The sequence below is a fragment of the Talpa europaea genome (genome assembly GCF_964194135.1).
Source record: "Talpa europaea genome assembly, chromosome: 9".
Lineage (NCBI taxonomy): Eukaryota > Metazoa > Chordata > Mammalia > Eulipotyphla > Talpidae > Talpa > Talpa europaea.
In genome coordinates, this window is record NC_140076.1 from 33,666,306 (window position 1) to 33,778,413 (window position 112,108).

At 40.0% G+C, this 112,108-nt stretch overlaps 3 protein-coding genes across 5 annotated transcripts in view; 1 reads left to right on the plus strand and 2 right to left on the minus strand.

Moving 5' to 3' along the window:
* Positions 1–16,659: 16,659 nt before the first annotated feature.
* Positions 16,660–58,620, minus strand: NDC1 (NDC1 transmembrane nucleoporin; the record flags this gene model as incomplete). Of its 2 annotated transcripts, none has more annotated exons than XM_084241580.1 (18): positions 16,660–16,723; positions 20,493–20,653; positions 26,512–26,612; positions 27,443–27,506; positions 29,548–29,598; positions 31,556–31,668; positions 31,775–32,020; positions 33,051–33,209; positions 38,615–38,696; positions 40,040–40,132; positions 40,935–41,070; positions 43,653–43,704; positions 45,826–45,934; positions 50,716–50,854; positions 52,177–52,351; positions 54,669–54,770; positions 56,552–56,672; positions 58,258–58,620. In XM_084241580.1, the coding sequence occupies 18 exons, from the start codon at positions 58,618–58,620 to the stop codon at positions 16,660–16,662; spliced, it is 2,331 nt and encodes a 776-aa protein (XP_084097706.1). The 2 variants fall into 2 exon arrangements, with proteins under 2 accessions (XP_084097706.1, XP_084097707.1); XM_084241581.1 differs by having other exon boundaries at positions 52,177–52,231; positions 58,258–58,314.
* A 16,571-nt stretch (positions 58,621–75,191) lies between these two features.
* Positions 75,192–96,802, minus strand: YIPF1 (Yip1 domain family member 1; the record flags this gene model as incomplete). Of its 2 annotated transcripts, XM_084243919.1 has the most annotated exons (8): positions 96,636–96,802; positions 92,269–92,420; positions 87,571–87,651; positions 87,238–87,325; positions 82,565–82,681; positions 79,650–79,816; positions 79,126–79,308; positions 75,192–75,281 (listed from the first exon to the last, which is right to left on the minus strand). In XM_084243919.1, exons 1-8 carry the CDS (start codon positions 96,664–96,666, stop codon positions 75,192–75,194), a joined length of 909 nt encoding a protein of 302 aa, XP_084100045.1. In that variant the 5' UTR covers positions 96,667–96,802. The 2 variants fall into 2 exon arrangements, with proteins under 2 accessions (XP_084100045.1, XP_084100046.1); XM_084243920.1 differs by lacking the exon at positions 87,571–87,651.
* Positions 96,803–102,858: 6,056 nt separating this feature from the next.
* DIO1 (iodothyronine deiodinase 1) overlaps positions 102,859–112,108 on the plus strand; it is a gene marked incomplete at both ends in the record, with an annotated part of 10,652 nt that continues 1,402 nt past the window's right edge. Inside the window, 3 exons of the mRNA XM_084242313.1 lie at positions 102,859–103,195; positions 107,611–107,754; positions 111,415–111,614. Coding sequence (XP_084098439.1) covers positions 102,859–103,195; positions 107,611–107,754; positions 111,415–111,614 — 681 coding nt within the window. The remainder of the gene's footprint in view (positions 103,196–107,610; positions 107,755–111,414; positions 111,615–112,108) is intronic.

A 112,108-nucleotide genomic window follows, 5' to 3' on the forward strand; every position in this document is an offset into this window, starting at 1 on the left:
GGGCACCAGGAGTTTAAAGACTGGGAAAGGTATGACTATAAAGAATGAGGAATGTGGGGAGGGAAGGGTGGTGATAGAACTGTTCTGTGTCTTGCTTGTGGTGCCATTTATACAACCACATTTGTCAAACTCATATAGAACTTTACTGTAAAAACTGAAAACAAATGATTACTCCTAAAAGTAGATCCTCTTCTAGAATAACCTTCAGGTTAATCAGACTTTCTGTAGAAACAGAAATGTTAATGATTAGGGAAGCCAAGTTCTACTAATTTCATTTCCTCCCTCTCTCCTTCTCTTTCCTCCCCTTGGCCGTGTTTTCTCTTACATGAATGATGATACCACCGAGCTCGGATCCTAAGGGTTATCCTAGGCTTCTTTCTCTCCTTCTGCCCACATTCAGACTCCCTGGCCTGTGAGTCCTACCTCCTAAGTAACTGCTCCTCCTCTCCCCCTCTGTCCCAGGCCTTACCATTCCCAGCCTGAATTACTTGGAACTGCTTCCCATCTGTGTCTTCCTGCCTCCAGCCTGGCCCTTCTAATCCATCCTCCTTCCTGCAGCCAGCACAGTCTTCCTAAATAACTATTCCAACCATGCTTGCTCATCTCTTAGAACAAAGACTTTGCAGTGCCCCTGGATCTTTGGGGGCAGGAATCACTTTATTTGCCCCTGTAGCCCTAAAGTACCAAGCACATGCTCATAACTCAATGAATGATGACTGAATAAATGCTTACATTAATAAAGTGGATAAAGAAGTTATTGAAGGGCGTACAGATCCTCCAAAAACTCAGAGAAGTCCAAAGACAATGGCTAAAAGTACAAGGAGGAAGCAGCAAGGTTTCAATGCCAGAACACCCCCCAACCTTGCCAGTGCTATTAAGTATCTACTGGGTCCTGGGCACTACCTGAGGGGCCAGATTCTTGGAGCTGCCAACTGATGTGGACACAGAGTATTCAACTAATCATATAAATGAATGCATATTTACAAATGTGCTATGCTGTGAGAAGACATGAAGCAGGTAGGAGGGTGGGAGGCCTGACAGTGTCTAAGGGGTTAAGGAAGTTTTCCTTGAGGAGGTGATTATTACACTAGGATATAAGAGGGTAAGACTTTGCTGGGTGGTGGGGGGTTGGGGGAAGGAGTGAAGAGCTTTCCAAGGCAGATGGAGGACTACATGCAAAAGTCCCGAAGTGAGAAAAACTAAAAATCAAGGCAGCAAAGTCAGTGTGATTAGAGCCACAATGTGAGGGGACAAATGGAACCCAATGAGACTGAGGGCGGGAAAGGGCTGGATTCAAAATGTATGAAGGGGGCCTCCCTGGTGGCGCAGCGGTTGAGCGCTGGGTTGCGGAGCTGCCGGCAGCCTCCGCGGCGCCAGTTTGATTCCCGGCTGCTCCCCGGCCACCGGAGGAGGGTCCCACATGGCGCGCCCACCTCTCCTGCCGCCCGCTGCTCCCCTCAGCAGTGTACTTCGGTCCTTCTGCCTGCTCTGCTCCCCGCTCTGGCTCTGGTGAATTCTCTCACCCTCCGTGCTTCTGACTGTACCCAGGGCTTGTATAAATAAATAAATAAATCTTAAAAAAAAAAAAGTTAATGTTTCCATTTAAAAAAAAAAATACCAAAATGAATGAAGGGTTTTAGGGTTTTAGGCTAGAGATGGAAACAGTCTGATCTGTTCTGAAAATATAAGTCTAGCTGTTATGTGGGAAATGGATGAGGAAAGGTCATGAGCAGATACTGGGAAAATTAAGGTGCCCAGGAAACAGGGGTTGATGGATATGAGAAGTAGCTGGGGTGCAGCCATATCTAGGAGGCAAACTTGCTAAGCCTGGGTGGTAGGAGTGAATGGGGAGTAAATGGAAGGGAGAGGCTAGGTATCTGACGGAACAGGAGTTTCAGAGTTTGGAACTTCCCGTTGGTGGTACCGTGGTGGTTTATGGAAGCAAAGACCACAACTACCAGGCCACTAAGCCATACTCCTTCCTCACTCTCATTCCTGCTCAACTGCTTTTCCATAAAAACTTAAGTTGATTTATCACACATCAGTGTATTTGTAGGAAAACAGAATCAGACCATGTAAGATGCACATTAAATACTGCTAAAGAAGACAATAAGATTTGAGTGCTTGAAAATTAGGAGGGACAATGTTGGCTGTCCACATGTGAGAAGGAGCCTGTTATTTGCAGAAGCACCAAGTACTACGCCCTGTGGCAGTTCTTTTATATCAATCACTGCCGTTACATATGCAGGTAGTACTGTCCACTATTACAGATGAAGAAAATGAGAACCAAATAAATTAAGTGACTTGCCCCAGGTCTCGGCTATCAAGTGGCTATTTAGGTGGGCTTGACCCAAAATACCATGATCTTTCCTCCAATGTTCTCTGTCTCCTGCCCTTTCATTTCCTTTCACCCAGAATGCCACTTCCCCCCCCCACATTCATCTCTCCAAGGCTCCCACCATGACCCCTCTCCACACAGCCTGCTTCCCCTCCCAAACCAGCACCCAACACTCAAAGTCCCTCTCATAGCACTGCTTTCTGCCTTATGATATACCTATTTGTATATACTATATTCCTAATAATAAATTACAGACCTCCTAAGGCACAGACTTTATATGCATATAGGAAATATTCAATAGTGTGTGGATGTGAACACATGTGCTAAATTGACTGAATAATCCAAAAGTTGATAAATGAGGCTAGAACAAATGTGATATAGAAGAAAGAACTGGAATAGTTGATTGCTGACATTTTCATGGAAAAATTATCTTATTATAAAATAAATATCAAGTTAATTTAACATACACTAGCACTGTCTAATTCATATGCCTCTCTTTAAGTCCATGTTAAAAATTATCTATACCTATATTCAGAAAGCATTCTGAAAAGAATTGAATTATATTCACAAGTAAGTTTGAAATGACTCTTTTCATTACAAAAATAAACTTTAAGATACTTGATAGACATCATCTTACACAACTTTCAAAGACTTTTTATCTCTATTTTGAAATCTATACTCACCTTACTATATACCAAACTCAAAGACTCATGCAATGTTAGTTAGAAGGGAACTTAAATTGCTCAATCCTATTCTTTCATTTGGCAGTTGAAATACATTTGGCGATAGAATCTTAGCTCAAAGTTACATTCCTAGATAGTGCTAGAGATAAGACTAGAACTCAGTTCTTCCAAAATAAAAATCCAAACTCTGGAGAAGAGACTGCTAGAAGCTTAGCTTAATATATTCATTCAGTTACCCTAGTAACAGAACCCCATTTTTATTTAGAGGTTATATGCAACCACTAAAAGACACTTAGCAGACTTCTTTGCAGCCAGATGTGGCCATGGAACTACACTTAGGCCAATGAGAATTGAGGGAAAGTGACCTTTTATTAGTCTCCTTAATAAGTGAGTATATACCATTCTCCCTTCCTTTCTTCCTTCTTGTTGCCTGGAGTTCACAGATGATGTGGCTCTAATTCTCATAGGGTTGTGGGACCCTAAGGATGAGGACCATGCCTTGGGGCTAGCTAAGGAGATAGCTAGAATGAGCCTGAATCCTTAGGGAGTCACCTTTAGACAGCTGATTTCTGGATCTTCTTTCGTGTGAAAAAAAATAATATATTTTTATGTCCCTTAAGTTACCATTATTCTTGGCATTTCCGTTATGTGTACCCAAACTGTAAACCCCTTTCTTTCCCATCTTAGTAAATGGCAATTTCATTCTACCAACTGCTCAGGTCAAACGTTTTGGAGTCACACCCCTCCACCATTTTCTTCTGCCTTTCAGTTGTCACACAATTTTGTGACCGTTGTGAAAACAACACAATTGTCATCAGCCTTTCCACTATAACATGCCAACCTGTGTGTTTCTCACCACTTTCACTTCTATCACTCTGGCCCCAGGCACTATCCTATAGCAGTAGCTTACCTGTCCCCTCCTCTATTTCCCATAGGACAGTCAGATTTAATTTTTTTTAAGATTTATTTATTTATGCATACAAGAACTGGGGTACAGGCCAGAGGCATGGGGGTGAGAGGATTCACCAGAGACACAGTGGGCAACAGAACAGGCAGATCGACCCAAGTACACTGCTGAGGGGAGCAGTGGGCGAGCCAGGAGAGGTCTGCTGCACCATGTGGGTATCTCCCGGCGGGATCGAACTCATGCTGCAGTGGCTGCGGATTGCTTCATAGGTTGCGTCTTAACCCCCTGTGCCACCAGGGAGGCCCTTTAATAGTGTTCTTTGGGGGTATTCATTCTTTTGTGGAATTTTATCCCTTTTGGGTTGGTTTGCCGTGACAACAGATAAGCCTTTTTGACTCCACTTTGTGCAAGCTGGCCCATATTATTTCTTTGCTCAGAACTTGCCAATGGCTGCCCCTGCTCAGAGTAAGAGCAAAGTCCTCAGCATAGCAGACCAGGTCTGCTATGTCCCCTCCCATCTCTCTTCGCGCTCACCCTCAGTGCCCAGATACCCTCTTTGCAATCACTTGTACTCATCAGACATACTCCAGTTGCAGGGACCTTCTGGTTTTGGGAACTCTTCCCCCAGAAATCTGCATATTCCCCCCTTTACCTCATTCAAGCCTCTGGTCAAAAGTCACTTTACCAGTAAGGCCAAGTATCACGCTATCTAAAATAGAATGCCACTCCAGTAGCTACTATCTGCTTGTTCTTCAGAGTCCTCTTCATGGTTTGTTTATATTTGACGTTTGTTTATATTCATTGTCTATATCCTCCCACTAGAGTTACAGTATTGCTACTCTGAGCTACTTGTTATTCCTCTGAAAAGTTGTTAAATATTTGCTGGACAACAACAATTAAGTCAGCTCTATCTTAGTTAAGAAGACCTAAAGAGTAATTTAGGTTGTTTTTTTTTTGTTGTTGTTGTTGTTCTAATAATTATTATAGTTAATAGCAACTACAAAACACTAAAAAATTTGAAACAAGAGTTGATGGACAGCAGTACAAGAGGCCAATTAGTAAGACTCCAGAACCAAATGTCCTTTTATTGCAGCCCAAAAGACACAAAGCCTTTTCTAACTGTTCTCACATGACCTCTTCAGTGAGAACAGGGCGGGCAAAGTGACCACTCATTATCTGCTGATGAACACAGCTGTCCTCTGGTCACTCTCCAGCTTTATGGAAAATCTTGATGATTTATTCATGTCTGAAAACATGAATAAATAAAAGTCTACTAAAATAGGTTTATCTTTTCATTCACTGTCTATTCCCCTTCCAAATTAGGAAGCTTTCAGTTGGACTTGCAGTCTGAAATAAGATATCTTTTAAATAAATTTTACTCACTAAATAGGCCTTAAACTTGAGACATTTTTGGAGACAATGTATTACTAATATTTGTTTTCATGTGGAGGAGCAAAGCCTGACAGAACATCATAGTTCCTATGTTCAAAGAAGACCAACAAGTCAAGTCTAAACGGAAGAAAACAACAGCCTGCATTTTGCAAAGGAAAAACAGTAGGCTGTTGTTAAGGTTTTGCTTCAAAAATGCATATTCTTCTCTTACATTCTTGGTTGATTGCTGCTTTAAGCTGCTAAAATATTCCCTCTCTGGGGAAAAAATGCAGCTCCCAAGAAACTTAATGTCTGTCTTTGAAGACAGATGACCCTTCATGGAAAGCCCATCTCTACTATGTGTCCCTAAACAAATCATCTCATTTCTCATCCCTTCAGGCTCCCTTTCCCAAAAACTGAGGTAAAGCGTCACAATCCTGGAAGATAAATGGTTATTAAAGATGCATGTCAAGTGTACCGCATAGGGCCCAGCACTTAGTAGATGTTCAATGAATAGAGGCTGTTATCACTCCTTAAGCTACAGGAAACTGGTAAAGTCATTGACACTTTTATATGTAATATATAGAAATAATTGCATTTTTAAAGAACATTTGAAAATACAGAGAAGAGGGCCTCCCCGGTGGCACAGTGGGTTGAGTGCAGTGCTGTGAAGCTGTCCTCAGCCTCTACAACACAAGTCGATTCCCAGCCAGCCAGGGAGAGTCCCACATGGCGTGGCAGACCTCTGCTGTCATTCTGCCTGTTCTACTCCCCGCTGTCTCTGGTGAATTCTCTCGCCCTCCCACGCCTCTGACCTGTACCCCAGTTCTTGTATAAATAAATAAAATTTTTTTTTAAAAAAAGGAAATACAGAGAATAAAAAAATCTCCTACCACTGCTATGAAATAAAACCTCCTCCTAACAAAAGTGGTATGGACTAGAGACAATTTTTCCTCTAACAATTTTGAAATAGTGACCTCTGCTGGCCAGTGGAAAACACGAGCCTTCCAACCAACTCAGGATTGAGCAAGGGTTGAGTCAGCAAGGCTTGGTCCCTGTCCCTGGAACAAAAAGCAGGTGTTGCATTACAAGGGACAGAAATCGTCAAAAGGGTTACCACGATGTAATTGGGATGTTAACAAAATTAAAGGCTGGGCTTTCCATTTGCTCATCTGCCCAGAAGATTCTTTTTTTTTTTTTTAAACCCCGTGGTCTCCTATTTTTAAAATGCCATAATTGCATGCAAATGTTACAGCCGAAAAACAACACAAGGGGCATTAAAAATCAATCTTCCATGTAAGCCTCAGATTTTCCAGCATGAAGATCCAAAAGCAGAAGTGGTGACAAATGTGTAGAAAACAGAGTGAAAAAGTCAGAATGCATCATTAAGAATATTACAACAAAAGAAGGAAAAAAATCTTTGGGAACACATGTCTGATTCTGCTGGGGTAAACAGCCAACTACAAAGAAGGCTTTAAAATCCCTGCAAACCTCTTTCAGATATGACCCAGAAATCCAATTAAGCAGCAGTTACAACCCTTTTCTTCAGGCAGAAATACAGTGGATAGAAGAGTCTACCCAAAAGTATATTGGCTGGAATATTCAGACATGAAACACATCCCTACCTCTTAAGGTATGAAATAAAAGAGGCTACAAACTGGCATCCAGAGGGTGGTGTAGTTTGGTTTGGCATGCGCTGTATTTTTTTTTTTAATTAGTTTCTAGCACTTTTAAAATGGAGATTTCACATCAAAATCTGAATTTCTGCATTCTCATAAACAAATAGGGAGATCTATAGTAGCTATCCCAGGCAAACATTCTCTCACGCCAGCCAGCCAGCAGCAGTCCTTACCATGGGAGCTCTGGCTTCTTTAATAGACACTGGGGATATAACAAATAAAATGTGTCTCCGAACCCAAGGAACTCATACGTCTCTGTTTCCAGTGAGAGCAAGTAAACAATTAGTAATGATATTAAAACATGTGCATTGAAAAAGTACAGAAGTAGTAAAGACCAAAGTAAGTAAATTCATTTTCTAGCTTTTTGATATTCAGTTCACTGATGTTCAGCCTCTTTTGTAATATGTATCTATTTAGGGGTATACACTTTCCTTCAAGTATGGCATTAGCTGTATTTCATAAGTTTTAACATGCATTTTTTAACGCTTACCTAAAAATGTTTACCAGTGTGATTTCTTATTTGTGGGCAGTTTACTGATTATTTTAAAGATGTATTTATTTATGCATACAAGAACTGGGCTGTAGGTCAGAGGTGTGGGGAGGGGGGTTGAGAGGATTCACAGAGACAGTGGGGAGAAGTGGGCGAGACAGGAGAGGTCTACTGTGCCATGTGGGTCAGCACCCTGCTTGAACTCATGTGGCTGATAATAGCTTGATAGTGCTGCGACTTAACCCCTGCACCACCAGGGAGGTCCTTTGTGTGCAATTTAAAAGTGCATTTCTCCCTTCTGTTAAAGCCCCACATGGCACTGTCACTGATTTGCCAGCGCTGTGATTTGTACCAGTGCCCATCAGGAATGGCTCCAGGGCACCCAGAAAACCTAGAAATGGCCTCCATAGTCAATGGATAACTCTTTATAAAATTTATTTTTTGCCTGTGGATATTTTATATAAGAGGAAGGCAGTGAATAACCACATGGAACTAAAATGGGATGAAATTCTCACCTCTGTCCTCCCAGGACCTTTCCTGGCACAGACACCCTGTGGGAAGTCCTTTAGTGGAGGTTCCTTCTGAATGACCTGTCTTACTAGCACTGATCTTCCCTGGGATTATCACCTTAAAAAGATTTATTCAAGTATTCAATAAAACAAGTATTCAATAAAAACAAATAAAACTGTATTTCAATATTCTCAATTTCTAAACATATGGAATGTTCTAATTACCATTTGATAGCATTATCATTATCATTTATTGATAGTCAAATATGCTCTAAATGATTTTAAATCCTTTAAAACTTGTTCAGACCTGCATTATGGACCAACATAGGGCCAGATTTGTAAATGTTCAATGTAAACATACAGAATTCAAGTTCTTCAGTCAAATGCAGTGTTCCCTATGTCTGTTAGGCCAGGTTTGCTGACTGTTTCAAATATTCTACATCCTATTTCTAAACTCTACTTACTCTAACAGTTACTGAGAGGTGTCTAAAATATCTTTTTATAATTGTAGAGTTTTCTGTCTCCTTATAAGTGGTTCCATCAGTTTTTGTGTTTTTTAAATTAAGGTATAACAAAGTACAAAAATCTTAGGTCTCACTCAATACATTTTTTTAAGTACATGCCAAATCAAGATAAAGGACATTTCCTGCACCTCAGGTTTCCTGATGCCCATCCAAATTAATATGCTGCCCTCTCCCCATTGCCACTATTCTATAGTGATAACATTGCTTTACCTACTCTTGAAACACATATGAATGCAATCACACAGTATATATTTCTGTGTGCTGGTTTCTTTGGCTTAATATTGTCTATAAGCTTCATTAAACTTCTTACATTCAACCATATTTTACATGGTTGATTGTATTGTAAAAGTATATATAGCACAATTTACCCATTGTACACTGATGGAAATTTGAATTTTCTCCAATTTGGGGCTAATGTGAAAATTTTTCCTATAAACCACCTTGCAAATATGACACTGGTGGACATATGCTCTCATTTCTTTTGGGCATATACCAATTTGTGGCATAGATTCTAGAGTAAGTATGTCTGCCTTTAGTAGATATTGCCTTTCACAACTTCCATCAATAATATGAGAATTTTAGTCATTCCTCCTCAATGTTAGTTATCAGTCTTTTTTTATTTTTAGTCCTTCTAATAGGTATGTGGTGGTAGCTCAGTTAAATTTATATTTCCCTAATAAGCAGTGGTAATAAACCACTTCAGTGTGCCCCTTTTTATTTAGAAGCTACCCTTAAGCTATAATGCACATCTTTAGTAATAGTCTACTGTTGATACTGTATTCTAAGACAACGTAATAACCTTAGGGTATTTTAAATCCCAGTATGCCATTATGCTCTCTACTTTAAATCTCTATTTCTTTATCTACATATACATACATATGTATATATGTTTTGTATGTATGTTTATTTTTTTTACATTGCAGTAACTTTGGTTTACAACATTTTGTATGATTTAGAAGTATAGGATCTCCCATATATGTAAAACCCCATGAAATATTATTTCATACATCAATATTTGTATTTACCTTTTTCATTGTTCTTAATTTCCTGTTGCTTCCTGACTGTCCTTCCATCTTCTCCCTGAAAAAAACTCCTTCATATAATTTTAGTGTGGCCATTGATGAAACCTCTCAGCTTTTGTCAGAAAATGTTATTTCTCTATTTTTGTATATTAATGCAGTCTATGGAATTCTAGCTCAGATTTCTCTCAGCACTTTAAAATGTCCATCCCATTGTTGTCACTTGTTTTTGTTGAGAAGTTAGCTATCTAGTTGTTGCTCATTTGAAAGAAGTCTTTTTATCTCCTCTATTTTTATGATTTTTAAAGCACTTTTAATATGATATACTCTGCATATTCTTTTTACTTATCTATGTAGGGTACATAGAGTATTTTCAATTGTGACTTGATGGCTCATCAATTAAAAAAGTTGCCTGCTATTAAATCTTCAAATCTTTTTAGATCTTTCTCCTAGGATTCCAATTACACTTATAGACTTTCTTATTATATCATCTATGCCTTAACCTATCTTCTATGTTTTAATATTTTTGACTTTTCATGCTTTATTCTACGTATTTGCTTCTGCTCTATCTTCCAAGTAATTTTTTTCCAACTATGTTTAATTTGTAGGTAAACCTACCCATTGCCTTAATTCTTAGAATAATCTATTAATTCTGGGCCTCCCTGGTGGCATAGGGGTTAAAGTCTCAGTGCTATCGCCAGCTCCCAGGCCAGGGAGCTAAGCTACATGGTGTAGCAGACCTCTCCTGTCTTGCCTGCTGCTCCCCTCAGCAGTGTATTTTAATAGATCCACCTGTTCTGCTCCCCATTCTGTCTCTGGTGAACCCTCTCACCCATCCCGACCTTGGGCCTAAACCCCAGTTCTGCTCCCCATTCTGTCTCTGGTGAACCCTCTCACCCATCCCGACCTTGGGCCTAAACCCCAGTTCTGCTCCCCATTCTGTCTCTGGTGAACCCTCTCACCCATCCCCACCTTGGGCCTAAACCCCAGTTCTTATGTGCATAAATAAATAAAAATAGATCTTTTTAAAATGTATTCTTTTTTTTAAGATTTATTTTTATACAAGAACTGGGGTACAGGCCAGATGTGCAAGAGGGTAAGAGAATTCACCGGAGACAAGCGGGAAACAGAACAGGCAGACTGATGAAATACACTGCTGAGGGGAGCAGCGGGTGAGACAGGAGAGGTCTGCTTCACCCTGTGGGATTCTCGTCGAACCCGAACCAGCACTGCAGAGGCTGCGGACAGCTTCACAGTGATCACTCAACCACCTGTGCCACCAGGGAGGCCCTGTGTTAATTCTAATTATTTTTTCTAGGCTTTATCTGCGGCATTTCAAATTTATATATACTTACATATATACAATTTATGTCATTTCTAAATACATGCAGTTTCTAATTCTCTAGTGAATTAAAATTTCATTTTAAGATCTTATTTAACACAACAATTATTTTAAAATCTCTGCCTGATAACTCCAATATCTAGACCCCCTATGAGTCTATTGTTTTCATTCATGTTGTCTTATCTCTTCCTATGCCTAGTTATTTTTAACTGCATAGAAAATGTATTTGAAAACTTGTTTGAGGGTTGAGGTGTAGGGTGTTATTTTGCTCTAGAGACTTATTTTAGCTTCCCCTAGGACCTAGAAACACTGGCAAAGATAGCTGCAATTTAATAAAGATTCTTACTCAATTACATTTCATACAATCTACTTACTCGCCAGCCTTCCTTCTAGAGTGCAGTCCTTTGGGGTTCCAACTCAAAACAAAATCAAGAGTCAACATATCTTCAAAAGACTTTCAATGGTAAAGGTCTGTGATTTGTAGGTCACCTTCCAATGTTTCTCTGCCAGAGGTATTCTATAGGTCTTCAGAACTACTTTACCACCAGGATCACTTGCAAGACACATTCAAGAGTATCTGGTAAGATATGTATATGCAGGGAGAACATGGCACTTAAGGGCAAGGCACAGCCACACATCTCCTGCAAAATGATGCAAGTAACAATGTGGGCTAGGACCAGAACACCTTAGGAAGTGCTGCATTTAGTGCTGAAAGGAACCATAAAGGATGTGGGCACAAATGCTAATAACAGCTATTGCTTAAGTAAGCTAGGAACAGATGTTATATCAACAAGGAAACAGTAACAGCAAAATAATCAATTTTGTAAATAAGAGAAAAAGGGTTTTTGCAAGCAAGGGTTGCCTCTACTTACTTCTCTCACACAAGGTGGTGAGCATTTTGAGAGCCAGATCTGTGACTTTATCCTTTATGTCCATCACCAGGCCTGCTATACAGCAAGCAGTGAGTGAATGCTAAATGAGTGCATGGGGAATTTTTTTTTTTTTTACAAAAAAACAGGTCTACAACATCTTGTATGAAACTCTTGAGATGAGATGTTCCAAAATAACTTTTCAGATTTTAGCGAAGGAATAATGATGTATATTATATAACATTCCAATGTGATGTGCCAGGGTCTGGAACAGCACCTCATAACCAAACATACTACAGCAGATATACACATAATCATACTTTGGGTAAATTAAGACTATAAACGGCCACACATCGGATTTTACTGCCAAATTTGTCACCAACCTCCACATTTCAGAATTGTAGTTAAAGGATATCTAAAGATGAAAAACTCAAGAAAAGATTGCTAGTATTCATTTATTTACTGGGAAAACTATTGTTAGTAGAGCTTACAGTCTACATGGAGTTCACAGAAAAGTTTAATTGCTAATAAGGTCGTTGAAGAAAAGGACTTGGAACATTGCTCAGAAGAAACTATGCAGAGTAAAGTATGGAAATTTAAAAATAATAGAGAACAGGTTAAGATACAGATATATTAATAAAGTGTAACTGGAATCCTGGAGAGGGAGCTTGTCATCTACAAGGGAAAGCAAGTTTGTAATCAGTTAAGTTACAACTCAAGGTGATAAGGCCCCAAAAAGAAATGGCAAAGCATTGGGAAAATACATAGAAATCTATCTGGGAGTAAATGGGAAGACTAAGCTCATTGTGAAGAATGGTAAGTCTACCCAGACGGAAATTCAGACAAAGGAAATAAGATGAGCAGGAAGCCATGATGGTGTAAAAGAGCAATTGGTGTCAGGTCACCTGCTGCAATTTCAGTATGAGTATATGAACACCTGAATCTTTGTCAGAATTCCTGTATTACCTATGAGATCTAACCATATAATTCAAGCTTTCCAATAAATAAGAGGGAAGAAATCTACCTTATTGCAAATGATAATGTTTATGCTTCAGACACTCATCTGAGAGAACACAATGTGAGGAAATCCACTAGGGCAGTAGTTTTCAAAGTGTGGTCTCCTTACTAGCATCAGCGTCACCTGGACACAGGCTAGAAATTCAAATTCCTGGGCTTCACTCCAGAAACTCTGGAGATGGGGCCCAGAAATCTTTTAACAAGCTTTTCAAGTGATTCTGATACATGCTAAGTTTGGTAACCCATAATCCAAAACAAACCCTTCTCACAGTGTAATTCTCAGACAATTGCTTAGAATTTGTTACAAATTACATCTCCTGTGAACCAGTCCAAACCACCTGAAGCAGAATCTGCACTGGAGTCCAGATGTGCACCTCTCATAAGCACTTCCTGTGATTCTGATGTTTCTGATTCCAAATTTCAAATGCCACTACATTAGATTACAAATACCTTGAGTACAAGGACTGTGTTGTTTGTTCACAGTTCAAATTGTTTCTAATAGCTGGGTCATAACAGACATTCAGTTAATGTTTTTGACTGATTAGCTAGCTCTGCATCAACTTGCACACCACTACAGCCACTGACAAGGCTGCTTAGGAACATGACTGAGAAGTATACAGGTTAGGTTATGTGCTTGTCTATTCCCTTCTCATCACTCAAAACAATGACTTTATTTATTTAAAACTGGTGGTCAGCAGCTTGCTAAGAATAGCTGACTTGTTAACTGATGAATTAAATCTATCTTTGTTGTAAGCTACAGATTTTTTTTTTAAAATAATTTTCGCAAATGTTTTATAGTCTCAAGTTGGAATGAACACTTTTTTTTTATTTTAAAGATTTATTTATTTATTTATTTATTTATTTATTTATTTATTTATTTATTTATTTATTTATTTATATAAGCACTGGGTACAGTCAGAAGCGCGGGACTGGGAGAGCATTAAGAGAGTTGAGGCACTTAGTATAGTACTATCTATCTTGAGGTGAGTTGAGACTAATTTAAGCAAAGTTGACAGACCTAACTGTTAGCCTGGAAGAATATGATCTGTTTAGAAACACTATTCCGGTGAGGGAAAAACCTCTATTAAGAGATGACTTTCAGCACCTGTGTCCTTTGTTTTGGAAAAAAGATGCCAAGATAACAAAGAAGAGACTAAGGATGCGGGGTCCTTCAAATTACCATTAAACATAGATCATCCACCAAATGAGTCCAGTTAAGGGTCAAAGCTGACTTCTCAAGAAGTTAAACATTTTCAGGTTTTATAAGCAAAGACTCAGGCGGAAATAAAATGATTATGGAAACAGAACAGAAATTAAATAACTGATGTTATAAATACACACTTCACAGAGAGCCCCATTTTTAAAAAGTCAATTTATTTTTCTACCCAATTCGGTATCAGTGATATTCAAAAAGGCATAAACAGATTACAAAAAATATTTACAAGACATACAAAACTATTAAGAAGGACCAAAATCAGCAAATTAAACAAACTGTTGCTCATTCATATCCACTCAGCTGTCCAAGGCTTCTCCTAGGACAGTTTCCCAGTTCTCCAGAAAAGCAGTTAAGTAGATTTACCTTCCCCAAGAGTGAAGCAAACATTATAAGACTTGACACAATCATGTTTTGTACTAACAGAGAAAAAAAACACTCCAATTTTCTGGCCAATGTTACTGCATCAGTGGGCTCACAGGCAGGATATGACTTCATGGAAGGAAAAGAGCCTCCTTATACATAGGACAAACAGCTCTGTAGTAACAGGTGACTGCACCACGCCCAACCCTCATAGATGGCATGTAGATTATCAACACACAATGGGAAAAGGAATTGACTGCCTTACCTACTAAATACAATCCAGATTTAGGAAAGCAGTTTTCAAATCTCTACCAGGCAGACATTATACAATCAGCATTCTATACACAGCACATTCTCTTCAGAGAAAATGGGAATGAACACCACAGAAACTTTCACATTGCTCATTAGATATAATATCTGTCCAAAATATATGGGAAATGGCAAAAATCTAAACCTAATTTTAGATTTTATCTGAAATTTTACCCAAGTCAGAGTTTCAAAGAATCATTCCCATTGTCAGTCTCAGGAACCCACTATTCATCTTTAATGGAAGCAGAAGGTGAAGAGTCCAATTCTCATCTGACAGGATCAGCTGCAATACTGTTAAACTGTTTCAAATTTTTACCCTCTTTTGGGCCAATAAAAATAATAAATAAAACTATCATACATAAACATCCAAAAAAAAAAGACCTTTCTCCCAAAATGCTTCAGTCAGGAGAAGCACAGAGAATGGAATATAAAAAGTTCAATGGCTTTAAAGCATTGACAGCTTTAAAGAATTCGATAGTTTTCAGTCAACCTAGTGACTTTTTCTGGTCATCTCTAAGAAACTTCCACATTTGAAATTTAACTTTCACATTCAAAAAAGAGCTCAATTCCACTTCAGATGTGAAGAAAAAAAAAATGACATCAGCCTGAATACTCAAAAACCCTGACTTTTGGGGAACTGTCTCATAAAGATACTTAAAAGGCCAGGAGGATTTATTTATAATTTGGCATGTGTGGGTTGAAGGGACACCAAATAAAAGGAATAAAGGTATAATACATCAAGTAATCAGACAAATGCTAGACATACATACCACATTAAAGACTTACAGACAATACGGTACTGACTTTAAAGAAAAAATCGAGGTGTACTAGAGAGAAAAGATAACAGGAGAATTACAAGGGAGCAAATGAGTCCAAAGCTAGTCCAGTGAATATCTACCAGTAGAATTTCCAACCTTTCATGTCTAAAGAAGTTGATCTAATAAATTATAAAATTACCTCATTCACTTTCAGGAAATACAATATACTCCCAGGTACAGTAATCCCTCTGATGTTTTAGTTTCACTTGCTATTTGATGACTAAGTTGTTTCTGGCTATAAAAATTTTCTTAATATATTTTAATTATCCAGTTAGCACCTCCCTTTGTGAGGCCAAACAAGTTTCACAAAATAATTTGATGAAATAAAGATGAAGGGTGGGGAAAAAAGGGGAAAGTTTCCTGCTTTCTCTTGCAAAACTTTTTCTCCCTTAAAAAACTCTGCAATCACTTAATGTTTTGTTTCAGAAAAAGAAAGCAAAACTACTTGGGAAAATACCCATACACTTATTGTTTACTAGCATGATACAAAATAAATTCATAGATGTTGGTCAACCGTCTTTCAAAAACCAAATGTGAATGTTTAATCTTGTAACTTAAGAACTAAATTTTTCCACATTCCTTTATATAGAGTTAGCATCTGTAAATTGAGACTTTTTTTTTTGGACAATCATGCAAATTTAATTTGTCCCTGGAAACAAAAACACAACCTAACAGATTAACAAAATATGTCCTCTAGACAATATTTTTCTGTGAAATTTTCTCCACTGTTACCATTTTTATCCTTCAGTAAACAAAAACTACTCTTAAAAAGTTTATGTATTTAGTTTACAGAGAACTGAACTCTCAGAACAATTAGGGAGGAAGACTTGGATCGAGTAAACTGATTTTACCTTCTGAACTGGCTCTACTCCTTTCAAAAATAAATTCTAAAAATTTTCTAGTTATTATCATTAAGCTTTATAAGTTAGAAACATTTCTACTGTCATAGATAGTTCTGTAAAACTGAATAGAGATTTTATTATACCACACACAAAAAAAGCAACCAGTACAGAAAAGGCAGTTTTCGGTTATTCTATTGAGAATTTCTTTCCATGATTTCTCCCATTAAAGTATAGTTTTCAAAGCAACCACCACGACAAAGGAAGCATCTAATTAGTCCATTTTCTTCTGATCCAAGAATGCTGAACATTTACTGTCCCATCTGTAGTTGTATCAGCAGTGTAATGAACACAGTTTATATTACTTAACTATTCTTTGAACTCCAAGAACTGTTGAAGTCTTTTCTGATGTTCTGCAGATGCTTGCACAGCACTAAATGAAACATAAATTCAAAGCATAAGCTTTATTTTACATTAACCATATTAAGTGAACCACAGAGCACAGAGTCAATATTTTTCAAAACAATTAAAAATGAATAGAAATCTTCACTTATTTAATACTTCTGAAAAAGTTGGATGAAAAACCCTTCTTAATCTAATGAGGAGGAAGGCTTACATTCAGTCATGGCATGTTTCTACCTTCTCAAAGACCAAAGCAAATTGAGACTGACAAGTGAAGGCATCGATTTTAACCTGCACTGCTGTGGAACCTGCTGTGCAGAGTTTCAGGCCTTGCAGTAGATTTTTCTGGATTTTATTATTTTATTTAAACCAGATTTCAACATTATCTTTGAGTTGTGGAGCATTTGAATTGCCTTTAATATAAAATCCTTTAAACTAAAATGTTTGGTTAAAACACAATCGACTCCACTAATCGTTTTCAAAGGTAACAGCTTGGTGGTTTAGATTTACTTTTTCCTTTGAACGTTATTATGTCTTGGATAGGGAAATTGAGTTCTCTCTCCCTCACAAAAATATACTACCTTGACAAAGTTAGGGCAAATACATATTCAAACTAGTATAAAACTTCCTTTTAAACTTTTGGCCAAAAATTGAATATAGCAAGAGATTCTGGTTTCCTAGTTATTGAAATATATATAGTAATATATCATTATCAAATGATAAAATTCCAGTTAACGGAAGGTCACCGCTTTAAAGTGTCTTATGTATACACATCTCTGTTTCCTTAAACTACACAGTTGCCTCTAATACTTGAACCACTTAAAATATTTTTCTGTGCAGATCTCCCCTAGATGCGAGCAAGGCTGCCATTTCTAACTAAAGGGCCCTGAACTCCCTCAAACATCAACTCTGCAACTTTTCCATTACTCTTCCCTCTGCTGGCAGATACTGACCTATCCCTTACTATTGTTAGTACTGCTGGATCGAACAGCAGTCTCTTCCCCTCAAATTTGAATGTTATAGAGTAGAAACTCAAACTTGCTTATATTAAGAGTAAATCGGTGTTAAATGAGTATCTCCAACGAGTAACTGGCCAAGGTTCATTTTCACACCTCAGAGTTACTTCATTTATACCTGGTTCTCAGAGGTGGCATTCAGGGTGTAATGAATACATTAAGTATTTAACAGTAATAATAGTTGTTGCAATGTATAAATGTTCTACATATGTGTGATCCCACTTCATCTCTATTAACAGCAAATGGAACAAAGTAGGATGGAAACATATGCTTTCACAGCAGGGTAAACAGAACCAGAAAGGATTGGAGGTTAGAAGATAACACATCCTTACTGGTTAACAGTGCGGACCTTGAAGATGGAACTCCAAGGTCAGAAAGATCTGAGTCTGATTCTGGTTCTGTAACTTACTACCTGCACAATCTTGGGCAAGTTATTTAATAGATACCTTGCCCGCAGCCATAGATAGTCAATGAGGTAACCAGCCATAAATTCAAATGTTTTAACTCCAAATCTTGCATTCTTTTCCCCACATTTAGGTCCTAGATTTGTACAAAAAAGTATCTACTGACCCATCAATTTTAACATATATGTAAAATACTGTTGTTGTTAGAGAAATTAAGGCAGAATTTTGTTATCATTTTAGTCATCTGTATCTCTCTTTCTTACCTAAGAAATGTCTGTTTATTTTCCCTGTTCAAGACATCATTCATGGGCCTACCTGGTGGCGCAAGGGGTTAAGCACCGCACTATGAAGCAATCCCGCAGCCTCTGCAGCACGAGTTCGATCCCCGGCCAGCCAGGGAGAAACCCACATGGCGCAGCAGACCTCTCCTATCTCGCCCGCTGCTCACCTCAGCAGTGTAGTTCAGTCATTCTGCCTGTTCTGTTCCCCACTGTCTCTGGTGAATCCTCTCACCACCCCCACATATCTGGCCTGTGCCCCAGCTCTTGTATGCATAAACAAATAGATCTTTTAAAAAACAAAAATCATTCATTCTCTAAATTCATCAATGCATGTTTTCTGAAAGTATTCTACAAGCCAATTCACATTTTAAAGGCAGTCTCGTGTGCACAGAGAAGGAAGGTGGAATGTTAATGAGTAAGAAAGTCCTAATTTCAGGCTCATATTCTAACACTCACTAGGATTATGCTGTTACACAATATCTTAACTTCTTTGAGTTTTAGTTTCCATGTATGTAATCTCAACACCTCACAGGTTCTTTGAGAAGTGTAAATGAAAATACATATATAAAGTGCTACATGAATTATCTAGAACAGCATTGTTCACTAAAACTTTCTGCAATGATAGTAAGGTTTTATACCTACATGATCCAATGTTAGTTTCTAATGACTTGAAATGTAACTGGTGAGACTGATGAACTAAATTTTAAATTTTATTTTAACTTAAATAGTCATAAGTGACTTTCACACTGGAGAGTGCAATCTAGAAGATGCCCAATAAACTCTTTAATAAGTGAATCAACCTCTTCAAAATAGAGCATAATCTATAGCTTTCTTATTCCCACACAGAATCAAAGTGTTCCCTAAAAATTTGCTACTGTGGGGGCCTCCCTGGTGGCACAAGGGGTTAAGCACAGCACTGCGAATCTATCCGCAGCCTCTGCAGCACGAATTCGATCCCAGGCTGGCCAGGGAGCTAACCCACATGGTGCAGCAGACCTCTCCTGACACGCCCGCTGCTCCCCTCAGCAGTGTATTTCAGTCAGTCTGCCTGTTCTGTTCCCCACTCTGTTTCTGGTGAATCCTGTCACCCCCCACACCTCTGGCCTGTACCCCAGTTCTTGTATGCATAAATAAATAAATCTTTAAAAAAAAAAAAAACTTGCTACTGTGGCTGCCTAGAATTTTGAAGTAGAAGGAAGTAGACTACTCTTTATAAAAGGTGGTGGCATGAGGAAGTTCTAAACTATTGATTGATTATATACAGAAAAGGCAAAACAATCTCTCACATCTCTTCGGGTTCACTTATAATTAGGATAAATATAGTCTAGTTAATAAACTAGTATCTCTTATACTACACCCAGCTAGACTATCTCATGAAAAGCAGTAAACATCAATGAACTAAATAGAAACGGGTTTGGCATCTGTGGTTTTCTTTCTGGATCCTTTCTGAGGTTTTGTGTTCTATTATTTTTCCACCATGATTTATAAAGCACCTAGAACTCATTTATGGAATACTCTGTTCACTCCAACTCTTAGTTTGCTGACCAAAATGCGGTTGACAGAATAATTTTTAATGTTTTTCTGGAAAGGTAACTTAGCGCTGGGTTGCGAAGCTGCCCGCAGCCTCTGCAGCACCAGTTTAATCCCCAGCTGCTCCCCGGCCACCGGCGGAGGGTCCCACATGGCGCGCAGACCTCTCCTGCCGCCCGCTGCTCCCCTCAGCAGTGTACTTCGGTCCTTCTGCCTGCTTTGCTCTCTGCTCTGGCTCTGGTGAATTCTCTCACTCTCCCACGCTTCTGTCTGTACCCACTGCTTGTATAAATAAATAAAAATAAATCTTTAAAATATATATATATATAAAAATACATATTTCACTTGCTACTTTTATAATTTTTTTCAGCTTTTCATTTGTCCATTTGAAAGGACCCAGACAAATTTTAAAAAATAAAGTCTAAAACTAAGCTGTTAACTCCCAGTAAGAATCATGAAACTCCCAAAAGAGCAGTTTAAACATGTGAGCCTTTATAATTCTGATACCTATTTCTGAAGGAAACTCCTAAAAGTGTACTATTATTACGAATCAAAACAGGTAAACTTACTTCAGATGTTCACCAAATGTAGTAGTTATTCGATAAATGGCAGTTTTTAATGATGCTCTAAATGCAAATCTTAATGTTTTATAAGAAGTATCAACAAGGCTTCCTGAAATCCGTGGTGGTTTACTGGAAGCATGAGGAAGTTTGAAATACTTGTCAACTGCCTAGACCAAGAAAGAAAAAAAAAATCACATTAATACAGACTGTCAAGAAAGCTAACTTAGTCCAGAGAATTAAGAAATTTTATTTCAGAAAGAAAAACAGACACAGATATACACACATATATTTTGCCTCTTTTGGTCTCTATCTTCTGCATTAGATCCTTTCCTCAGAAATCAGTTTAAAACTGAGAGTGGGACCTCTTATAGAGCTCACCAATCTAGGAAGACCTTAAATTACTGATTGAAGATGACAGACAATAGATTTCACAACAGGTAATCTATGCCAACGTTTTTGTGGTGAGTGACCAACTCAGTAATTTAAGGTCTTCCTTCCTAGATTGGTCAGTTTCCAGAAAAGAATCTTCCAGTATCTTCTCTGGAGGGCCTGATCCCCAGTGCTCAGAAAGCCAAGTGGGAACAGAGTTATTGAGTACATCCTGGTATGCTTAGTACACAACTGTATCTGGACTCTCCTGGCCCAAACACTTGGTGTTCTACCTTCTCAAGGGCCACCTTTCAACTTCTGCTTAAGTGAGGGAGGAGAATCAGCAGCAGAGACTCTAGGGATCTAACTGATTTTCAAGTAGCTCTCACCCAAGCCTCCTTGTTTTGGTACCTGTCCTTTCATCCTTGGGTTCCAGAGGAACTTAGTGCTTGTACTATTGCAAATTTGGGATTTGTCTATGGATCTACTAAGCTCTCTCAACCATCTGCTTTTCAGGTTTGAAAATTTTATTGCTGTTCTCTCCTCTCCTGCTTAGGGATTTATGTCTTTTTAAAAGTCCTTTTACTGTAGTTCAGCAGAGTTTGGGAGAAGATTTAATGCATATGTTCAGACTGCCTTGATAGCTTCAAGTCAATCACTTATTCTTTCAACAGTAACTATATACGAGTGTCTCCCAACATTGGGTACACTTGCGATAATTTTAGGCAGTATAGGAGGCAGTATTCAATGATATAAGCAACATGACGTAACACAGAATCATAATGGAACAGTTACCTCTATTCCAACTTTCTTGCCAACTTTCTGATTAAACCTCAATGCACTAGGAAAAACAGTTGTCATCATTTACCACCTGGGTTCAGTGGACCCACTTTTATAATTTAAAGTAATTTTACAAAAACTTCGCAAAAATAAAATGACAGACTAATGCAAAATAACTTTATAGGAATTTAAGTAAGAATATAAACATATTTTCCAGGTTTTAAAAATACATACAGCAGAAGTGGGCAATGTCCTTGAATACAACCCGCTGCTCAACAGCTATCATGCATAAACCTGGCGTATATCCTTCTTGGAATACTGATTTCAGTTAGTACATAACCCTCAATACATTCTAGTTTATCACTACTTCTTTTTTTTTTTTAATAAATTTTATTTTTATATTTCCCATACAATTGCAACCCCCTTATTTTGACCCCGATCCCTCCCCTCCCCGCCCCCCACCCTAGTTTATCACTACTTCTGATTCTTTTTCTTATATTTGCACCATCAAAAGGCAGTATTTTAAAAAACTTTTGACAGCTCATACTCTTGTTGCAGAGATTTCAGCCATTTTCTTTGCACCATAAATGCAAAATGTGTTTATTCTTAGGTTTATATACACAAATTCAAATGATCAATCCAGTGACATTTTTCATTTGATATCTATTTCCTCTCTGTATACACATATAGTTTCAGCATTTATCTACTTACAAACTGTATAAAGTAAATATGATAAGTATCATAAAAAATTAAGGAATAATGTCACATGTACTTTTAGCAAAATGGGATGGTTCAGGTTCTTATTATAAGATGCTGTGGGATGTAGTCTTTCCTGTTGAATGACTTTCTAGATGACATTATCACAAACATTTCCCCTTAAAAATATATTGTTCTGTCATTAATTCTTGAGTTAGAGAAAAATATATCTAAAATATTAACATCTAAAGATTCCCCTTATATGATCCATTTCAGCAGCATCATTAAATCTAGAGTGTGCTGGCCAATTACTAGTTATAATTTTTTTTTTATTTTTTTTTTTTTTTTATAGAGGCATGCTTTATTTATTTGTTTGCTGGTATGTTTGTTTGTTTTGTTTATACATGCACTGGGTACAGTCAGAAGCGCGGGAGGGTGAGAGAATTCACCAGAGCCAGAGCGGGGAGCAGAGCAGGCAGAAGGACCGAAGTACACTGCTGAGGGGAGCAGCGGGCGGCAGGAGAGGTCTGCACGCCATGTGGGACCCTCCTCTGGTGGCCGGGGAGCAGCCGGGGATCGAACCGGCGCCGCAGAGGCCGCGCGCAGTTTCGCAACCCAGCGCTCAACCGCTGCGCCACCGGGGAGGCCCACTAGTTATAATTTTATATAGTGATAACAAAATGATTATATTTAGGTATACTAAATATATTATTAATATAACTACTACAAAATGTAAAGTTACATAAATGGATTGTATTACATTTCTATTGAACACAACTGAGAGTACAGCTGTCTCTTTTGCATTTATCTGATTTAGCTAAATATTTATTTAACATACATTGGCAATTTTCTTCCCTTTACCATTCCATACAGGAAATTAAAAAATCTGAATTAGCAGTTATATTCAATGGAAGACTTAAAAAAAAAAAAAAAAAGACCATAAAGATGTGTATCCAGACATTTTATATACCTTTTCTTTTTAAGATTTATTTATTCAAGCATACAAGAGCTGGGGTACAGGCCAGAGGTGCAGGGGGTGAGAGTATCCACCAGAGACAGAGTGGGGAACAGAACAGGTAGATTTGACTGAAGTACACTGCTGAGGGGAGCAGCGGGCGAGACAGGAGAGGTCTGCCTCGCCATGTAGGTTGCTCCCTGGCCACCCGGGGATTGAACTTATGCTGCAGAGGCTGCTGTTACCTTCATAGGTTGCGTCTTAACCCCAATCACCACCAGGGAGGCCCTATACCTCTTCTTAAAAGATTATGCAATATTACATGACCATATCATTCTTCTGTTTTTTGTTTTGTTTTCTTTTTTATCAGTCTTTTACCACAATTGGGAATAACTGATGAGTAATGAAGAAATAACTCCTAGGATGATCAAATAGCAAATTGTTTCAAGAAACTGGAAATGTAAAATCACTAAGATTCTATAATACATCTTAGATTTAAAGAGTTGAAAGGGTAATTGCAAAAGAATGAATTTTGAACTTTTTTCTTTTGTTTGTTCTTTAAAAGGTCTCTAAGAAAGTATTAATCACTAAATATCAATACTTACAAATAGTTGGAACAGCTCAAAAAAGAAACACAAAACATAAACTAGGTTCCAACATATTCTAATGATCAAAATGTTAAACCAGGGAGGAAAGTCTTTTTGGAATTAATGTCTCTTTAACAGATCTTTAATCCTCACTAATCTCCTTTTGTAACAAAGGGTAAGCAGGCTCCAGGCTCAGAAACTTTCAGCAAGCAGCAATATCTGACTAGAGTTTAAAATAATTGTTTCTTCTCACTTAATTCTGAAATTCAAAAAGCCCTGAAAACAAAAACTTTTATAACTCTGTTGGTGACAAAAATTGACCTGATCTAATTTCATCTGGCAGCAAAACCTGACCTAAGCTGACACAGGCTACTTGGTCTTTATCCACTTAATAAGAATATTCAGATATCTCATTTGGAAAAATATTAGTGTCTGATTAAAGGAATTCTACCTCGAAATATAACAGGATAACAGGAGGGTTATGTGGTTTATATAAACTATAGTATGTGTGTGTATATAGTATGTGTGTATATATGTATATATGTATATATACATATATGTATATATACATATATACACACACATACATATACGTATATATATATATGTATACACACACACACATATACATACTATGCTACATTTTTTAAAAAATTTGAATTCTCGGGGCCTCCCTGTGGCACAAGGAGTTAAGCACCGCACTATGAAGCAATCCACAGCCTCTGCAGCATGAGTTCAATCCCTGGCAGGCCAGGGAGAAACCCACATGGTGAGGCAGTCCTCTCCTGTCTCGCCTGCTGCTCCCCTCAGCAGTGTATTTCACTCAGTTTGCCTGTTCTGTTCCCTACTCTGTCTCTGATGTATAATCTCACCTGCCACATCTCTGGCCTGTACCCCACCTCTTGCATGCATAAATAATTAAAATAAAAAAATCTGAATTCTCTCCATGACAATATATATGAATCTTAAGGGCATGATGCTAAGTGAAATATGTCAGACAAAAGCAAGTGAGGGTGGCCTTACTCCTGTATGAAATTTTTAAAAATTAAAGAAAAAAATCCAATTCCACAGCTCTCCTGCCCACCTGTGACTATGTGGGTGTTTCTCTTTTTTCCCTTTTCCTAATAAGCCTGTCCTTTAATATGCAACAAAAAAAAAAAGATCAAATTTAGAAAAAGAAAGAATAGATCTGTTAGATGAAGGTAGTCAAAAGGTACAAACTTCCAGTAATAAGATAAAGTACATGATGACTATGTTAACAAAGCTGTATATAAATATATGTGAAAGTTAAGAGTAAATTCTCATCACAAGGGGAAACAATTTTTTTCTATTTCTTTCTTTACTTTATAGCTACACTAGATGTCAACTAAACTTAGTATGACTGTTTCACAATATATGTAAGTCAAATCATGCTATATATCTTAAAAACTCATACAGTACTGTTTAAATCAATTATAGTTCAATAAAACTGAATAACTGAATATAGTTCAATATAATATATTGAACTGAATATAATATATTGAACTGAATATAGTTCAATAAAACTGAATAAAAAGTCCAGCGAGATAAGACACATATAACAAACTGAACAACAAATTTACATGTCCAATGTATTTTCAAATCACAGTTATACTACTATGTGGTTACACAAGCCAAGTATTACAAGTTGTAGGGAAATCCTAGAAAATTATTCCTTTAGAGAAAGGTAGCTGGGAAAATACCACAAACAATAAAACTATCCATGTGTACATACATGCCTCAAATAGTAGACAGGAGAAAGAAGGTACAAAAACTCATAGGAAAAAAAAAAAAACTAGTTTCTCGAAGATTAAGACTTTCAAGTAGTTTACAGTGAGTTTGAAGAAAAGTACAATGAAGCATGTTTTCTCTTTGTATCTTAAAGGCTTCCTAAAGCCAAAAGATGTACCAACTGTTATCATTCAAGCCTAGTTCTAAAAAACCTACTCTATTCCCTAGCAATTAGTGTTTATATTTTCCATCTGACATAATTAATATTACAAGGTGGTATAAATAGGTCACCCCATCCAAGAACACCGGCAACTTACATATAATGCAATGTTACTTCAAAAAGAAAAATCACACAAGAAGAAGATAGGAAAGGCAAATACAAATATTAGAAAGCAGAATACATTTTATTTTTCTGTCTTTCTCTTTAGTTTAGAATAAAAAGACCTGTTATTTTAAATCTAACCACCCAAGTCTGGTGGCAGGGATCCACTGGTCACAGTTCTATCTTCTTGAGTGTCTAGCTGATGGGCAACTAATTATCTACAAGGATAATTTAAGTAGTCACTTTCCATACCTAGAAACTGTTTAAGGATCCAAGCTTATATCACTGAACAGAACTGCACTATCTTGTATAGTCTGTTTAATACCAGACACATAGTCTACAGGTTTATTGTATTTTCTTCTACTATTTATATGAAATTATTCATTAATGAGGTAAAAGCTTCTCTTTCTATTATCTTAGATTGCAGTTTTGTGAGAAAAGCACCATTATGTTAGCTTCCAACATATGTTTTCTTATTCATTAAATATGATATATAGGAAACAAACTGAAAAACCCAGAAGGTGAGGAACATCGCCTCTACCTCCACCTAACCTATCTATTGCCTACCTCTTGCAGCGTCAATAAAGTGTTAAGAATGGCTGGTAATGTAGTCTGGACAACTCCAAATCTATCTTCTGTAAATGATGCCGCTACTAAGTGAGAGAGACCTCAATGGGAAAAGGAAAAAAAAGTTAAAAATTAATCAAAATTAGGAAAATCTATTTGCAATACATCTATTTGAGAAAAGATTAATATTCTGAATATATAAGAAACTTCTAAATCAAAGCAAAAGGGTAAAACAATAGAAAAACTGGCAAAAGACTGAAATGGGCACTAAAAGGAGTTCAGCTGCAGTAGTCATGAATAAGGTAAGTCTCTTTATTACTTTCTAATAGGAAAATTTTATTTTTTTAATAATATAGCATTGGGAAGTGATAAATGTTAGAAAAAAAAAGCAAAGCATAAGGAAATTGAGACTGCTTGAGGACAAGTTTTTTTTCTTTTAAATATATTCGTTATTAAAGTACCATTAGATGATAATATTTTTAGTATTTTGGTAGTATGGGATCTCTAAAGGGCTCTCTAAAAAACTAAGCAGTTCTTAAGTAATCATTAAGCATTGAAAAGGCATACCTATAAGATAAAGTTCTTTAACAGCTAAGTTTTCATATTTAAATATAAATTATGCTAAAATATGTAAAATATTATGCCAGCAAAATGTGACAGTTGAAAACAAACTATTAATTGCATTTCTTGAAGTAGAGAAAAATGAGTAAGAATTCCAGGCTCAGTTTCACTGATAATAAATAAGGAAAATTTCTGCCCAAATTAAAGTATACCCAACTATCTAAGAAAAGTAAGTTATATAAAACAAAAATACAAGAATGCATCTAAAAATTTAAAGACTAAGATCAAAGCCCAGAATTGATGATTCATGGATTAAACTTCAACATTTAAATAATTAAAATTATAGTTGCAGTTCACTGAGATCACTTACCTTCTAATGCCCAAATATGCATTTGGGCATCTGAAAAAACAGCCTGAATGGATGCCTCTGGGTGCTACAAATACAACAAAGACATTTAAGTAAGTTGCCCTGGGCAACACAATGATTTCACGTAATCAACTACAGAGTACAACTACCAAAAATAGACAGTTGCCTCTCAAGAATTAAAATCTGAAATTTTTATACAAATGATTTAACTGCAATAAAGCATTCTGCCACCAACATATTGTATGACTTTTGCCAAGTCTTTATAAAGTCCTACGTGCCTCAGTTTCTCATTTAAAATAAGTCATATTTGCTCCTCCCACTTCAGAGGGTTAGTATAGAGATCACTTAAGAATCAAGGTCCAGGGCCTCCCCTGGTGGCGCAGCGGTTAAGCGCTGGGCTGCGAAGCTGTCCGCAGCCTCTGCAACACTGGCTCGATCCCGGGTCTCCAGTGAGGATCCCACATGGCGTGCAGACCTCTCCTGCCATGCCTGCTGCTCCCCTCAGCAGTGTATTTCGTCAGTCTGCCTGTTCTGTTCCCTGCTCTGGCTCTGGTGAATTCTCTCACCCTCCCACACTTCTGACTGTACCCAGTGCTTGTATAAATAAATAAATAAATCTCTAAAATAAAATAAAGTCAAAAAAATTTGAAGAAAATTAGCACAACTTTAAAAAAAAAAAAAGAAAAAGAAAAGAAAAAAAGAAACAAGGTCCAAATGCTTTTTTTGAAAAATGAAAGAACCACCTAAATACATACTGCCTCTCTTAAAACTGTCTACCCTCAAGCCTACTCCAAAGAAAACCACTCAACCGTTTGTGATATAGCAAGGTCAAACAGTATGAAGCAATAACTGGTCCATTTAAACAAAAGGTAGCTTTATTAAGACACCTAAAAAGGCCTATTAAGTAGAACAGTATGTTACATTTCTCACCATCAAATGGCAAAGATACGCTTGCAGAATCAGAATTAAAACTAGCATTCACTTTCAAGGAAAAAGGAGATCTCCTTCAGCATCTGCTCTGCCACTTGCTGTCTACGTGCCCTTAGTCTAGCTACTTGACCCCTCTGAATCTCAGATTCCCTTATCTGCAAAATGAGGACAAAAAGACATCTCACAGGAACGCTGTTATAATTGAGGGAATTTAAGTGAAAAGAGCATGGCATACATTAAGACACAACAGTGCGTTCTCTTTCCATCCTTCTGAAAGAAAGCACGCAAGTAAAACTTCTTCCCCTTGCTGGAAGACAAGACACCTTTCTCAGGGGTCTGATAGTTTTCCCAAAACTACAATGGATAGTCTAAAATAGATTATTTTTGGCAAAAGAAATTGGTAGTTGGTGGATCTCCACCACATAATGAAAAAAGTTTCAAGAACTCGAGTATCTATATTCTTTCAGAATTTCTCAAATCCCTCCTCCCAGAGTATGCCTCCCAAAGAATACAAATGAATAATGTATGCCAATGCAAATGTTCACCTGAAGGCATTGAGTTCAATGTCAGCTAATACTACAGTATCTCCAGAAAGAAGCTCGATTAAGAAAATGTTAAACAAAAATTCTTTCCACTGTATATAGGCAAAGGTTTTGTTCATCAAAGGATTAACACACAAGAGTTACAGCCTGTAAAAGCAGGAATGAAACTTTAGCTTCTGCAGTTGAGATTTACTTTCCTGTGGCAGCTGCAGCAGCTGACAGACAAGTTGGAAAGTCACTAAGTTTATGGCCTGAACCCCAAGTTTTTATCCATCACAAGTTTAACATGTGTCATCTAACCCAAATTTTCAACACTGAACTGGCCACAAAGATGGTAGCAGGATAATGGGCCATGAAGGGTCAGATAGACTTGAATTTGGTCATTTTGCAGGCAGGGGCTGCCTGTCAGCACAAAGCTGCTTGTAGTCAAGTAGAAACTAAGGAGGCCAACTAGAGCCAGGCCTAAGGAAGTCACTAAGGTGCAATGTGTAGCTAAGGCAGCGATTGTTAAAATGGAGGTTTAGTGAAGCACTATGAAAAGCTGTTTGGCTTGCTAAAACAAACTACATATTTAGCAATTCTATCTGCTATTATTCCCTCTCCCCCATTCCCAATGCTATGACTACATATTCTTACCTTACTGAAAAAATACATTATCAGCACACGTTTTGACAAGAAATTTTTAATCTGAGAGGGGGAAAAAAACAAGAATTAGCACATTTACAGTTCTCAATTCTATTCAAATAAAATATCATATATTTCCAAGTTCTTTCTGACATTAACCTAAATGAAATACCTCATTTAGAGAAAGGGCAACAGTTCTCCCTCAATCTTAATCATTCCATTAGCAAACATGCTACTATTTCTCCCATCTTAAAAAATAAAACACTTTATCACCCAATACCATGCAGAAATTATCCCATTTCTCTACTCCCTTTATAGCAAAACTCCTTATAAGATCTGACTTTTCTAATGTCCTTTAATTTACCTCCCAACCTCTCTCTGAACCTGAACCCATGCAATCAGGTTTCCATCCCCAGCACTCCATCCAAGAGCTCTTGTCAAGGACTGAAGGCCTCCACACTTCTAGTACAACAGTTCATTCTTATAACAGTTTGAATGTCATGCTACCAATCAGCAGCATCTGACACTTCTCTTTGAAACACTTTCTTTTCTTGGTTCTCTTCTTACTCTAACTTCTTTGCTATTTCTCCTCCTAGCTCAGATATTTAGTCCGAGGTCCCAATCCTTGCATTTTTTTCTTCTTTATCTATACTGCATGAGCGTTTTCATGGAATCTCTAGGTTTTAATACTGTTTATACTTCCTCATTGCTCATGGGCTTACTTAAATATATGTTCTTTCTAGAAATGCAAATACTGGCTTCCCCTTAACTTCAGATGTAAATCTAATTTCTTACCTACATGGTATTTTCACATGGTTGTCTGACAAATATCTCAAAATTGACATAACCAAAAACTAAAGTCAAATCCTACTTCCCCCAGCTCTCCTCTACCAAATCTCCTTTACCAGAATCATCAGCTATTTGCAACTCAATATACTGGAACTAAATTATCGCATACCCTGAGGCCAAAACTTTCAGAGTTCTCACTGACCCTCTTTTTCACACAGAAAATCACAGGCAAATCCTATTACATCTACCTTCAAAATTTATCTAGATTTTTATTAATCTTGTAGTTCACATCACACCCATCACAAGCACTCTGGTCACAGATTCCACCATCTTCCACCAGATTACTTCAACATAGCAATTGGAGTGGCACTTTCAAAATTTAAGGTTACATCATGTTATTCTTGGGTCAAAACCACATAGTGAGATTCCATCTCAGAAAATGTTGGCCTTTCATTAGCTAATGGAACCAGAACTCAATGGGTCCATTAGCTACCTCTCTGACATTATCACTCACCACTTTTCCCTCCTTCACTCTGCTCCAGCCATACCAGTATCCATGCTGTTAAAATACAGCACAGAAGCCAGAAAAACTTCCACCTCAGGACCGATTCTGCTGTTCCTTACACTGCCTTCATGTCTCTGTCAAATGTCACTTTTTCAATGTCCCTGATCACCCTACATAAAATGGTACTTCCTCCTCTGAGTACTCTCTATTTCCCTTACCTGCTCTATTTTTTAATATAGCACTTTAGATACCAAATATCCTTGAAGACACATTTTTCCTATTTTATACATAACATATAAAGATGCAAATACCATGTCATGGTTTTACAGGCAACATTTTTTCTTAAATAGCTCATAAGTCTTACAATAGTATAGTACATTTTCTTGTTCATCTATTTCCCCTCACTAAAATGTAAACATTATATGGCCAGGGACTTTTTTTTTGCTGCTTTCCCAGTGCTTAAAAACACACCCTGCCTATATAAAGAACTTGATAAATATTTCTTAAATGAAAGACATCACAGATCAAGGGTATTGTGCCAGGTTAAGCCATATGAGACTGCAATTTGTGTAACTCAAAGCCAGTCAAAAACTGGCAATTTCATATGGGTTAACTTAACACATGAAGCATCCAAAAAAAATTCCTATTTTATGGCTGACTCATATAAGATCCTTAATGCTCTCAATGGTACATGCAAATCTAAATCCTAAAACCATGTCATCCTACCTGTTCACGTTTATTCTGAATCCAAGAATAAATCACACTTGGCTGTTTCACTGTCTTACCCTCAGCACTAATAGTAGTAAATGGAGGATTAGAAAATTCAGTCACTTGCTGATCTACAAAAAACAAAAACAAAAAAAATACCACGGTTAAAACTTAGGCTATCTCATTCTCTGTCTGCAAATATGACATATCAAAATTTAGAAAATAAATAGTCCTCACCAGAGACAGAGGTCCATAATCTTGGCCCTCTTCTTACTAGCTGAGGACTCTGAGGTGACCCATAGCAGGTGTTTACATCAAAAATTCCAGCCATCCGATTCACTACACTAGAGCCAAAAGAAGTTCCCAGGGGACTTGCAACATCAGGTGTAGATAATTTTGAGGAAAACAGCGATGTTTTAACTAATGATGGCACTGAAGGCCGAGGCATCTGGTTAGATTTTGGGGTCTGAAAAGCAGTTTCTTCTGTAAAAGAACAGATCCAGTGCTGAAGAAGTAACCGCATCCAAACAGGCCTACACAGGGATTGTCACATTTTTTTACATCTCAATTTTTTGTTCACTGCATTTATCCAAGGGTCAGTAGGTTTTTTTCCATGTAGAACATCGCAAGATCCAGAGTTTACTACTACAACTCAATGACCACTGAGGAGCTTTACACATCTTTTTCTGTCATATTGGTGCAGTTTTCCCTGTTTCTCCTCTATCATGAGAATCTTTACCCTAAAGGTCAGTTTCTCTAACTCTAAGCTGTTCTGAATTAACTTATCAATTTATATTTTATTTTTAAATGGCAACAACTTCAATTACTGCATTAGAATCTGCCCCATTTTACTACAGCTCCTATTTTAACTGTTACTTGGTTACACACACTAAGTTTATGTTGTGAAAAGGTACACATAAGAGTGCTAACCTGTCCAACAACTTTTTGTCTTTGGGTTACTGAAACCAGAATAGTGTTCATCATTATCTATAAAGATTCACCTGGCTGCATACTAGAGTAAGTCGAACTCTTCCACTTGACCAACATTTTGTCAGCCTTTTTAATAGAACTGTGCTGGACTTCATTTTTTCCATCTACAATACTATGTGGGCCTTTTTCTTGCTTCATTAAAATAGCCCATATTTTAGGTCAATTTTCTTTTTTGTACAGGCCAGAGATGCGGGGGGTGAGAGGATTCACCAGAGATAGAGTGGGGTACAGAACAGGCAGACTGAAATACACTGCTGAGGGGAGCAGCGGGCGAGACATGAAAGGTCTGCTGCGCCATGTGGATTGCTCCCTGGCCAGCTGGGGATCGAACTCGTGCTGCAGAGGCTGTGGATTGCTTCATAGTGAGGTGCTTAACCCCTTGCGCCACCAGGGAGGCCCTAGGTCAATTTTCTATAAAATATATACTTCATACTCATGTACCCATTCTTAGATTAACTATCATTTTTCTTAGGAAATAAAATAAAAATGTAATACTTCCCCTCTCTTAGCAGGTAGAAGTTACCTGGAGAATTTAATTTCTTTGTTTCTACTGGACATGATGAAGACATTACTCTCCCATTTGTAGCAGCAGTTTCTTGGTAGAGAACCAGTTTCTGAGTCATATCATTTAATAGATTCAAACATTCCCTTGAAATTGCAGTCCAGTTGTGGGGATGTCCACCTAGGAGAGCCAAACACCAGTCTTAAGAGTTTCCTCTCAAAGCGGAGAGAAAAATCATTAAGAAATGATACATGACACTTTACATCGGGGTACATGTTTCCCACTTAAGTTACTAGTCAACTCATGCCATTTAATATACACATACAAATACTCAACATTTAGATGAAATAATTTCCCCAAAAGTCTACAAGAAAACAACTTGCAATTTTACTGCTTCAAAAAAAATCTCTTAAATTAGTGCCTAAAATAAAGTCAAACACTAGAGCATGACAGAGGTAAAAGCTCAGGGTTCACCAGCAACACTGAAAAGAATGACTGCAAAGACCAGCATGACTAATAAGATGCACCCCAGAGGCCCCAGTGATCTCAAACTGTTCTATTTGACCCACTGTGCTTCCTTACATTTTCATTTGTATAAAGCTCCGTATTTGCTCTTCCGTCTTTAGGAATGACACATTATTTGATAATGACCATACTTCACCTCTGGACAGTTTATTTACTGCTATCTGATTATTTTATTTAAACTATAATGATCCACAAGCTTACTTCCTTTACTCTTTCATTATCTTTTGTTTTTGTTTTTTTAAAGATTCATTTATTTATGCATACAAGAGCTGGGGTACAGGCCAGAGATGTGGGGGCGGGTGAGAGGATTCACCAGAGACACAGTGGGCAACAGAACAGGCAGATCGACCCAAGTACACTGCTGAGGGGAACAGCGGGCGAGTCAGAAGAGGTCTGCTGCACCATGTGGGTTACTCCCTGGCTGACCGGGGGATTGAACTCGTGCTGCAGAGGCTGTGGATAGCTTCACAGGTTGCGACTTAACCTCTTGCACCACCAGGGAGGGCCCTACTTTTCATTATCTTTTGGCTTTCTATGACCTTTATCTCCTAGAACTGTCACGTAAAACTCAACTGCACCTCATTATGTGTTAATAATGGCAAAGGAGTCCACTTATTTCCCCATAGGGAAAACGGGTTTCCCTATGTTAGATCCCTCCTTAGACATTTCCCCTATTTCTAGCTCAACGGAGATATCACCTTAACGGCAAATTAACAATATACTTCATCAGTAGGCCCCACATTGTTTGGTACTGCTATATCTCAGGATCACTAAGGAACTAGGTAAAAAATCAACTTAAATTTTAAAAATATGCCTTCAAATGCAAGCTCTCTGGCAGAGAATATGCCATCCTGTCACAGTTTACTTGAATATGTACTGAAAAATATTTATTTTATAGAGAATTCCTAAGTGAAACCTAAGTCTGAGCATAAAATATTGCCACCGTTAATTTTCCATAGCGTCAACTATGGATTTTTCATGCTATTAAAAGAAGAGTGGCTCTTATCATTTATATTTTTACATAATTAGATTTTATTTCCATTTAAAATTTAACTATGGGAGGTTTATTTACAATCTGAGAACTGGTTGAGTTTGGCTAAATAAAGAAGTATATATTAGAGAGAAAAGATGAAAAGATACCCAGAATCTATTTCCCACTGGTGGACGGGACTGAAATGCTTTCCCTCTTTGAACAAGGCAGAACTCTTACACTGGTGCAGTCTTAAAGAGCTTGGTAAGTTACAGTGGAGAAGAATTTCAGACTCATCTAGAACATCTGAGTCACCATCAAATATACTTCCTTTCTACTGCTTTTATTTCCCCATGGCAGTTAAATGACAGAATTTCTTACTTCAACTCTGACATTAACTTCATTTAAAACACTTAGTCTCTCTGAGATTTAGATGCCCCATCCAAGAACTAGATTCCCTGATTTTTTAAGACCCCTTACAACATTTAAACTTTCAGGATTTTAAACTGTGCTTTTCCACTCTAAAACTATCAACCTACCACATAGTTTCAAGTTAAGGGATGGAGGAAATAATACAAGTTTAAAAATGCTTTTCCTGGTAACATAACTTCTAATCACAACAACACAAAGATGTAGTAGTATAAGTTTTAATGCTTCATTTAATAGACTCACTGATGTGTAATATTTGATTAAATACACCTCTCTCCATGAAAATGAATAGACAAACTACCAGATCCTATGGGATCAAACTCTTCTAAAAGTGGTATTAAGAGGGAAGTAGGGGCCTCCCTGGTGGCGCATGGGGTTAAGGCGCAACCTCTGAAGCTGTCCACAGCCTCTGCAGCATGAGTTCGATCCCTATCCCTGGCCAGCCAGGGAGCAACCCACATGGCACAGCAGATCTCTCCTGACTCGCCCGCTGCTCCCCTCAGCAATGTACTTCGGTCCATCTGCCTGCTCTACTCCCCACTCTGGCTCTGGTGAATTCTCTCACCCTCCCACGCTTCTGACTGTACCCAGGGCATGTATAAACAAACAAACAAACAAACAAACAAACAAACAAACAAACAAACATGCCTCTATATAAAAAAAAAAAAAAGATCAGAAACAAGACAAGACGATGTCTGCTGTACCACTACTATTCAATACAGTACTAGGAGTCCTAGCCAAAGCAATCAGGCAAGAAAAATACATAAAGGGAATCCAAATTGTAAAAGAAGTGAAACTACCATTGTTCATAGATGTCATAATAATAATACATAGAAAATCCAAAAGTCTCTACAAAAAACCACTAGAAATAACAAATGAATACAGTAAAGTGACAGTATACAAAACCAACACACAAATATTTGTTGGGCTTCTATATATAAAAATGAATTAGAAAAAGGAGACCTTAAGGAAACAATTTCATTTATAATCATAGCAAAAAAGGATGAAATACCTAGAAATAAATTGAACAAAGGAGGTGAAGGATCTCTATATGGAAAATTTAAGACACTGTCAAAGGAAGTAAAAGAAGACACAATGAAATGGAAAGATACCCTGTGTTGAGGAATGGAAGAATAAGCATTGTTAAAATGGTAATATCACCTAATACAATTTATAGTTTCAACACAATGCCTATCAAAACTACAGTGACATTCTTTTTTTTTTAAACATCTTTTTTTTTTTAAGGATTTATTTATTTATACAAGAGCTGGGGTACAGGCCAGAGGCACGGGATGGTGAGAGGATTCACCAGGGACAGAGCGGGGAGCAGAAGAGGCAGATGACCGAAAGCACTGCTGAGGGGAGCAGCAGGCAAGACAAGAAAGGTCTGCCACACCATGTGGGAATCTCCCTGGCCAGCTGGGAATCGAACCCGCGCTGCAGAGGCTGCGGACAGCTTCCCAGTGCTGCGCTCAACCTGCTGCACCACCGGGGAGACCCCATAGAATGACATTCTTCAAAGAAATAAAACAATTACAAAATTGGTGAGAAACCACAAAAGCCCCTGAATAGTAAAAGCAATCCTAAGGGAAATAAAGAAAAATGGAGATTTCACACTCCCTAACTTTAAATAATACTACACAGCAACAGCAATCAAAACAGTATGGTATTGGAACAAAAACAGTAACACCGACCAAATAGCCCAGAAATAAACCGACACAAATATGGTCAGTTTATCTTTTTTTTTTAAGATTTATTTATTTATTTATACATACAAGCACTGGGTACAGTCAGAAGTGCGGGAGGGTGAGAGAATTCACCAGAGCCAGAGCGGTGAGCAGAGCAGGTAGAAGGACCGAAGTACATTCTGAGGGGAGCAGCGGGCGGCAGGAGAGGTCTGCATGCCATGTGGGACCCTCCACCGGTGGCCGGGGAGCAGCCGTGGATCGAACCGGCGCTGCAGAGGCTGCGGGCAGCTTCGCAACCCAGTGCTCAACTGCTGCGCCACCGGGGAGGCCCTGGTTAGTTTATCTTTGACAAAAAATGGAGAAAGGAAAAGCTCTTTAACAAATGGTGCTGGGAAACTTGGACAGTCACGTGCACAAAAATGAAACTAGATGATTACTTATAACTCCATACACAGAAGTTATTTCAAAATGGAAACCATAAAATACAAAAAAGAAAATGGATGGTACACTCCTGGATATCAATCACAGCAAGGGAAACAAAATCAAAAATAAACAAATAGGACTACACCCAACTTACAAGCTTTTTTAGAGCAAATAGAAACCATCACAAAAACAAAAAAGGCAACCTACAGGAGGAGATATTTTCACATCACGTCGGACAAGGGGTTAATTTCCAAAATATATAGAGAACTCACATAATTCTATAACAACAACAAAAACCCAATCAAAAAATGGGCAGAAGACCTAAATAGACACTTCTCCAAAAAATACACACAGAAGGCCTATAGGCACATGAAAAAATATTAAAAACATTTACTTATAATGGAAATGTAAAAAGCAAAACCAGGGCCTCCCCGGTGGCGCAGCGGTTGAGTGCTGGGTTGCGAAGCTGCCCGCAGCCTCTGCTACGCCGGTTCGATCCCCAGCCGCCGGGTGAGGGTCCCACATGGTGCGCAAACCTCTCCTGCTGCCCGCTGCTCCCCTCAGCAGTGTACTTCAGTCCTTCTGCCTGTTCTGCAACCCGCTCTGGCTCTGGTGAATTCTCTCACCCTCCCGCGCTTCTGACTGTACCCAGTGCTTGTATAAATAAATAAATAAATATTTTAAAATCAATCAATCAATAAAAAGAAAACCAAAATGAGACACCCCACTACCTCTAAGAGAATGGCCTATTTCAAAAAGATTGGAAAAACAAACATTGGCAAAATGTTTGGTGGGAATGTAACTGGGTGCAACCTCTATGGAAACTAGTAGAAATCCTCCCTTCCTGCCCCCAAAATGGAAATACTATATGCCCAGCAATAACACTTCGCAAAGAATATGAAAACACCATACAAAAGATTTATACACTCCTATATTCATAACAGCATTATTCACAATAGTCAACTCATGGAACCAAGCTAAATACCAATCAACAAACAACTGAATATAGAAAATATGGAACATATATACTCAATGGAATACTACATAGTTACTAAAGATGAAAATAGTGGTTCTTTTGGCATGAAATAGATAAATTTTGAGGTGATTATGCTAACTGAAGTAAGTCAGAAAAGTGAAAGACAGTTGTCAAATGGTTTCATTCATTTGCAGAATGTAAATATAAGGAAACAAGCCTGCAAAACAATAAAAATAACTCTTAGCCTCTGAAAAATATACTGGTTACCTGATGAAATAGCAGGGATAAGGAAGGGAAAGTGATGGGGTTGTGGCACTGGGGCGCTAGTGGAGGATGAGTGAGGCATACACCTAATATAGAGGTATGAAGTTATATTCCCCAAATTATATAGTTATATAGACTAATGGCAAATCAATAGAACTTGAGGAAAAAAATATAACATTTAAGTATTAAATAAAGTAAGTATTAAATAAAGTATATAGCTTAATAATAAATAAACCTCTCATAAAAAAACTTTAAGTGGAATACTTTCTGCACACAAGTGTCTAAGCATATCTGTTACTTTTAGCAATACCTGGTTGGCTAAGGCTAAAAACTTCCTGCCTTCTTGAAGGAGAATATTGAGAAAGCAACATCAGGTCCTGCAAGGCCAAATACTAGAACGGAAAAAATAATAGCATGTTTAATTTTTTACCCTCTATAAAATCTTATTTATGAATAAGGCTCAACACTAAACTTACACATACACACACACACACACACACACTCAGTATAGGAATTACATAATTCTATGTTCTTTTCAATCTATGTGGTATGAAATTTAATTGCTTACTCCTAGGACTTTTCTTGGTCTCCCCCCCATAATCATATATTCTCACAACTCTCAACTATGGCACTTAACATGATTTATTATAATATATGTGTCTGGTTCCACTCATCACACTGTGAAGACAGAGATGTCTTCAATGGCAATGCCTAGTATCCACAAGACAAGGAACCAAGCAATATCTGTTCTATTTTACTAGAAAATCTTCCTGTTGTTTCCTGACAAACCTCTTCACTCATCATTCCAGATACCATCCCTTCTGTGAAGCTCTTCTGTATTGGTCCCAAGCAGAATAAGTAGTTCCAATTATACTTACCACAATACATTTTCATTATTTTGTGTATATGCCTTTTCCATTAGACTGTACCAAGTGTTATTATATCTTAAGCAGCTAGCAGTAACTGACAATTCCTCAGTAAATAAAGATTTGTTAAATAATGAATAAATTATAATTGCTATTTAGAGGTGATAAGGGCTTCAGTGGTTCCTTTTCTTATTAGTTAATAACTTTCCCAGAGTATAATAAAAACTCTGGGTTCTATTTTCTTTCAATTCTTTAAGAAGTATAACTACTTAACATTACTACACATATTGCATAGCTCTACTCCAAATTTCCAAAATGTAATTTGAATCAAAACAATTTACTCTCACTTAGCTTGGCTTATCAACTTATTGCAAATTCTTTGAATTCTTGATTAAAATTTGTTTTCGGATCATTATCATTATTCTATTTTAAGAGAATTCACTGGATATCTACATACTACCAAGCACTACTTTTTGATCATAATGGCCAACAATAGTATATGAGTAAAAGTACATCTTGAACCAGTCCTTTAAAAAAAAAAAAAATCACTATGTTTTGTTTTGCTACCATGAAGAGTTTATGGCATGCTAACACATTTAGCTGGATATTGTATTTCATGATCGGAAACATTTTTATGTCTGTTCCGAGTATAGAATTAGCTTAGCCTATACACAAACATTGCAATATATAATTGTAATTTAGACAACTGGAATGAAAACTGAAAAAAATAAACATTCAATATAGCACGTATGTGATTTTGTACTAGGATTTTGTAAGACCTTTAAAAAAAATCTAAATATTCTAAATATTAAGTCAATAGCATAAGTTAGACATGACTATATAAAGACACAAAGTACAGAGTTCTGTACCTTTATGATGAGGGGAGGATTGCTGTTTAAAACTTTAGGGAGACATTCATCTGACTCTTCTGCAAATGGTGGCTGAACAGGGAATACATGAGCCTATCAAACATAATCAAATACAGACTATAAATGACTATTTTCATGACATTGAGTAAGCAAGCACTAACTAAAATTTATTGTAGAAGACAATAAAGCCAAATTAACATCTTTAGTGCTCTTTGCAAAAACAGGTCCATTAAAGTTATATATACCCAAAAACATTTCTTTCTAAAACATTACTCTTCTGATTTCATTAGCTCACTGGTTTCCAATAATAGAAAAAAATTTTAGAAATAAATTCTCTGGAATGACTGAAGGACACGAACCTATAAAGATGGCAAAATAAATGAAAATGCTTCTTTTTGAAGACAAACATGTCAATGCTAAAAACAATGCAATTCCTATTCATTTAATATCATTCTCAATATAAACTTTAAAACTTTCCTTCACAGAGCAAATATTTTATTGCCTTATATTTAAACACTTTAATATCTGAGTTCATAGCATGTAAAAGTAATTTAAACTGAGGCCCCCCCCCAAAAAAAAAAAAAAAACTGAGGTCCACCTAGTATGTATTCAATAAAGATGAAAACCTTCAGAAGGGAAACAGACTGTAGGTAAAGGACAGTAAATAAATACGACTAGCAGCCCTTTTATTAGTTTAGTTTCCAAAAATTCAGAAAACTGACATAGAAAAAAATACAAAGTAAACGATGGTTATAAATGATACATCCATAATCAACTTTCAGAAAAGAAACAAAACGCAACTTATCAAAATGGTTTTGGGCATAATAGCAAGCTGATCAGTGCTCTATTAAAAATAAACATGCACTCGAAAGCACAAGACTAAAACAGTGCTAACCTCCGTGGCAAAGATTTTGAAGAGTATCCATGAGATGTACCACGTCATCAGGAGAAAGACACCGCACAGCCAAATATGGTAGAGTAAGGAGAGATTCAAGAGGCCACTCACAGTGTCAAGGGGTCTATGAAACTGCCTATGAAAACAGAAAATTATTATTTAGTCCTATAATAAAGATAGAATTTAAGCATTTAACAGAATTGGGGTCCTGGGAAACATAAAAATTCTATTTCTAAATAACAGCAATAGACTCCTTTCCTTTTGTACCATATAGAGTCCTCGCCCTAAAACTTCTTATGAGGTACATAAGGGAGCCTCAAGGGAAGAACTGACCTAAACTGTCACTCAGTTTCTTGTGTCCAAACCTTCACGGTCATTTACTATGGAGGAAGAACCAAACCTCTAAGCCAACCATAGAGGCCGGGTAAAATTTTATTATGGCTGCTTTTTAGCTTAATATTTAAAAACCATTGAACATGGGGGCCTCCCAGATGGTGCAAGGGTTGAAACACAACCTATGAAGCAGTTCGCAGCCTCTGCAGCATAAGTTTGATTCCCAGCCAGCCAGGGAGCAGCCCACATGGCACGGCAGACCTCTCCTGACTCGCCCTGCTGCTCCCCTCAGCAGTGTGCTTCGGTCAATCTGCCTGTTCTGTTTCCCACTGTCTTTGGTGAATCCTTTCACCCACCCGCACCTCTGGCCTGTACCCCAGGTCTTGTGAGCATGAATAAATTAATCTTAAAAAACAACTACAACAACAAAAAACCACTGAACATGACTTAACACTTCTCCTGGGTTAGATTTCAGCTCAAAGTGTATACCATATAGACAGCTCACAGTAGTTAAACAAATACTACCTGAAAATAACATTTTTTACTTTAAAATAAAGAAACTACCACTATGTAAATCAAGTGAACACTATCCCACCAAAATCTTGAATAAATCAACTAGCAAAGTCACCATAATTCTCTAATTACACAACAATTGTAAAAACAGGATTTAAACCTCTGCTTCTGCCATTTATAACTGTTCACCTATCCCATCCTCAGCTTCTTCATTTATATAATGGTGGCGTAATCTCTTCATCCTACCTCTTACTATGAGACTTAAAACAGCTTATATTAGGAGTGCCCAGCATAGTGTTTGACATTCACTAGTGTGTGGGGGACACGCAAGAAATGAAGTTATTTGCAGCTTCTAGACAGTTGCTGATGTCTGGCATATACTAAGACAGAATACATGTAATGTCATATAAGCAAAACAATTTTATGTGATAGCAAGGATTAAAAGTATTATGTTAAATTTCTACCAAATATCACTAACATGTTTCTCCTTCCAGTTGATCCAGTTTTAAAATCTAAGTCAAGGGCTTTCCCGGTGGCGCAGCGGTTGAGCGCTGGGTTGCAAAGCTGCCCGCAGCCTCTGCGGTGCCTGTTCGATCCCTGGCTGCTCCCCGGTCACTGGAGGAGGGTCCCACATGGCGCGCAGACCTCTCCTGCCGCCCGCTGCTCCCCTCAGCAGTGTGCTTCGGTCCTTCTGCCTGCTCTGCTCCCCGCTCTGGCTCTGGTGAATTCTCCCACCCTCCTGCGCTTCTGACTGTACCCAGTGCTTGTACAAATAAATAAATAAATAAATAAATCTTTAAATAAATAAATAAATAGATAAATAAATAAATAAAATAAAATCTAAGTCAACATAATAAATGGCCCATGCATTTGGTTTTATGTCAGCAATTAAGCAGAAGACAAACTAAATTTTACCTAAGAACTTTTAAAAGAATCAAAAGCCATACTGTAGAAACCATAACTTTTCAAACATGTATAAATGGCATAATCCTACTCCCAAAAGTTGGTACTAGGGAAGTCCACGTATATACAAAAAGTCTCAACAATAGAATAATAATTTAAAAAATGAACAGTGGGCCTCCCTGGTGGTGCAGTGGGTTGAGCACTGCGATGTGAAGCTGTCTGCAGCCTCTGCAGCGCGGGTTCGATTCCCGGGCGGCCAGGGAGAAACCCACATGGCGCAGCAGACCTCTCCTGACTCACCTGCTGCTCCCCTCAGCAGTGTATTTCAGTCCATCTGCCTGTTCTGTTCCCCAGTCTGTCTCTGGTGAATCCTCTCACCCCCCCCCAATCTGGTCTGTACCCCAGTTCTTGTATGCATAAATAAATAAATCTTAAAAAAAAAAAAAAAAAACAGTAACAGAGAGATACACTTTTTTTTTTTTTTTTTTTGCCAAATAAAGACAATTTTGCCTCTGTGCAAAGTGTGTGGGGAATAACTGGAACCATACACCCCAGTGCTGCAACTCAGATGACAAATGTCACCTTCAACTGGTCACTTGAACCAGTGCAATTTTGGTTTCCTTTGGCAAAATGAGTAACACCACAGCACTGTGGTTGTCTACAACAACAGGGTATAGAATGATTATTGGGGAGGAAAAAAAAAAAAAGACATGTCCATGCAACTCAAGAAGTCCATTTTTGTATAATATGAAGTTATATCTAACAAAAAACAAGTCACTGCTTACTTGTTTTGGGACAAGGAACTAGGTGACTGGAGATGGGCAAAAGGAGTCATTTGCACTATATACTCTTTTAGATACCATTAGTATTTGAACTATGTAAAAATAAGCGTATTAAAAAGGCTAAATCTACAAACATCTGAAAAAAAGAGTATCTAAAGAGTTAAAATTAGACTTTTCATATACTCACTCATCTATCTGAAGGTCCATGGCAGTGCTAATCCAAGCTTTAGGAATATGGCCTGAGGGGGAGAAATAGCAGCTGTGAACATAAAACAATAATAAAACAAATCTTATCATGCTTTGGAACATGAGGTTGATGAGATGGCCAAGTAGATACCAAGACATCAGTCAAAATCCTAACCTGTTTGACTAGCAATGGGCAGGCAAGAGAATAACTTCTAAATATAAGCAATTTGGCCCTGCAGTTTTGATATGTATACATTTTAATTACCATGTTTTACTAAATAACAGAAGTGCTCCCAACAACCCAGTTTAAATTTCAATTATCATGATAAATTAACTTAAACAATTAAATTCAGTACTTCTATCTTTGAAGTACACAAATCAGTATAGAGATAACAGACACATACTATAATCCGTGACCAAACACATCAATTCTTTAAAAGTCTGCTGGTCATTAGTCATTCACATCTCTTACTCAGTTCAGGCACAGAGAACAAAGCATATAGTTGTGCTGCCTCCAAGATAACCCCACAAGACAATTCCAAAAATAAATAACTGAAAGAATGAACGGTCAAAAAAGACCAAAGTGCCACAAAAAAATGAAGAGTAGAACTCTGGAAATGAAATTTAAAGGAAACATAAATGGAGTTAAAGAACAGATAACTGACAACGGAAATGCTGACACAGCCACAATGTCAACCCAAATATACATCTACAGGGAAACAGCCAGGCTGATTATAGTACTTTAACACAATACAATGACGTTTTAACATTAGAATGACAATTATGAGAGCTATGCAGAAAACTGGAAAAAAATACAAGAGAAAAATGTAGACACAAAATGGCCTATACACTGTGAGAACAGCTTTGTAAAATTATAGATAGAAAAAAGAAGTATCAAAAAGTTATATTCTGAAAACAGTATTTTAGAATGTTAGATTTTATTTATATTATTATGTATCACTACTGAGATTAGTTTTCCATTCATGTGTATTGTTCATTATATTAAATAAGCTGTATTTTATGCATAAAATTCATATTAATAAATTCTACAAGGTTCCCTTAGCAACAGGATATTTCTACTGTTTTAGTATACTTGTTACAAACTTAGTTTTAAAATCGTTTTTTTCTAGAGTAATGACCAAATGACATACAACATTCTCTTTTAAAAAGAATGGATTCTGGGCCTCCCCTGGTGGCGCAGTGGTTGAGCGCTGGGTTGCGAAGCTGCCCGTAGACTCTACAGCGCTGGTTTGATCCCCGGCCGCCTGTGAGGGTCCCACATGGCGCACAGACCTCTCCTGCCGTGCCCTCTGCTCCCCTCAGCAGTGTATTTCATCGGTCTGCCTGTTCTGTTCCCTGCTCTGGCTCTGGTGAATTTTCTCACCCTCCCACGCTTCTGACTGTACCCAGTGCTTGTATAAATAAATAAATTAAAAAAAAAAAAATCTGTGAATTAAAAAAAATAAAAAATAAAAAGAATGGATTCTTTAAGAGATATTTATGCATAGACTCAAAGGAAAGTGACGTGTTTGTTATGTCTCTGCTATACAGCACTCTCATAACATTAAAATGGACCTATTTGGGGGAGGGGTAAAATTTAAAAAATTTTTTTTAAATTGTGGTAAAAACATAAAATTTACCACTTAAACAATTTCTTTTTACTGAAGTATAACTGACATACAGCATTTTATTAGTTTAAGGTGTACTATTTATCATTTTTAAGTATAAATATACTATATGTGTCTTGTTGTATAACAGATCTAAAGATTTCTTCATCTTGCAAAACTAAAACTAACAAACTCTCCTTATCCTTTTCCTCCTAGTCCCTAGCAACTACTATCCTACATACGGTTTGTAAAAGTTTGACTACTTTAGATACCTCATATAAGTGGTTTCATGCAGTGTGTTTTTGTGACTGGTTTATTTCATTCAGTATAATGTTGTAGCATGTGACAGGATTTCCTTTCTTAAAGTTGAATTGTACACTTAATACCACAAATTGTTTAACAATATTTTCCCTTAACAACAAACTCTGATAACCTGGACAACGAATCAGGCTAATCACACAACTACAATTACAGGAAACAATACAAAAACATGTGATTACTATGTAACTAACATTTTTTGAATGATGAGCTAACATATATACTGAATCAAAAAGCAGAAATTCTTACCAAGGAAATAATATACAATGCAGAAATTTCTAACCAGGAACAGTGATTCCACACAACTATGTTTAACTAGTAAGAACAGAGATCTTCTAAAGCGTAAGAACTTGTACTGCTGTAAAAAAAGAAAGAAAAAAAAAAATGACACATCCAAATAGAAATCCTGCTTCATTCTAAAGCAAGTACATAACTATAACACTCCATCTATAACTATAACACTCCACCTTACATAATCATTGACTAAAAAGAAAGTTTATTCCAGAAACAAAATATCCACTATTTCTGTTTATATTTATGTTATACAGCATCTCACTGATATGAGATCAGAAATGGGGCAATTAAGCCATACTTACAGTAAAGGTTATCAACCTATACTTGTAGTAAAGACTATGGAGATGTGGTAAGTACAAAAACAACAAGAATAGCTAAGATTTTTTTTGGACACTTACCATGTATCTGGTATTGCTCTAAGCACTTTACATGCATTAATCTACTTAAACCTCACACCAACCTGAAGAAGGTTCTATTATTATTATCATCATTCCTATCTTATAAATGAGAAAACCAAAGCACAGAAGAGTTACGTAACCTAACCAATGTTAGCAGTTAGCAGAAGGAAGGTCTGAGATTTTAATCTGGGCAGGCTGGCATCACAGCCTGCAATCTTGTGTGTTTGAGAGAGAGAGAGAAAACACACAATCTTTATTTCAAACATTTGTTAAATACCATTAGGTTCATTCCTCAGAAAAAGTACAAAGAACACTCCCTGCAAAAACTCAGGAACCAGGTACAGAACAGAGGACAACACTTTAGTTGAAGCCTGACTACTGACCAGAGAATAGAGTACTAAAGAGACTCTACAAAGAAAAGGAAATCAGCACAGCCTGTAATCTTACAGATAATGTATACCGCCTCTACACTAAACCTCATAAAATACTGTTTGTAGAAAAATAGGAAGTAGTGAAGAAGATACTAGCCTAGCAATGAGGAGACCTGAGTTCTACTAGTGTTTCCTCTTTCAACACAGAACATGGTAAGAAAGCTGGGGTAGCTCAACAACTCCTTGGTGAGTACCTTCCAATTCTAACCATCTAAGAGAAAGGAAATTAAGAAAATGTGTATGTTTTATTAACCAAGTATCGTTTGTCCCTTTCCCCCACCTGCCCCAAAAAGGCCAATGAAAAAACTTAAAAATTACTGCAAGAAATAAAACTACTGCAAAAAATCTATGGAAAACTAACAGACGATGAACTTCCTAAAATTCTGGTCTTCTTTAATGCTTCTCAAACTCCTTTAAGGAATTTCAGAAGCTAAAGAACAGCAAAGAATTATAGTGCTTAGGTGGAGGTTATATCTTCATACCATGTCTGCAGATTCCTACAGTATCATACAAAAACATCCAAGATGAGTAACTGGTCACTAACCATACAGCTTCAAGGACACTAGTCTATTCAAATATTTTCAAAGTGCAAGATGCCGAACTGCACTATTGTGCCCCACTGGGTATGACCACCTTTGCTCCTTGACCAATTAGAAGGGTGTGGTTCCTACGCTGTTCCTATTGCAGCTCTCACCTGACCCATTACAAGGGTCCAGAAGGGCCAGGGAAGCATGTAACCATTTCAGTAAACATGCAGAAAAATTCTAATAAACCCTGTTCTTGCTCCCAAATTGAACAGTCTTTCAATTCCTTGTTGGGGTTCTTCTATGATATGGCTATAAGCTACTCTTTACTGAATATTTACTATGTGGAAGGCTCTAAATCATATCTCATTAGATACTTTGTTTCATTGGACTAAAGTTTGCCAAGCCTTGTCTTGGAGTGCATTCATTTCTTTGTCCCCTATTTCATGCTAACACTCTGTTTTCCCACATCAGTCTGTCATTAAGAATTTGATAAGGACAATGGAAGCAGTTTTAGTAGTGCAGATAGGCAAGTTTTTAAAAAAACAACTAATGGGCTAATGGCAAACTGGTTAAAAGTAGATTTTAAAAGATCTAATTTTTCATATTGTCACATGAAAGAAGTATTCATTGTATATGTACAATATAAAACTATTTATGGAAATCCTACCATACAAAATACATGTTACATATATACATACACATATAAATGAACAGTAAAAAGTCTAAAGTATATGAACTGGTCACAAAGGTTATCTCTGAGCCAAAGATTGTGACTGGTCACAATGTGGCTAAAGGGAACTTTCACTTTATCTATAGTGTTTGAGTATTTTATAATAAAAATGTTACCACTATCCTCTTGGGAAACTCACAAGCAGCACTAAAAATGACAATGATATGATGGCTATTACTGCCTATAAAAAAGTTTAATACCTAACACAGTCTGGTCAGCTGAGTGTTAAAAAAAGTAAACAGCTAGTAACAGAGGGCCTCCCCTGGTGGCGCAGTGGTTGATCGCTGGGCTGCGAAGCTGCCCACAGCCTCTGCAGCGCAGGTTTGATCCCGGGCCACCGGGGAGGGTCCCACATGGCAGGACAGACCTCTCCTATCGCGCCTGCTGCTCCCCTCAGCAGTGTATTTCTTCGTCAGTCTGCCTGTTCTGTTCCCCACTCTGGCTCTGGTGAATTCTCTTACCCTCCTGTGCTTCTGACTGTACCCAGTGCTTGTAAAATAAATAAATCTTTAAAAAAAAAAAAGTTTAAAAAAAAAAAAGTAAACGGCTATAACTATCACATGACTTTGTGAGCTTCAGAAAGAGGAAGAATGAGACTGATTTTTCACATCAAGCTTGCCATTTCCTGACACTCAATCCTGCTTTCCTTACAATTTAAAAGGGTTTAGGGAAGATACAAACTATGCACCATGCTTATTGGACTAATGAAAAAAAAGTTAAGGTGTCCTTTGTCCCCTTCAGTCTTCTGGGGAGGCAACTGTACCCACTTAGGCAAATAAAGATAGTTGCAAACTTGATGCATAAGAAACCAAGATCCAACATTTTAACTACTCTTGCCAAAATTCTCATCTTCCTCAATCCACTAAACCTGCCCAGCAAAAACCCATGCTCCAACCATGTCTAGCCTAGACAGCAGACCAAATACCACTGCACGCTCATGGTTACAAGAGATGACCCCAAGATATATTTTGTCTAAATATTGACTGGCAAAATGTTAAAAGCCAACATTCTGTCAAAGTTGAATCTGAAGCCAAAGCTTCATCAGAGAATGAACTTTAGTGATGTAAGAATCTGAAACTTTATCAAAGGAAATTATAAGAAATGTGATCAAATTTTACACATTTGACATCATCTGGTAGAAGCAATAATTCATCAGCACTTTCAATTACCAGACTGCCCCTGCACGCACGCTATTGTTCATCTGTGATGTCTATATCATTAAACATGTTTACTTTCTTTTTTTTTATTTTTATTTTTTATAGAGGCATGTTTTTATTTATTTGTTTGTTTGTTTGTTTTGTTTATACATGCACTGGGTACAGTCAGAAGCACGGGAGGGTGAGAGAATTCACCAGAGCCAGAGCGGGGAGCAGAGCAGGCAGAAGGACCGAAGTACACTGCTGAGGGGAGCAGCGGGCGGCAGGAGAGGTCTGCGCGCCATGTGGGACCCTCCTCCGGTGGCCAGGGAGCAGCCGGTGGCAGGTGAGCAGCCGGGGATCGAACCGGCGCCGCAGAGGCCGCGGGCAGTTTCACAACCCAGCGCTCAACCGCTGCACCACCGGGGAGGCCCTAAACATGTTTACTTTCAATGGAGGTCCATAGAAGAGCAAGATGTTTAAGAGTATCTTGTGGTTTTTTTTAAATTTTCTTTTCTTCATCTTCTATATTCCTTATTATATTTAGGTCAAAGATGGATACCACGGATATTTCTGTACAGGATTTTGGAGTTGTCTTCCTTATGAAATTTTGAGGTGGCAAAGCTGACATATTCTGCTTTTAATGCATCTTTACAAAATACAAAGAACTTCTAAGTAACACTTTTTTTCATACACTCAGAGGTTGCAGGGAAGAAAGGGCCAGATCCTCTCAGTTAGCACTATCTCCCTGCAAGGTGTATATTTTTATTCATTGTTCTCTTGGATCAAATGCAAAACCTTTAAAGCAGAACCCTAATCTATCACACTCACCTACTTTATACTCTTATGATGCATAGTTTGTTTATACATCCTTCCCTTCCCACCAGACTTGGTCCTAGTGGGAACTAGGGGGCTGGCTCTAACATTTTGCTCCAATGATCAGTTCTCAGCCTGCCATAGAGCAGGAAAGAAGCAAATGAAAGCTGAGTCAGGAATGTGAGACAGGCTGGGGACAGCCTTGATGCCATAGTGAGACATCTTAACCCCATCTTTCTCCTGTCAGAGGAGATGCTCTGAGTTCCAGAGACAAATCCTATGAGATTAGCAAATTTCCAAAATCCCTAAACAAAAGATACTTTATTTAAACTGGCCGACTCAAATCAGTCAAAATTGTTTTTTTATTTATACATATCATTCCTTATTCTGAAAAATAGTTGAGATAGTAACTAACATATTCTATACTTACTTGTACATCCTCAAGCTCATGAGATTCTTAGATTCAAAAAGAAGCTGGCAGCTGCATAGAGGTACTTTGCATAAATTTCATCATCATCTTCCCCTAGCCCTGCTAGGTCACAGCAACTGCCATTACCTAGCAGGGAGGGAAAGAGTGGAGCAAAGTGGTATTCTGAGAGTGGCAGCAGGAAGGGAAGCTACAGTTCTCAAACATATGTTAAAGTCTCATGAAGACAAATATCTCCTCTCCAAATGGCATTCGGAGAATCTCAATCCTAAACTGATCAAATTATGCATTAATGATATGAGGCCAGTGATATACACATATACCAAGGCAATTTTAACTGTCACATTCTGACATAAGGTAATGTTCAACTGCTATTTTACCTGTATGATGGGAAATGGAAGATAGTTCATGTTGTTAATAAAATACAGCAGACTATAGCTATAGCCCATAAATGCTCCGGCCAATAAGAAGAAAAGGTGGTATTCATTTAAGCAGGTTGGTGCAGCAGGGTTATCTAAACTGAAAGGAAAAAATTAAGGTTACTAATTGAATAGTCAGGGACCCAAGTCACTATTCTAGGTTCAGTAAAGCAAGGTTTTGACTTACTCACTTAAGAAATGCCCCAAACTTTAACAAAATGGTTCATTTTGGTAAATGGTTCATTTCTTTTTTTTTTTTTTAATTTATTTATGTATGTATACAAGAACTGGGGTACAGGCCAGAGGTGTTGGGGGAAGGTGAGAGGATTCACTAGAGACAGAGTGGGGAACAGAATAGGCAGACTGACTGAAATATACTGCTGAGGGGAGCAGTGGGCATATCAGGAGAGGTCTGCTGAGCCATGTGGGTAGCTCCCTGGCCGGGGATCAAACTTGTGGTGCAGTGGCTGCTGATAGTTTCATAGGTTGCGTCTTAACCCCTTGCTCCACCAGGGAAGCCTCTAAAACCCTTTTCTATGAAGCATGAGAAACTGACTATGCTCCTCTGGAAGTCTGATAAGGCTAAGTGTGTCACCTACAATAGTAAGTAACATTGCTTACAAGTTGGTAAACTGCATCTGGACTAAAAGGAACTAACTATAAATAAACTGTATATACCTGATAGAGAAGCCATAACTTCTCTCTGTGTTCTTTCTCATAATTGGACATTCCTTCTGGTGACCCTTTTCACTAAAGAAAAATTATATTAGGGAAAAAACCTGCTTTATATAATAGTAACTGGGGGACAAAAGGAAATCAAGTATTCAGTTATAGTCATAGGACACACGATTATGCCAGTAATTGGTTTTGATTTTTTTTAAAAGTCAGAATAACCCAAATTGCAATCTGTATCAACACCATGTGTTCAAAACTTTATTTTATAAAAATATGCCATAAAGGCAGTATTTATAATTATTTTTAGCTTTTTCCTTCTTTCTATCCATACTATCCTTCATTCTAACTCCAACCTAAATGCCACTGCCTCTGGGAAGCCATGTGTGGAACCTCTCTACTTTCTGAAATTCTGAGATTTTATCTACACATTCACTTTCTTTTTAGTACATCCTTAAATTCTCCTATCACGTCCATTTGTGTCCATGTCTTAATTTCCCTATTGTTCTCAACTCTCAAGTTCAGTCTGTGTATGAATCACTCATAAATCAACACAGCACTTTGCACAGAATAAATAGTTTTAAAAAATTGTTGAATTCAACAAACATAAAACACCTGATATATATAAAAAAGTATATTCTGTAGAAGTCTGGGAAACAAAGAATGTCCATAAATTAATAACCCTCACCTGCCACTTTTGGTTTGGTTGACTATACAAGCTTCTTTGGAAAACAACATAGTTAATATTACCTCTCAGTACCAGTGCAAGGTACCACGAGAAAACTGTATCGGCCCTTGGTTATCACTGCAGCACACCAAGCCATCATCATTCCCATTGCAGCATGAATAAATGAGTGCATGAGCTGCTGAGGATGAATAATCTTCCCTATCAGCGCCAGTCTGGAGCAGGGAATAGAAGGCACAACTGCAAAAAAACACATTACAGTGGCTTCGTAATTTCAGCACAGGAAGTCAGGGAACCTAAACTATTTCTTCTCATCCTTGCTCCAAAGTATTTGTCCACAAATGCTCCCACGGGCAGGAAGAAACCCAGAGTCAATGTAAAATACAGTACAGAAAATTCTAAATTAAAAAAAAATTGAATAAGGATGGAGTACAGAGGTGCACATCCACCTGTACACAACCAAAACAAAGAATCTAAAGAGTGAAACCTAAGATCAGTATGATCAACACTTTGCTTTATTAAATTCTCTGGTTGCTCAAATAGTACCTACCCTGGCACTCTTCAAAGTGCCATAAAAGAATAAACATTTTAAAAAACTAGCTCTTCAAGGGACTATGATGATGGATCACAATTGCTATGGTGGTGAGACAACTATGGGGACTACACACCTAAGTGGTGAAGTCAAATTTGTACAAAAATTATCAATGATGTAAGAAAATAAACAAATTTAATAATTTTTTTAAAAAAAGGTAGTGCTTGCCTTCCAGTATTTGAAATGGTCAATACATAATCTCTCTGACAAATAAACAACAAACCAGGTAAATACTGACTAGGCTGAAAACTAAAATAAATGCTTGTATAGGAATTTCTGATGCCTCTCTGATAATCTAAAAGCATTTTCTAGAATTGAGTTAGGGAAAGCAGTGTGGGTGAGAGATGAGGGATGCTGATCTTTGAAATCAGCTAGCACAGGGTTCCCAGACCTAGCTATGTAGGTTTTCTTTCTTACTAGACCCAGAATGAAGAGACCGTGGGAGGCAGGAAATTAAGAGTGAAGAGAGAGGGCTTAGGTGCTTTATACTTTGGGAAGAAGCTACTATCACTTCCTTCGCTTCAACAGAAATGCCCACAGGGCCTATGTCCATGCAAGTGACTCTGAACATATCAAACCTTCTCAGTCTTCTAAGTCTCTTTATATGCAATACCTTTTCCTTGTTTGTCTACTTAATACAACTCATCCGTCAAGGCTTGATTTATGTCTCACCTCCTCCAGGAAGCTCCCCAAGATAGGTAAGTGGTGTTCCTATGTACTTTCACACTACCCAGGGTATTATAATTGAGTATGCTCAATGTTTACTATCTGTCTTTCCATTAACTGCAATCCTGAGGGAGAAAACTGGGATTGTACAATTTACTCTTATCCCCATACAATGCATGATTAATAGTAAATGCATTAGGAATGCTTATTGAAGGAATGACTAGTCAGTTTTTAGAAATGACTGCCTTTGGGAGCTCTGGTCTGGCATATCGACATACAGATGACACAGGTATATGGGACAGTATATAAGAACACATGCTATAAGCCAAGGAGCTAGGAAAACAAAAGCAAAGAAAAGGGTATGTAATATAATATCCACAGTTAATTTGAAATTTTATGTCATATCTAACAAGAAACCACTGAAGAACTAAAAAAAATGATGCTACAGTCAAAACAAGAAGTGTCAGAAAAAGCTTCTTATTGTGCCGTAAGGACAGACTCAAGGAATCTGAAAAGAGAAGATTAAGGAGAGAAACAGAAAAAATAAAAAGCTTTGCAATCTAGCAGGTGATTTCTAAAGGTAAAATGAATAATATTTTAAAGTTTTTTCAAAAATCGTAAAATTCTAGACTTTTATATTTGCAAAAGACTTAAGAAATGACCTGATTCTGATCTCCTACCCCAAAAAGGTATTATTTTTACAATATATCTGCTGAATTATCACCTTAACAACAGTTGTGAATTGTTAAAATGTTTTAAAGTTGTTTTTACTCTGGTAAAATACCCCTGAATAAAGTTTACCACTAAAGTCATTTTTAAATGCATAGTTCTGGGGCATAAGTATGTTCACATCATTGTGCAGCCATCACCACCAATAACCTCCAGACTTTTCCATCTTCTCCAATTGGAACTCTGTACCTATGAAACAATTTCCCATTTCTCTTCTCCCCCTAGCCCTGGCAATTACTATTGCACTTTTTGTCTCTACGAATTTAAGTACTTTAGGTACATTATATAAGTGGAAAAATAGAATATTTGTTCTAAAAGATCTAAGTATTTTTTAAAACAGAGAAACTAGTACTCCCAATTTTAAGCTAAATCATTCAAAACATATTTTTCTACATACTTTATTTTAACATTGACACAATTAAAATATGTATGTGTGTGTCTGTGTACATATTATATAACTTTGACATGAGAAACAGCCTGTTATACAAACCCACATACAAAATGCATTGAGTTTGCCATTAGGGAAATAAATTTGGACATTTTTAAGGTGGTTAATATCTGAAAACTCACCTGCATAGAATTCCACATTGAAAATACTTATTATTACTATTACCACTGATAGCAGCAGGAGGTAAAAGATTGCATAGGAACTATATAAGTCATTGAAAGAATCTAAAACATAAGAAAGAAAGAAAATTAGTGCAAGTTCATTCAGGTGTGTAGTTATATACAATAAACAGTATAAGAATAGGATTTGAACCACAACTATAATTTTAAGTTATCCTTGTTTTAAGAATTTACTCATATATACAGCTGACAGGCCCAACCAAATCAAGAAATACAGCATGAGATATTTGGACCATGCAGAGTGCACCAAGCACCAAGTCCTTTAAAACTATATTACAGTATCTTTCAGATAACTCAGATATTAACATCAGACAAAATACAACCATATGTAAAATACATTTCACATGCGAAACAGAGAAATACCAGTTAGTAGTATACCATGAAAGCTTCTTTTCAAATGAAAACATTATTTTTCAGATCTCTTTTTAAAAAAATGCAATTAGGGCCTCCCCGGTGGCACAGTGGTTGAGCGCTGGGTTGCGAGGCTGCCCGCGGCCTCCGTGGCGCCGGTTCGATCCCCGGCTGCTCCCCAGCCACCGGAGGAGGGTCCCACATGGCGCGCAGACCTCTCCTGCCGCCCGTTGCACCCCTCTGCAGTGTACTTGGGTCCTTCTGCCTGCTCTGCTCCCCGCTCTGGCTCTGGTGAATTCTCTCACCCTCCCGCGCTTCTGACTGTACCCAGTGCATGTATAAACAAAACAAACAAACAAACAAATAAATAAATAAAACATGCCTCTATAAAAAAAAAAATTAAAAAAAAAATGCAATTAGCCTCTATTGCTAAAATCAAAGTAACATTTCTGGTAATAGCTTTATCTATAAATTATCCAAATGAGCTGAATTTAAAAAGAAATTTGATATTCCTGTAAAATACTAATACATCACATTTCAGATTAGCTCAATAATCAATATCCTATTTTAAAAAGGAAAAGTTAAAAACCTGTGTTAATTATGCCTAAAAACTTGAGTAAGAGAAATGAAAACAAGGAGATTTTGCTGAATTAACCAAAACATAATAATGAAACTAAACATTTTTTAAGGTACAATTCATTGACTAAAATTAATGAAGAATATTAGTGTGGAATGTTCAAATCCTAGTTCAGTTACTCATTAGTATGTGTCTCTGCACAGATTTTAACCAGAGTCTCAGTTTCCTCATTTATAAAACAGGAATAATTTTATATACAGGGTTGTAGAAAAACTAAGTGGAAACATCCTTAAGGTACTTAGCACAGCACCTGGCACACAGATGGGCAATAATTGGTAGCTATGATTAATTAACATACAACATTTATATTTTGATGGATTTAGGAGCATTAGTTTATCTCTAAGGATTCTGAGATTTCACATGTCTTAATCTCTTCCTTTTCATCAATTTTGCAATTAACTCTATGCTCCCAGTCTTTAACTCTTTGTCTTTTCACCATAATAAAACAATTACGTATTCTTAATTTTAGGCATACTTTTTAAAAAGGACATGTCATATATTCTATTAACAATTTTTAGATAAAAGGAACAGTTCTCTTTCTTTATAATCTCAAAGTAGCGCTCAAAAAAACCCATAAAATTAAGTTTTCATTTATGTCATCTTCTAATGATTTTTTTGGTTCATGTGATAATACATAGTCTCTGACAGGCTTAATAATCTTATATAATGAGAAGATGGTTTATGCTATGAAGGAAATGCCTAAAAATTACTTCAGAGTATTTTGGCATGTCAACATAGGTAGGGAGTAACCAAAAATAAATTATTTGAAACATATTCAATTTTTATGTTAAGAAGAAAGTCATATAAATTTGTTTTCCATGAATTGAGTATCACTTACTTGACAGCCACTGTATAGGATGAAATAAATCAATGCTGCTGAAGATTATAAATACTGTAGTACAGATGGGTAGAAGCAGCACTGACCAAACAATACTTGAAATTATCCTCCAGCCCAAAACCTGTAATTAAACAAAAACACTCAATCATGAAGTCAGTTAAACTACTTTGGTTAGGCAAACACTTCCTTTTCATACAGGATGTCAGGCACTAATATTTATATACAGATCACAGTCCATGCAGCTATAAATAAACCCAAATGGTTACCACTATTAATAACACTACAGAACACTGTGTTATCAGTGAAGTGATGCTTGTATTACTGCCCGGAGTCATATGCACATTAGATAACACAGGGATGAGAAGAGGGGATTGTCTTATTAGCTTTACAACTGTATTTTATAGCAACTTATACTTGCCTCTCTAGTTTTAATTGATGTCGATATCTAAAAGCGGTATACATTTTATGGAAACTATCTGTATATGGTAATTGTGTTTACAATGACTAGATGCACACTCCCTAATGGGCAACTACTGTGTTGTATTTATGTCGAATCACCAGTGTATACCACGTAAGAGGCAAGTTTACTGCTAAAATAAACGAATACAAGGAGAGATATTGAAGGGTTTTAAGCATGAAAGTAACAAATGGACATGTTTTGGAGGTAAATCACCCTTGTGTTTGTAAAGTGGCTATAATGAAGATGAATCAGAGGGGACAGATTAAGACAGGAGGCAAAGCAATTAGGAGGCAGTCCACAGCACCTGCTCAAGCCAAAGATTATAATCAGAATCTGAATGAAGGCAACAAGAGTGGGAAAGGAAAAACAATTGCTGCCACATTTCTGAAGTACATTAAGTCCTCACTTAACTTAATTGGTAGGTTCTTGGAAACTGCAAGTTTAAACAAAAGGGCACCGGATAAGAAAATCAGGTCCTCAAACAACATAATTTTGTTGTATGACTTTATTTGAAGACCTGCTGTACAATCTACAGGACTTCCGTGTAATAACACAGGTGGTAACGAATAAGTAATGCTTAAGGACCTAAGATTTGGCCTGGGATAGATGGTTGATGGCAGTTTCACTAGGGATGAAGCGCTATCCTAAAAGGGATCTTATTCCGCTTTCTCGTTGCCCTCCAAGAATGGACGTAGAACCACTACATCCTCTATGATTCGACTTCAGCAAGGAAGTATCTCATCTCAGCCCCACAGTGCACTTTCCTCTAACTTAACAAAGGACACCTGATCTGGTCACCCAGTTCCCAAGCCCAAGTCTCTACGAACATCACGCCACATTCTTTCCAATTCCAGATCTTCCCACTTCTCATTCCACGTAATTAACAAGTCACCTATTTTACACCCACTAAACACACCACCCTGGCATAAAACTGTGAAATTCCCTGCCCCAATTCCCATGCAGGTGTACCTTTACACGCATGACTAATCACACTCAGAAAGTCCCGCACGCAAACACCTGTAACCAGCTTTCTTCACCATGCCCCTACCATCCCATAACCACCTTCCACCCAAATGCCCCCCAAAACTGGGTAGTAAGTGCCTCGAGTGGTCCCCTTCACACGCGCTCCCCTCGCTACCCAAGTGCCGGCCCCTCCCCCGTCCAGAGCGCACGCGCCATCGGCGCTGTCAAGCCAGCCCCACCCCAGCAGCCTCCGACCGCGCGCCACAAAGCGTGCAGCACTCACGCGCCACAGAATGTCCCGCGACCCGCCCGCGCTGGGCCGACTCGCAGCGGTGGCCATGGTGATGGCGGCCCCTACTCTGAGCGGTGCAGCAGGCTGCCCGCCCGCCCGCCACCGCCGTTCAAAGGCGGGAAGGCCCCAGAAGGACCTCGTTGGGGCTGCCCCAAACGCTGCCTGAGCGAAGTACGGCCCAGGCCCCAGCCGATCCCTTAGCGTCTTCGTCTGGACTGGCCGAACATGCCAGTACCGCCCCGCAGACACGTCCCCTAAAGGGAGTTGGGACCTCAGGACCCGCTCTCTGGAACCTAAAAGGTCTCTCCGAAGCAGGGTCCTGCGGGCCACCAGAAACTGGGGGCGGCGCTGCATGCTGGGAACTGTAGTCTCCGTGGTCCTCCGGCGGCCAGGAGGAGAGGAAGAGCGTTGCATTCTGGGAGTGGCAGTTCCAAAGTACAGCATGCTGGGAGGCAGCTCTTGCCGTTGGTGCTCTGTGGCATGCTGGGAATAGCCGACTTGATTATTTAGAATTCTGCAGTTAGAAAGATCTTAAAAAATGATTTGCCTTAGTTTCTCCCGATTTTACCTTATAGACTCCCTGAAAGTGATACTGTATCCCTCTCCACAAAAGTACTTACTAATTTTAGAGAAATTGAAAAACACTTTCCCTGGAGGTGCATTTGGTTTCCTAAGATCTGGTTTCTAGTTCCAGTTCTGCTGAGGCAGAAAGGGTCTAGAGGAGAGAATAGGGCAGGACTCAAGGACAAAATTTTTCTGTTCCATGGGCTGTAAATAAGAGGTTAAAAAAAGCCAATGACTCTAGGCCAGACATCTGCCATAAATGTCCTTGACACATTGTGGGGTTTTTTTTGTTTTGTTTTTTTTTAACTAATATCCCCCAAATCTGTGCATTCCTGAGCTAGCTTTCCACAACTTACAAAGTTGGCTACTGTGGGGGGAAAGGAGTTACAGACACAGAAACAAAGAGGCACAGACCCTGAGGCCAGACGGGTTCAAACCGGAACTGCAGCACACAGCCTGCAGAAAATATAACTCTGAGGGAGCCATGCATGACTACCGAGTTGCAGTTGATTGGGACTCACAATTAGCAACAATAAATGGACTTTAGCCAAGTCCATTCTCCTTGCTTTCTCAGCCAGTAAAGTTTTATTCCTTTGTTTTCAAACCCTAGTTCCAAAGCCTATATAGACCTATAGCTCTGGCACCTCAGAGACTCTCATGCCCAGAGAGGTCTTTCCTTTCCACCGATCAATAAAATCCTGATTCCTTGTCTGACCTCACTAGTGTCTGTTGAGTCTTTTCCTATTTTGACTGAAGGGTCTCAAGAACACTTTCCTGGGTTTGGGAGCATGATCCCTCAGTTCCCAACAGGTGGAGTAGTGGACACAGCTGGTTCACTCCCAGGTTATCTGCATATGTTGTTGGAGGGTGGGGTTGGACTGAGAGACCCCCAGTTACCCTAGCATTGTAAAAACAATGCTAATTAGTACCAGAAAACCTCAGGGAAGAAATAGAAACATCATATAGAAATGAAAGTTGAACTAGAAAGAACTTGAGTAAACAAAACAACAGTAATGCCATAAGAAAGGAAGGATTTTTTTAAATCAAAAAGCAATGAAGAAACAAAAATGACTTTTAAAAAAGCAATAAATAGCAAAGATAGACAAAGATGATCTAGCATATGAATAATAGGAGTCCCTAAAGAATCTGCACTATTTTAAGACACCACTCTCTCCAACAATGTACAGGATATAGGAATTACTTTTTATTTTCAAATTGTCCTAATATTATATTTTTAAATATTTCCTTAAAGTTTTCATTTCAAAACAGTCAATTATATACCCGGGGGCATTTTTATACCCTGAAACATATAGAGATTGGTGGGAGCAAATAATCTCTCTTTCTTTCCATCTGTAAACTGTTTAGTGTGGATTCAGTACTTTCAAGAGAAGGTTGTTGACTCAATAAAATGTGATTAGCCATTTCCAAATGTTCCTTAGCTCCTTAGACATCTAAAATTCCCTATGAAACAATATTTTGATTAGAAAAGATAAATTCAAACCAAGTGCATATTTCCTGGGGGGCATGGAGAATATGTAGCTCAGAGTAAACCTGAACTATTTTTTTTAAATCAAACTCCAAGGCTTGGGGAAGAATTTCAAAGGCTCAGCATATTAAAAATAAGGATTAGGCTCCTCCTCCTTCAATACCCTCCCTCTAGAACCAAGCTATAATTCTTGTTGACTGGTGGAGTTTTCTCTGCTGCCTGTTCCTCCTCTGTTGCCTGTTTCTGGATAGTTAGGTTTCAAAGAAAAAGAGCAACGAAGAGGGAGGGGTGGGGAATCCTTGAGGGGAAATCCACATAGTATGAGCAAATATGTAATCAGAAAAGCGTTTTTCCTCTCTTTTATTCTGGGCTATTTTGTTTACAAGGTCTGATTTTACTGTCTGCTGAAGACATAGACAATAAAATGAAATCTAAGGATGAAGGTGAGGCTACGTAGTGCGTGCCTCTACTCCAAGTACATGAGGAAGAGGCAGGATCAAAGGTTTTTCACACAAATACTTAAGTGCCTGGCAGACAACAGGTAAAGGCTTTATAGTCAGACAAATATAGATTTTGGTTCTAACTCCCTGCTAAACAAAGGTTGTCAAGAACAAGTAAATCAACCTCTTAGTGCATCAATTTCCTCAACTCTGAAAAGGAGTTTTTTCTATATACATATCTAAATTGAGCCCCATTAGACTCCTTTCAAATAATGGGACAGTCATTAATACTGTTCACTGAGTATGTCCAACTCTCTGCTTTTTAAACATATAACAGGATTGCACTTCATGACCCTCTTTGGAGTTAGCTCTTGTTAACTTCTGATTAATGAATTGTGACCAGAAGTGTGTGTCACTTACAAATAGAAGATTTACTTGCCATTGTGAGACCCTGCAGTGTTCTCTTTTCCTCTGGCACAGAGACCAAAAATACTTGAGATGGTAATTCTATCAACTCAGGGGGCCTAAGTGATTACAATGAAGAGTTTCCCTGGCAACCTGTGATGAACTTACAAGCAAGAAATAAAACTTTGTTGTTTTAAATCCTCATTTTGGAGCTTATTGTACAATAATCTAACCTATACTGAATGATACAAAAAGTTTAAGCTAATAAATGCAGTTACATAAAGAAGTCTTGGGGAGGGAGACCAATTATTGGGGCTTTGGTGGTGTAGTAACATACATCTGAAGAGGTATGAACTTATACCCCTAAAATGCATAGTGTTGTAAATCAACATTGCCTCAATAAAAGGTAATAAAATTTTTAAAAAGATTTTAAAAAATAAAGATGGCTTCAAAATTACTTTAAAAACTTTGTTTTATGAATTACCTTATTAAATCACCCCACCAGCATTTACTCAGCCCTGAGTATGGACCAGACACTGTGCTGGTCCCTGTTGGTGTGCACATTGGAGCACAGACCTGCCTCTCTAGTATACAAGACCCCATCTTTACACACTCACTCTCCTAAACGCTACTCTCAACTAATGCGTGCAGTGGAAATGGTTATCAATTTTTCGTTTATAAGGTTTGTTTTTAGAAAATGGGTGAACGTGGGTCCAAGAAACTAAAGCTCCTTCCTACTTCACCAACAAATATTTTCTTCTCCCTCATGCCTCTGGTTAAGCTGGACTCTGCATCTTTAAAGACCATGTCTTTTCATGAAACCTTAACTATCAAATCTCTCCTTCTTCTAAAAACTCTTAATTCCACCATTCAGTGGATATGTCTGTCTTCCCCAGTGTAGTACAGAAGACAAAGAACAAAATGTGGAGTCAGACAATCCTACATTCAAGTCCCCTCAGTTGAGAAACTGGAGATCTTGTTTTCATTGAATATCTGTTACATATTGGGCAGTGGGAATTATATTAAAAATTTGCACTTTTGCCCTCCAACATATAATCATTGCTCTTTAACAAATAATTGTGTACAGTGGAAGCCAAAGTGAGAGCTAAGTGAAGCAGGATTCACACCCATATCTACTGTTCAACTCTTTTGTGTACTTTTTCAATGTATTTATTTGCCTACTCTCTCCTTTTTAAAATAAATTACAAAAGTTTGTATTTTTTAAAGTGTTATTTCCTTCATATAACATCTTTAATCCCCTCAATCTGGGGAAGGCAATTACTGTGTAGTTTCACCCTTATGAACAACATTGGCATGATCTAGTAACTGTCCTTGTGCCCTTCTTTGCCAATCTCTGCTTTGAAGGAATATTCTCTTATTCTTGGTTAAAAACGATAAGGCAATCTACAATTTATAAATGTCCTCTCCATTTTCCCCTCATTTTTGTTAGTTATACTGTATACTTACTTTTAAGGGCACATAAACATTATAAACTATAGTCTCTCCCTTATAACCGTCATTCTACAAGTAGATCTATCTTTAGCATTCACTACCTGTTATGTCGCTACCTGTTACTTTACTGTTCATTTGGGTCGTCTGAATTATGTTCTCCCAGAGATGTCTCAGAAAGGTCTCATGAGGTCACTCCCTATGTTCTATGTTGACAGCATTGTCTGAGGCCTTTATATTCGAAAGTCAGTTTGGCTGATGCAAAATCCTTAGCTCACATTTCCATTCCTTGGATACCTGTTACTCTACCGTCTTCAGAAACAAAATGTGGTTGTCAACAAGTGTGACAATTTGATTTTCTTTTCCTTAGAAGAAAATGTCTTTTAGCTTGGATGTCCAAAATATTTTTTCTTTAAAATCCACTAATTTTAGGGCTTCTCTGGTGGCACAGGCAGTTGAGCGCAGTGCTGTGAAGCTGTCTGCAGCCTCTGCAGCATGGGTTCAATCGTGGCTGGCCAGGGAGATATCCACATGGTGCAGCAGACCTCTCCTGACTCGCCCGCTGCTCCCCTTGGCAGTGTATTTCTATCGATCTGCCTGTTCTGTTCCCCACTCTGTCTCTGGTGAATCCTCTCACCCTCCCGCACATCTGGCCTGTACCCCAGTTCTTGTATGCATGAATAAATAAATCTTTTTAAAAAATCCACTAATTTACTAGAAATGTTTCAATGTCTTATCTTTCCTAGAGTTGATTTCCCTAGGTATCTTTCTATGTTGATTTCCCTAGGTCTCAAAGTTTTTAAATATTTTTTTCAGGAAGTTTTCTTTTTTAAATTATGGGGGGAGTTGTTATTCTCCTTCATTGCATTTTTTCTTCTTCAGAGACATGTATAATACACCTTTTAGGTTATTGTTTACCTCTGTCATTTTCTCCTGAACTCTTTGCTATTCCTTTAGTCGTTCTGGAATTAAATTTTTTTTGTCACTTACTCCCTTAAGGCATCATCTGTCATGCAACAACTATGTCACTCTGATATTCCTTCTAATTCAATCTTCATTTTTGAAATGAGTTTTCCATTTACTTTCCAATTCTTTCCTGAGTTTTATTCCTAATTTCTACTTTCTAATTCTGATTGTTCCTTTCTTTTCATATCTTGTGCTATTCTCTTAATTTACTTTAGCTCATTTTCAAATAGTAAGTTATAGCTTTTATCCGGTTTTGTGGGCATGTCTCCTGGAATGCTTCCATTTCATTAAGGATGTTACTCTGCTCTTGGTTTTAATTTTTCTTGTAACTTCATTATGAGATTTGACTGCAGTCCTTTCTGTTGCACATTTTTTCATGAAATTAGTTTTCCTGCACATTTAGAAGGGAGGAGTGATTCAGGATAGCTTTACTATCTTCAAAGTTCTACAGCTTCCTTTTCTGTTTTCATCAAGTGTTCAAAAATATAACTTCATACTTTGAGATCCCCTCGCTTTGTTTCTCTCTCCACTCTCATTCAGCTTTCCCATTCCTTTGCCCCAAATATACCCGGCCTAACCTGTATGTGCCCATACTTTCTATACTAGTGTTCTGGAAAGACACTTTGGCTGGTTTTGAGAGTTCACAGGATCTGGGCTGTTCTAACCTCCTCAGGCTTACTTTGGTCCCCTGTCACTCATCAGCTGCAAACCAGGCTGTACAAAATTCTCCCCAGTTCTCCAAATGGCCCACTGTCCTTACCACTGAGTTCCTGTTCATGATTTTGGGGATTCCTTATTTTCAGATTTCTCAGATGTCCACCATATTGCTTCTCTTTGCTTCTTCCCACAAAAATGTCAACACCATGCAAGTCTGAGCTGCCAGTTGTGCTTATCTACTTGAATTTTCAGGTTTGTTATAATTTCTTCTCTCCAGTTTTGTTGTAGATGGTATCCATAGGTTTTGGTTGTTGTATCCCATTTGTTTTGCTTTTAAGAGGCAATGCAGGAGATAAGAAAATGTTACTGCTAGTGCCATATTCCCTCACTTCTTTTTTTCTCAATTATTTATATGATGCCAACCAATGAAATCAAAGTAACAATAGACAGCGCTCCATTAATTTTCTAAAAGTAGGGGTCCCTAAGTATTATTCCCTCTTCCTTCCTTACCATTAGCATTTTGAAATCAAAAAGCACTTCCCAGCCTCCCTTTCAGCTAGGGGGTGACCGTGTGATAGAGTTCTAACCAACAGGATATAAGAAAATTCAGAGCCCTACCCATCAGTCACTCCCATAGCCTTTGTGACTATGTGTGCTTAAAGCATTTTTGTGTGTCATCCTGGGATCTGGGGTCCTGAAAACATCCTTTGATGGATTGAACCACTTTAAGTGGGGATAGATGAGCCCTATCAACAGTTTTTGCAGAAGCCATTTCAAATGGATACCCATATCAGCTCCCAGGGCACTCTGTATCTGACTGTTTGGCTGGACTCAGATGGCCTGAAACCTGTTTTAGCATGCTCACTGGCACCCATGTGAGGGGATAAAGGAACTCTGTTGGCAATCAACTAGATGGGAGGTGCCACCTTGCCTGTGGCACTATCAGGGTAGCTGGTTCTAGTTTTGGATCAACACTCAGAGAAGAGTAGTTGACCACACATCTCAGTAGTTTGGGGGTCAGCGGTTTTGAAAGTGGATACACCAACCTTTCCTCCAGATACACACAAAACCCTATCTTCCTCTATGGGACCTCCAACTTTTCTGTGAATCCACAAGGCAAGGAAGCTGGGGCATCTGGGTGAGCTGTTTTTTAAGACACCCACAATGCAAGCCAGAAGGCAGTAGGCTCAGTGGGCTCTGCCCAGTGATTCACTCTGCCCAGAATAATGACGATTATTATGGAGTGAAAGCAAAGGAAAATGTGAGGGAAAATCACTTCCTCCATTTTCTTTAGAGGTCAAGTACTATTTGCTTCCAAGCCAAGGTGGGTAGTAGTAGACTGGCTACTAGACCACAGGCCACAGGAAAGTTAAAAAAAAAAAAAACCACAAAACATAAGCAATAGGACATTGGGTGGGGCTAGGAGAAAGCACATTAAAAAAGAGGTCAACTCAACTGACCTACCCTTTTTGCCCTTTCTGTCTTACTTTCCATCAAGAGTTGACCTGTGCTGCAGAGAAATGAGCTGCCAGGTGTTAATGAACATAGTGAAAAGAAAAATGAATCAAGCTTTTAATTTACTATAATAATATACACGAGAGTAAACATTAGTTTATACAAGAGAGTAAAATCTCTAATTTTGTTAAATAGCCAGTTTTTCATAGGGTAAGTTTATTCAAGCTTTTAAAACTGAGATTATGTACTTCCAAATTATTCAATCTTATAATATTCTTTTTTATAAGATGATGGTGCTAATTTATGATGATGGATTGTCTAATCCTTACTTAAAAATTAAATACTGACCACTTTATCATAGAATCTCTAAGCATACTTTTGGAAGTTTACCAGACCACATTTAAAAGTCCTTAGCAATACCCTCACACAGAAAAACTGCTCCCCAGTTCAGGTGCCAACTGCAAGTAATGGATTCCCAAGTTACCCACACTGTCTGACTTGGTGACAAATTGGAGGGACCATGACTATCTTCTTGGGTTTGATAATTTGCTAGAGGAGTTCACAACACCAAGGAAAAGCTTTAAACACTACAAATGAACCACCATATAAACAGATACATAGGGCGAAGACGAGAAGGGTGCCTGGTACAGAAGCTTCTGTCCCTCCTGGAGTTGAGGTCCACCTCCAGCATGTTGATGTGTTCGCCAACCAAGGGGTTCTCCAAACTCCACTCTTTTATTATTTTTATGGAGGTTTCATAATATAGCCACGATCAATTATTAATTCCATTTCCAGCACCTCTCTATCCAATCTCCAGGAATAGGGGATGGGGCTGAAAGTTTTAAGCTTCTAATCACAGTTTGGTCTTTCACTATTCAGGAGCCCCGCCCCAAGAGTCACCTCATTAAAACAAAAGATGTTCCATCACCGAAGAAATTACAGGGGATTGAGGGGCTCTAAGAGGTGCTCCTATCACTCAGGAAATTCCAAGAGTCTTAGGAGCTCTCTCAGGAATCAAGACCAAATATTGGAACAAATTATTATCCTAGATCTCAACTACATGGATTTTAGGGGCTCTGTATCAGAAACTGGGGCAGAGACCAATAATAGATTTCTTGTCCACAATATGATTCTATAGTCAATAGAAGAAAAATGCTGTCACTCTTCGTAAGAGATAGGAAGGGGTGTAATTGAGCTGGGGCACAATTGTTTGAAGAAGAAAATAGCTGCCTTAGAGCCTGAGACTGACAACCACTTAGCAGTGACCACCGGGCTTAAGAGCCACAAGAACAAGGTCCTAGTCTGTTTGCTTGCTGCTCTAGCCCTAGTACCTAGAATAATGATCAGCATATAGTAGGTGCACAATATATATTTATTGAGTAATTCAAGGTAGGTTGGTAGGTGAAGACTTGGCATCTGATGGGAGGTTTGCCAAGGTGACCTTAAGCTCATTCTAGCCTGAACTTGGGTGCACCTTCCTTTATCTGCCTTTGAAGTCGAAATGTCTTTGTAGCTATCTTAGAAATACATAGGGAACTCCTGTCCTGACAAAGACAACAAACACCAGGGAATCAGCAGTTCTGACCTGCCAGCAGCAATCCCTCCTGGGTGGTATGCATTTTGAATAAAAAGTAAAAAAAGCATGTTTCAGGTGTCACTGGTTTCTCCCCTCAATGCACCCTAGCCAGGAAGTCATGCCACCTTGAGGAGGTTCTCAAAGTGCTCTAGAAAAATTTTTTTAAAATCTGTACGTCAAAATAGGTTGCAGGGCCTCCCTGGTGGTGCAAGGGGTTAAGATGCAACCTATGAAGCTGTCCGCAGTGACTGCAGCACGAATTCAATCCCACGGCTGGCCACATGGCGCAGCAGACCTCTCCTCGCCCGCTGCACCCCTCAGCAGTGTACTTTGGTCAATCTGCCTGTTCTGTTCCCCACTCTGTCTCTGGTGAGTCCTCTCACCAACTGCCGCCCGCCACCACCCCCCCCCACCTCTGGCCTGTACCCTAGCTCTTGTATGCATAAATAAGTAAATCTTTAGGGTAAAAAAAAAAAAACAAAATAGGTTGCAAGTGAATACTTGCACTATTCCATACTTACATGAGGAAATAGTCTGAATGTCCATTTTAAACTTCCTTCTCCCACCACAACAGTCAGTTCATTAAATCAGATCCCCACCAGCCTCCAGTATATTAAAGATAAAACAACATCAAGGAAGAATTTGAGGTAAAAGTCATGAAGTGCAGACACAGATGCTATTTAAAGTACGTATTAGCAACCAACAGATTCAGGTGCCCAGTGTCAGGTCGCCAAAGACAAATTTTCAGGTTCCCCATGAATCCCCTCCAAAGTTCACATTGTTTGGGCACTTTAGGATGGCAAACACTGGGCGAGAAAAGCATCACCTAAGTAATCTGTACACAATGCAGAGACATCAGAAGTCAGTATGGGTCCATTTCAGGCACAGAGGGTGTATTTAAGGTGAAGCACTGTGCAAGTACTTCACACTTTGAGTCAGAGGCAAATGACGGAACACTTGAGTTCACCCAACCCATGTCCTGTGTTTCAGTCCACATTAGTGTAGTCACAAGGGTAAACTGATGGGTGAGCAAAGAAGAGTTGAACAACATTTTATTTTTGTTTGTTAAACGGGCAATTAGGCTCTGTACAGCTGCCGGGGCTTCGTGTCTTTCCATCAGTTTTCCTTCTGGCTTTGGTCATTCTGCTTGCCTGCAGTGAATGCCATGTGCAAAAGAACCACACTCCAAACAAGTAAAAGAGAACTGGAAAACAAAAAGAGTCACTTTCAAGGCGAAGATGCCCCCTTCAGAAGGAGTTATGTTACAGAATAGGGCATTACTCTATGTTTAGAGGGATTACTTCAACTCCAGAGCCATTTGCTGCCACCAACTCCCAGAGGCAGAAGCCCTGAATTTTGTGCCTCAAGAAAGCCTTACTGGGCCTCCCCGGTGGCGCAGCAGTTGAGCGCTGGGTTGCAAAGCTGCCCGCAGCCTCTGCAGCACTGGTTCAATCCCCGGCTGCTCCCTGGCCACCGGAGGAGGGTCCCACATGGCACGCAGACCTCTCCCCTCTCCTCCACCTGCTGCTCAGTCCTTCTGCCTGCTCTGCTCCCCGCTCTGGCTCTGGTGAATTCTCTCACCCTCCCACGCTTCTAACTGTACCCAGTGCTTGTATGTATGTATGTATAAATAAATAAATAAATAAATAAATAAATAATCTTTAAAAAAAAAAAAAAGAAAGCCTTACTGCTGGAGGGGAGGTGATATTTTTATAAGTTTCCCTCTGTTTCTTTGGAAACCCAATGACGTTCTGTCACCCAGATCCCAAAGCCACTTTTACTCAACCTCCTTTTTCTCTCTTCTTTCTGACAGTTATGCCAACTGCCAGAGGAAAAAGAATCAAGTAAACATGGAGAAACATTAAAAGATTTGGGGACTGGCGAGCTGTCCATGGTTGTTGAAACATAAGGTTATAGAGGCAACAATGGCAGGGCCTGACAAGAAGTTAGGGACAGTTGATGGCCATGAAGGAGCTTGGATTTGGCCTTCAGACCATTTGTTCTTTAAGTAGAGGAGTGATACAGTCAAAGGCACGGTCAGACTTGTAAATTTTCAACAATCCCTCTGGCTACACACAGGATGAATTGGAAAAAGACAAAGAGAAGAGATGGAGAAATCTATCAAGTTATTACCACAGTTCAAGTATGAGATGACTGGATCCTGAGCACCGAATACAGTACTCATAGGACAGAGGTGAGAAAAAAAAGGAGCAGAGGCAGAATGGGCAAGTCTTGTTGACAGAGAAGATATGCTAGGTGAGAGAGAGCAATTCACATTGATTCTGAGGTTTTTAACATGGTGACTAAAGGAATTTCTTCATTAATTCTTCCACAAATATTGATTGAGTGCTCAGGTGCCAGGCATGGGTACAATGATGAATAAGGTGACATGGTCCCAATTCTTGAGAAGCTTACAGTCTAGCAGGGTAAACAAAGACCTAACACACTATTTATATGATTATAAGGTACTCTGAGAGAGTCTGATAAAGAATCTAAACTAATCCAAAGTTGGCGGGTGGGTGCCACTCACTGAGACAGGAGAATATGAGGAGGATTTGGTTGTAGGATACATAAGTTTTGAACATAAGAAATTTGAGGCACTGGTTGGTTGACCAAATTGCAGATTTGTAAGATTTTTAAGAATTGGGAAGTTGGAAAGAAGGCTAGAGATAATTAAATCCAGGGGAGGTGAAGGAATGCAGCAGAGCAGGGATCCTAAGGTGGTGGTGGGGGGAAGTCCTTCCACCTCACACATGTGTGAAGCCTTCTGGAGAGCTTGGTGGGGAAGGGTGGTGGTGGCAGTATCACAACCCAATGGCAGCATCTGACCACACTGTGAAGGTGAGGCTGAGGCAGGCCTATCTGCCTGAATCTACTGGCTCAAGAAAGGGGAAAAGCTGCCAACAAATTATCTGTGAAAAGCTGTTGGAGAAGGGTGGATGCTGTAATTTGCTGGAGTTGAAAGAACCTAAAAGTCCTGACCAGCCTGCTGGTAAACATCAGTTCGGGTTTCTGAAATGCTAAATAAAGGTAGGGACAAACCAGCCCACAGGGCAGGCATTAAAGGTTTTATTTTCATAAGTATATACTTTGCTTTTGTTTCGACTTTCAAGTTGTCTGTTTCAAATTAATGTCAAGACTAGAGAACAATTTAAAGACAGAAAATTCCCTCTCCTGCTGCCAGCTTTTTCGTGGGTGGCCTATAGGACAGAGATTAGGAATTCCTGGCACTTAGACCAAAGGGTGGCAAGTAAGATGATGCTGCCCTTTGAGCCAGACTTGGTCCATAACCTCAACATCAGCCAGGGATCCCTTGTCTCTTCCAGCCAAAGACCTGACGCTTGGGCACTTCTGACTCCCCACCGTAGTGGCCACTAGCATGACGTGCTCCCTTCCTGGCCCCAGTCTCACAGCCAAGTCTGGACAATATCACCATCACCTGACCTGGGGTTTTCCAACCAGAAGCTCCCAAAGTCATGTTTCTCTCTTTAATTTAGGGGAGCCATCTAGTCTGTGAGATATTTGAGATATAAAAATTAGGATATAAAATTTGGGAGGGTAAGGACTTATGCCCACTGATCACCCCAGTAACCCAGCAAAAAGGTGCAAAAAGTAGGACCTAAAGAAATAAATAACAGTCGTCAAGTAACCTGGCAAGTTTTAGAACCAGGAGAGTTTTGAGTACCATGTCATATGCATATCAACTGTCATCTGTTAAAAATCAAACTTCCCTAAGCACCTACTGGGTGGTGGGGTATTTATTGGTAAATAAATTGGTAAATACAGCTCTGGCCTCAAGAAGTTCTCAGCTTATGAAGTTATAGTAAATAAGAAAATTGCCATAATAGAGGAACAGACACAGAACAGACACAGAACGGAGGAGTCAGAGAAGTAAGCAACAGAAACTTCACCAAGCAGAGGGTATCTTAAGTGGGTCCTAAAGAATAAATAGCGAATTTCTAAGTAGACAAGGGCATTTCAGAGCTCAAAGGAAATCTTTAAAGACTTTAAAGTACTATTTTCAGTAATCACTGGTAGTATTGTTACTATTTATTATTAGAGTGTTGGGGTATATGGTGTGATCAAACCGTCAAGTCCTAAGGTGATAGTCCCATTCTGTCATTGCTGGTGTTGGTGAACAGGGACATTCTCAGTATGGGAGAAAGGAAACAGTAGATATAAGAGAAAAGCAATTTCTTAAAAACTCTGTAGTACTGAATAGGAATTTGAAATATGAGTATGAACTCTCACTGTAGCATCTTTAACAGAGAATAAGCAAACAACAAACATATTTCCTGCCTCTGAATACTGAGAAGGCCTGAAAATAATGACTAAACCTGCTGGCAACGAGCACCCCAGCATCCAGATTGTGATCTGCAAATAATATTTTCAGGACTCCCTAGAGAAAGGGCCTGGAATAGAAAATGTTAAAAAATGGCCCTGGAGCATTTTGTCATGACTGACAGAAAGGCAGTTATGAGGGAATCCTAGGGCCATGCCAACAGGACTCAGCAGCCATTGGCAAACAATAAGACAATCTGAGCATCAATAAGCATAGCATTTGCAGTGGACTACAGCTGAGTGGTCACTGCTGCAGAGTGTGAGTGAACGACCTGCTCTGCTGAAAGCAGGTAAATAACAGGAATCATTCATCCTGTTTTTCTTATCTAAACTATAACACCAAATGGTGGATGAAGGGACATTTTTATTAAAGAAGTATTGTATCTATTAAATAAACAAAGAAGGAATGCTTGAATTGATCTACCACCATTTTGAAAACCCTAATGAATTATCGGATCTAGGCATTGCTTTATTAATGGCTTCTGCTATGAGAAAGAGATAATTAGAAATTTTGGGTTTATAGATGGAAAAATTTAACAGCACATATCAAGTAGTCTTGCCAAACTAAAAATGAAAAAGCTTGAATCTGCTCAAACCTTTAGATACAACCATCAATTTACAGAAAACAGATGCATGAGCAATGTGTTAAATGACACCATGGAGACACAATCAGCAGAATGAGAGTGAGATAACTATAGGATAAACAATTCTTCAACAAATAAAGGGCAAAGGGAGAGAGAGGGAGGTGTAGTAATCTATAATTTAAAAGACATTTAAAAGATACATCAACCAAATGTAATATGCAATTCAAACACTGAAGTATCCTTGATATTAAGGAGTCACAATTTTCTAGAAGTTATTGTGTTATGATTGTGTTTCTTTAAAGAGTATGCTGTGTAGATATAGAATTAAAATATTTATGGATGAAATAATAGGATGTCTTAGATCTCCTTCAAAATAATACCTGGGAAAGAGGTAGGGAATAGGAGGATGTGAGAGGAAACAACACTGGCAATGAGCTGACAACTGTTGAAAGCGGGTGATGGGAACATAGGGATTTACAATACTTTTCATTATACTGTATATATCTATCCATATTTAATGTTTTCCACTAAATAAGTTAAAATAAAGTTATTGTGTTGACTCACTTGCCATCCCAGACTGCCCCAATTTACTTCAAAGAAAGGGAACAATGAAGAGAAAAATGAGAAATAGCATAGAACGGAAAATGAAGTCTCTGGACAGGCACATTTCAGACATGGCGTGGAAAGAATAAGGGGCTAGTAGAAATAGTGTTAGCTGTAGTGTAAAGTCATGTAGTTTGGGTGCGGTGTTACGGGGGATTACAGCATTAAGCTAAAGCTGATTTCAGAATCAGAAAAGAACATCAGTACTTTTATAACCTAGCAGAAGGTTTGTAGCTTTGGCTTATAAAATGAACACTCTTGACATGAGTGAGTGAAAGAATACCTGCATATAAACCCTGTATATCAATGCTGGTAAGTGAGGTGGGGTGATTATACCCGAAGGCCTCTGCTCATCTCTTACTAATGTCCTCACCACACTGCAGTATAATCATCTCTGGCTGTCCTCCGCTGGACAGTTCCACTTGTCACAGGCCCTGGGAAAACAGTCCCAATCAGGATGTGATCTTTCAGGTATCCATCCCTCAGACCAAAGTAACACTTCCCAGGTACAGAATTTAGGTTTTACCAGGGTCTTGGCTCAGGGAAGAAATGGCACTCGTACTCATGGGATAAATTAGTTTTTAAAAATGAAGAAAGGATGGAAGATATTCTTTATAACATCTCAATGACTTAGTATGTGGGGGTAGTGTACCTGGTTACAAGTGTCTCTGGAAGCTCCCCTCTGATCCTGAGATTCCAGAGAGAGAGAAAAAGGGTTAATGCCTCCAGCAATCCATTCCCAGGTAAAGCCCTCCAATGTATGGACTTACATGAAAAAGATTATCTGTGAGATTAGAAGCTATTCTTTTTCACTGAAAGCTGGGAGTCCAGAGATTACAATAGAAGGTATAGCCAGCGCATAAATCTGCAGTGCCCAGGGCACTGGACAGTCCCTCTCATTGGCAAAGCAATTGATGCTTCTGCCAGGGAGGCTCCAAAGAGAGTATTCATCACTATCTCATTTGGAGGCATGACACCCACATGGAGGCACTGACACCCAAGTTTATAGAGCTGAGCAAAGTTCACAGGTGTTAAATCTGTGAAAATTAGGATGGAGGCTGCAAGGGCCCTGAGGTCCAGGCTCTTCTAAGACTCCAGCCCTGACTCTCTGAAGGTTTACAGTTGGGACTGGGACAGATGTCAACACAAATTACAACTCACTCTCAGGGGGCTGTAGGTTTGATTTTATTACTGAGCACTTTAACTTTGTGCCAGGAGCTTTTATAAACATGATCACTACAATCTTATAACATAGGTGGAGTCATCCTTATCATAGCTAAATTACTGGAGGATCAGAGAGATTAAACCTTGGCCCTAGGTACACTGCTGATAGATAGTAGGCTAGGGGTTTAATTTAAATTTTATTTGACTCTTAAAGGCCTTGGTCAGGGAGACAGAAGCTTGAGGAGAAAGGTCAGGTTGTGATTACAAAACACAGTAAAGGTTCTTGGTCTAAATGGAGACTACCAGAATGTGGGCTCATTCTGCAAATATTTATGGAGCACCCACTGTATCCAGGTCATGTGGTAGGCAATGAAGATATAGAGTAACACCCACTCTTTGCTCTCACGAGCAGAGCCTAATTGGGGAGACACACCAGTACTCTGAGAACAAATGAATGAAGGAGTGAACAAAAGAAGAGGCAAAGGAAGAGATAGTGAACAGTGTTTTGAATACTGGCAACAGAGTGGTGTGTAATGTAGGATGCAAAGGGATCACATGGTAAGTGATGACTATAGGGCGGAAAAGAACATTTTAGACAATTAGAAAAGCAAGTGCAAAGGATCCATGTGCTCTGGCAATGGCAAGGCCAGCAGAGTAAACTGTCATGGCAAACTGAGGCAGTAGAATGAGAGGCTAGGAACAAGCCATGGAGGAATTGGGTCTTTTTCCTGTATTCTCACCTATTGAACTAGGCATTGAGAGTGGAATCATTGAGGAGACTCTGAGAACAAACTAGGCATGAGAATTCATAAGCTTTGGAGAATTCATAAGCTTGGGTTAAGAGAGGTCACACTCTGGACCTGAGGCCAGTCTGAGAAGTCACAGAGAAACCAGAAAAACTGCTATGACCCTAATCAAGCAGAATAAAACCATACTGTACAGATGGGATGGGAGCAGGGAGGAGAGGAGAGGGGATAGTGGGACTAACAAACAGGAGCCCTTCTTACAGAAGACTGTAGGAACTCATGTTCCCCAAATCTATGAAGTCATGTGGATTTTGGCAAGAGCAACCCACACATACAGACAGGCACACCCCCTACACTAAATTATGAGGGATGATGAAAGGATCTAGCCCTCTCTGTTCTTATGCTCAAAGCAATGGAACTGATGCATTGACCTATTTTTTTTATTGCACTACACAGTAGGAAGATAAAAATACAAACTTACATTCCTCTTTAGCTGGACCTGGCTGCTACAACTGTTTGGTTCGGAGCAGATGTAGCTGTTGGGAGATGGTCCATCTCTGGTGCATCAAAAAAGTATGCCTGCAGGAAAAGGAGACCCATGAGAGGAGAACAAAATGGTGATCTGGGTAAGTGTCCTTCTAGACTCCACACTTGATAGTAATTCTGGGCTTTTCGTGGGTCCTGTGTTTCCCCTACCAAACTGGTCATTACATTACACTATGCTAAAATCATCTCTGTTTCTGTCTCTCTTACTCATTCAACTGTGAGTGCAATCTAAAAATTAGCTACCATTGATGGAGCATTTACCAAGTATGACTTAATCTTTCAAAAAAATCTGATGAGGTGGTTATTATTATCTTCATTTGACAGATGAAGAAACCAAGGCTCAGAGGGACTGCCATTCATCAAGTACAAATGGCTAATGAGAGACCTCAATGCTGGATCTTTAGGACCTCAAAGCTCAAGCTTCTAGTCACTCTCTTATACAGACCCTCCTCCAGGGCTACTACTGCATTCGCCTTGTCTTCATGTCACCAGCACCTTGCATAGGACCAGGCATATTATGGAAACAATCAGTACTTTGATGAACTGAACTACACTAGATTGCTGCAAAATGAGCATCTCCCTGTAAAGACCTTTAAAAGTAAGAGTGGGCTTTATACCTCTTAATTCTTCAGCTTGGAAATGAAAGGTTGGATAAGTGCTCCCACTCACCAGCTACAATTTAACTGTCAAAAATCAGAAGGTGGTGGAATAGGGATTTTCTCATCTGTTTCACAGTCTAAGAATCCTAACTTTAGCCCAGGAAAACACCAACCTCAGTAGCCAGGAACACAGACTGCTCAAAGGAAAGGGGAATCTGTTAATGATCTGCCCACTCCCTCTTCTAGGGCCTCAAGAAGGGAAAAAGCAAAAAACCCTCCAGAACCATTTCACCAGCTCTGCGCCCCATCAGCCAGAAGGGGGCACCAACATGACACGCTGGTGCTTTTCAGACATAGTCCCACTCCCTTAACTCCTCAACTGCCTGTGCCAAAAAGCTTCTAGCTGCAAATTCCTTTCAGTTTGTCACATGTTCAGAGCAACTCTGTGACTTTTAAAAGACTTCCTCCACAGAGCCCCTTAAGGCAGCTGTTTACTGAAGCAGGGAAAGAAGAGTCCCTGACTTTCAGGGGAACAAGGACCACATGGCTAGTGTTGGCTCCCCCAAGTTACTTGCAGGTATATTGAGCCAAGAAGCCTCTATTATGCAGGAACAATGCCTTGCTTCCAAGCCATCCCTCATCGGAGAGGAGCCAAGAGGCCCAGGTTCCAAACAAACTCACAAGTCACTACCTCATGGACCTCAGTTTTCTTTTCTGTAAGAGAAAGCACCGGGAAGGACCATCTCTCAGGGCAAACTGCCATTCCATGATTCATTAATTCCATTATTATTCAATAATAACCACCACGGCACCACAGTGATCATTTGCTGAGTGTCTACTGTGCATCAGCACATACTAGGTCATTAATTTACCTGATTAACCTGGTAATAGACAACTTTAGCCCTATTTTAAAGATGAGTAAATTGAGGCTCAAAGAAATAGATTTCCCCAGGGCTGTGATGACAATGATGTGTCTGAGCCAGGATTTTCATCCAGCTGTGTCTACTCCAAAGTCTATGCTCTTCTATTCTCCAACACATCCTATAAAATTTGGCACTTTATGCCCAGCCCAGACGCAGGCCCAGTGGAGGCCTCTGGAACAATCAGTTTCAGGAGTAGGGGTGGAAATGTCACCTGGCAGATAGTTAGGGCACAGGATGCAGAGTAACTACCTCAAACATGGGCTTAAACATCTCCAAACACACCAGCCAAGAATGTACTCTAGGGCCTCCCCGGTGGCGCAGCAGTTGAGCGCTGGGTTGTGGGGCTGGCAGCCTCTGCAGCGCCGGTTTGATCCCCGGCTGCTCCCCGGCCACCGGAGGAGGGTCCCATATGGCGCGCAGACCTCTCCTGCCGCCCGCTGCTCCCCTCAGCAGTGTACTTCGGTCCTTCTGCCTGCTCTGCTCCCTGCTCTGGCTCTAGTGAATTCTCTCACCTTCCCAAGCTTCTGACTGTACCCAGTGCTTGTATAAATAAATCTTAAAAAAAAAAAAAAGAATGGACTCTCATCCATGCCTGCTAGTGTGCTCCAGAACCATCTTCAGAGATTGTGTACAGGTGCAAACACCCAGGGGCTCTCATGCTTCAATGCACTAAGGCAAAAATGCCAAATCATATTTCCCAGGGGAGAGGGAGAAGGCCAACCTGTCTGGTTCAGTCCATATCCCTCAGCTCAAAAACTCCCCTGCTAATTCCCCTGCTCTTCCAATAATAATGTGCTCTGTTTGTATGACCTGCCACATCTTTCATGTTATACATATCTTCAATCTTACAACAGTAATTTAACTATAGGTCCTTTTGCTAAATGCGGCAATAGGGGTCCAGGAATGGAAAATGACCAAAGCAGGAAGGGATGGGGCTGGGACTCTCCTAACCTCTGCCTCAGTCCTCTTGTTATACACATCTCCTCCAACAGAGAAGGGGCAAGGTGCCCTCCAGCAAAACCCCAGGCACTGTGGGCCCCTGACAAAATACCTGATCACTGACGGTTTCCTTCCTCAAGGAGAAAACTCCCCAACAAGAAGAGGTACCATTCCAGCAATTACCTCCCTGCTCCTCATCCAACCCACCCTGCTCCTCTGAGTCCCTTGGAACTGCAGAGGGGCAGGCCTTTTCTTCCCCCAACTTTTCAACCAGGTCTGTGATAGGTAAGAAGTTCAGGGGACAGACAGGAAGATACCAGTGAGAGCTGTACCTAAATGACAAGCACTGTCTCTAGAGGGGGCTGCTCAGGCTTTCTTCTATGCTCTCACAGTGACTTTGGACCACTCGTAGTGGGCGCACAGGCCAAACCAACAGTTCTCTGCCCCAAGTGTTTAAACTTAGGCACACGTAAAGTACACAAAAACCAAGTCTGTGCTTCAGAACTTGGCACTTTTTATGAGACATGATCAACAATAAAGTATTAAGATCTTATTAATGTACTTAAGGAGACTATGGTACATTAGTCTCCTAATGTACAAAAAATTATTAAAGGTCAAATGGTATGAGAGAAATATTTTACTCCTACAATTGCCAAACCCGACCAAGGGTCTGCATGCGCTCTGTGGACTCTTCCTGTGGGCATGTCCTTTCCTTCAGCCGTGACCTAAACATTCTTGGATTTGGAGTGTTTCAAAACCCCCATTGGGCTCTTACTGCTGTGGACAGCAGTTTTTGTGCACAGCATGTACACAACCATGTCTCCTTAGGATCCAAGGAGAGGAGGCTAGCTTGTAGATACTGCAGGGCTATGCTATGTCAGTGCTGTGACAGGAAACAGTATGTTCATGTTACAGATGGAGGCATTCAGATTCAGAGAAGTTAGGTCCAAGCTCACACAGCCAGTGAGTGACAGAGCTGGTCTTTAATCTGGGCCTGTCTGAATCAAAAACATGCTCTTCTAAAAGATATGTAAATGCATGAACTCGAAAACTATTATAAATATTGTTCACCTGAAAAACAACTCTACATTCCTATTGGACTTCATTCTTAAACTTCATACCTGTGCAACTTTAAATTTGTGTGCAGAGTATCAGCAAAGGCATCCAAAAGCACAATTCCCCATAGCCCTGCTCCCAGTGCCCACCCACTTCTGCTGACCAGGCACATTTCAGGAATTAGGTAAATTCAGAGCGTGCAATCAAATTCTCACGATTTTAGCACTTCTCATCTAGGAGAGTCTATTGAAAATGATACTGATTTCATGGAGCCAGTTTTAAAAGAACCATCATATCTAACAGTTTTTGATGCATTTGCATCAAAAGCACCACCAAATGAATGCAGGAATAAGACTATACCAAGCAGCCCACAGAAAGCAGTATGTGAAGTAACACGATTGTCACAATTGTGGCCAACGCGATGCGCCGGTTATCCTCACGAACAGCCGGCCAAAATGTCATTGCCAACACAGAGCCCGAGATGCCCAGGGCAATCATGACTAGAATCCAGCGCACAGCTTTCTGGGGGATAATCCACAGTATCTGAAAGAAAAAAAGAGAGGGGAGGGGTTTTGGGGAGGCATTCAGAGAGGCATTTGTTCATTCCAGGCACACATGTTTATAAAGGCCCCTGAGCCAATCAGCAGCCAGGCCCCCACTGCCATTCCAGTTTCTCAGTTCAGCCTGGATACACCACTAGCATGCAGAGAGAGGACACTGCGCAGAAGGGCTGGAGATCCAGTGAAGGCACTTGGCTCCCCAACCTCCATTCATGCTGAACTTCTACAAGCAAAGGGTATATTTCAAGTGCTTAGGCTAGACATGATAATGCTGGTTGAATTTCCAACCAAGACCAGGGCATTGCTCAGAGTAAGTGTACTTACTGCTGTGGGGATATAAATGAAGAGTGAATATCCATAGACGCACACAATCTCCAGAAATGAGTAGGAAACGATGTTCATCACTTTGCTGTTTCTCCACACGAGGAAACCCCAGAGTGCGAGAGGAACCAGCCAGGCATAGGCATAGATGATAGTGGCTGCTATGGACACTGAGGATGAACAGACACTAGTTTTAATCCTCACCATGCCTATGGTTTCTTGGAGCATTTCTAATACCTCACTGGACTTATTTCTAGCACGTGCTGACATCTACTCCATTGGATCATGGGATCCTGTCTGACTGGCCTTCACAGTCCCTGAACCTGGCACAGCACCTGACACATAGTAGGTGCTCTATGGAAAAGGTGATCTGAATCTTTGGCATTTGCCTTTGTGGTGGTGATCAGCTGTCTTTCCTATGGCCTTACAGTATCACTCAACAACTGAAATACTTCAGAGGGCCACACTACAAGTGTTTAAACACAGTGAGCATTTCAAACCAATAAAAGCCACTATCCCCTTGGAAGAATACTTTCCTAGTATAACAAGAGCTCACATTGATTTCTTTAGCAAATTTATTAAAATGCCCTGGGTACAGATGAACTTGCTCTGCATGCTATTTAGATTTTATTCTGTTTCTGAAATTTCAGCTCATTGTTCAACGTCCCTTTCTCTCACCCTAGAGGATTTTTGTTCCTTCTTCCAGAGTACAGATCATAGAGCCTGGCTAAGCCCATGGCACCAGCCCTCCCTGCATGTAAATATGCAAATAATTCACTTAACACTCTTGGCAAAGACAAAGGTACCCCTCAAATTTACAGAAGACTCTGCATAAGACATGTGATTGTCCCAGACACTTTTTAACTCCCAGAGCAGTTTTTTCATATAGGGAACTTACTCATTAAGCCAAATGTCATCATGCTGACTTACTGCCTTTTTCTTGGGTAACTAAGGAAGGGGAAGGGACATACTATTATGACTACAGCTATCCCCTGGGTGTGAGGCATTACACCAAGTGCTTTACTGAGAGACAAAATATGTAATAATCAAAGGTGCAGACTCCATGGGTTCTGTTCCTAGCTCTGTCACTTAGCTAAGTAACCTTCTTGCCTCATCTGTAAAACAGGAAAATGAATAGTATACTGCCTTGTAAGATTACTAGAGAATTAAATAAAAACTGGTGTAGTTAGTGATTGATAAATGATAAATACACAATCAAGAATAAGCTTTTTATATTAGTAACTAATGTGTAAATACAATATTTTATGTATCTATACCTTTATTTCAAAGATGAGAAAACAAGATCAAAGAAGTTAAGTGGTTTCATCAAGGTCAAATGACTAATAAATGGTGGAAGCGTGATTGGACCCTGGAATGTAACTCATACATAAAACAGAAAAATGTGTACTGGTTGGGCCAAAGACTATTTACTAGTCCACACAACCCATTCTTCCCCATACTGAGACACCCAGCCAGAAGATAATAACAGACACGGCTGAGCTTCCAGACCCTCAGGTAGGGTGATTCGTTCCTTCTCCTGGACACACCTATACATAGATACAGATATTTCTGATACAGAAATTAACATATACCATATACAGCAACATTCATTTACCTGTCCTTCCTTATTTAACCATGGAACTACTTGAAGGCAAGGTCTGTATCTCACAGATACTTCCTGAGCTAAATTCAACCCCAGGTCACTTGATAAATGGACTTAGAAAAGAACCCAAGTCTGACTTTATGATGGAGAAGGAAAGATGGGAAATGGACATGGAGGGGAAGGACGAAAAGAAGGAAGGTTATAGGAACACACACGCAAGTAAATACATCTCTCTCTATGTACACATACATAGAGAGATATATAAGTAACAATAGTTAATATTTATTAAACTCTTTCTGGTCCAAGGTACTATTTTAACCTCTACATATATCAATTTATTCTTACAATCGCCCTATAACATGGGCCGTATTAGTCCTATTTCACTGATGTGGAACCTGAGGCCAACAGAGGTAAAATAACTGGTCCAACAAGACAGAAACTAGCGGGTGGTGGAGGTGGAACTTGAAGCCAGTGGCCTGATTCCAGGTCCATGCTCTTACCCATCTCCATGTAACCTCTCAACAGAAGAGCAGGCAGGCAGGGACACGAGACAACTGAGAATGGGGCACAAGACAATCTCCTTCGAAGCCAAACGTCCTCATTTTGGGTCAGCTGTCATCTACAAGTCCCTCAAAGCTATTTTTTCCTTTAATTATCCAATACTGCCACAAGAACGGAAGTTTTAAAACAAGAAGGTCACCCGCAAGCCTGCCAGTAGGGCACATTCATTCCTGCATTCCCTTCTAAGCCCTGATCATTTGCAGATTTCTCTAAGTTGCTAACCAGCATAGGATAGGCCTAAGTGTCTATGATCAGTCTTCCAAGTTGCTCTAAGCACTTCCTAATTAGTGGCTACAGACCCAGTTATTTGAGTCATGACTTAAATAACAATGCCCTTACTGTTTCCCACATTTGAGTGATACAAATAATGCTACAATGGAGACTTAGAAGCACACTGCTCTTTACTTGTTTTATACATTTTTGTTTCAATAAATTCCAATTGCTATTGGCCTTACAGGTTTCTAGAAAAGTACACGGTTTCATAACACTATGAATGTACTTAATGCCACTGAATTGCACACTTTGAAATAGTTAAAATGGTAAATTTTGTTATATTTATCTTACCACAATAAAAAAGTTATGCAGATTTATATAAATGGGTGGTAAATTCTGAGACAGTGGGTATGTTTGAAATCTTAAATATAGAAAGCAGGGGCTATATCACCTATAGAGAGGGGTTGAGTAGTTCAGTGGGTACAAAGAACTAGGCGATAAAAACTGACAGCATTCCAAACAAGTCAACTTATTCACCAACCTTTTCGGAATTCGGGCACATAATGATATGTCTTCTCTCCCAGATGGATTAAAAAGTTGGAAAGATTCCCACTAATTGCAATGGCAAACACCAATGTGGCACATATCCAAAAGGGGCCTGGAAGGGGAATCAGAAAATTCAGAGACAAGAAAATGAAGCACCAACTTTTAGACTCATACAAAACCATTTTCTCCCTTGCCCCATTCATATAAGCAAAGGTGGAAGAATTTTTTTTCTAAAGATTTATTTATTTATGCATACAAGAAGTGGGGTACAGGCCAGAGGTGTGGGGGGTGAGAAGATTCACCAGAGACAGAGTGGGGAACTGAACAGGACTGACTGACTGAAATACACGGCTGAGGGGAGCAGTGGGCAAGACAGGAGAGGTCTGCTGTGCCATGTGGGTAACTCCCTAGCCAGCAAAGGCTGTGGATAGCTTCACAGTGCTATGCTTAATTTAACCCCTTGTACCACTAGAGAGGCCCGGGGGGCGGGGGGGTGCAGAATTTTAAATGTAATCAATACTTACTTCAGGAGAATTTCCTTTTTTAAAAGGTCAAACATATAACTCAGTAATTAGTTGCTTTAAATACAGCAGGAATTGGAATGCAAAGGCAAAACATCTTCCATAATTAGGTGAATAAAGACACTGATTTGTTATAGCATTTATTATTTGGAGGATCACCAAAAAAAAATTCATGGACATTTTGTTAAATCATGACCAGGATACAGGAAACAAAGGTTATTTCCCTTACCTAAGTGCCAAATGTTATTGCCAGAGAAAAAATACAGAAAAACAACTTCTGGGGTCTAAATGAAAGAATAGGACAACAAGATACCTCAGAGAAGAGTTAATCTACCGGTTCACCATGGTGACCATGGTGTATGTGAATGTAAGCCTGTTTTTTTATTTTTTTTAAGATTTATTTATTTATATAAGAACTGGGGTACAGGCCCGAGGTGTGGGAGGGCGAGAGGATTCACCAGAGACAGAGCGGGGAGGACAGGCAAACGGACAGAGAGGTCTGCCATGCCATGTGGGTATCTCCCTGGTCGGCCAGGAATCGAACCCACGCAGCAGAGGCTGTGGACAGCCTCACAGCGCTGCACTCAACCTGCTGCGCCACCAGGGAGGCCCCTGTTTTTCTTTTAATGAAAAAATAATACACACAGGTAGTTCTGTATTCAAAAGGTACAAAGGGGAATACAGGAAAAAGTGAATGTCCTTCCTTCTCTTTTTTCTAGCTATGTATTTCTCCTCCCTGGAACTCCTTACAACTAGTTTCTGGTGAATCTTGCTAGAGATTTCCATACACATATATAAGCAAATGCATGTTTATGCATGTACATGCACATGTTTTATACAAATAATAACAAACATATATAGTCAAATATATTTCACTGTAACATATCCTGGAGATGCTACCATTGCTAGTCACAAAAACGAACTGACTTTTTTTTAGTGATTATAAAATATTCCATTGATTGTATAATAAGTACACCATACTTTGCAAATGCCTTTCATCATTGTTTTATTTCATGAACACTATACTTATTTTTCATCATTTAGAAAAATTACTTTGTGGAACACATTTTAAATTGAGAGACTTTAATAAGCTTTATGATTCTCGTTTTTCAATTTCACTAGTATTTTGTAATATCTCTGGGTAATTGCACGCACCTTTATATATCAAGAAAATCATTGTATTGGGGGAGATGACTAGCAAAAATGGATTAGTACTAAAAAAAAAAATGGATTAGTACTTTTCAAAGTCAAGCGAGTTACTGACAGCAGGAAAGCATTGACTGGGATGACCCAAAGAGACACCAACATTGGCTTTCCACAAATTGTTGCTTACCTTGCAAGCTCTCCACTATACTCAAGGACTACGTTTTGTTCTCCATATTTTTCTGAGTGCCTACCACATAAAGATGCAGAAAACAACCAAACTGAAAACTAAAAGCAAAAACCGAACTACAACAAAACATTTCCCAAAGTTTTATTGAATAAATGAATGAATATAACTGACCACGTGCTGTGAATGGGCTGAGGCCATCCAAGCATATGATCACAAGTGATCAAAATATTATACAGTACCCATTCCTAGAAAGCAGTGACTATTGTAGCCTATCTGTCATCATTTTTATTTTATTGTTTTTAAAGATTTGTTTATTTATGTATACAAGAATTGGGGTACAGGCCAGAGATGTGGGGGGTGATAGGATTCACCAGAGATAGAGTGGGGAACAGAACAGGCAGACTGACTGAAATACACTGCTGAGGGGAGCAGCGGGTGAGATAGGAAAGGTCTGCTGCACAATGTGGGTAGCTCCCTGGCCAGGGATCGAACTCTTTCTGCAGTGGCTGCAGATACTTCATAGGTTGTGTCTTAACCCCTTGCACCACCAGGGAGGCCCTGTCATCATTTTTAAAGTACCCTCTTTTCCATTCTTTGAGCACTCTGAGGCAAGATCCTACCTTAGTGCCTTTGCATTTGCTGAGCTCCCTGCTTCAAATGCTCTGTCCTGGGCCTCCTCGGTAGCACAGCGGGTTGAACGCGCTTTGTGGAGCTGTCTGCAGCCTCTGCAGCATGGGTTCGATCCCCGGCCGGCCAGAGAGATACCAATGTGGCACAGCAGACCTCTCCCGTCACACCTGCTGCTCCCCTCAGCAGTGTGTTTTAGTTAGTCTGCCTGTTTTGTTCCCTGCTCTGTCACTGGTGAACTCTCTCACCCTCCCATGCCTCTGGTCTGTACCCCAGCTCTTGTATAAATAAAAAATAAACCTTAAAAAAAAGTGCTCTGTTCTTAGATAGTCAAATTGGTTGATCTCTTCTTCCGCTTCTGCAGACTGGCATTACTGTCATCTTTTTCCTGACCACCATACTTCAATCCATCTCACAGGGCCCAGTCCGCTCTACTACAAAACATTCTACCTGTATAGTACCTCATAGACAATGTCTATGAACTCACGAGGCTAACAGTGTTATAGAAAGAAGCAAGCGTTGGGTTCAAATTGTTTTATTCATGAAAAGCGGTATAACTGTGATGAAGAAATGGATTATTAGATAGAATGTTGATTTGAAACTGAGCTCAGCCACTTACTAGCTATATGATCTTAGGCAAGGTACTTGACCTCCGTGTGACCCGGTGTCCTCATCTATACAAGGAGATAATAATACCTACCTCATAAAGTTAGGGTTGTTATGAGGAATAAATGAGTAATACAGGTTCTTCCCTAATAACAGTGGCACATAATAAGCACTTTCTGTGTTTGCTACTGTTATTATTGCTAACTTCTGTGTCCATGGGCCAGTCATCCATTCTAAACTTCAATTTTCTCTTCTGGAAAATTAAGTTAACTTGGGGTGTGGGAAATAGAATATGGTAGTGCAAAACAGAACAACAGTGCTGAGCTCCATGCTTGCACATGTAGGGTGCTCAGCAGATGTTAATTCCCTCTCCTCTTTTTCCTTGGGGATGGAGACTATTACTTTATCTTTGAATCCTCCATCTCTAGCATAAAGGCTCTGTTGCAAGGCCTCTGCCAGGCATTGATGGCAGGGATTATTCAGACACAGAGCCTGCCTCTCAAGAAGCTCCCAGGTTAAAAGTAAGAATGAAATAGCCACAGCAACCTTTAGATGAGAGGCATGGGCCAAGGCAATAGTTTTCATATCATGCTCACAGTGACTCCAGGACTCCCCAGACATCTGAACCCTTTTCTGGTCATAAGAAAGGGAGCCTCCTCTCAACCTCCACCACCACAACTCCACTTCTAGTACCATCCATTCGATGAAGTTTCTGTAGCTTAAAACCACCAATCTGATAGAATAAACAAGGGTTCTTTTAACACTAAACTAGGTTTAGTTCTCCTTTTTCGTTTGTTACTTCATATGAATAACAGAAACAACAGTACTTACTAAGTGGCCTTATCCTCATAGCCCTAAGTGGACTGCTGACCTTTTCTTACCTAGCAGGAAGGCTGGGGATAACAGTGATTCCTGGTCCATCCCTCCTACAGATTTCATGCTGCTGACTGGTACCCAAGGGAAGCAACTCATCGAAGGGCAGAGCTAGAACTCAGCTTATGAAGTGGAAGTGTGAGAGCACCCTCTCCACACTCAACACCCCCCCATCCTTTAAAATTAAAATCAGGGCCTCCCTGGCGGTACAGGCAGTTGAGTATGGCACTGTGAAGCTGTCGGCAGCCTCTGCAGTGCCAGTTTGATCCTCACCGGCCATGGAGATGCCCACATGGTGAGGCAGACCTCAGCAGTGTATTTCAACACTGTTTCTGCCTGTTTTGTTCCCCGCTTGGTCTCTGGTGAATCCTTTCACCCTCCCGCACATCTGGCCTATACCCCAGTTCTTATATAAATAAATAAATCTTTAAAAAAAATTAAATTAAAATCAAAATGACTTAATTTGTCTCAGGTTTGTAATATTATTTGAGGACTTTCAAAGGACATACTGTAACTTGCAATTGTGACATTAATATAACAATTCATTTTCTTCAAAATTCTTTGCAAGAGTTGCTAGAGAAGTTTCGAAGAGTCAAATAAAATGTGGCATGCGCTGCTAACAGTGCCTTTGCTTCACCAGCTTTCCAGGCAACCCTCATCTGAGTTCAACTGGTACATGGTGAAGAATCAAAATGGCACTACACTTACCATAGAGATCTGGATTGCTACGGATATACAACCTCACAAAGTTTTTTCCGGGTATTGGCAAAAGCGACCCTTTTATTCTGTCAAAAACCTGGAAAACAACACAGCAGTGATTCTACTAAAGATATTTTTTAAGTTTAATAAATTCAACTACTACAAAATTAAAACTCAGTTAAATCAGAGTTTTTATGATGATAATATTTTCAAAGGCTAATAGCCCTTTACTTCTGGATACCATATCCAGTCTATAAAGGCTTTCACATGATTTGACTGCTTAACCACAGACAAAACAGTCTCTACTACATGTATAAGGAAAGATGAAGTTGGCTTACAAACCTGGTAAGTATCTACATCAAAGAATGTCTGATAGTATTCAAATGTCCAGAAGGGGGAGCTTTTCTTCTGCCCAGCCAGTAACTGTCAGAGGTAAAATAAAATATAATGAACATCAAAGCAATTTCCTTATTCTAGCTACTCAGAGAGAAAGGGAGCTGATCTAAGGGAAAACCAAGATGTAAAAAAGAGCAAACTCCTTTTTTTTTTATTTTTATATTCCCCATACAATTGCAACACCCTTATTTTGACCCCAATCCCCCCCACCCATAGTGTGTCTCTGGTTCATAGTTGTTTGTTGATTTTGATTTTTTCTTTCTTATAATTATTCTTTTTCCTGGTCCCTTATTTAGGTTTTCTACATTCCTGGTATAAGTGAGACCATCCGGTATTTTTCTTTTTCTTTCTGGCTTATTTCGCTGAGCATGATCCCTTCCAGCTCCATCCATGTTGCTGCAACTTGCATGTGTTTATCTTTTTTGAATGCTGAGTAATTCCGGGATGTATATGTACCAAATCTTCTTGATCCAGTCATCTATTTTTGGGCATTTGGGTTGTTTCCAAAGCTTAGCTATTGTAAATAGCTGCTATAAACACAGGGGTGCAGGTGCTCTTTGGAATTAATGTTTCTGTATCCTTTGGGTAAATACCTAGGAGTGGAATTGCTGGATCATATGGAAGAAGAGCAAACTCCTTTGTATTCATCAATTGACTTGGCAATGGCCACGCCCAGCTAAGCCAGATATAAAACAACCATCACTTAGGAAGTCAACTCAAAAGGTTTCCAATCCCTCCCAGTCCTTCCACCAGGGGGTGGCTATGACAAATCACCAGACTCAGCCTAAATTCTCTTTAAAAAGTACAGCTAACAAGGTCTACCTCACAGGTTAATAGGAAGAATTAGATTAAATGTTTATGTGTCATGTACAGTAACATATATACATATCTATGCACAAACATATCTGTATAGAAGGCAAGTCAGTGTATCTTTTCTCTTCACACCCCTTTAAGATCCTTACTACAACGCCACCTGAATTCTCAAAATCTAACCAATTCATTCTAAAGAACCAAAAACTTAAAATATACTGACAAAGAGACAAAATTCCAATTTTGCAGGCACAGGTGAAGAGCAATGCCTGTCTCAAAGCACAGGCACCTGAAGGCAGATCCAGGCCTGTGCCAGGAGTCATGTCTGCCACCTTCTAATACAGGAAGACGACTCATATACAAATACAAAAGGTATGTGAGGCTCTTTACAGAGTAAGGGCAGGTGCTATAAGCAGACACTTTATTATAAAGGAAACATTTTTACAATTAAAAGCTGTCCAATAGTGGCAGCAGCTGCTTGACATGACTGTGTACAGTTACTACTGGGTGTATTCAAGCGCTATCTTTCTGACATCCCATGGACAGCATTGATATCTTGGAAGGAAAGTTGAAACAGGAATCTGATATTACAAAATGTTAAACATGTTTCATAAGCAAGGTTCAGGAATTCTACAACCCAATTCTCAGACATTAGGATAATAATGTAAGATTTTTCATGCATTTCTTCCTAAACTTTTATTTTTTTGCATAGAAGAACTGAGGTGTAGGTCAGAGGTACAGGGGGTGAAAGGATTACCCAAAGACAGAGTGGGGAGCAGAAGAGGCATATTTACTAAACTACACTGCTAAGGGGAGCAGTGGGCAAGACGAGAGAGAGGTCTGCCATACCACAAGTGAGTTAGCTCCCTGGCCAGGGATCCAACACGGCCATTGTGGTGGAAGCATTGAGATTTAACCTCTAGGTTACCAGGGAGGCCCTCTTTCTAAACTTTTGATGCCTGATGTTGCTCAGTGTGATGGTTAATTTCATGGATCAAATTGCCTGAGCCATGATGCCCAGATATTTGGTCAAACACTTTCTGATGTTTTTGTGAGGGTGTTTTCAGATGAGTTTTCCATTTAAATTGGTGGATTTTTTTTTTTTCATTTTAGGATTCAGTTTTTTAATTCAGATGCTTCTAATTTTTTAAACTTAAATTTTATTTTTATATTCCCCATACAATTACAACCCCCTTATTTTGACCCCAACTCCTCCTTTCCCTGCCCCCCCCCCATCCTCCATAGAGTATCTCTGGTTCATAGTTGTTTGTTGATTTTGATATTTTCTTTCTTATAGTTATTCTTTTTCCTGGTCCCTTATTTAAGTTTTCTAGATTCCTGCTATGAGTGAGACCATCCAGTATTTTTCTTTTTCTTTCTGGCTTATTTCGCTGAGCATGATCCCTTCCAGCGCCATCCATGTTGCTGCAAATTGCAAGTGTTTATCTTTTTTGAATGCTGAGTAATATTCCGGGATGTATATGTACCAAATCTTCTTGATCCAGTCATCTATTTTTGGGCATTTGGGTTGTTTCCAAAGCTTAGCTATTGTAAATAGTGCTGCTATAAACATAGGGGTGCAGGTGCTCTTTGGAATTGATGTTTCTGTGTCCTTTGGGTAAATACCTAGGAGTAGAATTGCTGGATCATATGGAAGCTCTATGTTTAGTAGGTCAAGAAATCTCCATACTGGGCCTCCCCGGTGGCGCAGCGGTTGAGCGCTGGGTTGCAAAGCTGCCCGCAGCCTCTGCAGCGCCGGTTCGATCCCCGGCTGCTCCCCGACCACCGGAGGAGGGTCCCACATGGCACGCAGACCTGTCCTGCCGCCCGCTGCTCCCCTCAGCAGTGTACTTCGGTCCTTCTGCCTGCTCAGCTCCCCACTCTGGCTTTGGTGAATTCTCTCACCCTCCCGCGCTTCTGACTGTACCCAGTACTTGTATAAATAAATAAAAATAAATCTTAAAAAAAACAAAGAAAAAGAAAAAGAAAAAGAAATCTCCATACAGCTCTCCATAGTGGTTGGACCAGTTTGCACTCCCAAAATTGGTGGATTTTTTGAGTAAAGCAGATTTCCCTCCAAAATGTGGGTGGGGCTCAGCTTATCAGGTGAAAGCCTGAACAAAACAAAAGCCTGACCTCCCCAAATAAGAGGGACTTCTCCAGGAGACTGTCTTTGGACTTCATCTGCTATATCAGCTTTCCCTGGTCCTTCAGCAGCATACCTCTGGACTCAAATTCCAACTCTTTCCTGAGTCTCCAGTCTGCCAGTCTCCTCCATCAGATTTTGGATGCAACAAACATCCAAAATTATATGAACCAATTCTTTAAAGTAGAACTTTATCTATTTCTGCACACATCTGCTGGTCCTATTTCTCTAGAGAACTCTAAGTAATACATTTAGCACTATTAGTAATCTAATAATTGCTTCTGGATTCTCAAGGTATTAACCACATTAATAACCACTTAACATATATAATGTTGCCCCCCACAACAGCAAGTAACTTGAGACAAGTTACTTAAACTCTATGCCTCAGGTTTCTCATTTATGAGGGTAAGAATAGTTCTTGACACATAGAATTATTTTGAGCATTAAATGAGGTGATCCAAGTAAGGAACTTCAAATGTCAGTGGCAACTATAAAACACTGAATAATCACTAGCTATTGCGATGATAATAATGACATTATACTATATTCCTCAACATACTATGTGCTTATATATCAGATGAGGAAATCTAGACTTAGGAAGGTAAAGAACCTTACCCAAGACCACACACCTGTTTTCATTGGCTGGAGCAGAATTCAAAAGCAGACTCCTAAAACTGAGGTCTTGTTACAATGTCTGGTATACAGTGATTTAATTTAGCATAAAATTTGGTACTTACTTTGATATTTCATAGAGTTGCACAAAGAGCCACTTATACCCAAGAGCTGCACTATTTTTATGAGCTTGTGAACCCAGCGCTATAACCTGGCTACTGATCTATTATCTAGTTTATTATAATCATGATTCTATTTATAAAACATGACTAGAAATACGATTTGTTGAAACATGGAAATAAATTTTGTGATCAAAAACAGCTACCTGGTATTTACCATCCAGAAACTGAGAAGGCTCCCTCAAACCTTCCCTCTCTCTTTCACCCCCTTTCCAACAAGTCCTACTGAGCTAGCCCCCTAAACATCTGTACCCAACTCTACTTCAGGCTTCATCATCTCTAGCTTAGACCACTTCAACAGTCTCCTACTTGGTCTTCTGGCCTCCAGTCTGGCCCCCTCCAATTCATACTTCCCATGATCACCATATCTCAAATACCTTTAAACATATCTGGCCACATTGTGTACAAATCTTTCAACAGCTTCCAAAAGTTTTCAGAATACAATTCACACTTACTGGGTTGAGTCCTTGCCTATCTGTGTAGCCTCATCTCCCAGATTCACCAATATTTTGTTCCCAACATACGTGAAGATGAGACAGGCTACCTGTACCATGTCTCTTCATGCCACAGTGACTTGGCCAAAAATGCTTCCCTTTGCTAGCCAATCCTTCCTCACTTCCTCTGGCTACTGCCTAGAGGAGTATCTTAATGTTAGTACATCCAGGAAGTCTTCCATAGCCCCCACTGCTCCTACAACCCTGGTTCCCCTCTACTGGTGTGCTTCCCAAGATGTTTTCCCCTACTTTCCCCAAATGCAGAGGCCACCTTTGAGTTTTTATGTAGCCACTGCTTGGCACTTTAGTTGGCACATTGGAGACAATGAATGAATGTATGAAGAATCTTTTTTTCTTTTTAAAATTAGAAGAAAAAAAGAACTATTTCAAGACAAATCCAAACCTCAGTTTTGTCAGAGTCATCATTTCCCAGCAATTCATCATCCTCTTCTCTCCCTGAGCTTCTTGCAGATCCTGGGGTTTCGCCAGGGTCCTCAATGCTTATTGTGGTGGCATCAGGGTTTGCTACTAAAGAAGTAGCTGTATCACCAAATTCTGAAATTGATTAGCGCACAAGGGCATTAGAGATCACCAACTGGAACTGCTAAACTTTTACATATAAATGGAAAAAGGCTCTAAAAAGAATCTCATCTTGAAAACAAACTGACTTAGAAAAATGATTACAGAAATAACAGAATTTGAAGTCAGATCTGGATTTTAGTCCTGGCTCAGTTTCTTACTAACTATATAAACCTAAGTGACTTAACTTCTATAAACTTCATTGTTCTTATCTATGCAATAGGGAGAATATTTACTTTAAAGAATTTTGCAAATGTTAGGATTATCACCTAAGTTAAGTTCTTACCAGAGTATCTGTCCCATAGCAAGTACCCAATCTAAACCTCTATTCTTTGATTCAAATGCAAAAAAATTTTTTTTTAAGATTTATTTATTTATGCATACAAAAACTGAGGTATAAGACAGAGCTGTGGGGGGTGGCAGGATTCACCAGAAACAGAGTGGGGAGCAGAACAGGCAGATGTACTGAAATACACTGCTGAGGGGAGCAGCGGGTGAGTTAGGAGAGGTCTGCTGCACCATGTGGGTTGCTCCCTGGCCAGCCAGGGATAGGGATCCAACTTGTGCTGCAGAGGCTGAGGATAGCTTCATAGGTTGCATCTTAACCCCTTGTGCCACCATGGAGGCCCCAAACTCAAAAAATTTTAATTTTTCCAGTAAGTCCTATGAAATCACTATAGAAAATATGGGGATAAAATTAAAGTAGAAACTATAGAATAAAAACCACTCAGTTCTACCACATAAAGGCAAACACCATTAATATCTGGTATATTTCCTTTTCTCTATATGGTTAAGATTCATGTCAGAGGTGGTCATTCATTCATGAAACAAGTATCTACTACATGCCTGTGATGTGCCAAGTACTGATTTGGGTTGTGATAATACTATATGGACAATGTGGTATCCTGCTCTGCCTACTTGGGATTATATAAAAATGATTTTTCCACATAAATGTCTTTTGCATTTACATGGCTACATAATATCCCATTATCTGAAAATTTGGAAAAAGGTACCTTAAGTTACACAATTATTCCAATGTTATTGGATATTTAGGGTGATTTCCACTTGCATTATTACAAATACTGTGAAGAGAATCTGTGGGGAGAAAGCTTTTTGGGTTATTGCGTTAAGATGGACATCAGTATGATCACTAGGACAAAGGGTGCAAACCATTTTTAAGGCTTTTGAGCAACAGTGCTAAATTGCTTCCCCAAAGAACTTCACCTATTCACGTCCACCAGCAATGATGAGATTTCCTGTCTCTGGTCAGTCTGATAAACTTTACTTGGCTGCCCTGAAATACAATTCAGTGCATCTCTGAACCTGAGAAGGACTAAAGAAAGGCACCATCACCACACTACAATCCTGCAACTAGCAGGATGGGGCTCTTGGACCACTGAGCCCAACCTTACTATCTAATCAGCTTTGGAGACAGTTTTTTAGAGAGAACTAAGAAGACTGAAATTAATTAGGTGGCTAATATATACCAATTACTCAAGCCTCAGACTCCAGTGTTTTAATTGCAAAAGGAGCAGAGGCTCTGGAATGAGATAGTCCTTTGATAAGTTAAGGTTCTGACACTTGGTGACCTTGGACAAATTACTCCTTGTCTCTGCATCTGTTTCAACTATAAAGTGTAGATAATATCTGTCTTACAAAGAAATGCTAAGGATATGAGATACTAATAGATAGCTACAACAACATTGCTATCATGTATTGGCTGGACAGGGTAAGGGCATTTTAAAAAAAGGGCACAACTTTGCCTGAAGGACACAAAGGAAGATATATTTAAGAATCAGATTGAAAACACAGTAGTTTACCTGAAGGAAGGGCATGCTAAGAGAAGGAAAGTCAGTGCCAACATACAAAGGCCTAAGAGGAATTCCATGAAGGATGATAACACATCTAGATGAGATTATGAAAGGCTTCTTGTAGAGGATGCCTTAGAATAGCCAAAGTAGTGGGGATGGCATCTCATGCAAAGGGAAAGGGATGAGCAAGACCCAGAAGACAGAAAATGTATACCAAGTTTGAGGAACAGCAGATGGCATAGTTTGATCTGAATGTAGGACATATGTACCTCCACAAGATGACTACCCAGACTGTCTAGTCTATATCAGTTATTCTTGTCCATCTCAGCAACTTGAGGTCAAGATTGGTGTGTTTCTTCTTTCTGTCATCAACATTTTCTGTTTGTATATTCTGGTCTGTCCTATCCTGTTTTGCTTCTTCTGTTCCTTTACCAATACAATTTCTTCCATTTGAAAGGTCCTGATGTCCTTTTTTACATTGAAAACTACCATTCTTCCTGGGAGTTAGCCTTCCATCATCCCGACAGCATCCTGTGTTATTTTCTAAAGAGCAAAGTCCATAACATGGCTTATAAAGTCCAGCCTGATGTGGCTCCTGTCTCTTCTCAAACCTCACCTTGTATTAGCATTCCCCATCATCTGTGCTCTGGTACACTGAATTTCAATTACTTGGGGGGGAAAAAAAAAAAAACAAAAACAAATTTCCTTCCTCCCCAGGTACTTTGCACATGCTGTTCTCTACACTTGAACCTTCCCACACTGTTCTCAGATAAGATGGCCAAGGAAAGTCTCTCTATAAAGTGAGATTTGAACAGAGTGACAGCAAGTCATGGGGCTCTCTGGAGTACATCCAAAGAGAAAGATGGCACAAAAACCCTAAATTGCGAATGTACTTAGTGTCTATGAGGAACAGTGATGAGGCCTATGCAGGTAAGGCAGAGAGAAAGAACAAAAGTAGCAGGAGATGAAACAGAGGCAGTTGAGGGCTGGATCATGCAGGATCTCCTAAGCACAGAAAAGGCCCTGGCTTTCACTCCTACTGAGAAGAGCCACTGGAAGATGTTGAAGGAGTAACATAATCTGACTTAGTTTTAAAGGGTTGCTATGGTGGAGAGAAGACGGTGCCAGGTCAGGTGTTAAATGTATTTTGAAGATGGAGTGGACAGTATTTGCTAATGAAGGGATTTCTCACTAAACTTCCTCACTCTTCCTCAGGTAGCAGTGAAAGAGCATAAGCTGTGAAGCCAGACTACTTGGGTTCAAACCCTACTTTACCACTTGCTAAACAATGTGACTTTTAGGCAAAATTACTTAATTTTTCTGTGGCTCAGTTTCCTCATGGGTAAAACAGGGAGAATAAAGTAACTATTTCCTAAATTGATATAGGATTAAATGAGTTAATATTTGTAAAGACTTAGAACAGTGCCTGACATATAGCTATAAACAAGTGTTACCAGGCAAATAAGCATTTGTGAATCTCTAGCCCAGATCAGACTCTGAGTTATGAGTGGTGAACTTTTCCTCCAACTCTTTCATAGTTTGCAGATACATATTTAAGTGATTATTTAGCAAATGAATATCTCCCTCACAAGACTTGAAAATTTCATAAGGGAAGAAACTACTTTGTGCACATCGTGATAAATAGAACAATAGCTTGGCTCATAGCCCCACTCATGATATACGTATTAATTCAATGTAGGAATACCAGATCACATTTCTTCATAACTATCTTTTAAAACTTTGATCTACTCCAGTAGTGTAAAAACTTCTACCCTATCTTTTTATCTCCTGTAGCTAATACAGTACTAAGTACAAAGCAAGTTCTCAATATTTATTGAACTAAACCAGGCACTCTATACACATTTTCTGGAATCACTGTACTAAATTTATGTTATCAATCTAAAGGGCTATTTGGCAAAAAAAGAACAGCTGATATGAGCAAACAGAAAAGCCTGGGTGACCAACATTCTTTTACCAAGCTATTTGAAACAAACTTCTTTAAAATATGTACCAACATAGCAACAAAAATCTGTTGCTGTGACTGCAGAAATACTAATCATAAAGACAAAGGTGGGGGGCCTCCCTGGTGTCACAAGGGGTTAAGCATCACACTAGGAAGCAATCGCAGTCTCTGCAGCAAGGTTCGATACCCAGCTGGCTTGGGAGCAACCCATATGGTGCAGCAGACCTCTCCTGTCTAGCCCGCTGCTCCCCTCAGCAGTGTATTTCAGTCAATCTGCCTGTTCTGCTCCCTACTCTGTCTCTGGTGAGTCCTCTCACCTCCCCCCCATCTCTGGTCTGTACCCCAGCTCTTGTATGCACAAATAAATAAATCTTTAAAGAAAAAAAAAAGACAAAGGTGGGCATCCAACTGATGTACCTTCAAACTGCAAGTCATCTACAGTTGCCATTCAGCCAGTGGGTCTTCTCCCAATTTTAGGAAGAAAATTTGCAGAGGTCTAAAAAGGAAAAATAAATCAACTTAATAGGCTAGCAGGATAAAATATCTGCAACCAAATCTTATTTCAAAGTTAGAAATAGTATTGCTTCCCCCATTTTAGCGGGGCTTGGTAAGTTTATGTAAAGATAACCATTTAGCATGAAATATTAAAACCATTATTTAAAAAAAAAACAAAACCCTGGGGAAGTCCAATCTCACTGAGAACATAAAGGACCAGGGGCAGCCTGGAGATGAAAGGATGAAAAAAGGAAGGCTGGGCTTTGAGACGTGGCTATGAGGACAGTGAAGGGCAGCCCAGCCAGAGAACACAGGCTCTGGGGTCAGACAGACCTGGGTTTGATTCCCGATTCTGCCGCTTCTCGCTGTGTGACTGTGGGCTCCTCGGGGGCTCAGTTTCCTCATCTGTAAAATGGGTTCATAATGGTGCCTACTCACACGGTGTTGCGGGCCAGTAAATGAGGCAGTGAGTGTAAGACGCTTAGTGCACAGCCAAGCAACTAGTAGGCGCAGGAGTGCTGGGGGCTCTGCGGCCGGGGGGCCCCCTGAGCCCCGGCTGGGCTGGGCAACAGCTGCCCGAGAAGCAGAAGCGGTGTTTTAGGAAGAGGGAGGAGGACCTGGGCCGCGGCGGCCCGGCGGGCAGGAGATCCCGTGGCCCCTCCGTCCCAGGTGGGCCCCGCAGACTCTGCCGCCTCACCTCAGGGGGCTTGGCGTCTGGTCAGTCGGGGTAAAGGTCCGGCCTCTGAGGCTCTGCGTCGGTTCCGGTCCCTCCCGGTTGCCGGAAGCAGGATATCCGGGGGCGGGACTTTCCCGCCTCCTCCGTTCTAGCCCCGCCTCCTTAAAGAGACAGCAACACCCGGTGGCGCAGCTTGCAGAGTCTCCCCGGGCCTCTGCTTGCAGAGCCCGCTCGCCCTGCAGCCTCTCCTGCGGGCGAGGCTCGGGATCCCAAAGAAACAGACCCCGGGGTGTGGTGGGAGAGCTGAGATTGTCCCTCCTCGTAGGCAATTCTGCAAAGTTTGGCTTGCTTTATTTATGCTTCTTTCTCATGGAAATATAAAATAGCGTAAGAAAGGACGATTGTGGAAAGAATAAGAAAGTCACACCTCCCTACCCCGCTTTCTTTTTTGGACATAAAACTTGAGTAACAAGTGACCGAGTGAATGAGTCCATTATTTTCTGGAGGGCAGGGCGATGTCTGTTCATACAGCACCCCTTAAATGGTAATGGTGTTCCTTCCCTCCAGCAACAGCCTGCCTTTGCCCGCTGTTGGGGAAGGGGTGCTGTGGGGAGCTGCAGGGAGGGGTTCTCTTACCCACGTGTCATCCACGGCACTTGCCCGCCACCTCGAATATTAGCAGGGGCTCCGGAAACCGTGGCACTGCTTGGTTGAACGTTTTCTACACCGCTTTCCAGATTGGGGTAGCGTCTCCTCCTCCTCCTCGGCAAACTGCCCATCCCAGGCTGCTTGCTCCCATAGTCCCCTGGGATTGCCTTTACCACGCAATTTTATTTGCCCATCGTTGCCAAACTGAATGCTTTGAGCACAAGGATCAGCAATGATTCTGGTCTCTGGGTTCCCAGTACAGGGTCGGGCGCACAATATTGTTCCCTAAAGGCTAATTGGAGAGGGAGCAAGTCCTGGCTGGCTGAGCAGCGTAAGCCAAATTCAAAGTTCACACCAGAACCTGCGACTTTGACCTCACCGTATGGAGTGCTTGTAGTCAATTGGGAAGACTTTACATCTGACTAGTAATATCAATAATTGCATATTATATAAATCACATAAATGTATTTCAAACATGTACTGTAGCATGCATAAATATAATTAAATGTATGAAATAATATAATTACATAATTATGAAGTATATAATATACATATACAGGATCTCTGATCCTCAGAACAATCCTATAAGCTTAAGGTGATTATCCTCCTTTTATAAAGAGAAAGCTGAGGTTTAAATATGTGCTGGTACTTATGGTTAAATTTGCACCACTAATGAATCTCAGTTTGCAACTGTGGGTGTGCAAATGTATCAGACTGCTCTCATGTCCCATCTCAGATCTTCTGAAGCTTTCCTGCTGCCTATGTCACCCCACTGATCTTATTCCAGCTTTGCTATAACCCAAGTGAGTTTTATCTCACTTTATCTCTAGCCCATTCTTAAGCTTCTCACCTTCTACATCAGAACTTCTGTCTCCATACCACAGGTTCATGGAACTGCTGGCACTACTCAACACCGGGACAGGTGCAACTCAGGAATTCAGAGACATTCATTGAGCAAATCTTTGACCAGTGGGGTCCACAACTGCTGAATACATGCTTCTCTCGTTTCCCCTCATATAATCTGACTCCCCTCAGGTATTTCATACAGCTTTCAAACTACCTTACCAGATCAAGCAACCAGATGCCTCTGGGAGGGGCCAGCTTTATAATGCATCTTTGCAATAGCTCTCCTTCCCTGCTTTACAACACTGATCCTTCACTCCTGGTCCTGGAATTCACTTTTGCATTTGAGGAACTTACACTCTAGCACTTGATACCAAGAGTGACCCCAGAACACAGCCCTCAGATTGGGATTTTATTTTATTTTATTTTATTTTTTTAGGGTTAGAATTTTAGAACTGAAATGGTCACAGCCAGATGGCAACCACCACCAACTGCTAGTGCTAAGTGAGGGGTGGGAGGTGATAACATCTAAATAGAGTGGCATCACAATCTGTGGTTGATTGGGATGAGGGAGAGGTAGAAGGTAAGGTGTTGGGTTATCTGGTGGTTATGGCACTGAAACAGTAAGAGAATAATGATAATTATAAGGATTATGGAGTGGCTTGGCTTTTCTTAATTTTATTGGAAACCTTGAAAAAACAAAATGATAGGGTTGGAATAGTCAACTGTCACCTTACTGACGCTTCATGAACGCTAGAGAGTGTCTATAGCAGCTTTGAAGGAAATTCTTACTTTTCTACATACTGGAGAGCATTGGACTGAAAACAGTCCCCAGATCTAAATGTAAGGGAGGCAAAGCTTCCAAGAAGACAGGCTGTCCAACTCAACGAATGTCCCTAAACTCCTGAGTTGCACCTGTCCCAGTGTTGAGTGGTGCCAGCAGTGCAGGCTGTCAAAGTCAGTGCCCTGATATAAAATGAATGGATTCTTGAGTCCTGAGATGGAGATATTTGAGTGAAAAAACCCTTGGCCAACCCCCACCTCTAGATTCCCTTAAATCTTCCATAGTTGCAGAGGCACTCCCCTCCCCTTTGCTAAATGAGAGCAGACACCTCTTGTTTAGAGACTATAATGCTATCCTGCCCAGCATTGCTTCAGATCAAGGGATCAATTTAATTTAAAGAACTGGGAACAGGAACACATGACTAGATACATAGGCCTCTCTGGTCTCACCATGAAACCCAGTCACCAGGAAATCACCAGCTTAGTAGAACAGTGGACTGGTTTGTTACAGGCAGAGCTAAGGCTTCAGATTAGAGAAACACTCAGTGGCATTGGGCCTCTGTCCCCTAATATGAGACACATTTATCCATATACACTCACACAGCGTGTCTGTGTGTTTTTGTGCGTGCACTTGCATCTGCATGTGTATCCTATTGCATCTGTTTTTCTGGAGAACACTAACTTATCAAGGAAGGGGTGAAGGAATTTGTGCCTTTATCTTGCTATCATTCTTTTAAAACACGAAATTATGCATGTGTTTTCCTTTCCATTTGTATGTTTTATATATTATGCAAGATTAAAAAAAAGTCCTAAAAAACAGTATCTTGATAGGCTGCTGTGATCCCTGTTTTAGGGGAATACACCCACACTTTTATGAGTTTTACGTGCTAGAGTTTTACCAGGATCTCATTGAAGATCAGAGGAAAATCCCTTTGTGCTTCTGGCATGGGGATGGGAAAATAAATCATTTTAGAATATGCCAGAACATTCTGTTCTTAACAAGGTCTGCCGTCAAGAGAAACTATTTTACCAGAGTCTAACACACTGAAGTTTTATCAGAGCCTAACCAACCTGGGGGAAGGAAATATCCAACTCCAATCCCCTCTAGCCATTGTGTTCCTCTTGAGACAGGGTGTGGAACTGAGAAATATTTGTGAATTTCATATTACTGGGACCCAGGCTCACTAAACATGGAAACTAATCAGAGGACTATAGAGTGGTTCCATAACCCTAAAAACTTATTAGCACATCATTTATGACCTATTTACTATAGTTCCTTTCACACAGTAACTCATTCCCGTATTCGAACAACAACAAAAAAATTCCAAGTCATATAAAACGACAAAAAAACATTTTGGGGCCTCCCTGGTGGCACAAGGGGTTAAGTCTCACCACTATGAACCTATCCACAGCCACTGCAGCATGAGTTCAATCCCAGACCAGGGAGCTGACCCACATGGCGCAACAGACCTCTCTTGTCTTGCCTGCTGCTCCCCTCAGCATTGCATTTCGGTAGATCTGCCTGTTCTGCTCCCTATTCTGTCTTTGGTGAATCCTCTCACCCCCAGCTTCCACACCTCTAGCCTACACCCCAGCTTTTGTATGCATAAGTAAATAAATCTTAAAAAACAACAATCAAAACAAAAAACCAATTTGAAGAGATAGTAAGACTATACCAGAGTCAGATATGGCAGGAATATTAGAATTATTATACCAGGTTTAAAAATAACTATGAATACTATGCTAAGGCAGTAACAGAAGAAGTAGGCAACATACAATGACAGATAGATATTATAAGCAACCTCTTCTGGAGCTGTTCTGTCCTTCTTTAAAGCTGATGTGCTAGCCGCCAGGATCAATACCTTTGTGGAGGTGGGAGCCAGCTTCCAGGTCAACTTTTCCTCCTCCCTAACCCTATCCAACATGCAGGGAATGTTTAGGCATGTAAATACCTCAGGGGAAGGTAAATAGAAAGCTTTGTGAGTGAACACCTCAGAGATTTAGTTAACATCAAAACTGGCCTCAGCCAGGCCATTTCTCCTCTCTGGCTGCCAGTTTCCCTGCTTAAAAAAGAAAGTGATTTTAGACATTTTCCAGAACACTTGCCAACCCTGTGCTACTAGAAATCTTTCTGTTTCTCCAAACAGCCCTGCTCTCTCTACTTCCAGGCCTTTGGAGATGGGGTTTCTTCCGCCAGGACCACTCTCCCCACTTGCCTGGCTTACTGTTCACTGTTCAGCTTTCTGGTTTCCGTATAGAATCACTTCCCTGGGGAGTCTTTTTGACCTCTCTGCTCCTTTTCCATGCCCCAAGTCTACTTTAAGGACATCTACACTAAATGATAATTTTCTGCTTTGTGACCCTTCCCTCTCTACTATAATCCCCCGGAGAGCCCAGTACTAAGGGAATCTTTTTTTTTTTTAAGATTTATTTATGTACACAAGAACTGGGGTACAGTCCAAAGGTGGGGGGGGGGAGAGGATTCAGCAGAGACAGAGTGGGGAACAGAACAGGCAGACTGACTGAAATACTTTGCTGAAGGGAGCAGTGGGCAAGACAGGAGAGGTTTGCTGTGCCATGTGGTTATCTCCCTGGCCAGGATGGAACTGGTGCTGCAGAGGCTGTGGATAGCTTCACAGTGCTGTGCTTAACCCCTTGTGCCAACAGGGAGGCCCTAAGGGGAATCTTGAGCCCCAGATTTCCTTGGGGATGGCCCTAACTCCATCTAGGGCTAGGAAAATTCCAGATTCAAATCCTCTGGTAAGGGCCTCCAACTAAAAGCTGTGAATAGGAAAAACCTAATTCATTAATTAAGGATAATTTACATTTTAAAAAGATTAATAACATTAGAACTTAATCGCTTTCTAAGAGATTTTCTTAGCAAGGAGCAGAGTCTCTGTGATCTTTTAAAGTATTGTTCTCAGAGGGAAGATTTAAGACCTAGTCTCTCAATCCAAGAATCTCTTAAAAGTTAAGGCAAAAAATCAGAAATGATCATGATTAGCAAGGACCTTTGAGCATCTGGGTTGGAATTTTCCATTTATCAACAGGGAGGCAAACACTTTCTGTACTGGCACCTTCCTCCTGCCTGGGGTTGGCTGCTCTCATCCTGTACCCTTGTCCAGCTCCACCCAGTGTCACCCAGCCATTGCCTCTCTGTCCATCAGCCTCAGAACCAGCTCTGGCTGTGTCAAGATGAGGATGCCCCGGCCCGAGCTGTGGCTGAAGAGACTCTGGGTACTCTTGCAGGTGGCCCTGCATGTAGCTATGGGCAAAATACTTCTGACACTGTTTCCCAGGAGAGTCAAGCAGCAGCTCCTGGCCAGGAGCCAGAAGACTGGTATGACCAAGAACCCCCACTTCTCCTATGAGAACTGGGGCCCGACCTTCTTCAGCACCCAGTATTTCTGGTTCATCCTGAAGGTCTATTGGCAGCGACTGGAGGACTCAACTAAGCAAGGAGGTCTAGCCCCAAACTGCCCTGTGGTCTGCCTCTCAGGCCAGACGTGCAACATTTGGGACTTCATGCAAGGTCAGGAGGCGGGTACAAGCTTGAGAGGTTGGAACAGGGGTCATAGAAGGTGGTGGGGAGATGAGTTGGTAAGTCCTGAATTTTACCACTCTGACTACTCTTTTTAGGCTTTTTGTCCTCTTCCTGCTTCCTGAAACCAGGAATTTGTCTGGGTTCTGTTTTTCTGAGGGGCATTACCATCTCCCCAAGCACTCAAGTTTCGAACCAGACACACTGGCCTTCTCTTCCTCTAGTATTGCTCTCGCAGTTGTGCAAGAGAACCTGGGATGCTCTTCATCCCCTCTGCCCCCTCCACTCCTGTTCACCCTTCAATGACCCAATACCGACTGTCCCAGACTAGGTTACCTTCTCTTGAATGCTCGATTTACATCCTAAACATTTCTTTATTACACCTCTTCTAGGCGTGTAATTATATTTGAGCATTTGATTAATGTTGATCACACTCACCAGCCTTAGCAGACCATCACTGTAACCCACGACGGTGTCCCCATCACTGTAGCTAGCTCATGGAGTTGCTCGGTAAATATTTTTTAAGATTTATTTATTTATGCATACAAGAGCCGGGGTATAGGCCAGAGGTGCCGGGGGGTGAGAGGATTCACCAGAGACATAGTGGGGTACAGAACAAGCAAATGTACTGAAATACACTGAGGGGAACAGCGGGCGAACCAGGAGAGGTCTGCTGTGCCATGTGGGTCTCCTCCCTCATGGGGGAATCGAACTCATGCTTCAATGGCTGCAGATAGCTTTATAGGTTGCGGCTTAACTCCTTGCGCCACCAGGGAGGCCTCCTGCTCAGTAAATGTTTGTTGAAGCACTTGTTTGTTTGTTTGTTTGTTTGTTTGCTGGTTTCTCTCTCTCTCTTCTAGGCAACAACTGTTCTTCCTGCCAGGACTTCCTCCTCCCTGTCTCCTTTCTTCCACCCAGTCTGTGAATTACCTTCCCATAAGCACACCCCTGGCCCATGCCCCGCCCTACTCACCTTCAGCAGCTCCCCTCTGTGTTTGGGGATGAAGTCCAGGTTCAGTCCTGCACTCAAGGTCGTTCCCAATCAGTCTCCACCTTTTCTTTCCAACTCTATCTGTGAACTTCCCAATGTGCACACCTTCCAGACAAGCTGTTGGACTTGTATGTCCCTTGGGCTTTCTCTTTTTTTCTGCCTTTGCTGATGTTGTTGGCCCTTCCCCTCCAATGCTAGCTGTTCAAACCCCCCTCATCCCTGAGGGTCTGACTCTCATGTGCTCCTTCCCTGAAGCCATTTTAGGCCCCACGTGGCCAGGCACACTCTCCTTCTGGACTCATGGCTGTCTGTCCGCACCTGTCTAACTGATTCTTCCTCCCCAGCATCTGACCACTTAACACAAGTGTGATCTTCCTGTTTAATGGGGAGCCTCTGGAAAGAGCTGTGTCTGATTTATCTTTGAATCCCCAGGGCCTGGACACAGCTGATGGAGTAGAGGGGGTCGCTGAGCAGGTAGCTAATCGAGGGTTTTTCAAAATTTGTTCTTTGGAACCCAAATCCCACAGATATACTTTGCAACATTGGTTTCCTGGTCAGAGTAGTTTGGGGAATCCTACTACTATGGTCTACTTCTGAAAATACATTTTGCACATGAAGAAGGAAAAGACTCTGAGAAGCCCTGAAGCTTAAAAACAAACAAAACTTGAAAAAACTTTGTTTAACATAGCACTGAGTTTCCTAAACACACACACCACTCCCCACTTGAGTAAATGTCTATCATCATATTGGTTCCAAAGAACACCCTTGGGAAATGTTGACCTAATCTAACCCTCTCATTTTAGAAGTGAAATGGAGAAAACTGAAAGGCAGCAGTAACAGAGCAAGCGAGTGACAGAGTCAGACCCATAACCAGGGCTTCTTCTTGTTTTTTCCGTGCACCCCAGCAATCATTCATGAGCCCTTCCAGTGTGCCAGGTCCCCAGATAGATGCCAGGGACTCAGTTGCATAGGACTTCCTCCTCACTAAAGGAGTTTGTGGTTCCACAGACAAGACGGGTGTTGTAAAATCCTTACAGATCTGTGTGATGGGGGAGGCTATGAAGATATGAACTTTGCTTTCAGGGCTTGGGAGATTTCTTGAAAGAGGTGATTTGGGGACTAAGCCTTAAAGATGAGTAAGATTTTTGTAGCAGAGGAAGAAGCAAGAGATTTTTGCTCTTTAAACCACAGTACACAAATAACATCTATTTATTCAACAGTGAGGATAATGACTGTTAGTGTGCATCTACTATATGCCAACTACAGTGACATAACCAGGCCAATTTGCTGAATATCAATAATTTGGGACTTCATGAAAGGTTAGGAGGCTGGTGCTTGAGAGGTGCTTAGAATGAGGGTGCTTAAGGAGGGGGGAAGGTGGGTTGAAAGGTTCTGATTTATACTCCAGCTTCTCTTTTGAGATGATCAATCATCTTCTGACCTGTTCTATGACAGCCAAGTTGCATTATGGCCAGTTCACAAAATGTACTTGCTTCTTTCAACTGTTCACTTTTTTTTTGTTTTGTTTTGTTTTGTTTATACAAGCACTGGGTACAGTCAGAAGCCGGGAGGGTGAGAGAATTCACCAGAGCCAGAGCAGGGAGCAGAACAGGCAGAAGGACCGAAGTACACTGCTGAGGGGAGCAGCGGGCGGCAGGAGAGATCTGCGTGCCATGTGGGACCCTCCTCTGGTGGCCTGGGAGCAGCCGGGGATCGAACCGGCACCGCAGAGGCCGCGGGCAGCTTCGCAACCCAGCGCTCAACTGTTCACTTTCAGTGGGCCAGTTTACACTATAAAGACAGCTCTGTTTGTCTCTGCTTCCTGTTGTGGCACCCGGGACCCAAGTATGGAGAGATAAGGAGATGGAGAGACTAAAGAGAACTCTGTTTATGAAATACAATTGGCATTTAACACATTGACCCTGAAATATTAGGTACTGGCAATACAGAAATCAACACAACTGGCCTCTGCCCTGGAAGATCCCGTAACCTGGGGAAGGAGATGGTGTAGTGGGAAAGGCAGCCAGAAGATGCTGGAAGAAGTGGGATGGGGTAAGAAGGTGGTGAGGGGAAGGCTTTCTGGAGAAGAGCATGGTAAGCTGATTGTCTAGAGACAGTGAATTCTTAGGGTGAGGAAGAGAGTAGTAGGCAGCCAAGCAGGACATAGGGAAGGAACAGCAGAGGTCCAAGAGGCAGGGGAGGTGAGGTATGGGAGCCATGAAGAGGTGAACTATGAGGCTGGTGACATCATCGAGGAGCAGAGCTTGGAGGACCTTATATGTCTTATTAAAGAGGGTAGGTAGACTTTATCTTGAGGGTATTGCTGCATTCTAGAAAGGTTTTCAGAAAGCAGCACATTAACATGATTATGTTAGGTCTGCCCATTAGAAAGAGATCCTGTAACTGCTTTAGAATGCCACTAGGTCAATAAAAAGCTCTGTTGCATGCTTTGGGTATAAAGCCAAACTCATTTTTACACACAATCTAAAGCAACTCTTTCATTCTTTAGCTATAAATTCCCAGAGAGTTAAATTACTTACTCAGAGTCACACAGTGCATTCTAGTAGAACTGGAACTTATGCCTTCCAACCTTCAGTTAGTGAACTTTCTGTTCTTAGATCAGACAACAGAGGCTCAGGGAAATTGTCAGCCACCTCCAATCCTCTACATACACATGCACACACATCATACATACATTTCTCGGACACACACTCAGGTGAAACATTCATTAACTGGCATGTTGTGGTAGAAGGCAAGACTGGTTGATTTATTTGCTGAGTACCCGGGAGTTAATCTGAAACTGGATTTATTTCAGTCCCTGTTTAAAATCTAACATCTGTCCAATGTGTACTTATGAAGTGTCATCTTGCAACTATAAATGGGATTTCTCTGCTGTGAGAAGCTGGTGTGGAGTGTAATTTACTAGCCTGAGGGTCATGATGATGGGTTTGAATCCAGCCCTACTATAGAGCTGTTTTCCCATTTATAAAAATATATTTGACTTGCTGGTCCTTGCCTGACAATCTGAAATGGTGTTCTCTACACCATGACCTGTGGACATGGGCGGGGTGCCAGTCCTCAGCATGGCCACCCCCTTTTGCAGCTCATCTCTCTCTGCTGTCAGGAAAGCAGGGAACCTGTTTCAAACTTTGTCCACAATACCAATCTTTGCCCCCAAGCACACTCTAAATCTCTTCCAGGGTCCTAATCAGTAGTGTTGAGGTTGTTTTCCAATTAAAAAACAGAAGTTCCTACCTCTGCTAAGCTATAGGTCCAGGCTTCTGCACCACACTATGCCCTGGAGCTGAGAGAAGAAATGAAGGTAATGGAATCAAATGCAAGAGTGAAGGTGGGGCTTACAAAAGAAATGCTACATGTAGATTACTGATTTATGGTGGTTCCTTTTCTGTTTCAGGCAACAGGCCATTGGTGCTGAATTTTGGAAGTTGCACCTGACCCTCATTTCTTTTCAAATTTGACCAATTCAAGAATCTTGTTGAAGATTTTAGTTCTGTAGCAGATTTTCTAATCATTTACATTGAAGAAGCACATGCATCAGGTATAGAATGTTCCCTGTCTCTCCCTTTTCTGGTCCTCTTTTTCTCTCTCCCCTACCCATAAGATCCATCTTAAGGGTGGGGAGGAAGAGTTGGAGGGTGGGTAACAGTTGCCATTCAAGCGTCTCCCACCTCCCAGTTCTTGCTAGGTTTATCCACCACTACCTAATGCCATGGTCTCTACTTTTGATCCAGCAACATAAAGCAGAAAAACTGGAGTGAGTGGGTCTAGCTGGGAGAACACCTAACGTTTTGATTGGATAAATAGGGGAATCAAGGGAGAGGTGCAAATAGAAGCTAATAGGAGCTAATTTAGACCTAAAAGTTCACGGTAAAGTGACCGCTGGGTAGCTATTTGTGAAATCTATCTCAAGACTCTCCAAGGTGAAAGGGACACTGGTTCATCTCAGTCAGTGGTTCCCAGTCTGTTGGTCTGGGGACTAGACTTTGAGAACTCCTACTGTAGGTTAGTTTTCACCTATAGTAAGGATCCTGTCTATAGCCCTACAAGTGGTCACCCATCTTCATTACTTCCCTGGAAATATTGTTCCTTTGCTGGCCAGCTGCTTGTGAGAAAGTCCTCCCTTACAATGGACATGCCCTTCCCTGAAACTTTAACAGCTGGTCTAAGCCCCTTGTACTGTACTGTAGAAAACAGTCACATACATCGCATCTCCATGATTTTCATGGGGATCAAACCCATGAGTTTAGCTTAATTCTCAAACCTAGAGTGAAGAAGGCAAGAAGTCTCATGTGACCTCGTGAAATGGGTGTGATTTACTTACCTGTCTCCCCACAAGATGAAAAGATACTGATTCATCTGTCACTCAACCCTTGTTCATGTCACAGAGTCAGAGTTCAGTAAAAGTTGGGTGAATGAGTGTTTAGGCCATAATTAGCCTTCCTGGCTTATTCATGTAAGTGGAGAGATGGCAACTAATTCATTGTCAGTAAAGTTGGCCCAGTAATGATTTCCCCAGTGTGGTCCCAGGATGCCACCTGGGTTACTTGTTGAAATGCAGGTTTCTGGGCCCCACCCCAGACCAATTTTGTCTTGATTTATATGTATCCAGGTGCGAGAACAGCTTTCAACTTAATACTGAGCTTATATAACGGGCAACTTCTGTCCTCGTTAAGACTTTAGGGCAATTAAAAATATTAGCATAGGGTAATAGGTACATCAAGTTTCATTTAACTCTTCTCTCTACTTCTATGTATATCAGAACATTCCCACAATAAAATTGAAACCAAATAGCATAGGTAACAGGAGAGCGAATGCAAGCACAATGTAGTATATCTCTGTCAAATACCCCATTTTGGAGAGCAGCTGCTGTCAGTTAAAGAAGAGAACTTAAGCACAGACTTCTGTGGGTTCGGTGGCTGAGAAGAAATGATGTCTCCATGTAGCATATCTGACTGCTGACAGGCAGCCAAAGCTAAGTGAAATGTCCTGGAGTAGCGCTGCTCAAACAGAAATTGAATGTGTGTTCGTCACCCAGTCCTTTAAGATGCAAATTCTGGCTCAACAGGGCAGTCAGGGGCCTGAGATTTGGATTTTTAACCAGATCCCTCCATGAGTTTGAGGCTGCTGGTCCAGGCACTAAAAGAACAAATTGCAAACTGCAACATGTAGGGTCAGATTGTCACAGAAATTGTTTCTGGTCCTGACCTATTTCTCCAGAATCCATCTTAGTCCAGAAGAACTAGGACTGAGGAAGCCACTGAGGAAGGCTCCTTGTCCCCTTTCTGACATCTGGCTGGTGGTTGTCTCTGTGCCATGCCACTTCTACTTTGGGTATTTCTTCTTCCTCCCCAGCTCCTTCCCCAGGGTACTCGTTTCTTTTTGTTCACACAGAAGAGAGCAGCATGAATCCCAGAATTAAAGTGCTTAGAGCCAGCATTCTCTGATATTAGGAGGTCTGGGGTCTGTGGCCCAAATCAGTTGGCTTCCTTTTCCCCACACACCACATGTTTGTTCAGGTGAATTACAGGGAGGTCTGAAGCAGTGGGAAGAGCAAAGACTTTGGAGTTTCAGACCTGAGTATGGCTCCTCCCTTTGTCATATGCTGGCTCTGTGGCCTCGGGCAACTTATCTTCTGTGGCTTTCCTGAGCCACCAAAATGGAGTGGCAACACCTATAGAGTCATTCAGTGATACTTAACGTGTACTTTCTATGTCCCAGACTTATGCTGGGCCTAAAATATAGAGACAAAAGATATACCCAGTTCCTGTTGCTAAGAAACTCACAACTAAAGTTGCTGAGGCCAGTCACTGTCCTTTCTGCATCTCCATGTTGTCAGCTGCAGGGTGGGGACGACAATCCCTGCTTGTCCTCCCAGAGGAAGCTGCTGTGAAGCTCCCATGCACTAATGAATGGGCGGAGGAGGCTGCCCCAAAATAATACAAATGTAGTTGGTGTTACTGTCCTCTGAGTCTTGGTGTCTTAAGGGCAGGTAATAAATACATGTGTCCAGGGCCTTGGACCTTGATGTGAATTTTTCTGAGAGCTGGTTTTTCTTGGGGGAAGAGTATTAAGTAAAGGAGCTTGATGCATTGAGAATCTGCTGATAGAAGCAGCTTCTGTTACCCTCGGAGGCAGCTGTTATTGAAAACATGGACTATGAGGCTGTTGAAGGAAACTGTGACCACATGCTGGGTTCTAGGCTTTCCCAAAATGAGGCAAGTAGAAGAGCAAGACCAGTGGCAGTTTGTGGTTGTTTGTTTAGCTAATGATTTCTACCTTTAGGCAGTAAGCAGGTGAAAATAAAAAAAGTAGCAGAGGCTATTAACCAAACCTAGGACAGAGAAGCCCCAGCTCTACTAGTGCTGCAGGTGGAGGCAGCAACTGTAATAAAAAGGCGGAAATTGAAAGATGGATATAGGGTGAGTCAAGAAATCCCAAGTATTTCACCCACTTGACTGGTGAAGGCTGGAGAGATGGGCAAGGGTCAGATCACTGAGGATCTCATGGGGCACATTGAGGGATTTGGAATTTATCTTGAGGGCAATAGGAGGAAGGGAAAATTTTATGCAGGAGAGTGTTATTAGATTTGCAGTTTGGAAAGAACACTATGGTGAGGAATAATTAGAAGGCTAATTAGTAGAATAATTAGGCTCTAGATCAGTAGTTTTCAAACTTTGGCATGTTTTAGAATCATCTAGAAGTCTCTTAAAACAGATAGCTAGGCTCCATTCCTGGTAGGTCTAGGAAAGGGCTTAGGAATTTTTATTACTAACAAACTTGTAGTGAGGCTGACATTGATGGTCTGGGTAGCACACAATTACAACTATTGCTCTTGACCCTTGCCTCTCTAAGCAGCCTTGGTATCCTGGGAGCTATTCTCTCAGCAGCACCCTAGGCAGACCTAATCATAATCTTCCTTTAATGAGGTCCCTGTATGATTTATGTGCACATTAAATCTCAAGAAGACTGGTCTATTAGAGTGGTCTTTCTAATAGCCCAGGTCTGGGAGTCAGTAACCCGGGTTGTCAGTTCTGGATCAATCACTAACTCCCTTTGTAATCTTGTGCATTCACCCATAATAGGAAACTGGGCCAAGGGTTCCTCTATCTGGGACATTCAGTTAAGAATGGGGCATATTTAGTCTGCAGGAAGTGTCTGCTGTGACTACAGGGCCCACTGCTTGGCTTTTCTCTTATAGATGGCTGGGCTTTTAAGAATAACGTGAATATCCGGAAGCACCGGAACCTCCAGGATCGCCTGCAGGCAGCCCGCCTGCTGCTGGACAGGAACCCCCAGTGCCCTGTGGTGGTGGACACAATGAAGAACCAGAGCAGCCAGCTCTATGCAGCACTGCCCAAGAGACTCTATATACTCCAGGAAGGCAGGATCATTTACAAGGTGGTGACCGGGGTAGAAGGCCAGGGAAGGCAAGGGCAAAGGGCTTAGATTAGGGAGATCTGGATTCAAATCACTGTCTACCCACTTACTAATTATGTGACCACAGGCAAGTTCTTTCTTCTCATAGAGTTTCAGTTTCCTCTTCTGCAAAATGGGGATGTTGGTCCCCTTCTCATAGGGGACGAAACAATGCACTTGAGAGCCCCTTGTATCTGGTCTGCCACTGCCTCCTTCTGGTTTGGTTTGAAGCTGAGAGAATAATGTTTTCATTTCATATACAATGCGCCAAGCGTGGAATTGACTTGCCCAAGACTACACTGCACAAGGCTCTGAGTTCCATTCTAAATCTTTTGGATGGGATGGGACAGGAGTGGGAAGATCTGAAGCAGCTAATTTCAGAGGTGGGCTTGAGCCTGGAGGGGGATGTAGGTAGCTGGAAGAGAACAAACATTGCAGTCAGGAACTAGAAAAACTGAAGCAGGAATTGATTCCTG